The sequence below is a fragment of the Amblyomma americanum genome, chromosome 2 (genome assembly GCF_052857255.1).
Source record: "Amblyomma americanum isolate KBUSLIRL-KWMA chromosome 2, ASM5285725v1, whole genome shotgun sequence".
Lineage (NCBI taxonomy): Eukaryota > Metazoa > Arthropoda > Arachnida > Ixodida > Ixodidae > Amblyomma > Amblyomma americanum.
This window is the reverse complement of record NC_135498.1, coordinates 115582209-115726387: the sequence shown is the minus strand read 5'-3', so window position 1 is coordinate 115726387 and position 144179 is coordinate 115582209. Positions and strand designations below refer to the sequence as shown.

At 46.4% G+C, this 144179-nt stretch overlaps 2 protein-coding genes and 2 pseudogenes across 20 annotated transcripts; 2 read left to right on the top strand and 2 right to left on the bottom strand.

Moving 5' to 3' along the window:
• Positions 1 to 46582: 46582 nt before the first annotated feature.
• Positions 46583 to 85064, bottom strand: LOC144121767 (uncharacterized). Of its 10 annotated transcripts, none has more exons than XM_077655150.1 (6): positions 85004 to 85064; positions 84122 to 84218; positions 83652 to 83709; positions 83226 to 83331; positions 63900 to 64250; positions 46596 to 49593 (listed from the first exon to the last, which is right to left on the bottom strand). In XM_077655150.1, exons 5-6 carry the CDS (start codon positions 63986 to 63988, stop codon positions 46815 to 46817), a joined length of 2868 nt encoding a protein of 955 aa, XP_077511276.1. In that variant the 5' UTR covers positions 63989 to 64250; positions 83226 to 83331; positions 83652 to 83709; positions 84122 to 84218; positions 85004 to 85064; the 3' UTR covers positions 46596 to 46814. The 10 variants fall into 10 exon arrangements, with proteins under 10 accessions (XP_077511282.1, XP_077511281.1, XP_077511285.1 ...); XM_077655149.1 differs by having other exon boundaries at positions 85000 to 85057; XM_077655151.1 differs by having other exon boundaries at positions 84122 to 84215; positions 85000 to 85056.
• A 2862-nt stretch (positions 85065 to 87926) lies between these two features.
• LOC144121766 (uncharacterized) lies at positions 87927 to 133618 on the top strand. Of its 10 annotated transcripts, none has more exons than XM_077655147.1 (7): positions 87927 to 88238; positions 95441 to 95523; positions 103367 to 103510; positions 105073 to 105153; positions 115281 to 115508; positions 121144 to 121293; positions 129104 to 130249. In XM_077655147.1, exons 3-6 carry the CDS (start codon positions 103385 to 103387, stop codon positions 121246 to 121248), a joined length of 540 nt encoding a protein of 179 aa, XP_077511273.1. In that variant the 5' UTR covers positions 87927 to 88238; positions 95441 to 95523; positions 103367 to 103384; the 3' UTR covers positions 121249 to 121293; positions 129104 to 130249. The 10 variants fall into 10 exon arrangements, with proteins under 10 accessions (XP_077511273.1, XP_077511270.1, XP_077511267.1 ...); XM_077655144.1 differs by having other exon boundaries at positions 103287 to 103510; XM_077655148.1 differs by lacking the exon at positions 87927 to 88238 and adding an exon at positions 89016 to 89095.
• LOC144118662 (uncharacterized) lies at positions 107208 to 111325 on the bottom strand (annotated as a pseudogene).
• A 2869-nt stretch (positions 133619 to 136487) lies between the features above and the next one.
• On the top strand, positions 136488 to 138393 carry LOC144119005 (uncharacterized; annotated as a pseudogene).
• Positions 138394 to 144179: the final 5786 nt, after the last annotated feature.

Below are 144179 nucleotides of genomic sequence, written 5' to 3'. Positions count from 1 at the left end.
TTCTTCGTGAGGAATATTGGGTCAAGCGGGCCGGTGACTCAAGAGAAAGGATGCTGGGCATTGTCAAAATAAGCACTGACGAAACCAGCGAGTACGGCAGACCTCCAGGCAGTCGACATGCTAAGATGTGCTTCACCAGAGGTCGCTGCACATGCTTTAGAAAACGCGATTTTCTTGTTCCAACACCGCGGTGAATAACCAAAGTGACGGCGCTTCGAGCGCGGAACATCGCCAACCTGCATAGCGCTCGTATCGCTAATGGCGAACGCAATCTTGAAAGCGGAACGCACTTTGTGCATCGTACATGTATGTAATTAATGTATTACTAGGTGCGTGTGCAACGCCTTTATCTTTGTCTTGATATCTCAATCTGTTCCATCCCCTCTTCCTTGCCGCTTACTTCTCTTTAAATCCGCTGTTGTTTGAGGAAGTTACGCAATACCCACGCATAACATTCCGATGCTACCTGCTTTTCTATTGCTCTTCGGACTCACACAAGACGCACCTGTCGGCTATCGGGAGCATACGGCAAATCATTCTGCGAACGCAGATTGGTCCATCCAAATAACATCCCTCGGTACCATGAGAGGTGGCTTAATCACACTCTCGGCGACTCGCACTCACATCCACTCACTCTCACTCACACATGTCCACTCGCACGGACAACCACTCACATTCGCACTGACGATCACTCGCAATCACGACTACTCACTTACACTTATGTCCACTCACACTCGCACTCATATCCACTCACTCTCATTCACGCATGCTCACTGTTTCCTTGTTTGCTGACAACCGAAGGAATGAGAGATTTACCGCCGCGGCCGACTGCGCTCGTGGTTCCCCTGGCATAGCCTGAGTCACAAAGATGTGTTGGTGAGCCGCCCGGGCTCTGTCGGGCTATATGACCAATTTTCACACTTTAAATATTTGATGAAGGTGGTCACTTACCGCGCATATTCCATGTCCTAAACCAATGTTACGCACGTGTGCTCCCGCGCTTGCTGCTGAGACAATGAGTGCCTTTTTAGAGTCAGCAGCTAAGATGCATAGACACGTTTTTGAATGGTGTCCGTAGACGTGCGTAGGGTTCTCCATGAGGGGGAGCCAAGTTTCAGCGCAGCGCCCCCTCACCCCCAACCTCCTTTCACCTAGGCCCCTCACATTTATTTCAGTGTGATGGAATTGCAAAATATACAAGATATTATAGAGCTGCAGTTTTTATCTTCATGTGTAACATCGGCATATGAATATATGGTAGAGAGAGGGTAAGCGCATGGTTTCTTGGCACTCACAATGTAAACAAGGGAGGGGAAAACCTCGGAGTTCTAGCAAACGTTTCAACAAGCGGTCTCGTCTTCACGCAGAAGAGGCCTTTTCGCACCCTCCGCCCTCAGTTCCCTGTTCTCTTCTTGCCACATTTTTGGCTGTGATCTCCATCAGACTGTTTTTTCTTCACTGTTTTCTCAGTATTGGCAGTTTGAACAACAACACTCGCCTGCACGATATCTTTAGGCGAAACGCAAACCGTCGGCCTAGCTTAATGCTTATTAGCTTTCATTTTTTCATTTGCCCGTACTGCTTTTCTTTGATAGTTATTTCCCCAGCTAAAAGGTGACATTACTCAAATACATTCTATTTTAGATCCCTAGCTTAGATCCCTGATGCCTTAGACGGCTTCAAGACTGCCAGATTCGAAGCCCTCAATGAACGATTCAGCGGATAAGGGAATAAAAAGAGGTGCTCGTTACACGACATAAATAACGGAAGCCAACAGTCAACGAAACCAAGGAGCACAGGGGAGGTCTTTTTCTTAATTTTGTAGGTTTTACCAATAGGAAATTAATCGGTTGTGATACGAACCCACGACCCATTCCAACCGTGAACAGTGAAAGCGAACAAAAACGCATGAATGCCGTTCCAGCGCCAGCGGAATCCTCTGCTTCGGTTGTCCATAGACACCTTCATGATGCCTTATGCCGCCTCGAGCGGCATCACTACTCTTCCCTCAGCTGTCAACAACATGAAAATAGCTAAGCGGATATTGTGATCGCTAAGTACATGCGACCAACTTCGCCTGTCGCGTCCACCCATCACTTACATGCACTCGCCACTCACGTCCACTCGCTACTCATCTTTTCTCGCACTCACACTCATATTCACTCATATTCACACTCATATTCACTCACACTCACATCCACTTACTCGCACTCAAATCCACTCACTCACACTCATGACCACCCATACTCACATCCATTTAGTCGCACTCACACTCACGTCTACTCGCACTCATGACGACCCACACTCACATCCACTCACTCACACTCACGTCCACTCACACCTACTCACTCGCACTCGCACACACGTGAGTGAGTTTGAGTGAGGCGATACGAGTGCACTCACGAATGAGTGTGCCAGCCTATGGCAAATAAGTGCGCGCGCAGAGCGACTCCTGCATATGTCCCCCTCAATAAACAGATGTTTACCTTATTTAGCTAATATCAGGTATGGCTTTGCCTTTTCTAAAAAATAAGCTATATGAGAAACGCTTGCTCTGTGGTGTAACATGTGATTCAATGTCGACCCAGATTGGTACCCACTGGAGGCGTCAAAGAGTGGTTTCGACAGTGGTTTCCGGATCTGCATATTTATAGCAAGCGCAGCAAGTTCATAGCGTCTCATGCCATTATTTTATGCAGCTCAAAGGAAGTTACCATATCCGGTTGGATAGACATCTGAGCTGATCCTGATAATATGGAAAAAATAAATCTCGCAGTGACCTCATTTCCGTACTCTCGCATATGTCGTATACTCCAAGCAAATTCTTCTCGCAAATAATTTCGGCAAAATGTCAAGTTAAAGTTTGACATAAAAGACTCCAAGTACAGTATGTTGTTTTCAGAGCGCTATTGATGTAAGGGGACACGGTAAAGAAGTCATTCCAAGACAATTATTTCACAATACGTGCGCAGCGTTTCCATACCTCACCCCGTATTTACGCCGTTTAAGTTGCCGATATATTTTAATTTGACACGTCCACGGCCACTGGACTTGTTTGTGCCAACGCAAATGACACGCGGAGCGCACACGAAACCCTGTGGACCTCTTCAGCAACAGTGGAGCCCTATAGTGGCCATCTCCGCTACCTTGTGTAGTGCCGGCGAAATATTTCTGGAGTAATATTGACTCGCACAGGGGAGATATCGCCCTCGCGAAAAATAAGTTGCACTAAAAAAGTGCAATATTAAAGTGCAAAAGTAAAGAAAAGTGAAAAAGTCAAAAGGCAATAGTAAAGTGCAAAAGTCTAATAATAATTCGCACGTTTTGATGTCCCAAAGCCGCGTATTGGCTAAAAAAGACGCAATATACTGGTATAAAATTACAGATTACGTTGTACGTTTCCGGCAAAAGATTTTAAACGGAGTATACAGCGGACAAAATATGGCGAGTGACAAATGTCGTCAGCACAATTTCTGTTTCAGCCAATTTTAAATAAGTTATGCCCGGACTGTGGCCAACTTAGAAATGATCGCCTGAATCTGGCAGTGTGAAATAATCTCAGATAACAGATGAATTGAGAAAAAGAGAGCCCCATGGGCCGTATTTTTCATGACGGTGTTAAGGAAAAATAAGTTTTAGCCAAATCTCAGACACTGTTAAAGGATAAAGTTATTCAGTACTTGTTCAATGTAGTGCACAGGTCGCGTTGGCATATTATACCCAAGCCAACAAAAGATTTTATTTTTTGTATGAATACATGCAGTGAGTGGCTGGCAGCGGCCGTTCTGCTATGAGTGTTTGGGGTGCTGTGGCATCCAAAGGCTTTGCGACTCCTGCTTGGAGTAGAGAACCGCTTTAATCGAGACGCTTACTCTTCCATGCTCGACGATGTGTTCCCATATTTTTTGAGGGGGACCATTCCCTGATAGCGATGTTATCCTCCAGCCTGACAACTTCCCCCATCCGCAACTCCAAGAAAGCTTCGGGACGTGGCAGTCCTTGAATGACCTCCACAGGCGCCCGCCTGACCTCACTATCATTCGGAATGTTTGGGGAGCATGAAGTTCGCGACGGCTCGATGACAGTTCCATTCCTCAGCAGACGCGCTGAGGGCTGTTATCAAAGATGCGTGGAGCGGATTAGATCGGACGGCAGCACTTGTCGGTCCCTATACGCTGATATGAACGGGATGTACTTCAGATAAACTAGATTAAGGCGCAGATTCCATCGACCGGGATGACTTTGGTGGTGGCTACAGCAGCGGCAATTTCGACGGTGTCAGGTGGCCGACAACCGCAGAAAAAAACACGATGACTCGCTGGGAAGGAGCCTGTTGAATTTTTCTCACGCTTGGCTCGGTGGGAATGACCTTCCCATATAGCTGGTTCCCAGAAAGAATGACGCATGGGGCAGCGACCGACGGTGGACAGACGACAGGAGATTAGCTAGGGGAACGGTGCCATCGAGTAATTAGCAGTGTCCGACAGGAGCCGGACACACCATAGATAGGTCGCCGCAGTTGAGGCCCGCGGCGCCGCACGCACACCTGTGGTTTTTCGGAGACAGGGAGCCGCTTGCAATAGTGTTGCACCATTGTGCGAAATAGCAGCGGACTTGCGATTCCTCCTCGCCTGTTCCCACGGGTTCACTGTGCAAAGAATGCTACGTACTGTGGACCTTGTCCCGTTTTGGAGAAATGTGCTACGTGTTGGATTGGCCACCGCCGTATGAAGGGGCGGAACCTTACGTTATTTAAGGACCTTTCTGAGGGAGAAAGGACGCTCTGGGCCCTGGCGACAAGGCTCATCCTGTGGCTCGACCCATAAAGTCTTGAATTTTTTACTGTTTGCTCTTTCTTAAATATGTTAATAAATTTCACCAAAGTGCCAGTAAACCCGCTTGTTTGCGTTTTCCCAAACTTCAAGTTCCATCTTTATTCAGCCCGAAGGCTCAGACACGCTACCCAACGGAGCCCGGGTTCGAGGTAGCCCCTGCGCCCACAACGCATGAGCCCAGCGCCGGCTGCGCCGCCTATCGTCGCTTTTGTGAAGCAGCCACAGGGCTGCTCCTGCTGGCGTGCTGCTGTTCGTTGGCATTTTGCTCACGAGTGTCCCGCAGAAACCCTACATAACTCCTTGTGCCGCCATACGCAGGCTTTAGTGAGTCATGTGATAATTGTGGCATCATTGTGATACACTGTTCGCGTGCCCCCCCCCCCACTGATGTGAGCTGAGATATGCGCTATGCCTTCATTTCCCTCACCCAGTTCTCCCAAAAGTCATGTGACCGTTCTGGCTGCGGCAGTTCGGGCTGGGCAACATTACTTTTCTTTCTTTTTCTCTGCCCACACTAATATGTATATACTGCGCGTGCAAGCAGAGGCTTATTATTTTTCAATCTTTTTAGGTTGCTCTAACCAAATATATGTATGTATTGCGCGACGGAACATTCTAATGAATCATTTCTTGGTCACCATGCAACGAGCGTCTGTCTGCCTTGTCTGACATCGAGGCAGAAGTGGGATGAAGGCCGGCTCCGACATAGCACCCCAAAAGCACCGTCAACAAGGGGACGACGAGAAGCTGCTGCAACAAGAGCAAGTCGTCCCGGTGGCAAGCGGCAAGCAACACTTCGGAATGGCAGGAATCGAGCCTCCCAGTCCCTTAAACTTCCAGAATGTCGAGGACTGGCCCGCCTGGATTGACGAATTTGACGACTACAGATTCGCCTGCGGACTACACGAGAAGCCAGCCTAAGTACACGTAAGGACTCTTCTGTATACAATAGACAGAAAGTCGCGGGGGATTATTCGGGAACTAAACGACAAAGATGAAGAAATGAAGGACCTTAGCTTCGTAAAGCCGAAGTTGCAGAGCTACTTTGTCCACACCAAGAATACAATCTGCGAGAGTGCTCGCTTTAACAACGCCGTCAACAGCAGGGCGAAACAGTAGACCAGTTCGCAACCGAGCTAAACAGGCTAGCACACAGATGCGAGTTCAAAGACATGAAGGAGCGCCTAATTAGAGACAGGTTCGTAGTTAAAAGCTCACACTGAACACGGTGAAGAGACAGCAAGCCGAGCTAAAACATCACAACTGTACGTTCCTGGAATCGTGTCGCCGCAGTAAAGTCGAGGAAAGCCGGGGGGAAATTGTAGAATTGCATGCGGACAGAAGAATGCTTATCGTCAAAAAAGGTGCAGTTTCTGTGCCGGTCCGTCTCATCTGAGAAGCAGTTGCCCAGCGCTACAGAAAAGGTGCAGGTTCTGCCGAAAGTTGGGCCGCTTAGAAAAAGCGTGCCGAAAAATGCAGGCAGACGGGAATCTCGACGGCATTGCCGAGCCTGATAAGAAATTTCTTAGCACGGTCGAGCAATCACAGGACGCAGCGTCTGTGCTTTTCGTCAACGTACTGATAAGCGACCACAAGGTTTGCATGAAAGTAAAACACCGGAGTACAAGTAACTGTCGTAGGTGAAACATTTCCTTTCCTGCCCCGTTCTCTGGACCAAGCAGGCGATCTGATCGGGCCGAGCAATGCAAGCGTCCGTACAATCGGAAAGTTTGACGCTTAAGTAGTTTAGAAAGAACACCATTCGCAGCAAACTATTTACATCGTGCACAAGTTGCGCACGCCCTTGTTAGGATTGCCAGCTATCAAAGCCATGCGAATCGTACACTTTTGGGATGAATTGCTCACTGCTGACGACATAGTAAGCAGGTATCTCAAGGTATTCCAAGGAACAGGGTCCATATTTGGGGAACATACGATACGCCTCGTGCCCAATACAGTCCCGTACGCTGTGTCTACACCCCGGCGGATTCCTGTGCCCATGAAATAAAGGGTCACGGAAGACCTGCCAAACCTGTGCGCAAGAGCGCATCCAATCTTGCGAACCGATTATCCGCTCTGAAACAACGTAACCTCCATGGGAAAAATTCGGAGTAGATTTATTCCAGATGAAAGGAGCTGTCTATCTTGCTATTGTTGAGTATCACTCCAGGCATCCTGAGCTGACCCTGCTGGATCGAGGAACATAGTCAGAGGTGGTTATCCAGCATCTGAGAAGTATCTTCGCCAGGCACGGGATCCCGCTAACAGTGATATCAGACAATGATCCGCTGTTCATCTCATTTGCTTTCATTGAGTTTGCAAGACTCTACGGCTTCAAGCATGTTACAAGGAGCCCTCGTTACCCACAGGCTACCGGGGAAGCTGAGCGCATGTTAGGGACTCTCAAAAGGCTGCTGAAGAAAGCGCAAAAACCCTACATTGCCTTACTAAACAATAGGAGTTTTCTGAGGCCAACCGGCTATAGTCCAGATCAGCTGCTAATGAGCCGTCGCTTACGCTCAAGAGTGTCATGCATGCCATCCGCGCGAAAGTCTCTAGTAGTAAGCGCTTTTTGGAAAAAGTAAGACGAAAAGTGCCGGCAGAAACAAAAGCTGTATTTTGACAGACGTCATGCTGCTAGACCTACTTTTGTGTGCAGGTAACCAGGTGTATTTTCGAGACAGGTGCGCCCGGGGCGCAGTCCTTCGGCACCAAGGTCCTACCTGGGGAGCCGTACGCCGAAACAGACGTCATCTGGTGTTGCTCCCTGAAAAACCCACCAGCCCCGCGCAGGTCGACCAGCGTGAAGAAAGCAGCCAGCCACCAGAAACAACCGCCAACGACGCGATGACAAAAACTGCTGATCCGCTTGCCAAGACCATCGTGTTGGAGCAGTCATCCGACAACACCCAAGCGAGCGCACCTGAAAATGCAACTTCAAGACCAGTGCAAAGAACGACGTAATATGGGCGCATCGTACGAACGCCGGAAACACTCGGTATCGATGACTGAATGGTGGCGTGTGTATTTTTTTTCGCTTCTTTGTGTGCGCACACAGTGCTTGTAAAACAGGGAAAGATGTGACGTCATTCTGACGCGCACCGTGCGCGCGGCCATCCCAATTATACGCGCTAAGATATGCGCTATGCCTTCATTTCCTTCACGCAGTTCTAACAAGTCATGTGTCCATTCTGGCTGTATATTCTGCGCTTTAGCCCGTTGTGCCTTAGGCGGTGCGGGCTGGGGAACATTATTTTTCTTCCTTTTTCTCTGCCCATTCTAATATGTATATACTGCGCGACAGAATATTAAAAGGGATCATTCGTTGGTCACCATGCCACGAGCGTCTGTCTTCCTGATCTGACAATAATCGGACAAGCGTGCTATTAACATCATAGACGGATTTAGCGTTGGAAATCTCGATTATTCTTCTTGCGGAATTCGGGCGCGCTTCCTTGGGACTCCGTGCAAATATTGTTTAAAAAAGTGTCCTTGGCATGTGATCACTCTCAGTGTATCCTACCTCGGTTTTCTTTTACGCATGAACAGCATTACGCTGTTAAACGTTGTGCAAAACTTCTAACCGAGCAATACACGGGTACAGGAAGCTTCACTGGTTGATATGGGTGACATGGAATATCTGCGTTTTATGCTACCTATTTACAACTGTGCCCTGGCATCTTGGGCTTCTCAGTCCTGAGCGCTCTTTTAAACGAACATGCGGATGTCCTAGCGATTTCATTAATATAGGCGTCCCCACAACAGCTGTGTCAGTGATGAAGGGTGCTCATTAAAACTGCTATCGCACGCACCGCATCCGTTTGGAGAATGTAATTCGGACTGTCCGCCAGTGCTCCGGTTGCAAACCACGGCCGCATTCGGTTCTCGTTTCCGATTGATGGTTTGCTTCTTCACTAGGGTGTTTTTTTTTAAGTGTCCATCCTCACTGGACAGAATCAGCAAGTTCAGCATCTATGCTAGACACATAAAAAAAGAAGAAGACAGGAGTTTGGTAACAGTCATCTCCGGTGGCCTCTATTACTCTGCGGACCAATCACAACAGCAAACGAAAACACCTAATGTTTGACTGCATGAAAGCACCAAGAGGCATCAACATTCTTGCTTACTATTTAGTCATCGATTAGCTTCTCGTTTAGGTGCCAAGAAATGTTTAAAAAACATACTGCTTTTCGGTCGTGAAAGTTGTGTGTTGACAATTAAAATTGGTTTTTGAGGAAAAGAGATGGCGCAGTAACTGTCTCACGTGTCTCGGTAGACACCCGAACCGCGCCATAAGAAAGAGATAAAGGAGGAAGTGAAAGAAGACAGGAAGAAGTGGAGGGCTTTGGAATAATTTTGACAATCTGAGGATCCTTAACCGTGTACTGACATCGCACAGCACATGGGTGCCTTTTTGCGTTTCGCCTTCATCGAAACGTGGCCGCCGCGGTCGGTTTCGAACCCGGGTACTCCGGCTCAGTAGTCAAACGCCTAACCACTGAGCCAATGCAGCAGGTGTGTAGAGATTATGAATTTAGGTGGGGCTTCACTGCAGACTTGAACTGTATCCGACCCCTATAGCGGTGCCTCTGGTGCGAGGTATTGTGTTGCGGCGAATGCCTAACTCGCCTAGTGGCGCGCGGACAGCCACCGCGTACAGCACATATGCTTCCTGCAATATAAAATCTGTTTCTAGTTTGCAGTCGTCCTTGTGGTCCCTCCATCATGTGTGAAAAAAAAGCTGCCGGCGGTAAATCGTCAGCGGAGGCCAGCCAAATGTCTGAGCCGAAAGGCGACAGAAGAAAAAATCGAGACACATTATAAGGCGTTCCGACGCCACGATTACGGTCCTGTGACTGATGGCATGAGACTGCGACCAAACGCATTGATCATGCGAGCAATGGAACTAAAATAATTACAAGATGGAATAAACGCATTCTGTTTTTTTTAACTCTAACAGTTGTTGAGTGATTGGTGATTTCCATAATTTCTTTCATAAATTCGAACTCGCATCAAGCGTTCCGCCAGCTTCTGCACGCTGAACTGTTCATGTGACAACTCCGACCAAGAAAAGTGTGCTCTACATCGTCTCTACAAACAGCTGCTTCCGTAAAAACTTGGAGGACACTTAAGCTTCACGTTAAGAGTAAAAGGCGACCGCATTATCTGTTAGCTCCCGCTTATCGGCAGGCTCACGCGGCTAGAGGGGGAGTGCCGGTTCTGCGGGTTGACGGAACAGCTCGAGGCCTCTGCCGCTGGTGCTCCCGGAATTTTTCAGGCACAAACGACGCGACAGAGCCGCGGCAGCTGGGACAGCGAGTGCGATTCACTACGAGGCGCCATTGCGAACGGCACCGCAACGACCGGTCGCAGCTCGCCCAACCAGGCAGATATCAACGACGAACCACGTGTGCCGCGTTGCGCCCAGTGCGAGCGCGGAGAGCTCTAGAGTCATTGAAACGTAGGGTGCGCTTCTCAGTACTGCCTGCCAGTCTGAATGCCAGCCGCTGGGATCGAAAAAGTGCGCTAGTATTGTTTACATCCATAAAAACACCTAATATAGGTGAAAGTCAAAAATTATAAGGGTGATTACGATACTCCCTAATGCGAAATTTCAGCGCAGCTCGGTAGGTGTTTTGATTTTGCGATATATTGAGCTAAAGAATTCGAGAGATGCGAGTGTATACGCACGGCTGGAAAGCACATTATTTTCCACGGACATTTTTCTTCAAGTGCCATTCCTCTCCCAGTCTTTGTCATGAAGGTGACTTTGTGCACGGAGAAATGGAGATATGTTCAACCTCCTGCTGCATTGCATGGTTCATAAGCAGACGGTTTATACTAGGAAGACAACGTTGCGAGTGGCGTGGCCGACGCGGACAATCTCTCGCCTGCAACATATTTCATAGTACCACCCGCCAAAGGAGCAGAGCGTGGCGCGACTGCGAAGAAGCAAAGGGGAAGCAGAGCGTGGGTGCGCGCGCCGCCGCAGTCAATCCTTCCCTCCCCTAGCCGCGCACCACTCTGGTGCCATCTATGAGCGAGCGGCGGTACTTTCCTTCGCGCCGCACAACCGCCTCGCGCTCGGTTACACCGACGGCGACGCGGCTGAACCCACGAACGGGCGCATAAGAGCTGCGCTCTAAAATTTATCATTATTGAGGATCGTTGGCCAATACCGAGTTGCTCGGAGAAGTGATAACTGCGGTAGAAGCAAATTTCATCCCACTGCCACTTTGCTGCTATTGGTCGATGTGGCTCGCCTGGTGTCTGCCAGATCCGCTGCTGAAGGCGTCGCGGATATCGAGTATATTTTTATTTTATTTTGGGAAGAGTTCCCAGTAAAGAGGTGGCATGCTGGTCAGTTCCGAAGCGCCCTCAGCTGCAGCATCGATGTGAACCCAGCTAGGCTTAGCGACGACCAGGGAAGCAAGGGAACAGCGCACTTCGTTGCCCGGCGTGCCCGCAGGCTTTGTTGTTGCCGAAAATATAGCAGGGAGCCTTTCTGATGGCATGGCTCTTTTGTCTTTCCTGGTACGAACGTAAAGTACCAAGCTTTAACCAAGCCTGCTGCTGCCCTGGTAGCATTGACAATCAGAATAGTGTTACAAAATCTTAAGTTGCAGTAATGTAACATGTTCCATTGTAATGTTACATTACCGTTCGATATTAACATATAACATTGTGTGTTATATAGAAAACGCTAGTTTAACGCTCTAAACAATACATTGTTTTAATATAATCTTCGAAACGTTGTTATAATGTTAGAGTCATAGCTATACAACAACATTACAAATGCATTTCGGCGCACTGATATCCAGAGCTTTTCTACTGTTTTTACAGTAAAGATGTTTTCTTTGCAACCACACCTCTTATATAGTGCTCGCCAAAGAATGCATGCATGCACAGCCCCATTATATTTTCAGAAACCTTTGGTTATTTACCCATTCCCCACTATCATTCATGAGCCATCCCTCAGTAATTGGTATATAAGCTTGACTTTATGGTATCTTTTTGGGGTGAGTGAATACGAGTTGCATGTTGTGCTCTATAGTAGCACTGAAGTGCCGTCCTCATTGCTGGTTCTCGCAAAACGTTGCAAGTTGTGTGCCAGCACAATTGGCAGGCACTGCATGCTTGTGCAGGGCTCCTTCACCATTTTCGAGAATGTTACCTTTATGTTGTTCGGTAAAGGTTATTTAACGTTTATATGTAACATAACCATAACCATTGTAAAAAAGACATTGAACACATTAAATAACAATTGACCATAAAAAATGTAACATTAGGTAATATTTCAGTCCTACTTGGGTGGCCAGCCGGCCAGCCTAGATCCTGTCCGCCGGCGTCACTAAAATGAGCTTAAGATTGTACTTGATGCAAATAATAAACTCTGGGATATATAAATCTCAAAAATATATAATTTCTGAGGATTGTCGACCAATACAGAGTTCAGATGTCTGTCATGTAATGTTTTATGCTTAAGCAATGTGCTGTGTTCATCTGAGTTAATCTCCGTACAATAGCATGTATCCCTGTGTGCTGCCAACACCACATAAATGTCAGCAGGATAAATTCAGCTTTAATATAAGGGTGCACAAATACTAGCTGCTGGCAAAGAAACACAGGCAGTCTATTAACACTTTCAGGCAGCGGTCTTCTATAATTTAAGTGAAAATTAAAATCTAAAAGACTTCAGTGTCCCTGAACTAAGGTTTAATTTATATTTTACTTGACTGGCAGTACATACCTATGTGCTTAGGCCAGCTCAGATGTTTGGTGCTGTCCAGCAGAATTTTCGCTTCCCACTATTTATGCTTTGCCCTGATTTCTGCAAAATCTGTAGTGTTGAAGGCCATGTCCATATGCTTTTTGTAATGTGACGTTTTGTTCAGTATTTGTTCCCTCTGTTCGTGCTTTTGTGCACTACAGGTGACTACATGAAGTGATATTATAGATCAGGTACTGCATCGTTGACTTCATTGACGAAGGAACTGTCGAGCTTGTCCCAGAAACGTGGGTTGTAGCTAGGAGGTGGTTTCGGACACCCCCGGCCCAGGGAATAAGGTGGCACTTATAAAGAAGTGCCAGGAATCAGGTTCAGACTAGGAGACATTGTGGGTTGCGGTAAAGGGAACATACGGTAAGATTCATAATCTTTCAAGTGCTACAAGGTGGGGTTCGGCTTCTTATATTAAATCGAAAAAGCATTAAAGTATGCTTAATTGAAATTTTTCTTTGATTTTAATAAAAAAGGGTTAGCATTCATGTGCACACGGGAGCTAAGTGGCTATCAGGCAATAGTTTATATTATGTCAAAGGATAGGAATAACGTATGGAAGCAAGAAGCACAGTGAGACTTCATGCTGTTTGGTAAAGTACAAGGTTATACATTTTGCTCCCTTAAACACCTTTGCAGGCTTTGAGGCTCGAAGTCGTATCCGAACATTATTTACGAATTCAGTGCTATTCAGTCCAAGGACGCTCGAAATAGTGCATAGTGGTCACTATAAAGTGGCATGTTCTGACTGCCATACAATCTGCGGAGGTCCCATCTCAACATGTAGGATATCCACACTCCGGCTCAACACCCGAGTGCAGATATGTCAACTCACATTTTCACAGTAATATATCATGTTATATTGCCGAAAAAAAGGCAATCCATGCATGTAAATTATTTCCGGAAGGAAAAAAGAGTGAAAATTGATTATATAAACACCTAAATGATTCTGTCAAATCTTCAAGAAATACAAACCGAGAAATCCAGCCTCTGGATGCAAGCAGACAATTTGCCGATGAAATAGCACCCCATTCTGTATTTTGATTAGACAAATATAAAGACTGTCAGAGAAAGCTCGGCCTGGTAGAGTACACATCTGACCTGGAATCTAATGATGAAAGTAGGAAACGGAGAATTTATAAACCAGTTCGCTATGCTGACTTCTCTCAGCCACCAAAGCCAGTGCAAAGGTTTCCTAGGACATCAGCATGCAAATGCAAGCACTTTTGAGCAAACAGCTGCAATACTTATAACCCTTTTTATTACAGATGCCAGCATGAGCCTTTCTCAGCCACCACTACCACCTCAGTTTTCTTGGAACGTCAGCAAGTCAATGTAAGCAGTTTCCTTGATCAAAAAGCCAGGTGACTGATGAATGTTTTTCTAGCGATAGCTACATTACGGTAGCATTTCGAACCTTCAGCGTGGCAAGTGACGGTGGCAGCGGCGCCACCACCACGTCGTTGGTCACGTGACCAGCCACGTTGTGCGGAGCAGCTGCTGCTGCCGGCGGCGCGGCGAGCCGGCGAAACAGAGCAGCAATAGCTGAATAGCTGTGCACATGCGTCGTGTTAAGTGGGACGAAGATGAAGAAGGAAGGCTCAGCGAAACGGAGCGACGAAAGACTGACTTTGTATTCGACTGAGTAAGTTCCACTCGGCCAACTGTAGCTATCGCGTCACCCCAGGTTTAACGAGAGCTAAACCACCGCCATTTTTTTTCTTTTAGCTGCCTCCGTGGACCCCTCGGAAGAACGTAATACTTCAGTAGCAATGTTACATCGGATTTAAATTACTATTAGTGATGCTTATCACTTATGTCACTGCTTTCTTTTCTAGATGAAGAATGCAGTGTAGCAACGCACGACTCTGGTTATGGCAATTAAACACTGAAATTTTTCAGATTCCATGACTGCACTAGCACATTATTTGTCCAAGGCACAGAACCTCAAGTGTTTTTCTAGAGCTGTTGAGTTTTCACTTAGAACACCAAAAAATGAAGCAAATGCTTTTATAACAGAAAAATAAAAACGGCAGCTCTTATTTCCTGTTAGATGGTAGTGAATGCTACTACAGCCTCAAATTTTAACCCGGCATTTATGTTATGTAAGTCAACAGTGACAGCTGAGTTAAAGAAGCCTATTGCAAAGGTATGAATTTTATATTGTTAACGCATTTATAAATGTAGAATTGGAATTCAAAACAAGAAAAGGCACTCAATGCATTAGAATATACAGCAAACTTGTTGTTAAAGTACTTTCGTTATAGGAGCTATAAAAGTTTGCCTAATAATGGTTTAAGACGACTAGAATGAAGTTCCTTTGTTGTTTAGCACAAGCTATGCTATGCCTCTTAAAAATGTCTTCTCGATATCGATATAGCGTTACTACTAGCGTAGTCAATAGTGTCATAACTCGGATAGCACGGCATCTCACCGCTGGCAACCAGTTCTTATAACTCGCTTCTCTCCCACCGATGGTACCAGTTGTTACGGGCCAGGTAGCATGACCGGCTGTTGTGATGCAGGGTAGCGTTGTTTGGCCAGAGAAGGGATGGGGAAGGATGGAAGCTGACATTTGAGAACGAAAACACAAACAGGTTTACTGGCAGTTTGAAGAAACTTATTCACATATGTTACGAAAGGAAAGAGCAAACAGTCACAAATAAAAGTTCATATCGTCGAGCGACTGGTTGAGCCTTGTCACCAAGGCCTAGAGCATTCGTTCTCACTCAGGTCGCCTGTTCCGCACTCTCACCACGTGGTGGCCAATTGCTACAACCTTGGCGGGCTCTCTCTCCGGTCGGGACGGCTCTCGTCATACGCGGTTAAATAAAGGAAGGCGCCGTTCTCCTCTTGCCTCCGTCGTCTTGTCCGTTGTCGGTAGCGTCTCGCGGCGAACCAGACAAAGGGAAGGTCATTTCCCTCCCTCGTGAAGAGCGTGGGAAAGATCCCGCAGGTGGATTCCCAGAGACACCCTTTTTTTCGTGGGGTCAACGAGGGGTCAAACGACTTGTCGAAATTGCCGCTACCGCGTGGTCATCCCTGTTGATGCAATCTTCGCTTTAATCGTCTTCGGCTGGTGTGCATCCCGTTCATAACACTAGTAACATTCATAGTTGTCTCTTCTGTGTCACTAGTCACGCGCTCAAGGCTGGCTCAGAGTCTGCAGAAACAGCTAGGTCGGTGTCAGGCACCGTTGCTGGATGGCTGCAAGCGTTTTGTGTCACAGGAGTCCCAGCGGTTCGCTCGGAGATTTCTTCGGATTGAGGGCGAAGGTGGCCTCCGTGTCTATGCCAGACAGTACCGTCACTGAGAGACTGTAGCTGCTGACTGATCTGTGGTGCTTGCAACACGTGAAGGTACCCACGGTTGCCCCTGCAAAAAGTTGGTTGCGAATACGTGGTCTCCCACGTTTGGCAATGGAGAAGAACGGCGCCCTTTATCGACCTGCAGCTTCTGTCTGAGCTGTTTCAGCAGCACTGAAGTATGCAGACTTGGGCGAAGAACATCCAAAGGTGTCTTGAACATTTTCACACGGTGCTATCTATGCCTGTGACTTCATGTGGTGTGGTTCTGTAATGAAACAGGAACCGCGAAATCTGGGTTTGAAATTATCCAGGTCCGTTCTTTTTGATCTTGGTCTTCACAGTCTGTATGACGCGCTCTGCCGCACCATTCGAAGCTGGATGGTAGGGAGATACAAGCATGCGACGCATTCCATTACGTGTCAAGAATTCCTAATATTGCTAACTTGCAAAGGCAGGTCCATTATTGGACACGATGAGGTCTGGCAGTCCATGCTGTGCAAATGCTGTTCGGAATGAATTGGTAACAACATCCGCTGACGCTGATGTGACTGGGAAAACTTCGACCCATTTTGAGTAGGCGTCAACAATGACCAGGATAGTATGAGCTATGAATGGGCCCCCAAAGTCTACGCGAAGCCTTGACGCGGGCCTCTGAATAAATGGCCATGGCGTATGCTGAATGCGTTGCGGTGCACGCAGGTAAACTTGGCAGGTAGCACAGCTCTTCACGCTCTTAGCAATGTCGCCATCAATTCCTGGCCACTAGACGTGACTTCTGGCAATTTTCTTACTTTTCTCAATGCCAGGATTTCAAGATAACAACTCTGGAACCCCACAGCAAGCAACCTTCATTGAGGCTGAGTTCGCTGCTCCTTGCTGTGAATGAATTTCGTTCTCATCCTGCTGGAAGTCCTTCCCCTCGCAGGACAGTGAGAGCTACATGGCTCAAGAGTGGATCATTTTTTGTAGCTTGTGCCACAATGGCAGGTGACAGCAATCCTCGATATGTTTGTTCAAGCATGAGCGTTTCAGCAGGTGTGGGCGGATCCATGTTGTTTCCTGGCAACGGCAACATACTGAGGGCATCTGCATGACCTATGTCCAGACCAGGCTTGTACACAAGCTTGTACTTGTATGCAGGAAGTTTCAATCCACACCTGACTAGTCTTGGCGATGCCTGCGCTGGAACGGGCTTGTCATCATTCAGTAATCCCAGTAATGGATTATGATCCGTATAAGCAGCGAAAGAAATTCCCCACAAGTACTGATGAATTTTTCAACTCGAAATACGAAGGCTACTGCCTCTTTGTCAAGTTGGCTATAGTTTTACTCTGCACGAGACAAACATATGGAGGCAAAAGTAATGGACAGTTCTCGACCATCAGATTCTCGGTGTGCCAAAACTGTGCCAATCCCATACGGAGAGGCATCAGAGCTGAGACAAAATGGCTTTTCTGGGTCGAAATTCACTTAGACTGGTGCTGACGCTATTAACTGCTTCACTGCACTGAATGCGTTTTCTTGCTCTTTTTCCCACACCCATTTCTTCTCGTTTATGAGAAGCAAATGCAGAGGACGGAGGCGTATGGAAATTTTTTGCAGAAAATGCCTGTACAAGTTCACAAGTCCCAAAAAACTTTGGAGTTCCTTGACGTCACAGGGTGCAGGTGCATGAAGGATGGCAGATACCTTGCTCAAACTTAGAGACAGCCCTTGTTTGCTTATGATGTGTCCGAGGTATTCAGCTTGCTCGATGAAAAAATTGCACTCGTCGAACTTCCACTTAAGCCCAACATCACGGAGTCGAGACATGATATCATTGAGGTTTCGAAGTTGCTCTGCATCATTCGAGCCAGTGATAAGGATGCCATCAAAATATACTTCGACATGTGGCAGCCCCGGAAAAGGTTCTCCATCTCCCTTTGGAACAAGGCTGGTGCCGATGACACACCAAAAGGAAGACGTGTGTACTGGAATAATCTCATGTGTGTGGAAATTGACATACTTTCTGGAAGCTTCCTCAATGACCATTTGCTGGTAGGCGTCCCTCAAATCCAGCTTGGTGAACTTTCACCTCCTGACAGCATGGCCCACAAGTCCTCAATTCTTGGAATCGGGTAGTTTTCCACCACAGCGACTGGATTAATGGTAACCTTGAAATCTCCATAAATCTGACGCGTCCATCCTTCTTAGCCACTGGTGCAATTGGTGCAGCCCATGCCGAAAAAGCAACTGGCTCCAGGATGCCTTTCCTCTGTAGGCGCTGAAGGGCTTGTGACACCTCATCCTTGAGAGCAAAGGGTAGTGGGCGTGGCTTAAAAAACCAGGGTGCAGCGACTTGCTGGATGTGGATTTTGACCTTTGGGCCCTTGAAAATTCTAAGGCACTGCTCAAAAACCTCAGGAAATGCTTGAACAAGGGCCCCCAACATCAGAAACCGCATGAACGTCAGCTTGGACGAGAGCAACGTCAGTGCCCAGTTCTTGAATCCAATTTCGTCCCACAAGTAGGTGAACGTTCCCCAGTCAGAAACAAAGGTAAAACTGCTTTTATGTCGCGGAACTGCACTGTGACATCCGCTTTACCTCGACCTGGTGTGAGCTCGCCAGAGTAGCTTCGCAGGAGTACGTCAGATGGCATGATAGGTACTAACGGCAGCAGCTCCTCAAGTTTTTTTCCCCATGACGGAAACGTTTGATTGTGTTGGGTTTAATGATGCATAAGCAACTAAGGCTATCATGCGCCAAACTCAAGGTATAAGAAATTGTTTTCTGGAGATTTTTACACCGATAAACAAAATGGCGGTGTTGAAAGCTTAAAAAGTTATTTTCTTTTACCTAGTATTGAGAGCAAATCAATATCGAGAAATGGCCAATATTAAAAGTTTCAAATGACGTCGGATAACCTCATCAGCCGTCCTTGGCTGTGCTAGGACTGGAGGCCCCTAACCAATCAAATACAAAACCTAAGCCCGTTTCTCGGGAATGAGAAAGTGGCAGAGGTGCATCAGGCGAAGCACTGGGTCATGTCTCACATCTTATTAAGAACACCAACTTCTGTTAAAAATGTAAAAATGCAGGACATGTCGACAATTGCATTTTCACCTAAGAGCAGTGCTGGGTGAAAAGGGATGCATTGGTTACAGAATGGAGAAAAGCACTCTTTTCTTAGCTTTTCCAGCTGCGAGCAAGAAAATAAATTGTGATTAACTGTAAGTTCATCTACACATGTACAAACTGGTTTGTCTTTTTTTCGTAAGCAGAAAGTTGTGTGTAATGTGTGTGCGGCCTATGCGGAGATGCAGATAAGGACTTCCTTGAAACGTTTCTGGTCTACAGATGACTTCCATTGGCCTAAAACTGGTTTTCTAAGGTGTAGTTTGTTATTTATTTCGTTGTTCCAAGCGGACTGCAATTTTTTCCTTGCATTACAATGTAGAAATTTTATGCAATCTTTATAGGGCATATTTACATTTTTAATACGGTTTCCACAAGCTTGAGCAGCGCACAAATCTCCTCTTTCGTTGCCTTTTAAGCCGACATGACTAGGTGCCCAGCAGTCTTATGTTTTGTCCTTGAGCTATGGCTGTTGTAATGTTGTGTATGAGGTCGCCCAGCAGCGGAGTTATTGCATTTTTAGAATGAAGGGCTGTAAGCACACTTAGCGAGTCTGTGTAAATATTGCTGTTGGCGGGGTTCTCCTTTACTCTTTTTTCTATGGTTACACAGATGGCGTAGCATTCGGCAGTGAAGATGGATGAACACTGTGGAAGTCTTACTATTATATTCCAATTCCCGTGTACCCCTGCGCTCCCAACGTACGCTTCTGTTTTTGACCTATCTGCATAATATGCTGTGAAAGTACTGTATTTTTCCTTGAATGTAAGACATTTTAGCATTATAGCTTATTCTTAAATTTGTTTTTTTTTGCGAAACTGTGCGAGAGTTAAATCACAGATTTCAGGGAAATTACACCATGGTTGCAGTGGACCTCGCCTTCGAGCAATGCTTAGCAATATGTCTAGTATACCGAGGTTCTGACACATCTCTTCAAATCGCAAGAGCAGTGGCCTGGCAGCTGGCGGTTTATTGTTAAAGGGTATTCTAGATGGGCACTTTGTAGCGATGGGATAACAAACATGTTTGTGCAGTGAATGAATTTTTGAAATGTACGAGCAAGTGAGCATGGCTCGTCGGTCTGTAAGTGATGGTTCATTGGTTTCTACATAGACTATTTATGGGTGACGTCCTGTATGCACCAGTGGAAAGACGCAAGCCGAAATTATGTACTCGATCCAGTTGCTTAAGGTACGATGGTCTCGCTGATCCATAAACTATACAACCATAATCTAAGGTAAAACTTACTGCAGAGCTATAAATTTGTAACAGACATATCCTATCGGAGCCCCAGTATTTTCGTGAGAGTATTTTAGTATATTCAGGAATTTAGAAGCTTTCTTTTTGAGAGTGTTTATGTGTGGCAGGAATGTGAGTTTTTTATCAAAAGTTACACCCAAGAATTTGTGCTCAACTTTTACTGGTATTGTGGCTTCATTCAGATAAAAGGTGGGATCAGTGTGCAGTCCTCTTTTCATCAAGAACCGAACAGCTACTGACTTTTGCGTGGAAAACTTGAAACCATTTTTATCTGCCCATGTCGTTAGTTTGTTTGCCGACAGTTGTATTTGTCTCTCGCATGGTGTTTTGTATGAGGATGTGCAGGCTATTTGAAGATCATCGATGTAGACTGAATACATGATGGACTTGGGGATTAATTTAGCTATGGAATTCATTTTTATTATAGAGGGTTCTGCTTAATATACACCTCTGATATACTCCATTTTCCTGAATGACTTTTCTTCAGAGCGTTGAGCCTAGGCATACGTAGAAAGAAGAGTTTGAAAGGAAGTCACTGAGGCAGTTTAGCATCCTACCGCGGATACCTAGATCGCCTAGGTCGCAGAGGATCCCAAACCTCCAAGTTGTATCATATGCTTTCTCCATATCGAAGAAGACGGCGAGGCAGTCCTGTTTGTGTATAAACGCTTCTCTAATTGTGTTTTCGAGACCAACAGGATGGACTGTTGTTGAGCATTCCTTTTTAAAGCCGCATTGGTGGACGTTGAGAAGTTCGCGAGATTCAGGGACAAATGTTAGCCTTATATTTAGGACACTTTCAAATGATTTTCCGAGACAGCTTGGAAGTGCTATTGGCCTATAGCTTTCAGAGGAAGTTGTTGGTTTCCCAGGTTTCAGGAATGGCACAATGACGGCTCTTTCCATTCCTGGGGTATTTTTGCTTCTATGAATATTTTGTTAAAGAAAGCCAGGAGTTCCTCTACAGCAGGCTGGGAAAGATACCAGTCTTCGGTGCCAGCGTGAAAAAAACAAGGGGCGCCCGCATGGCAAGATGGAAAAAATCCTACTGGCATGGTTCAGAAAAGTAAGGGCAGCGGGCATAAACGCAGACGGGCCTGCTGTTCGCGAAAAAGCAGACGAGATGCACTCTTGTTGGGCAGCGACGATTTCAAAGCTTCGGGCGGGTGGCTCCACCATTTCAAAACACGGCATAGCCTGTGGTATAAGATCATTTCCGGCGAAGCGAAGTCTACTGACCAAGATCAGATCTCCAACTGGCTTTCGACTCTCCCAGCGGCGATTTTGCAGTGCCAGCCAAGAGACGTGTTCTACGCAGATGAAGCTGGATTGTTCATCAACCTTCAGCCCGAGAAAAGTCTCAGCATGAAAGGTGTGACGTATCAAGGAGAAAAAGAAAGCAAAGAAAGAGTTATGGTATTGTAGTGCTGCAACGCTGACAGAACTGAGAAGCTTAAGCCTAATATCATTGGAAAGTTCTGGAAGCCACGCTGCTTGCGTAACCCGCGCCTATCTGTCGTTTACCAAGCGAATAGGAAGGCATGAATGACTGGAGGTTTTTTCACAGAGTTCCTCACCTTTCTGGATGCCCCGATGTGTACTAAGAATCATAAAGTTCTCGTTCTTGACAACTGTGCCGCGCAACTTGTCTATACTTTGCGGTTGCAAAACGTGAAGGTAATCTTCTTGCCGGCCAACTGCACCAGTCACTAGCAGCCGCTAGATGCAGGTATCATAAAAAATGCCAAATTTCGCTTTAGAAGCTTGTTGGTTCCAAACTTTTTGGCCAAGATTGACCGGAAAGATGCCATCTTGAAGGTGGACCTTCTCGTTGCCATGCATTTTCTGGCGATGTCGTCGGGTCACGTCAAACAGGAAACTATAGCCAACTGCTTCAAGAAGTGTGGCTTTTTTTGTGCGTCTGGCGATATGGTGGAAAACGAAGATGACGACGCAGAGATTGACTCTCCAGCTGGGGTGATGGCAACGCTGACGTGTCTCCGGGAGAGTTTTTATCGGTGGACGGCCAACTGGCGATATAGAAATTATGCCCAGTCCAAGGCATCGTAGGAAATGTTACCGCTGAAGAGGAGCGCGGGCGACAATGATGACAACCAAGTCGCCAGATTACTGACAGTGCACTCGAACCTTTGGACGTGCGACGTGGCTTTGGCGCCTATGCAGAGCTCAGTTGTGAAACCGCTACTCGTTTCTACGAGTTCCAAAAAAGCTTGCAGCAGGACATCGAAAAACAGAAAGTGCAGCACAAAGTGACGGATTATTTTAAAGTACTTTAATAAAGGCAAGTTCTGTGCCAAGTATGTATTATTCGCTATCTTTTGGAGCCCCCTTTTGGATAGTACGATTTTCGAATAATACGCTTTTATTTTCAGTGCCCGTGGAAACCGTATCAAGGAGTTTCCACGGTAATGTTAGCATAAAGCATGCCAGGAATTCTAGTTGAAGAAAATAGTACAGTATTTTGGAACTGAGCCCCACCTGTTTACATAATGTTTTGCGTAATGTGCACCTTAACTTGTACCAATTCTTTAATGAGTTGCGCTCACAAGCAATTGGGGTGTATATACAGAGGTAACAGGGTTATGAAGACCAGCATTATAAGTGGAGAAGTGTTTGAGCAGGGCAGATGTAAAACCAGGTATTACTGCGGCACTGTATTTGTGGTGAATACCACTCATCACTCATCCTGCATCCTCAATTCGCCAGGAAAACAACTTTTCGACGAGCACTTTACGCAAGGAAGCAATCGCAATACGCGCATAAAGCTAGAGCACATAGTGGCCACGCACATCCTCAAACATGGCGGCGTTCCGTCGGTTTAGCTTTTCTTCAATAGATGGCAGCAGTTTTGCATAGGGCCTAAGCTGATTTGCTCGCGCCGCCGCGGGTTCGAAACCAAATCGCGGAAATATTTATTTCTGCACCCTCACGGTCCTGCAAGCTTCAAGATTCTTGGTTGGGTTTCCCCCCGTGAGGTAGTACTTTCGCACTTACGCCCACTCATGGGATAAATACACCTGCTCAGTGATTGGGTTAATTTCACTTGGCGGCTGAAAGAAGGCGAATGGGATGTTCATGATACAGCTTTTGTTGGGCAAAGTTAGCACCGGTCATTTGTCCGATGGCATTGCTGCAAACTTCCAATACCAAAACACCAAAGTATAGCTAGTATAATCGGGTCAGCAACGTGTATGAGGGATGAAAAATCGTCTGCGGCCAACAGGCTCAAGGTTAAATAAATCTTTCCTGATTGTCCTCTTGGGTGGACGTTCTAGGGCGGCGAAATGTTTAACCAAACGGCGGAAACAGGAACAAAGGCCTGAAAAGCTCAGCAAGCCCTTCACTAGACAAGTCTCTCGGTATGGATTCTACAGGGTCCGGTCATACTCCAATGACACGTACAAGACTACCAAGGGAGGTGAGCTGGCGGCATCTGAACTGATACTTCCCGCAATTGAACTCAAGCCTCACTGGACAGAACAATTCAAATTAATTTCAGGTTCCCAGAAAACGTAGGAGACGGTATAATCTAGAGTAGCAGTCAAGCGGCCCACTTGAGGTCCAGAAAAAAAAACTATCACCTTCTCAATGATTGCGAAACATTAAATAGGTTACCTGGCATCACTATGAACGGACGAAATTTTATTGTGTAATTAATGCGGCCTTTTGGCGGTCCATGTAATCCACTCCAATCTGCCCAAGAGCAGAGCGGAGATTAGATACAATCGCACATATCATCGTTACAATGTTCAAGGTCTTTTCTTAACGAAAAACAAAGCAGAACATCATTATCTGCCTTACTTTAATACCCAAGGACGCACTAATGAGGAAATGGGCAGAGCGACTGTTTTGTTATATGGATGAATATTTGACCTGTTGTGTTGGGTTTTATGGCACATAGGCAGCTAAGGCCATCATGCGCCAAGTTCAAGGTATAGAATATGTTCCCTGCAGAATGGTTACACATGTGAAATATTTTTGGTGGTGTAGATGGCCTAAAAGATTGTGTCTAGTAATAACATAGGGGAAGAAATATGAAAAAGGCTAATTGTAAAAGCCTTAAAGAAGGTCAGGTAGCCTCAGTGGCTATCGTTGGACGGGCAAGGATCCTGAGGCTCCCAACCAATCAAATAAAAACCTCAGCCTTCATTGGCTGAAGGTGTATGATGCAATAAGGCGAGGCAGTGGTTCAAAAGATACAGTTTTTCAAGTATGTCTGCTTCTTTTAAAAAGCTAAAAATAGAAGGTATGTCAACAATAGCATTATCATCTAAGAGCAGTGTTAGATGAAAAGGAATGCATTCATTATAAAATTAAGTAAAATACTTTTTTAGTTTTTACAGTTTAACACGTAAGAGAATGAAATATGGTTAACCGTAAGTTCATCTCTGTATTTTTCGCAAACAAGTTTGTCTTGTTTTCTTAGCAAGAAGTTGACATAAGGTGCCTGTGGCCTATTCGGAAACGGCATAAGATCACTTCCTAGAAACGTTCCAGGTGCACACACTACTTACATTCACCTAAAACCGGTTTTATCAAGTGTAGTCTATTTACTTCACTGTTCCAAGGCGACTGCCACATTTCCCTTAGTTTCCTTTCTACTAATTTCATGCAATCATTAAAGGGTTTATTTACATTTTTATTTCCTTGCCACAAGCTTTAGCAGCACACAGATCTTTTTTGTTGCCTTTTATTCCGGCACGACTCGGGACCCAGCAGAGTTTTATGTTTTGTCCTCGAGCTGTGGCTGTTACTATGTAGTGTATGATGTCACCAAGTGTAGGAGTGATTGCGTTTCCAGAGTAGAGCTGTAAGTACACTTAAGGAGTGTGTGTAAATAATACTGTTCGGGAGGTTCTCGTTTACTATCTTTTCTATGGCCACATAGACTGCGTAACTTTCTGCAGTGAAGATGGATGCGCACTGTGGCAGTCGTACTGTTTTTTTCCCGAATTCCCTCGCACTACTGCGCTTCGTATGTAAACATCCATTTTCGAACCATCAGCGTAAAAGTCCGTAAAAGTACTGTTATTTTTTTATCGAGTGCAAGGAATTCTTGTAGTATATGTTGTTGTGGAGTTAGTTTTTTACGGAACTGTGTAAGAGTGAAATCAAAGATTGCAGGAAAATTGTACCATGGAGACCGTTGACCTCGTATTCGATCAATGGCAGGTAATGTGTCTAGTACGCCGAGGTTTTCGCACATCTCCAAAACGCAGAAGTGGCCTTATAGCTAACGGTTAGTTGTTCAATAGTGTTCTAGATGGGCACTTTGTAACTATTTGGTGACATATGTGTATACGTAGTCAACGGATTTTTAAAATATACAAGCATGTGAGCATGGTCCTTCTGTCTATAAGTGATGGTTCGTTGGTTTCCGCATAAAGACTGCTTATGGGTTACGTCCTGTATGCTCCGGTGGAAAGGCGCAAACCTAAATTATGAACTGGATCCACGCGTTTACGGTATGATTGCCTCGCTGATCCATAAACTATGCATCCATAATCTAAGGTAGAACGAACTACTGAGCGGCAAATTTGCAAACGACGTCCTATCGGAACCTCAGTGTCTTCGTGAGAGCAATTTAAGTGTGTTTAGAGCTCGAGAAGGTTTGACTTTCAAGTTATTTATGTGCGGGAAGAATGTGAGCTTTTTGTCGAATGTTACACCTAAAAATTTATGTTCTTGTTTTATTGGAAAAACGTCTTCATTCAAGTGCAGGGTGGGATCGAGCTGCAGCTAGGCCTCTCCTGAGAGAGAAAACGGCGGCAACTTTTTTTTTGTGGGGAAAATCTAAAACCATTTTTGTCTGCGAAATTACTAAGGTTGTTTAATGTGAGCTGCATTTGTCATTCAAATGTTAATAAGCTGGATGATGTGCACACAATTTGGTGGTGACGGACATAAACCGCGTACATAATAGACTTTGGGACTACTTGTGCTAAGGAATTAATTTTACGATGAAAAGTGTAGTGCTAAGAATGCATCCCTGAGGTACACCGTTCTCCTGAGAGTTCTTCGAGAGGGTTGAGTCGAGGCGGACTGGAAATGTGCGGTTCGACAAGAAATCTTTCAGGCAGTTTAAGATTCTGCCGCGGATACCCAGATCTGCCAGGTCACAGAGAACCCCAAACCTCCAGGTGGTGTCGTAATTTTTTTTTTCCATGTCAAAGAAAACTGCCAGACAGTTTTGTCTATGTGTGAATGCTTCTCGAACAGCGTTTTCAAGCCGGACAAAACGGTCAACCGTTGAACAAGCTTTTGTGAAGCTGCACTGGTGGTGGTCGAGCATTTCGCTAGATTCAAGGGTATACATTAACGTAATATTCACTATGCTTTCGAGGGATTTGCAAGGCAGCTGGTAAGGGCTATTGGGCTGTAACTAGTAGGATAGGTTGTGAGTTTTCCAGGTTGCAGGAATGGTACGATGACTGCCTTTTTCCAAGCCTAGAGAATTTTCTCCGACACCCAGATTTTGTTAAAAAATTTCAACAGTGCTTCTATCGCAGGTTCTGGCAAATGTGCGAACATTTGATTATGTATCTTGTAAGGGCCTGGTGAAGTCTCTTTCCCGTTAGTTAAAACTCTACGAAGTTCATGAACTGTAACCTATTGCCGGGTTCGTTTGTGTAACCACTCGTTGGAATTGTTTTCTGCTGTTTTGTACTTTAAGTCAGTATAGTTCAGTGAACTAGAAACATCGGAGAAGTGCTTCCCAAGTATGTCGGCCTGTTCGTGAATATTTGTGCATCAGGGGGTGTCAGGAAAGGAATTGGAAAAGGCGAGAACTTGCCATCAAGTTTGCGAACTTGCTCCCACATGTTTTTTGATGTAGTGGAACTGTTTATGGTATATAACCTTGCCATGAAGCTTTCTTGGCGTTACGACGGATATATCGAGGTTTGGCTCTTGCCTTTTTAAAATGTTAGGTTTTCCTGTTTGGGGTATCGACGGAAAATTCCCCATGCTTTGTTCTGCTTCTTTTTTGCATCTCAAAATTCGCGTGTATACCATACCTTTTGATTCTTTCGCACCCCTCCGGAAGTCTCAAAAATGGCTTGGTGAGCAGGGGCAATGATGCATTTGGTGAACAACTCTAATTCGTTAACATCGAGGCCGTCCGAAAATATTTTTTTCAAAGCGCCATTTTATTGGAACAGCGCCCAGCCGGCCATGCCATAGTTCCAGCACCATGGTTTGGTTTAGGTGATTGATGGTGAGGATGTTACTGATAATGACAAGATGATCACTCCAAAAAGGGTTGTCAAGAACATCCCATTTAAAATCGGTAAAAACCCTTGGTGAACAAAAAGAAAGCTAGGCAGCTCATTTTCCCACTGCTTGGAGAGCAGTATGTTTGCCCGTATTCAGGAAACGGACGTTGTTGCAGAGAATAAAATCTAGAATTCGGCCTCTGACATCCGTTTGTTCGCTTCCCCAAAGAGAGGAGCGAGCATTAAAATTCCCAACTAAAAGATATGGCTCCCGTAGTTGTATTAAAACTATTTGCAAGTCCTGAAGTGTAACTGTTAAGTGTGGTTCGAGATATATAGAACATATAGTAATAGTTTTAAAATGTAAGACGGTGACAGTAACTGCCTCATATGAGGTTTTTAGGTCAATTTTCCGAGTTGCAACACCCCCCTGGACCACAATAGCAGCGTCTCCAGAGACATAATGCAAAAAAAACAGCGCGAACAAACGGGGACTAGACGAAGAATACACAGGAACAAGCGCTGACTCTCAACTAAAGTTTAATCACAGGAAGCACACTTATAAAAGGAAACAGAAAACGAAAAAAACACAAAAACAGAACGCATGTGATACTATGTGATGTCCAAATATGCAACCTCACAGTCACGCAGGAGCAGGGATGGTTGGCTGACACATAATCTTGGTTTCTTTGTCATGTTATACGCCTCGATAATTTCCCTGGTCAACTGGTCGGGGTGTTTGTACAAAATGTCAGTAAAATGCAAGGACGGAAAACATGATTGACACTCTCGGCAATGATCAACTAGATTAGTGGAGCGATTAGATTCTAATGAATTGAGATGTTCTCCGAGTCGTGTGTTAATACAACGTCCCGTTTGCCCAATGTATATCTGACCACAGGATAGGGGGATTTTATAAACTACCCCTTTGGAGCACGGCACAAAACTTTTAGCGTGCTTAACACCACAGGACGCTACAGATTTCTTGGGGTTGCGGGACTTATTTTCTACTGCTGAACAAATTTTACTGAGCTTATTCGGGGCCGAAAAAAACCACATCAACTTTATACCTATGGGCCACATTTTTAAGACCATGAGACAGGCGATGTACATAGGGAAGGACTGCGAACTTTTTCTGTTTCTGTTCTTTCTGTGAAGACAGCAGCAATGTCGGCGCTTTAAGCTTTTTAATTATTTTATTGCAACCCAAAGTGATAAGCTCTGCTGGATATCCTGCTTCCTTTAGTCTCTTAGCCTGATTATCAAAGCTTTCTTGCATAGCATGGTGACAAGATTTTGACAACGCAGATGACAAGGATGAAACAACAATTCCACATTTCACTACCTTAGAATGATGTGACTTATAGTTCAGCAGCGGTTTGTTGGCACGTGGCGCGTAATTCCAACACATGTGTCCCTTTCCCTCAGTCAAACATAAATCTAAAAATTGTATCTGGTTATCGACCGGTACCTCAGTGGTGAACTGTAAACCCCGTGCATTAGCTTTAAATGCTTCTAACACTGTAGACATGTGCTTAGCATAGTCCGTTTTTTCAATGAGGATTAAAAAATCATCGACGTATCTGAAAATTCCGTACGGCATTCCACACAAATCTTTCTGGATAGCTCTATCCACGAATGACAGAAAAATATCACTAAGCGCAGGCGCTACTTTAGACCCAATACAAACACCCGCTTTCTGGGTATAGAGTGTGCCTTCCCATTCAACAAAGGTAGATTTAACATAAAAAGACAACAGCTCAAGGAACCCAGATACAGCAATACCACAAACACTTATAAACTGTTCTTCATCATTGTCCGAAGTGATGCAATCAGAAACAGCAGTCATCATTTCCTTGTGCGGCAGGGAGTAGTATAAATCTACCACATCAATGCTGAAAGCCGAGCATGAACCTGGGTTATGCGCCTGTAAAAACTTGACGACACACTCAGAGTTTGGTACCTTAAAAGGATCATTAATAGATAAAGCTGCCAAATGTTTCTGCAAATATCCAGAAATTTCGTGTTGCCAGGTGCTCTTTTCCGTCACTATGGCCCTAAATGGTAATCCCGTTTTATGTGTCTTAGCAGAGAAGAAAATCTTTAAACAGCTGCTTTTTGCCTTAACTACACTCCCTTTAAGTCGCTCCAGATTCAATTGTTCAAGCAGTTGCACCGCTCTGCTTTTTACCTTCTGTAACTTCGCCGAGACCGGCTGAAAGTTCTTCTCGATGGCTACTAATGCTTTATCCGAAAATAATGATTCAGGTATGACTACAAAACACCCTTCTTTATCCGCAGTTACCAGTCGCAAGTTATTCGAGACAAGGAAGTTAATCAGTGATCCGAATCCCTTTCCATGCTTGACCGCCGTAGAGGTCCTGGCTAAAACCGCTGTACATTCCTCTACGCACCTGGGTCGAGACTCATCCGGTGCCAGGCGAGAAATCGATCGCGCCATGGTCACCTTTTCTTCCCCTCGCAGGTGTGGCTCAACACAGAATTTTGGGCCCATCTGAAGAAGGGCTTCATGCGGTTTTGGTAGTGGCGTATCACCAAGTACAATCACTTTTCCTGGTTTCTGCGACGTCCCTTTCCTTGACGGGAGATTCGGTCGAACCCTGCTCCACAAGAACTCAGTGCACTCGTCAACGGTTTTGCACCATTCACGGTACATACGAGGATGGTGATGTAGACTTCCGCTGTGCTCACAGGCAACTCTCAGGCGGTCCTTGAAAAACCGGCCTTGGTGCCTCCATTCCGAAGACAGGATTTTACATACGCGGCGAGCATGTCCTTTGGGCGGTTGCAGGAACCCGCAAATCACTTGAAGTTCTGGTGGACACCAACCTTTCCTTGCATGCCATGAGGATACACGAGCTTTGCACACACACACAGCAACCAACGAGGCCAAGACAGCCGGGTCAACAGGGAGAGGGTTAGAGTACGTAACAGAGCCCGTAGTACTAGAAATGAAATTCAACAGGATAGATAAGCGGGCGAGTTGGTGATACATAATGCAAAAAAAAGGTACCAAACTCTGAGTGTGTCGTCAAGTTTTTACAGGCGCATAACCCAGGTTCATGCTCGGCTTTCAGCATTGATGTGGTAGATTTATACTACTCCCTGCCGCACAAGGAAATGATGACTGCTGTTTCTGATTGCATCACTTCGGACAATGATGAAGAACAGTTTATAAGTGTTTGTGGTATTGCTGTATCTGGGTTCCTTGAGCTGTTGTCTTTTTATGTTAAATCTACCTTTGTTGAATGGGAAGGCATACTCTATACCCAGAAAGCGGGTGTTTGTATTGGGTCTAAAGTAGCGCCTGCGCTTAGTGATATTTTTCTGTCATTCGTGGATAGAGCTATCCAGAAAGATTTGTGTGGAATGCCGTACCGAATTTTCAGATACGTCGATGATTTTTTAATCCTCATTGAAAAAACGGACTATGCTAAGCACATGTCTACAGTGTTAGAAGCATTTAAAGCTAATGCACGGGGTTTACAGTTCACCACTGAGGTACCGGTCGATAACCAGATACAATTTTTAGATTTATGTTTGACTGAGGGAAAGGGACACATGTGTTGGAATTACGCGCCACGTGCCAACAAACCGCTGCTGAACTATAAGTCACATCATTCTAAGGTAGTGAAATGTGGAATTGTTGTTTCATCCTTGTCATCTGCGTTGTCAAAATCTTGTCACCATGCTATGCAAGAAAGCTTTGATAATCAGGCTAAGAGACTAAAGGAAGCAGGATATCCAGCAGAGCTTATCACTTTGGGTTGCAATAAAATAATTAAAAAGCTTAAAGCGCCGACATTGCTGCCGTCTTCACAGAAAGAACAGAAACGGAAAAAGTTCGCAGTCCTTCCCTATGTACATCGCCTGTCTCATGGTCTTAAAAATGTGGCCCATAGGTATAAAGTTGATGTGGTTTTTTCGGCCCCGAATAAGCTCCGTAAAATTTGTTCAGCAGTAGAAAATAAGTCCCGCAACCCCAAGAAATCTGTAGCGTCCTGTGGTGTTAAGCACGCTAAAAGTTTTGTGCCGTGCTCCAAAGGGGTAGTTTATAAAATCCCCCTATCCTGTGGTCAGATATACATTGGGCAAACGGGACGTTGTATTAACACACGACTCGGAGAACATCTCAATTCATTAGAATCTAATCGCTCCACTAATCTAGTTGATCATTGCCGAGAGTGTCAATCATGTTTTCCGTCCTTGCATTTTACTGACATTTTGTACAAACACCCCGACCAGTTGACCAGGGAAATTATCGAGGCGTATAACATGACAAAGAAACCAAGATTATGTGTCAGCCAACCATCCCTGCTCCTGCGTGACTGTGAGGTTGCATATCTGGACATCACATAGTATCACATGCGTTCTGTTTTTGTGTTTTTTTCGTTTTCTGTTTCCTTTTATAAGTGTGCTTCCTGTGATTAAACTTTAGTTGAGAGTCAGCGCTTGTTCCTGTGTATTCTTCGTCTAGTCCCCGTTTGTTCGCGCTGTTTTTTTTGCATTATGTATCACCAACTCGCCCGCTTATCTATCCTGTTGTCTCCAGAAAGCCTGCTTCAGTTTTCTCGGCCGCAGCAAGACTTGGTACTTTTTAAGAATATTTTTTTTCTGTGGTTCTAGGTAAGTTTACTGGAGAGAGTGCTACCGGAGAGAATGAAGTTAAAATATCTGTTACGTCAGTGTAGTTGTTTAAAAGTCCACGACAGTTCCAGTGAACTATAAATGCCATGTTTGTAGGTCATTTGGACCGGTTATAGGGCCTTTATCCCTTTTTTTGCGCTCTAGAGAGCTTTGCCGCCACTGCGGCGGGGGCGAGGGAGTTGAGTCCATCACCTCATGAGAGCTGCTGGAGGACCGCGGAGGAGCCGCGAGTGTGTGCTTCAGACCTCCCCCGACGGGCGGAAGTCCTGTGGGATGCCGACCCGTAGACTGGCACCCCCTGCTTTAGAGGTGGCAGAGCAACCTTCGCTGTCCCTGGCAGGAGTGTGCATGGGCCTGCCCGAATCTCAATCAGTGACCTGGGCAGATGCCAGAGTGCTGTGTGGTGCACCGCCCCTGCGCACCACACGAGCGAAACTTGTTTTGGCAGTGAATAATGAGCCTTGTGAGGCTGCATATCGCCTCCGTGCTTCTTTGAGATATATTTTCTTTGGGTTTAATGGCTATTTCTTATTCTTCCAGGATAGACGCGCCCTGGAATATGCCGGGTAGTCCCCCTGGCAGTTTGCACAAGGTGTACCACCACAGTATCTGATTTGTGATTTTTTGAAGCGCATTTCGCACATGTTTCGTGGCCGCGACAGATAAGCGAACCATGACAGTATTCCTGGCATCTGAAGCATCTCTGGAGGTTTCGCATGTATGGGCGTATTTAGTTTCATGTACCTCACTTCTATTTGCTCTGGCAATGTGCTGGATTTGAAAGTCAGGGCAAGATGTTTGGTCGGGATTTCCTTGTTATCTTTACAGATCTTGATTCTATGTACGTTGATAAATTCTTGCTCAGCAAGCCATTCCTGTATTTCTGCCTCTGTTAAATGAAGATCACTATCAGAGATGACTCCACGGATTGTGTTCAGGGATCTGTGAGCTGTGATGAAAGAGGGATTTCCCCTATGGTCACAATGTTCGGAAGTTTGGAATGCTGTACATTATTTTGCAGTTCAAGTAACAAATCACCGCTGGCCAGTTTGGTTAATTTGTAACCTGAGCCCAATGTGGCTGTCAATGACTTAGATACTATGACGGGGGACAGAATTCTTGCTGGTGTGCCTTCAACTTCGCTGTGTACCACATGGTACTTTACTTTTCTTGAAAGAAGTCAGTTTCCCCGTTCAACCTTCTTTTGTGAGGGCGATCGTTTGGTGGGAAAGGAGGAGCCATGAAAAATTGTGTTGTACGGCTGTGGTGCCAGCCACCCACCATGCAGCCAAACGAGGGGACGGGTCAGCAGCTTGCAAGTTCTGCCCAAGTCAGCTGTACACCACGACCATGGTGTTAGAATAGGTTAGGTGTGTGAACGGGCCGTCCCGCGACGGAGAGCAAGTGGCGGCAGCGAGGAACGAATTTCCGCCGGCCGCCGAGATGGCGCGAGGCGGTTGGGGGCTTGGCTTTAGGTGGCAGGGCCGACGGGTTGCCGCAAGGAACGCGTCAGTTCTTGTCTTCTGTCATCCGCGTCGTTTTTCTCTCGTGCACGTGCTCGGTGCTTTTCGCTGATATCCACGCTCCACAATTTTCTTCGTTTTTGGTGCATTCTACGTTCGCGTGATGGGGAAAAAGTGTTTTGAGCCACGCTGCAATACGGGCTACAAATCCTGCAAGGAAAAGTTTTCGCTGTTTTCGGCGCTGAAAGAAGACGAACGGCTGCAGCTGTGGCGGCGGGCCATACCAAGAAAGGACCGAGCTCTACAAACAACTGACGTTTGCGAGCGACATTTTGAGCCCAGTTTTGTGTCCAAAATCTGGACGGCAGAGTACAATGGGCATGTGCTGCAAAGCGTCCCGCGACGCGCGTTTTTGGAAAAGGAAGCGGTGCCCACGAAATTCCCTGACTGCCCTGCCTACCCTTCGAAGACTTCAAAAACCAGAAAACGACCCGCCAAAAGGCAACCGCTAGAAGCGAAAAAGATGAGGAGCGCCGAACCTTGTGTACAATTGTCAGAAGAAGCTAGCATGAGCTCCTCGCCGACTACCGCTGAGGCGAGCAACGTGACAGCGGTTGAAGAAGAATCCGATTTCAGCTCAGCAATAGCGGCGTTCTCAGCATTCGCAAGCTTATTCAAAAATCCTCCACTCTCGTGCCTACCGTCTAAATGCTGGGGTCTTCACCGGCTCGAAACGGACGAAGTCAAAAGTGTTGTCTTTCTTCAACTTAAACGCTCCAAGACATCTGCCAACCAGTTGCTGTCGGTAACCTCACGTGCTGCATCAGCGGGCGACATGACCGCATCAGACATGAATGAAGCAACGTGCTCGTGGGGCGGCATCTGCACTGCTGCTTCTCTGATGGCTGCCAAGGTGGTCGAAATTGATGACAAAATGGAGGTGACAGTAGTGGTGATGGGCAAAGTTGTTTCCTTGGAGGATTTAAAATGTACAAGCTCTGTGAGATCTTTGGAGGACGTTAAAACTATTTTGGAGCATGTAGACAAAGTAAGGCTTTGTACTGGAGGACCTAGCGTCAAAGAGTATCCTAAGGCTGAGCCGCAAAGTGCGTTCCTCGATTCTGATAATAAATGGCGGCACAAGAAATGTCCACTAATCCTCAGTGCAGGTGAATTGGTCTGCCAGAAGTGCTTCAGCCTCTCAGACACATTCCGAATTCGCGAGAAGAGGCTTATGGAGAAGCATCGGAAGTTGAATTCCAGTGGTGCTCGTTTCTCCGCGAAAAACTTACAAAACCGTGAAAAACTTGCAGCGCTCAGGGGTCCTAACTATGCCCTCAAAAGATCAAACAATCGCCTTTGCAACCGGTTGAAGATGCTCAGTGCCGAGCTTAAGCAAGTTCGTGAGCGCCTGCAGACAACTTCTGGGGAAGACATTGAGGCGAAGCTTTTCGAAGCTGAGCTACCAGGAATCCAGCTGACGGCAGTGAAAGAGTGCTTGGCAGCTGCCAAGCTCGCAAATGAAAAGAGCCGGCGCTACACAGTGTGATGACCCCCATAATGCGCAGGTCCACACGGGACGGAGAGGCAAAGAGACACCGTATGGCTCAGTTTAAACAAACAGATATATTCAATAATCATACATGATTAAGATTCAGAGGCTGGGGCGTCCGAGCTTACGTGCCGACGACTTCATGGGGGCGATGGAGTGGCTCCGGAGTTGGGCTCGAGCGGTTGCTGGCAGAAGCTGCACGCCGTCGGGCTTCGGCGCTGAAGGCCCTCTTGGCGAACGATGTCGTCCTCAGCGTGTATGCAGTAGAATTTCAATAGTCGTCCGTTTCTTCGAGGATGGTTCACAAACCCTTCCTCTAGTGTCGTTCGGCTTGGAAGATGAACAGGAGGCGAGCTTGTAGATGATGACAGCAGAGCATAATTTTACAACATACATATACAGAGAGTTAAACTGGAAAAAGCAGAACTGAATTTACAAAAGAACAAACTTTGCACTACTTTACTCATCGACCGGGCAGGTTAGTGCCTAAGTAGCATCACATTACATGCTAAGCATGGAGCCCCAGCTCAGACTGGACTGCATCCGTTTACATGCGCTTTTAAGCACTTGATTAACAAAGGACTAAGGGCGGTCATTTTCAGTGGCCCGCCCAAAGCATCAATTCTCCAATCAAAAATAACATGCAAGATGGGGACAACCCCTTGAGTTGGGCTTAGCCTCGAACCCAGAGTCTTGTTAACAACACAAACTAAATAAACAAAAACGCCACAACTCTCTCTCAAGTGAGAGTATCCACAGGCTCTCCCTTCGGAGCTAATCCTTGCCCCATGCATGCATACCGCCACCCACCATCGGTCCGCGTCGCCCGTCAGCAACAGAGGAGGGGGCGAAAGGGCCCACGATGCTGCCGGGCTACCGACGGCGGGACACAGCTAATAAGCATGAAGGGGTTCGTCTGTCGCTCCGGGAAACCAGATTAAGGGTCGCCCCTGTCTTCCCACATTCTTGGCGAGTCTTGCCTGTCCGCCATGACAGGTGTCCGTCACGGCCCTCCTGGGAATGCGCTTTTGTTCACGAGGCACGGCGGGAAGCTGTGGGTGCCTTCCCGGCGATAGCCCACGTCGAAAGGGGGGGGGGGGGGGGAGGGGGTCCGTGCGTCAAGCGACAATTTTCGTTCCCCGTATGTACTCGGGGGCTCTCGGTTTCCGCGTGTGCCGGCGTCCTGCTTTCTGCGAAGCTATGCAGCTGGAGAAGAGGGGCGGCCTTAAGCCCCAACTCGATGCACACACAAGGAATGTACCTCGTAGCACACAAGGAATGTCACACTCACTCACCCTCCAGAAGAATGTTCTCCGAACATTTGAGTCCCTGCAGCTCCCCTTGTCTTCCTGAATCGCCTCGCACAGTGCGTCCGACAAAACACTTTTCGCTGCACTCAACACCACTGCACAACACCATATGCCTCCGCTGTCATAACTGGCGTCTCCAGGGGCAGCACTGATCTTCTTTTACAGACAAACATGAAACTCAGCACCCAAGCCTCTCCTTTCTAGTCCAAACTGTACGAAATAAATTTACCACAGTTATAAAGGAGCTCCCACTTCTAGCACGATCACGGCACAGACAAAAATATAGATAACGAAAGGAAGTAGGGCAGGTTCTGCATGCGCTCCGCATGCTCTCCTGTGAAGGTGTTACTTAATGACAGAAAGGTTTAACTACCAACTCCGATAACTTAACACATAAGCACATAGCAATGTTATGAGCTGTGGCATTACACAATTCTAACCAGTTCAAAACTCCGCTCTGTTTACGCCATTAGTCCGACTTAGCTTTCCGATTTCGCAGCGGATATCGGCCTTCATGAGTCATACTAAGTAAGTCTGTGCCCCTTTGTCTGCTTTGGGACTCGCGAGGGCTCGTGGCAGGAGCCTCTCCTGGCGTTATCTGCGCGGCAACCTCGCGCGCTTCTTCTTCTAGCAATGCATGAAGTAAATCCGGTGGCATTCTGGCCGTCACCTCTGGCGCCTGCCGAACAAATGCAGGAGAGGGCGTTTCTTGCGAACTATCTGCGCGCTCCGCTTCACTTCTGTCCCCATCAAAATCCGCGCTTTCCCTTTCCTCATTTCGTGAATACTGAACCGGTGCCGACTTGAGGCGATTTGCGTGTATCCTTATCAAGCGCCGGTTCACGTCTCGGACTCTGAAGTTTACCGGAGAAAGCTTCTCGACAACCTCGCACGGTCCTCTCCACTTCGTCTGGAACTTACGAGCTAGCCCAATCTGCCTTTGGCAGTTTTCAATGTACACGCTGTCCCCCACATTAAACGGCGCGTCTCTAGTACTGCGATCGTGCACCTCCTTCCTGCGCTTCGCCGCTTTCTTTAAGGCCTCATTTGCGATGTCCCTCGCCACTTGCAAGCGCGATTCTAGCTCCACCTTATAGTCGTCCAGTGAAGCGTATGGGACACGACGGGGGCCCTCTGGCACTTCACTAGGCTGGTCCGGGTCTCGGCCGTAGAGAAGAAAGAATGGCGATTCGCCCGTGCTCTCGTGTGCTGCGGAATTGTAGGCAAACATTGCATACGGGAGCCACAAGTCCCAGTCCCGCTGGTCGCGCGAAACAAAATGCGACAGGAACCCGGCCACGGTTTGGTTCAGTCGCTCCACCGCGCCGTTGCAAGCCGGATGGTACGGTGTTGTCTGCTTCTTAGCGATCTTAAGCAGCTCGCAAACTCTCCTCATTAGCTGCGACACGAAGTTCGTTCCCCGATCTGTCAAGAGTTGCCTCGGGGGTCCATGTCGGAGCACGATCTGTTCGACAAATGCTCTTGCAACCGTGTCTGCCTTCTGATCTGGGAGTGCTACCGCTTCCGCGTATTTTGAAAGGTGATCGACAAATACTAAAATGTACTTGTTTCCGGAAGTGGTCGTGGGCAATGGGCCCATTATGTCCATACCTGTCCGCTCGAAGGGAGCCGAAACCTCAGAGAACGGCTGAATTGGAGCTGGTCTTCGTCCCTTGGGTGTTTTTCTTTCGAGACAGGAATGACACTTCGCACAGTAGTCTCTAACATCCTGTCGCATGCCACTCCAAAAGTACAAACGCTCCACACGCCTGCGTGTCTTCGCTACGCCAAAATGACCGGCGCATGGCGCATCGTGAAACGCGCGAAGAACCCTTTCTGTCCACGACCGAGGTATGACGACTCTCTCCCAAACGGTTTTCTCTGGTCTCCCTTTCCTGGTTGGTCTCGTGCGCCGACACAGGGTGCCGTCTTTGCCAATGAAATAACCTAGCTGTTCGGGGTGAGACGGTGCGCCCTCTAAGCTTTCGATTATTCGCTTCAGGTCAGGATCTTTGCACTGCTCTGTGCGTAATTCGGCGGGGTCGACTACGGGGACAAACTCATCTATAGCTGCCACGGCAGCTGTGCGGCTGAGTGCATCAGCATTCAGATGCGTCTTTCCTGACTTGTGCTCAACTTCAAAGCAGTATTCCTGCAGGTGTAGATTCCATCTAGCGAGTCGCGAGCTAGGGTCCCTGACACTCATCACCCATTTCAGAGGATGGCAGTCTGTGACTAGCTTGAATTTGCGGCCGTAAAGGTAGCATCTGAAGTGCTTTACTGCCCAGACAACGGCGAGGCACTCCCTTTCCGTAGCTCCGTACTTTTGCTCTGTGGGGCTCAGCTGTCGGCTAGCAAAAGCAACGGGATGTTCTTTGCCCTCGATAACCTGAGAGAGCACGGCACCAACTGCGAACTTTGACGCATCTGTGGCCATAACGAAGGGCAAATTAAAATCCGGGTGGCGCAACAGCGGTGCACTCATTAGCTTCCTTTTCAGGGCCCCAAAAGCATTCTCCGCGTTTTCGTCCCAGCGAAAGGCGACATTTTTGGCTGTTAAGGCGGTGAGCGGCTTAGCGAGCTTGGCGAACTCCTCTATGTGCCTTCGGTAGTAACCGATCAGGCCGAGAAACTGCCGGACCTGGCGGACGCTAGTCGGGGATGGAAAATCCGAGACACACCTTAGTTTCTCAGGGTCCGGTCGCACGCCGTCAGCTGAAACAACGTGCCCGAGGTATTTCACCTCGTTTTTGAGGAATTGGCACTTAGAGGGCTTCAGCTTGAGACCCGCTGCTCTTAGTCGCACCAAAACCTGCTCAATATCGCGCAAATGGTTATCAAAACTGTCACAGTATATGATAATGTCATCCATATACACGAAGCACAGCCTCCCCAGAAGACCTGCCAGGATAACATCAGCGGTTCTCTGCCAGACAGCAGGGCTGTTGGCCAGACCCATCGGCATTCTTTTCCATTCATAGTGCCCTGAGGGCGTGTTGAATGCCGTTTTCTCGGCATCTGCCGGATCTATTGCTATCTGCCAGAATCCCGCCGCCATGTCCACTACCGTGAAGTACCTGGCAGAGCCCAGCTGAGAAAGCGTCTCCTGTATATTGGGGATGGGGTATGGATCGATGCGAGTTACGGCATTTAGTTTGCGGTAGTCCACTACCAATCGATACGAGCCATCTGGCTTTTCCACCAATAGTGCTGGTGCTCCCCAGGGTGACTTTGAGTGTTCGACAATGCCGCGATCAATCAGGTCCTGCACCTGCCGCTCCATCTCCTCACGTTGGGAGTAAGGAATCCTGTACGCACGCTGGTAAACGGGCGATGAAGTGCCGGTTTCTATCCTGTGCTTTATAACGCCACAGCAGCCCAAATCCAGGTTGGACGCGGCGAATAAATCCGAGTAGTCGTTCAGCAAACCAGCCAGAGCCTCCCTCTCCCTGGATTTTACGTGAGAAAGATCGAACGACACCTTTGGAGCAGCCGAAGGACTAGCATGCTCTACAGTTGCGAGTACCGTATCGGTGGGCTCACGTTGCTCTATCGCAGAGGTGAAGAAAGCCAATGTTTTGTTTCTTGGGAAGGCTCAGTGGCTGCTGGCTACAGTTAACCACCCGTAGGGGCACTCTGTGGGCGTCATTAACTGTCACGAGGCACGCGGCTGCCTTCAGGCCATTGCTGAGAGAGTCGACCGGCTCAAGCACTCCCACGGCGCCGCTCTCTACATCTGAAGGCACAAACGCGTACAAAATGTGCTCCGACCAAGGAAGGACGACCGCCTCCTCGACCAGCCGGACGGCAACCCGCGAATATACCTTCTCCAATGATCCCACTGTTTGACGGGTGTCAATATCGGTAATGCGAATCTCAGCCCCTCTCCTGTTCAAAAACGGAACTTTTGAGCCGCCCGCATTAACCTCTTCCTCAGAGAATGAGACTACTACCTTCCCTTTTCTCAAAAAATCCTGCCCTAATATACCTGACACTCCGTTTGGCAGAGACACCGTGTCCGAGCATACGTAGCAGGGGTGCTCCAATGCAATTCCGCCGAGAGAGAAGTGTAACCGGTAGAGTCCACTTATGCCAACAGGATCCCCCGTTATGCCTACAAATTTGGTTGCCATGCCACCAGACGCTTCCAACACCTCGCGGTCCCCCTTCCTTCGAAGCGTGTTAAAACTGCTCTCCTTAAGCAATGTCACCTTTGACCCCGTATCTATCAACAATTCCATGCAACAACCATTTAACTTGCAACGCACAACAGGGCATGCCTCGTCGGCCACACAAACTACCACCACCTCATCATCCACTGCTCCCTCCCCACGCTCCTCAGGCTGGGGAGGACTAACTAGTTTTTTTGACTCGGTATCTGGAGCCCCGCTGTAGGCTTGCTTAGGGCGTGTCTCGCCTTCTTCTCTTTGTGGCTCACCACGGCGCACGTTTTGGCAGAACCTGGCGATGTGTCCGCGACCCTGGCAAGCGAAGCATACGATTTCTTTAAAATCTCGCATACCACGCCTGTAGCTTTGTGGCGGTCTCCGGTTTCCCGCGAATGGGCGCTGTTGAGCGCGCGCTTCAACCTGGCGTTCTACCTGCTGAGATAGCAGCTGTTCTAAGCGATCTAACCGCTCTGTCAAGAGAGCAACCTCAGGGTTGAGCACCGCTCTCTCTATGACGCGTACTCTCGCTGCGGCTGTCGTTAACGCCTCATTTTGTTCCTCATCCAATGCGGCCTCCACGGCTTGGTCGAAATTGCTCGGCTTGCGCGAGAGCACGAACCGGCGCACGGGGTCTTGCAGACCAGCCACGAACAAAGCGGTCATTTCCTCTTTAAGTATATCCTCCGCGTATTTCTTCTTAAGCTGGTCTCCTTCCTCCTCCCTGCTTAACGTATCGTGCGCTAGGCGCTGAAGCCGCGACGCAAATGTTCGCACGTCCTCCCCTACCATCTGTCCGGCGTCACGGAACCTCTGTACCCGCACGTGACGTGGTTCAGTGTCGAAATGCTCAAACGCGAGCTTCTTAAATTCCGCAAATGATTTTGTGGATTTTACTTTTTCGTCTCGCCATGCAAAATCATGAGCAGCTCCTGCCATCTTACACCTCGCCATTCCCAGCATTTGAGCATCGGACCATCCCCCCATTTTCCCAATCTCTTCTAGCATGGAAAAGAAATCGCAGATTGGAACCCCTGTCTTATCTCCCGTAAACGTCGGAATGACGCTTCCTAATGCCAGCATGCTTGCTCCGAGCGACGGCTGTGGAGTGGGAGCTCCCTCAGATAAAGACATTTTTTTTTCAAGCCCTCCGGTGCCTCAAGCCTCTCAAATGGGGGTAAAAGTCCCACAATCAGTCCCGTGATTCCCTTTTGATTACAATTTTGAAGTCATGAATGTCGCAGCATTCAGAGGACATTTGCTTTTGTACCCAACTTCTGACACCAGTGTGATGACCCCCATAATGCGCAGGTCCACACGGGACGGAGAGGCAAAGAGACACCGTATGGCTCAGTTTAAACAAACAGATATATTCAATAATCATACATGATTAAGATTCAGAGGCTGGGGCGTCCGAGCTTACGTGCCGACGACTTCATGGGGGCGATGGAGTGGCTCCGGAGTTGGGCTCGAGCGGTTGCTGGCAGAAGCTGCACGCCGTCGGGCTTCGGCGCTGAAGGCCCTCTTGGCGAACGATGTCGTCCTCAGCGTGTATGCAGTAGAATTTCAATAGTCGTCCGTTTCTTCGAGGATGGTTCACAAACCCTTCCTCTAGTGTCGTTCGGCTTGGAAGATAAACAGGAGGCGAGCTTGTAGATGATGACAGCAGAGCATAATTTTACAACATACATATACAGAGAGTTAAACTGGAAAGAGCAGAACTGAATTTACAAAAGAACAAACTTTGCACTACTTTACTCATCGACCGGGCAGGTTAGTGCCTAAGTAGCATCACATTACATGCTAAGCATGGAGCCCCAGCTCAGACTGGACTGCATCCGTTTACATGCGCTTTTAAGCACTTGATTAACAAAGGACTAAGGGCGGTCATTTTCAGTGGCCCGCCCAAAGCATCAATTCTCCAATCAAAAATAACATGCGAGCTGGGGACAACCCCTTGGGTTGGGCTTAGCCTCGAACCCAGAGTCTTGTTAACAACACAAACTAAATAAACAAAAACGCCACAACTCTCTCTCAAGTGAGAGTATCCACAGGCTCTCCCTTCGAAGCTAATCCTTGCCCCATGCATGCATACCGCCACCCACCATCGGTCCGCGTCGCCCGTCAGCAACAGAGGAGGGGGCGAAAGGGCCCACGATGCTGCCGGGCTACCGACGGCGGGACACAGCTAATAAGCATGAAGGGGTTCGTCTGTCGCTCCGGGAAACCAGATTAAGGGTCGCCCCTGTCTTCCCACATTCTTGGCGAGTCTTGCCTGTCCGCCATGACAGGTGTCCGTCACGGCCCTCCTGGGAATGCGCTTTTGTTCACGAGGCACGGCGGGAAGCTGTGGGTGCCTTCCCGGCGATAGCCCACGTCGAAGGGGGGGGGAGGGGGTCCGTGCGTCAAGCGACAATTTTCGTTCCCCGTATGTACTCGGGGGCTCTCGGTTTCCGCGTGTGCCGGCGTCCTGCTTTCTGCGAAGGTATGCAGCTGGAGAAGAGGGGCGGCCTTAAGCCCCAACTCGATGCACACACAAGGAATGTACCTCGTAGCACACAAGGAATGTCACAACAGAAGACTGGCTTTTGCTGTGTCTGTTGCTGCACATTCGCAGCCCATCGGCGTATTCCTTCCTCCGAGAAAATGATGTTTTACCGGTTCCTTGTGTCACAACAGTTCGAAAGTATTTAAGTTTGGTGAGAGTGAAGTGCGGATTTGACACGCGATTTTTTGCGGCATTTAAAAAAAAATGGCCACCAAGGAAGAGTTTCAGCGACACGGGATTTTAGTGTTCGAGGAAATGCAGGTAAGAAAAGAGATGAGAGTGCACTCGAAGTCAGTGACTTATTGTGGATGCAGCGATTTTGGCGACAATGCGACGAGCAGCGATGACCTCGCCGACCATGGACTGGTGTTCACATTTCGAGCATTTGGGGATCATTACTCGCAGCCGGTTGCTGTCTTTGCGAGCAAGGGTCCTACAAAAGGCACCAAACTTGCACAGCTCATACTAAAAGCGATTTTTCTCCTCGAGGAAGCTGGCGCGTTGGTCGATGGGATTGTGTGTGATGGAGCAGCTACTAATCGCTTAATGTGGAAAGAGTTCGGAGTGGGGCTCTTCGCCACACTAAACGCTCCTTTACTCATCCTGTTGACAAGCGCAATGTGTTTTTTTTTTTCTGATGTGCCTCACCTCCTGAAATGTGTGCGAAACCGCTTGCATCGACAAGATTTTGGTTGTCAATGGTGAACGGGTTCACTGGGCGCACTATGACAGATTGTAGAAGATTCGAAGCAACCCGGCCTGGCGCGTGTCTGTCCTAAATTAAGATTTTCCCATATTAATCCAACAAACACTAAAAAAATGCGTGTTAAGCTGGCGACCCAGTTATTCAGCCGGAGCGTAGCAAAAGGTCTGGAGTTTTATTGGAGGAGAGACGCGCAAGGATTAGAAAATGTGAAAGATACGGTCGAGTTTACCATGAAACTCAATTACCTCTTTGACGCCCTGAATCGAAACTGCCCGCGAGAAGGCATTACCGTAGGGAGCAAAGATCTACGAGTTTTAGCTTCTTCACTGTATTGGCTAAACAGGTGGGAGCAAGATGTACTATCTGAAAAGATTCGCTCAACGGGGTCCGAGGAGGAGAGGGACGCGGAAGCCAACAGGGACATCGCGGTGGCCAAGCGGGAAGCTCGAAGCCCCTGCACCGTCGCTGTTCCCTCTCCCACCACACTCAATGGAGCAGGGCCTGCCCAGCACAAACCCCATGGAGCCTACCTCCAGTCTGCTGCTGATGCTGCTCCTGTTGCTGCTGGGGCAACGGCGTCCGGAAGAAAACCGGGTGAGACATCGCCAAATCCCGCCGAACGAGACCAGGCTGCGGCCTCGAATGCTGGCAGCGAGCGCGCCGCAGCAATACGCCGCAGACAGCGGCGACGCTGATGCTGGGGCCAGCCTGGTCCTATGGCGCACCGTCACTACCACGGCGCAGCGGCGTCGGAGAGCTGCCCTGGAGCGAGCCGCGGCTGCCATGGAGGTCCCGTCCAGCCTGGTGTGGACGGTGCTGTTTCGGCCGGCGAACCGGGGAACCGCCTTCACCAAGGAACAGGGCTGGGAGTTGTCCGAGGAGATCGGACCCCGTCCGGGCGTCCTCGCCGTCCGGGTAAACACGCGGCGGAATGTGGTAGCAGTGGACGCGGGGAGCAGCGATGCTCTCCAGGCTCTGCTGGCCACAGCCGTCATCCGCGGCGTGCCGGTCTGCGCCAAGGAGCCTCCTCTTCGGAACCAAAGCTCCGGCCTGATCTTCGGTGTGGACGGGCGCAGGACGACAGAGGAGCTGCTAGCGGCGATGAGTCAACGGTGCCGATGGTCTCGGCGTCGCTGTCGGGCAGCACACGCTCTCAGTTTTGCGGCGCCGACGCCACCGGCGTTCATCACCATATTCAAGCGCAGGCTCGCGGTCCTCCCTTCCCGTCCCCGCCCGCACCAGTGTGCCAAGTGCGCCAGCCTAGGGCATGCCACTGAGGTGTGTCGCGCTCCTTCCCGATGCACGCGCTGCGGCGGGCCGCACGAGCCTGGTACCTGCGCGAGCAAGCCCCGCTGCATTAACTGCGGGGGGGGGGGGGGCGGCACGCGGCCACGGACCCAGCGTGCCCGCACTGGCAGCGAGAGCGTCACGTGACCACTTTAATAGCCACATCTATGGCACCGCTGTCCAGGCTGAAACAGCGGCCCCAGCCCAGCAACATCAGCAGGCGCCGCTTTCTTATGCGCAAGCCTTCAGGGGAGCACCCCAGCAGCAGCAGCAGCAATTTCAAGTCTAGTTCGAAGCGCTCTCGCAGCCACCCAACAAGAGGTAAGGGCAGGACAGCCCACACCTGATATGAAGCTGCTCAATCTGCGCAAGAGAGATCGCGCAGAGCGACGGACTGACAGAGCCGCCGACTGGACTGTCTACAACCGCCTGGACGCGGCAGCGCGCCGCCACGCCAACAAGTTATACCGCCGGCAGAGGGCTTCACTATGCCAAAGGATCGAGGAAGATGTCAGCTCGCGGAGGCTGACAATGCGGGCCATAGGAACAGCACAGCAGGCGAAGGTCGGGTGATAATTGGGTGTACATCTAAAAGCTAAATGCGCACTATGCGAAAGCTGCTTGTTACGGCATCGCAAATGCTGCAGACGACGCGTATTTCAAATCAAGTCAGCTAAATGCATAATCCAAACTTGGTATTGAAAAAAGCAACATTGTCGTACGCCATCTCTGCGTCAAATTCCAGGTTTAAGCGAGAGAAGCATCTTACAGCGCGCGTGTAGCGTTGGTCTGTATACATGCCCAAATATTGACGTTACTGCAATACGTCCAGGTGTATAGTGCAACACTGAACGCAGAACCCAGAAGTTGATGCCAGCCTGTCTCTCCTGCTCGAGCTGAGCCAGTATTAGCTTTCCTTACCTTTCAACCGCAGAACGGTCATTTCATGAGACAGCCTATTGCGTGCCTCAATGCATATACGGCTTGCTGCACGAAATGTGTTTCCAACACTGACTGCAGTATATACGAACACTACCAGGGTAAAATCTTTCATTTGATGAAAAAATTTCACTTGATATGAAGGGCGCTTAGCTTATTATGATAGCAGGGAAAAACTTCAAGACGTTGAAAACTACGACGGTTTTGCGCACCAGAAATCAGCAGCTGAGGGAGAAACACTGGTACCTTTCATAATGTGAAGCAGTGTAGAAACTGCAGGTAGCAAAAACAAGTCCAATCAGATTTGCGCCACCGGGGACAGAGTGCCATTAAGCGAATCCCCCCAAAGGAGGTTTGTCGTATATCCTCACACATTAGAGCAAAGTGCAATTCAATCACAACGTCAAATACACATCATCATATTTAATGGCTGATTATGGCTTGAGTAACAAAAAAATTATGAACACTTTCTTACAAGCCGACGGCATGCTATACACACGTGCACGCACAAACACATGCACGCACACGGACACGAAAACGGCAGTGATTTTTACGATTAGGCGATGTTGACTTTTCAACACCTTGATTCTCTCAACTTGTAGATGAACAGCCCACTCATTGGCCGCAGCCAGTGGGACCGTTTATAGTATGCCCAGCGATATGGATCGGCCGTACATTCGTCGGCTGTTGAACTTGGAGACGACTTCCTGCGCGTCGCGCGGAGTGTGGAAGGCGATCCGCGCGTCACCCGTCGGCTGGCCCCAGTCGTTGAAACGGCGAATGACATCCTTTTCGGTCAGTCCGTAGCCCTGAAAGAAGCCGATGATGTCGTCAACGGTGGCGCGGTACGGGATGTTCGTGGCGGTGACCACGCAGTCGGGCTTGCCGAAGCCGTTCATGCGCAGCTCCTTGTGCGGCGGCGCCCGCAGCAGTGGCCTGCCACGCTGTGGAAACAGCGGGGCCTGCCGGGGCTCTGGGAACAGCGGCGGCCTCGGGGAACGCTCGAGCAGCGGCCGTTTGGCTGGGGGGCCGTCGCGCTCCCGGGGAGGGCCCGCCGCCGGCTCGAATCGGCCTTCGGGCCGCATCAAACCAGGCCGCCCGCCGTCGGGTCGACCGTCACCGCGGTCATGGGGGCGGCCGTCGAAGCGGCTGCCTGGGCGACCGTCGGGCCGGCCGTCTGGACGCCGGTGGCCTCCCAGCACTTCCGCTACTTCGCTGTGCGTAATCGTCTTGAGCGCTATCACGTGAGGGCCAAGGTTGGCGCCGTCTTGCAGGAATGCCCTCTCACAGTCGGCATGACTCCCGAACTCGGCGAAGGCGTGGCCAGTGGGAACGCTGTTGGCGCCGAGCATTATGTGAATGGCACGCGGTATCACGCCCTGTGTAATGAAGAAGTCTGCGATGACCCTGTCGGTGACGGTGCTCGGCAGTCCCAGCATGGAGATGCAGGTGTGCCCAGGCGGCACAAGCGAGTGGCCAGGCACATGAGCCGGGTCCATTTCCGGGCCCTGCATAGGTGCGGGCCCGTGACAAGGTCTGGCAGCAAGCTCGAGTTTAAGCTCCGGACCCCCTCCGTGCTTAACGGGCGGCTCTTCGCGCTGGTTGATCGGCATGGCATCCGGGCCGATACTCTCGCAATTTCGCGCAGCATACATGGCGTCGCGGCTGCCCACACCAAGCTCGATGTAGTGATGGCCAATTTTGCGCTGCTGCGTGTTTATCGCAGTCTCGAAGTCTCTCTTGTCTCCAAATTCCACAAAGGCTGTGCCCGTAACACAGCCACTGGAGTCGTGTTCAACAACGATGTCCAGAACATTGAGACCGGAGAAAAAGTGCAACACGTCTTGCTCGCTGGTGTTGTAAGGAAGGCCCTTCATCATGACGACCATGTCAGCTTCGTGGGGCGGCGGGCCCTGCTGGCCTAGCGGCGGGCCCGCTGGTGACGCAACCAGCAGCTCGGTTTGTTCTAAAAGGTCCTCGGGGAACGGACATATCTGGATAGGGTTGCCGCACAGCACCTTGTAGTCACCCTGAAGTGCCTCGCGAGCGTCCCACTTGTTGGCGAACCTCACCACAACGCTCTTGATGCCAGTATCTGAGGTGCTCATGCGTGTGCAGCCGCTGAATATCCGCAGCCCGCGAAACAGGTCCTTCACGTCTCTTGGAGTCGGAGCCCTCGTCAGGCCTCGAATCTCAACGCAGCAAGTCTCTTGCGCGTGACTAGGCATGTCCCACGTTCCTCCTGGGGGTGCCCCACCATCACTCTTTTGGTCCCCCTTGCCATCCATTCGGCGTTTGGCGAAGCCTGGAGCCATGTTGCCCACGTTTTCCACATTGTTGGGCGTTGCGTCGCCCATTCCAAAGGCTTCCGGCATATTGACGCCCATCTGCCCAGGCATCCGTACAGTCATGTCTCCGCTCACACCTGCTCCCATGGCACCAGCAGGCATTCCGCCCAAGTTGCCGGTCATGATGCCCGACATCCCACTGGGCACTCCGCCAGAGACGTTCCCAGGCAATCCAGCAGGCATGTTGGCGGCCATGCCGCCACTGATGTGACCGGCCAACCCGGTGGAAAGATTTCCAGCCACGTCAGCAGGTACACCGTGGTCCACGCTACCCGCCATGCCCATAGCTTCACCACCTGCCATTAAGCCGCCCATCATGTTGGCAGCCAGGCCAGACAGGTTGCCCATCAGACCCACAGCAGGTAGGTTGAAGGCTGCCAAGTTGGGAAGCGCTGCGGGCTGCTGGCAGGCCATGTGGACAGGTGCTGAGCCAACTTTGTTCTGCTGGCCGGCAGGCAGGCTGCCACTAGGGAAGGTGGGCGCCGCAGCTTTGCTGGGATCAGCGAAGGCAGGCTTTGCGTCGCAGCCTTTGCGCTCGGACACCTGGCCGTTGGACTCCTTTGCGGGCTCAGCCAACCGGCCAGGCTCTTCAGACCTTCTGCGCTGCTCATCTGAGCGCGAGGACCGCGACCGGTCTTTGTCCCTGCGGTACGGAGGTGAGCGGCTGTGGCTGCGGTCCCATCGCGACGTTCGGCGCCTAGGCGGCGAGCGGTCCCTCAGCGGTCTTCGCGAGCGGTCGTCTGGGCTGGTACGGCGGTACCCCTCCTTCTTAACGGGGGGTGCCGTAGTAAGCTGGGAGCGCGCATGGTCGATGATGCGCTGCAGCTCGGCTCGGGAGCTGAGCAGCAGCTTGATGCGCACCTCCTTGAGCTTGCCGCCGTCGCGCTCCATGGCCTGGCGCGCATCTTCGTCGCTGCCAAACATGATGAACGCGTCGCCCTTCTCGCCACCCACGATGTGCACACCGCCCACCGGGATGTTGAGCCCCTGGAAGTAGCGGCGGATGTCCAGAGAGTTTGCCGCCCAGGGCAAGTTCTGCAGACGGATGATGATGGACATGCTGGGTAGTTTCCTGCAAGGACAGATGGCGGTCACCTTGAGCAAGATTGCGGCACCGTGCACCGCGACGCTGCTGGCATGCAGGCGACTGTTCGCTCGATGCTTCCTTGCTATGACCACTACTGGCAGCATTCCATACCTGCGCCGGGCCACTCAAGCTCCGACTGACAATACAAACGGCGGGTGGTGGCTCCAGCCACTACATGTGTGGAGTCAGCTAAAGAATGTTACAAGTTGAATTCTGAAGTCCAGAGGAAAAAGTGCGTGTTCTGTGTTCTATGAAAATAACACTTTCAATCACCCTTTCTCAGTATTCTATTTTTGCCGCTTTCTATAGGCTTGCAAAATTTTGTCTCAGTGAAATACCAGCAGCGAAAAGGCAGGGCGCCGTTAGCTTGTGCGTCAGCATGTAAACACTTTTTATTTCATTTACAATCATCCGTTAGCAAAGCGCTCGTTTTCAGGCTCGTCACCAGCACGAACACTGCTTGTAGTGCACTGCCACGGTAAACGCAGTGTGTGTGTAGCCATCAGCTTGTTCTTGCATTTTTTTTGTATACAACGGCAGCTAAGGTAAGGCCCTTGTCTCCAAACTAAAGCAACTTAGCGCTTAACGCCTTGATCTGGGATTCATCGCCCGAAATATCTTTGACCAAGTTTCACTACAAGACATCCCTCCTTCAAACATCATCGCCAGTTCATCGAAGCGAAAAAGAAGCACACCTTATTTTTCCGGGCGAATGAAATGACCGGCATCAATAGTCGCGTTACATTCAGGAGTGGTTGGTGCTTTGTGATGCGAAGCGCCACATGTACGTTTCTTGTACGGCACATGAAGCACTTTTTTGAATTAGAAGCACCTTTCAGAGCTTACTGAGGCACCCGTAGTTCCTGCAGACAAAAAGTTTGCAAAGAAATTGTTGAATGCAATTAACCGAATAATTCTTTCCTATAAATTGCCTAATAAAATGAAAATTTTGTGTTCATGTTTCGCGACAGCATCAACGAAGTGTCCGGACTGGCATGTCACTGTTATGCTGTTTAAAACCAGAGCAGGATGCCAGTTAGGATGGTACGAAGATATCTGAACCTTGTGGTGCTTGTCTTTATTTGTTTCATCAAGGTCCATTGTCATTCGTTTCCTACTTGAACTGTGTAGCGCAGCATTTCATGCGACATCTTGGTGAGCCGTACTTTCCCGCCTTCCACGTTTTATATATATAATGATTTGTTAAGCAGCTTTTCTTTTTTCAAAAACATGAAAAACGGCCGAGTGCATTTTTTCTCAGGCGTGAGCTAAGGTGGCAAGTGTATCACGAAATCGTGAAAAATGCATTTTTTAAAATGGCTCTGAAGCACCTTCTGATGAGCACACAAACTCGTTCAATCACTGCACTGTGTATTCATGAACACCTGAGCCAAATTATACACTTCTGCATGCAGCAGAGAACCACAATAAAGTGTGAAAGCTGGTGAGCCATTTCTGGCAACTTTTTCATGCTCGCACCCTCCTCCATAGTACTGCTCCTGGGTATGCCAGTTGAGAGGTGAAAATTGGTTAGATTCTTCCAGACGTCAGCCAGCTACCATGGCTGCGGCCAATAAGCGGCGTAGCTCCAGCAGGTCAGGAAGCTACGCCCTCGGCGGTGGGGCCGGCGGAGGAGCGCCGACCTTTCAGCGTGCAAAAATTGACGAGAGGAGAGGGAAAGCGTGAAGGTGCCGGTATTCAAATTTTGACTACATACATGTCAGCTTTTTGAAAGCCCATAAAAAAAATCTTGCTAGAGGATATTTGTGAAGCGGCGTCCTTTAACACCCCAGGAATACTGCAACTTTAATTATTAGAGCCCGTTTAAACTTTGTGCATGACAATAAATGTGGTTTAAATTGGCTTCTTCGCACAATTCACATGTAGCTTTCTTGTTTTGCGTGAATAAAGCCATGCGTAAGGATCGCGTGTCCAATGCAGAGACTGCATAAAATCAGTATGAAATTTTCTTGGCCTGTGCATGACCCCTTTATTCCAAAATAAGGCTTAACCAAGTGTAGTTCATTATTTACTTTGTTACTGCATGTACACTCAAATTTACCTCAGCTTAGAGTCCATTAACCTCATGCAATACAAGGCATATTTCCTTTCTTGACATTGCTGTTGTCAGCTTGTGTGGCACATGTCCGCTTTTTAATGCCATTAATTCCTGTTACCTGGGACCCAGCAGAATTTCATTCTTTATCCTTGTGTTATGCCTGCTGTGATACTGTGTATATCTGCAAGCAACGGTATGACTGTACTTCTGGAATTAGTGCCGTGAGTACACTTAGAGAATTGGTGCATGCACAGTAGAACCCCAATCATGCGCCAGTCCACGCAAAAACCGCATTTTACGATGAACTGGTGCGGGCCCGTCGAATCACTGACAGGGATGATGCATTAAAAGCCACGATTATACGACTGAAAATTACGCACGCAAAGCATCGTAAGATTGTGCGCAGCATAGCTAACACTGACTGCTTTTCTTCTACTGAACAATATTTCCGTCAGTAAAAAAACGACCCCATGCAAAATATGTATGAATTTCACATGATGCACTATTTTATGTTTAATAAGGCCCTTTCAGACATTTTATTTCTACAATCGCACCTGTTCAAAATAGCAGCAATAATACATTTATACGCGGCACTGATTTATGGTAAATTCCCCATTTCCACACCAATTACACACTACAGTCCCTTAAGCACAACCTTCTGTTAATTTGAAACAAAAATTCGCAATTTTCCAATCCCAGCTTTAACCAGTTGCGACAGTACTTTGTATATCCGTACAGATGTTCTGGCGAATAACCATTTTCCATTGTTCCAGATATTTTTCTTTATATTTTCATCACACAACCATTGTAACCACACTATAAACTTTTTGTTTGCTTTTGCACTGTTTTTCTATCTCACGTTGGACTCGTTATTTATTTTGATTTTGAATGTGTTTAAAGTCATCCATATGCATGTTTCATTTTCAGTTTTACATTTCTACAAAAGTGTATACACGTTCTACTTGTAACCACATTTTACACGTCTAGCTGTGCTGTGTTTAAAGATTGATATTTTATGTTCCTTTATTTTTCTGTTTTCAATATTTGTACGACTTGCCTTGCCTTGCAATATGCTGGACCCTGGCCCTCATCAAGGTGACAAAAGCAGCTTTTAGCTCGGGTGCCCCTCCTGAACTTTTTTTCTGGAAATGGAATGATTTGAATTTGACTGGCGGGTACCGTGCAGAATGTCAGGGGCTGGCGGAGCACTTTACTGGCAGATGCCATGTCAACCCAAGGCATCCCAAATCAAAATAAAGACAGTGACGAGCACGCAACAATGAGATCCTGCACACGACAACCTCTAATGACGACTTTGCCGATGGCGTTACGGAAATCAATATTATATTCAGACTAGCATGAAGTTTTAATGCGAAAGCATTACTAGGCTATGTTCTGTGTTTCGTGTGTGCAAAACTTGTCCGCACGATTACATCATTCTGTGAAGATAAATGTGCAAATTTGATTGTGTTAGCTAGTGCGCGATGAGATCTTGCTGTGGGAAAAATCTGGCTGACGAGTTGAAATAAAACGTCAAATAAAGAATAAAAGAATATAAAATCATAAAAATCATGAATAAAAAATGGAGGGAGAAAAAGATGAAAGGGACAGGCTTCCGCATTACCACTCTTAAGCAGACTTCTGCATAATTCTGCAAGCCTTGCGCAGGCAGTAAAATTAACGTCTCTATGATCAGCGGTAGCTAGCTCAAAAGAGCTAGCTACCGCTGTGGCTTCAGTGCGGAGCACGTTAGGTCTAGCCACACCGAGCGGGCGGCGCGCTACCACCTGTCGGGCCGCACATCTGCAGCAAGAGTGCCGCAGGCGAGCACCATAATTCATCTATATTTTTTTCTTTTATGATGCGAATTCTTAATACAGGCTGTGCTGCCAACTGCCGCGGAATCAATGGCAAGGTCGTGTCGCGCGTCGCTAAATGTCTTCGAAGAGTTGGAGCGGCCATATTTCTGGCATGTCGTCCATATCACCCGTCTAAAGCGGCTGCTTCGAGGCCGGAAGGCCTGGTTGTGCGGTCTCAGAACTCTCGCTGAAAGCAAACAAGGCACCTTTTTATAATGCAAGGGGAAAAAGAAATATAACTGATAGCACTGTACAACGGTTTTTGCGCGGTCCCTATAATCGGGGTACTACTGTAATACTATTTTCGATGTAGAACAGACAAGGGTAGGACATGAGGGGCTCGTTATGATGTACATTTGAAGGAACTCACAATCATCGAAAGCAACGGAAGCATGAGGGAATGTTTTTCTTTTAATGCATCAGCATTAAAGGGACATGTCGCGGAGAAAGTGGCAGATTAGTAAACAGGGTGAAGCCCTAGGTGAAGCCCTGGCCCCTGGATTGTGAGCAAACAGCCCACCGTGGCAGGTGGCAGTTAAATTATAGATTGGTCGCAAGAGGTTGCCCAGGACGCACAGGGTCGCACAAGCCCCACCAATGGCAACTGCCATCAAAGAGCAATGGTGCATTGCTTAACTGCTGTACCACTGTGCCAATAGTGGTATTAAGACTCCCAGCGATCTATAATTGTAGTGAATGACCAGTGTCACAGCGTTAAATGAAGATTACGAGAACAAAGACTAAGAAAATAAAAAGAAATTGGTGTGTGGTCAATAAGTGTAATCTGCAATGGCAACCACTCAAGCATTTCCGTCGTGAAGCACATGCAACTGCCATTGAGTTTTCTTTTTAGTTTGTGGCACTGATCAATGAAGAAATTTGTAGTGCAATCATGTTTTACATTAAATGGAATTGATAAAAAGAAGAAAAACAACCACATGGCGCCAATGGGATCTGAACCTATGACCGCCATACGTCATGTACAGTGCTGTGCCAACTGTGGCAGCGGCTGTCCAAACTACTTTCGAGTGTATTCGTGCTGCATGCAACCTAACCTTGAGTGTTCACCAGCACCTCTCGTCCATAGTGACAAACGTAGAACATTCTGTAATACCATAAGTGCCACATAGAACATGCGTGAATGGTGAGGGCAGAAGCTGAGCGAGAACCCCCTTACGCTACTTATCCATCAAGATATCAAGATGTTGCCATTTATTTTTTCTACACAGACACCAACAGCATAGAAGCCATATGCACGAACAGCGCAGAGAGCGATGGATAGGAAAATAACTGGAGTAACATTATGGAAAAAAAACCAGCCTGGTCTAGGCAGCATTGTGAGCTAATTTTCGTTAAAATTTAAAGGAAATGGATGTGGGCAGGTCATGTAATGTCGAGATATGATAGCAGTGGTCTTTTAAGGATGTCAGAATTGATGCCAAGACAAGAAGAATGTAATCCGACCAGGCCAGGAGTCAGGTGAAGTGAGCTCGATATATATATATATTATATAAAATAAGGTTTAACATCTCAAAGCGACCCTGGTTATAAGGGACACTCAAGAAATATGCTGGAATAATGTGGTCATGGTGAATGCAAGACCTTAATTGTAGGTCATTGAGAGAGACCTTTGTCCTGCAGTGTATTCAACTCAACTGATGGCAGTGACACACACACATGCACACACGCAAATGCACCGTCAGTGCCACATCAAGACTCCCAATGCGGCATCATGTAGCTACGATCATGCACACTGTAGCCAATGATGTCACTACGTGCTTTTACTACCATGTGGCCATGACACTTATAACTGAAAGATGGAGAATAAAAAGCCACGACAGAAGTGTGCAACACAGCAATACCTGCAGCTCCATGGTAAGAAATCCCAGTGTGTCGGGTGCTATTATGACATTACCGAGCTGAATGGGGTGAATTCGGCTTTACTGAACTTTTTGGCCAAGGTTAAGAGTTGTCAACATCGGAAGCAAGTTCTGCCTTTCTATGAGCTTCTCTGCACTGTACAGAGGAGAGCCAAAAGGCCGAAGAAAAAACGGTAACCATCTGCTCAAGTTGAGTGTGATGAAAGGGGACGTGTGATATGTCGTAGAAATTACCTGAGCCCGCGCATCAAGTCCATGCATAGGTTACAAAGGGCTGAGCAGCGACAGAGCTGCAGTTCATTTGCCAGCTAGCGAATGACGCAGGGATTTAGCCGCAGTTTGCTTAGTGGTGATTGATCATGAACTCACAGACCTTGTTCACCATTTCAAGCACGATGTCAATTCTCATAACTTCCTCCTAAGTCAGTGGGGCAATTTGGCCCAAAATTCAAAATTATTGGACCTAAATCTTAAAGCTACAATTTGGCTATGAAGAATGCCCTAAGACAGCAGCTTCAAAAAAATCTAGGCCATATGCAGTGATCTAACATGCACCAAAATTTCAGTGCATATGTGGTTTTTTCTTCTTTCGGGACAGTCCATATTAAGAGCAAAAAAAAACTTACTTTCAACAGTGGGTCACATAGTGCATTGAGCTTGTTCAATGTATCCAAAACGTTGCTTTAAGAGGCTTTACATTACATAGAAAGATTTCAGTTTAGAAAACCGCTCCAAGCTTTGGAAAGCAAACTGTGACAGGCTGCCGATTTCCCAGACAAAGGCCAACATCTTGACAAGTGAATTCTCTTGATGGCTTACAAAGTTAGGCATGTCCAGAGCTAAAAACTTCAGTGACACACAGATTTAGTTCATGAGAGGCACCTGTTCTGAACTCAAGTTGATTGTTAAATGTATTCACAAATTGAGGCTCAGGTGAGCATTGCTTATGTGAACTGTGAAATCTATTTTGGCTGCCTCAGGTAGCAGAGTCAAACAGAAGCTGCTTTCATTCAAACAATGGGCAAATGCATCCGCACAGCCTCGCTGACCCTATCGAAAAAAAAATTCATCAAAGCTTCACAGCTGGTCTCCAGATATCTTGAGGAGAGTGAAAAAAAAAAAGTGTCCAGTGTCCCTTTTTCACGTTTGCCAGCACATCACACAGTGAAAAAATGGATAAATTATAGGGCTAAAAATTGGGAAGTCTTGAGCAACTAAGCCTGATCCAAAAAATGCAGGTGCCTGCATGAGTGGTAAGGTCCTTCCACTTGCATGCCACACCTTCTAAGACCTGTTTTCACAGCAGACTGGTCATATCTGTCCATCCAATTCATCATGTTTAAGCATGGCTCCCTCTTCTTTACACTTCTTTTCACAGGCCTAAGAAACTTTAATGGCGCCGCATAGCTAGTGCTTTCAACAGTAGTGCACTGCTTCTGTTCTGGCCAAAAGAAAAATTCCAAAAAATGATTTTACAGAAAGCACTGAATATACATTTCAGTGTCACAAATCCGTGCAAACTATCACACCCACAAGTGTTGGACAAAAAGATTTGTACCCAAATGTGAAGGAGCTACGAAGAGGCAACAGCCAAATTTATTGTTCTACAGAGAGGAAATTCTTTTTCACACCCCTCGTTAAGTTACCCACTTTTGAATAGATTAACGAGTGAGGTGCACACAGACTGGCAAGGAATGCTACAAGTCTGTGCCCCACATAACACAACAATGAAGCGGTGAGTGGCTGTGCTGAAGAGGATGGCAGTCCATCATACATAACCCCCATTCTGGCCGTTTGAAAAGTACAACAGTGGAAAACAGTGTGACCCATGTCCTCAACCGTATCATGCAGGATTTGCCTTACAATACCTTAACAAATGGTAATCCCATATAAATCTGGGGATGTGGCTGGCCACCCTGTTTTGAAAACAATTGAAAATTGGTTTTTGAGGAAAGGAACTGACACAGTAACTACCTCACATATCTCCCTGGACACCCGAACCAGCGCTGTAAGAGAAAGGATAAATGGGGAGTGAAAGAAGAAAAGAAGAAAGAGGTGCACTGACATCCCATAGCACACAGGCGCCTTTTGCATTTCGCCTCCATCGAAATGCGGCCCCCGCGTTCGCACATGAAGAAAGTTTTCAGATGGGTGATGAAAACCTGATAGCAGAACAAAAGTAACAAAGGCCAGTGATTACTCTTGCTCACACCTGTCACCATCAAGATGAAACAAGGGTGCACCATACTGACACAGAAGTGAAGCAAAGCACTCCAGGTTAAAGCAGCAAGCATTTGCAGGAAAGGTCACAGCCTCTATTCTCTAGGACTTTAAGTTGTCATGCACTAGTTCTTCCAAGCATGCAATACATAAAGGACAACCTACCAGTTGATAATGCACGAACTACAGCACTTACAACCAAACAGACAAATAGCATTTTCACCCCAGTGACCTACACGATCTCATACCTATCAATGCAAAGCAGCACTAATGATGGAATATTACTTCCCAAAAATCACCACTGTGGAATACTTCCAGTACTAAAATTGAAAACATCTTGTTCCTTTTGTTTAGAAAGTGCTACTGAGGAAGAAAAACTGGGACAATTTAAATTATACAAGAATGGTAATGGGAAGAATTTTTTCAACTTTCACAGCTTTTTTTACACAAGTTCACTCTGTAGCTTGCAAACTTCAGCACCTAGTTATGTGTCACCTCCTTTGTTGTCTGTTGTTGTGTGCTGCCATGTAGCAATGAAACTTCACTCAGTGGAGCTGACCAGTTTTTTATCATTAAATAACAAGAGCAGTGGATTTTTTTAGATCCAGATATCTTAGCAACTTTACACATAACAGTGATAAAATAAAAAAACATAAAACATGGCCTTAAATATAGCAGTCCTTGACAAAGGACAAGTCATCTTCTATTCTTTACATTTAAACGTGGCCACAGTAGAAAAAAAAGGGTATAGAAAGCGCAAAAAAGCTGCCACTGCACTTCGTGTTGGAAACATCTCTGGGCATTGCCACAGACACCTCATGCACACCACCTTCACAGGAAAAGAATTCATTTTCTTTGGTTATCTTTAATTATGAACCATGTGTACAACCAAAATCTAGTATTTATTATTAATAAAATATTTGCCCCCTTCCACCTCAACGTACCTAATCCATACTGCCAAAGTGTCTGCACATCAGCGTGCACCGTTGTTTTCGCAGTGGCACGTCCATTAAATATCCTTCAATTTTTCTTTTTTCCTCACAAATTGGGGTTAATAACAAAGGAGAATAGACATCGAACTTTTGGGTGTGCGTTTTTTTCTTTGTAATGTTGCACAAGGCATTATTACACATGGATTACGACGTGCCATTCTGCCACAAATAATTTTTTCCCCAGAAAAGTGCAAGACTGGAATTTGTTACTGGCATCTGCTTTTTCCTCACGAAATTTTTCTGATGTGTTACATCGTATACATACCTGCTAATATTGTTTATATGTATGTTTTGTATCCGTGTGTTGCTAATATTGTATAATTTTATTTTTTGGTTATGTAACAATGTAAATTCATTCATGCTTGGGCCAAGCAGTGGATTGCAGTATTCTGAAATAAAATAAATAAACCGAATTTATTTCAAGTGCTGTTTCAGTTTCAATAGCCTAACGGCGACTGTGACGTCGAAGTGTGCCATGAATCTCGAGACATGAAAAAAACTGAGGCACAAATGCTGCTTCATTTTGATTCACTGCAATGCCAATGCCAGCCTGCCTCAAGAAATACTAGACATGAAAACCAGCTCTAAAGGGAATGCAGACATGAGAACACCATTAAAATGTGACTGACTGTGAGTTCATCTCCACATGCACAAACTGGTTTGTCTTCTTTTGTTACCAAGTTGTGAGTAATGTGTGTGTGGCCTATACGGAGGTGGCAGACAATGACTTCGTTGAAACGTTTCTGATGCACACGACTTCCATTCACCGAGCACTGGTTTTATTAGGTGTAGCTTGTTACTTCGCTGTTCCAAGTGGACTGCCAAATTTTCATTGCCTTACATTGTAGTAAATTCATGCAATCTTTATAGGGTAAATTTACATTTTTTATTTGCTTACCACCAGCTTGAGCAGCGCACAAATCTGCTCTTTCGTTGCCTTTTAAGTTGACATGACTAGGTACACAGCATAGTCTTATGTTTTGTCCTTCAGCTATGGCTGTTGTGATGTTGTGTATGAGGTCACCGGGCAGTGGAGTTATTGAATTTCTAGAATGAAGGGCTGTGAGCACACTTGACGAGTCTGTGTAAATAAAACTTGCCGAAATTCTCATTTACTTTTTTTTCTATGGCTACACAGATAACGCAACATTCCACAGTGAAGATGGAAGCACACTGTGGAAGTCTTTGTTTTGCTGTGAAGGAGAATGTGTTTTTAAGCGCAAAATGCCTTCTCGCATTTTAAATGAAATGTTTTCCTTTGTCTTTATGGTGATTATCTTTCTTTCTTCCAGCCCTGGAGTATGCAGCATGGTCTCCTTCACAATTTGCACAGCGCGGGGCTGCGTCACATCCATCAGACTGGTGATCATACGAAGCATATTTTGTGCAAGTTTTGCAACCGAGGCAGCTCTGTCAGCCATGGCCGAACCTTTGACAATTGAAACGTCCACGAGGGTTGGGTATGTATGGTCTTGCATTGACTTTCAAGTATCCCACGTCGATTGTGTCAGGCAATGTGCTGGTGTTGAATGTGAGGATCAAGTGTTTTGTGTCTATTTCCTTATTGTCCTTACAGATTTTGATTCGGTGCACATCTATGGCGTCTTGGTCGGTGAGCCCTTCGAGCACTTCTTTTTCAGTAAAACAAAATCATTTTCAGATATGATGCCTCGGACAGTGTTAAGTGAGCGATGAGAAGTCACGGACACAGGGATTTCCCCTATGGACGTTAGGTTGGAGAGCTTGGAGTGTTGGACATTGTCGCACAGTTCAAGCAATAAATCACCCCTGGCCATTTTGAGAGCTTACAGTTAATGCCTAAGGTTTCTGTCAAGCACTTTGACACAAGGAAGGGGGACATTATTCTTGCCTGCTTATCTTGTTCTTCATTGTGGATCACGTGATATTTGGGAAAGGTTACTTTTCTTTTCTGAAAGAAGTCGTCTGCCTCATTCCGCCCTCTTTTGAGACAGCGATCTGGTTTTGAAAGTAGGGGAGCCAAAAAAAAATTGTTTTTCGGTCATGGTGCCAGCCACCCAGCACGGAGTCTAACAAGATGGGACAGCAACTTGAAAGCAAGTCCTGCCTACGCCACCTGTACACCTCAACTATAACCAAATATGACGCAACTCAGGGTAATTGGTCACGCAAGGTTAACCCTCACCGCCAGGAAAAACCAAGTGAGTAGGATATAAGAGAGTTGTGAGAGACAGGAAAGTGAAAGATGGAGGGGAGGATAGGAAAAGGCGACTGCCGATTTCCCCCGGGCAGGTCAGGTCGGAGGTGCCATCTACAGGAAGCTGGGGCCAATGTGGTGTGTTGCCTCCGCCAAAGGGCCTTAAAGGTCCAAACGCTCGGCATCGCCTCAACCACCAGGATTCTCTTTTCCCCGGACACGGCGATGCCACGCACGGCTAGGTGCAGGTGCTAGGGTCCGTGGTGATGCACTGTTCACCGGGATGTATGTCCCTGCAGATGCTTGGGAACCCGTGGTGTCGCCACTAACCAATGCCTGCAAGCTGCACCCCCCTACGGGGAGTGGAATTCTTGTATTATATGTTCTTGTGGAATTTGTTATTTACAGAAGTCTGTAAGAGTGAGATCACAGATTTTCGGAAAGTTGTGCCATGGCAGAAGTGGACCTCGCCTTCGAGCAATGCTTGGCAATATGTCTAGTACACCGAGGTTCTGGCAAGTCTTCAAATCGTACAAGTGGACGGGTAGCTTGCAGTTTATTGTTAAAAGGGTACTCTAGATGGGCGCTCTGTAGCGATGGGGTAACAAATATGTTTGTGCAGTGAATGAATTTTTAGAATGTAGAGCATGTGAGCATGGCTCTTCTGTCTGTGACGGCTCGTTGCTTTCAACATAGACTATTTATAGGTGACGTCCTGTAAGCACCAGTTCACAGGCCTAAACATAAATTGTGCACTGGGTCTAGTCATTTCAAATACGATGGCCTTGCTAAACCATATACTATACTGCCATAATCTAAGCAGGATCGTACCACAGAGCGGTAAATTTTTAGGCTTGCCCTGTCAGAACCCCAGTGCTTATGTGAACGGACTGAGTATATTCAGTGATAGGGCTGTTTTCTTTTTTAATGCATTAATATGAGGCAGGAAAGTGAGTTTTTTGTCAAATGTTAGACCTAAAAATTTGTGTTCATTTTGTATGGGCAACTCGGTTTCGTTCAGATGTAGGGTCGGATCTGCCCGTAATCCTCGTTTCAGTGATAAAATAATGGCTACTGTTTTCTGTGCAGAAAACTGGAAGCCATTTCTGTCTGCCCATGATACAAGTTTGTTAATTGTGTTTGTATTTCACAAGTTATGTTGAAGGATGTTCAAGCTATCTGGAGGTCATCTACATAAAGTGAATACATAACAGACCTCGGTATTTTGCTAAGAGAATTCATTTTTACAATAGAGTTGAGCTTAAAATACTCCCTTGAAGTACTCCATTTTCTTGAATAAAATTCCTCGAAAAGGTTGAGCTTAGGCGGACATTAAATGAACGGTTAGACAAAATTTTTAAGAAGTCCAGCATTCTGCCATGGATGCCGAGCTGAGCTAAGTCCTGAAGAATCCGGAACCTCCATTTTATATCATATACTTTCTCTAAATCGAAAGACTGCAAGACAGTATTGTTTGTGGATAAAACCTTCTCTGACAGTATTTTCTAGATGGACTAGGTGATCTGTTGTGAAGCATCCCTTTTTAAAACCACATTGATGGATATCTAGAAGTTCGCAGGAATGACGGACAAAAGTTAATCTTATATTCAGGACACTTTCAAAGAATTTGGCGAGGCAACTGGTAAGGGATATATGGGTCTATAACTGCTAGGAGATGTTGGAGGTTTATTAGGTTCAAGAAACGGTACAATAATAGCTTTTTTCCAGGCATCAGGTATTTTCCCTGCTATCCAAACTGTGTTAAAGAATCTTAAAAGTGTTTCTATGGCAGGCTCAGAAAGGTTGGCAAGCATTTCATAGTGTATTTGGTTGGCTCCTGGAGCAGTTTTTTTTCCGGCAGACAGTACTCTGTTTATTTCTTGGAGAGTAATTAAATTGTATTCTTCTTTTTCACCTCCATTTATTGGAAGTCTGTTTTTCGGTTACATTTTTGTTTTATAAATGACTGCGCATATTGCGATGAACTGGAAACTGCACCAGTGTTCACCCAAAATGTCTGCCTGTTCCCTTATGCTTCTTTCTGTGCCAGGTGTTGTCAGAAGAGGAATTGTGAACAGCGAGTTGTTTAATTATTCGATAAGATTTGACTGTTTATAGATGAAACATAACTCTGCCACAAAGCTTTCTCGGCAATGCGACGAATGTACCGAGCTTTAGATCTTGCCTTTTAAAATTTACAAGATTTTCATGTGTCGGATGCCTGCGAAATTTACCCCAAGCTCTATTTTGTCGTTTTTTGCTTCCTAGCAGTCTTTTGTACACCACTTTGTGGTTTTGTCACACTATTCCAGGAGACTGCAGAATAGCTAATTCTACAGCTGTTATTATACAATTGAACTTTTCGTTTATCTGATCGATGCCCAGGTTTTCTAAATCTATATTTTATAAAGTGGCTTTTGCTCTAAAAAGCTCCCAGTCTGCTAGATGTAGCTTCCAGCGTCACAGTTTTGTGGAGATTATTTCCGGTGGAGATATTAAACTGATTAGTATAGGGAGGTGATTGCTACCATATGGGTTGTCAAGGGCATCTTACTTAAAATTGTTAAAAACAGAAGGTGAAGTAAACGACAAATTTAAACAGATCATTTTCCCTGAAGTAGGGGAGCAGTATGTGGCCTTTTCCGCATTTAAAAGACACATTATTTGTAAGGATAAAATCTTCGATTACTTGGCCCCTAGAGTCGTAGCGCTCATGGATGAGATCTTGTAGATGATGAACTGTTAATGTAAGATGTGGAGGAATATATACAGAATCAATAGTAATTGTTATATAGCTGACAATGCTGACCACAACAGCTTCAAGTTTTGTTTTGATTTCTCGAGCAGGGACGCTGCTTTGAACGACAATCACGCCGCCTCCTGAGAGTCTATTTGCCTGCTCGTGATTGCGTCTAAAGGTTATGTTTCAGGATATTCAGATGTTGTCGACCTAGATTGCTTTCCTGAAGACATAAGGCTACGGGCAACACTGACCCTAAAATATCTGTTATGTCACTGTAATTCCTCAACAGGCCTCTACAGTTCCACAGAACTAAAAAAGCCATGTTTATCCTTTGGGGTGGGAATGATATGGGGCTTACTTACGTTCTGGACCCGTTATGAGGGGTGTGTCTTATTTTCGCTCGAGAGCTGTTCCGCCGATGTAAAGCATGCGGAGTGGGAGATGTATCCATCACCTCACCAGAGGTACTGGAGGACCACGAAGAAGCCGCGGTTGTGTTAGTTTCAAGCAGCCTCCCCCGACGGGTTAAGTCCTGCGGGATGCCGACCCATGGACTGGCGCTCCCTGCTTTGATGGTGGCAGAGCAGCCTTCGCTGTCCCTGCCTGGGGCACGGAGGGCCCTGCCATCGGCTCAGTGGAAGCGGCCTCGGCAGGTGCCGGAGTTCTGTGTGGTCCTACGCCCCCGCGCACCACATCAGCGAAGTTGGGTTTTGCTGTGAAAGAAAATGTGTTGGTAAGCGCAAAACGCCTCCTTGCTTCTTTGAATGAATGTTTTCCGTTGTCTTTATGGTGAATACTTTTTTTTTCCAGGACGGACACGCCCTGCAGTACGCAGCGTGGTCTCCTTCGCAGTTTGCGCAGCGTAGTGCTGCGTCACATTCCTCAGAATGGGGGTCCTTCGAAGCGCATTTCGCGCAAGTTTTTTGCCCGCGGCAACTTTGTGAGCCGTGGCCATTGACCTTCAGGTATCCAACGTTGATAGTTTCGGGCAAAGTGCTGGTGTTAAATGTAAGGACCAAGCGTTTAGTATCTATTTCTTTCTTGTCCTTGCGGATTTTGATTCTGTCAATGTCAATTACATTTTGGTCAGATAGTCCTTGAAGCATTTCGACTTCAGTGAGATGGATAAAGTCAGATTCAGAGATTACGCCTTGGACTGAGTTTAGAGATCGGTGGGGGGTTACAGAGACAGAGATGTCCCCTATAGATGCAATGTTCGATAGTTTGGAGCACTGGATGCTGTCGCACAGTTCAAGAAGTCACCGCTGGCCATTTTTGAAACCTTGTAGCCAGGGACCAAGGTATCGGTTAAGCACTTTGACAAAAGAAATGGGGATATTATTCTTGCTTGTTTTCCGTCACTTTCACTGTGGATTACGGGGAACTTTGAAAATGTTTGTCTCCATTTTGAGAAAAAATCAGCTGCTTCATTCCGTCCTCTTTTTTTAGAGAGCGATCAGATTTGGAAAAGGGGGAGCCATAAAAATTTAGTTTTTCGATTATGGTGCCAGCCGCCCACCATGGAGCCCAGCTAGACAAAGGGACAGGAACATGCTAGCAAGCCCTGCCCACGCCAGCTGTACACCCAAACTAGAACCAAATATGACACAACACAGGGCAGTTGGCCACACAAAGTTAACCCTTGCCACCTATGAAAAATTAAAAACCAAGAACGGAGGAGAAGACAGGAAAGTTGTAAGAAAGATGATAGGAAAATGAAAGACGGAGGGGAGGACAGGAAAAGGCGACTGCCGATTTCTCCAAGTCGAATCAGTCCGGAGGTGCCATCTACAGGAAGCTGGGGCCAAAGTGGTGTGTTGCCTCCGCCGAGGGGCCTTGAAGATCCAAACGCTTTGCATCAGCTCAACCACTAGGATCCCCTTTTCCCCGTACACGGGGCGATGCCATGCACGGCTAGGCTCGGGTGCTTGGGTCCGTGGTGATGCACTGTTCACCATCATCCCCCTGCGGGGATGTCCCTCTGGATGATCGTGAACCTGTGGTGTCTCCACTCACCAACGCCTGCAAACTATAGATGACACCCTTCGGGGGGGGGGGGGGGGGGGGGGGCTGTTTAGGTCAGAGTACTTTCTAGACCACCAGTCTACCCCATGCCTCCGTGCCACCCTCCACTTCACCCTCCCCACTTTTTTTTCCACTGAAACCTTATAGCCTCCATTTGCATTGGTGATCTGCTCCTAAATTTCCCCTCCCCATCTTTTTTTCCATTAAAACATGTTAGCCTCCATCCGTATTAGTGATGTGCTTCTAAATTTGCAGCATTGCAAATGTAGCTATGCGCTTAAAGCATTTTGTGTACTAGATGTTTTCTACATTCAGAACACTGGCCAGTAGTGCTGAGCAAACGACCGTAGCCACATGCTACAACTTCTCCTTAGCTAAAGCGATACATAGAGAACCTGCGCTGCCCAGCGCGCACGCCTGGATGGATGGATGAGGCTGAACCCTTTAAATTGGGCGGTGATTAAAGCCACCTTGCCATGACTTGGGAAATTTTACTCTTCTCTTGATTTTAGCGACCAATCGGATAACCTTCGCTTGGTTGCTTCTACCCGCTTAAAATCTACTTTTCCTTCACTGTCTTTAAACTCCAATGGTTTGAATAAATCAGCCCCGCTGCTTTCCACTGTAGGGTGAAGCCCTTTACAGAAAAGTATCAAGCTTTCAGCCGTTTCCTCCTCCTCTCTGCACGCAACACAACTTGTTTATCTCGTGGTACCCGAATCTATGTCTCAGTCCGCAAAACTCCCATCCCTGGCCTCAAACAACAAAGAGCTTCCCCTACAATTATCAAAGATATTTTCTTTGGCAATTTCCTGCTTAAAGGTCCTGTATATTCTCGGTGCCAATTTTGCCAGCATCCCTTTTTTCCACAAAGCTCTCTGTTTCTGTAACCTTTTTCTTATCCGATAATTGCTTACTTGCCTCCCTACTGGTGTCGATATTTGCTTGTCAATTTTCTAGTTCGCTTTCTCCTTTTCGTGGCAACATTCCTTATATACTGGCATCTGAAAACTTTACTAGCCAACTGCTTTTCCCCCATTTTTCTCAATCGTTCCTCAAATGCTTACTGCTAGCTTTTCTGCTCTCGAACGACGCCCATCCCATATCACCCTGTACCCCCCGATTTGGTGTATTTCCATGTGCTCCCAAAACTAGCTTCGCTATACCGCGTTTTGATTTCTAACCTTGCTTGAACATTGGTCTCATGCACAGGACCGCATTGCCGAAAGTCAATCTAGGAACCATCACCTAAATCTAGCACCCAAATCGTGGTCTAGGAACCTGAATGGATAAGGCTGAACCCTTTAAATCAGGTGGTGGTTCAGGTCACCTAGCCTAAATCTTGCAAACAGCACCACCTGGTTTCACAATGGGTAATCACAAGGAGCAGACGAGCCGCTGGAGCTTAGTCATTTGCTAGTCGGCTTTCTGTTGCGTTTGCAGACTTCTTTCCGAGATTTACTGCTCTGAAGAGCAAAAGTTTTTCGAGATTCGTTTAGCAACACGATTTGATCGCCGCAGCTTCTTGCCAACTTCGATACCGGCCCTGCTGTAACTGCTTTGTGGGAAGCAAGCTACTGTTGATGCTGCGCTAGAGGTTGCGATATAAAGCTCCTGTTTAGTATTTCTTTTTCGCTCCAGTTTTCCTGTGAATGTAGTAAGCATATGCACGCAAAGTGGTTGTTTGGGCGTGTTGGTGAGACATTCCAACAACTTGAAGCGCACAAACAGACGAGGGCAAAGAAGACGTGACACACAAAAGCGCTCGTGTGTAACACGTCTTTTTTCTTTGTTCTTGTCTCTTTGTGCGCTTCAAGTCTGGAATCCAAATGTGCTTTCGCGCTCTACATGCCTCACATGCAGTAAACTGATCTGACATTAGTTGTTAATGGTTTCGAAAAACTGTGCCAGTATCTTAACAAGGCCAAAATCTGTCCACTTCAGTTGCACTTTGTGCATCGCAATTAATAAGACATGCAGCTGTGTGTGGGAGTAAATCAATGTAAACATAGCTGGGTGTGAATTAAGTGCCTATCGTGGCTCCTAAACGGACACTGAAGAGAAACTGAAGTTGGCTTGTATCATTAGAATACCAGCTCCTGATCACAAGAACGCCACTCTTACTGAAAACAAAGCCCTTGTAAAGTATAAAATAGCAAGAACCAAAATACAGGTATCGCCGCCACAGGCCAATCCCGCAAGTACAAGCGTAATTACGTCATAGGACAAGAGACGCCACCTTGGAGGAACTTTCCTTACTCCATGGACGCCAGGAATCTGAGGCTGACAAAGAAAGGTTGCGCAGTTCAATATTGAAGTATATTTTGTTTTGAAACCAATAGTGCACTTTTATCACACAAGAAAGACAGACAAAAGACAACCTGAATGTTGGAAGCAAAGAAAACCGATGCTTAGTGGTGCCACAGGCGGCCAGGAGAGTTTCGGTTCATTATGGCGCTTCGCGTCTATGATCTTTCCATGCCTCATGGTTTTGACGCGCCTCGATTTACAAGCGCCGAACAGCAGAGGAACTACAAGTGCCGCTTCAAGTGGTAGTTAACCTTTGAAGGAGCCTGTTAAGGCTGGCCAGATGATCGCCACAGTCGATGAAAAACTATGATGGCACGACGGTCGGTGATCGTACAAGGCAGCTGGCAGCATAAAGAGCACTTGTGTCTTCGTATGCTCACCCGGCGAAACGTTCCCGGCTGTGCCAGTTAACTTTGAACTAGTTAACGGAAATCGTTTATAGGGACGGGAGACAAGATATAAGGCAGTCAAGAAAAAGAGATTTTGGAACCTGCAGAGACCGTGACTGCTCTCCTCCAGCTCGTTTGCGGCTCCATCCAATGGCTTCAGCAATTGGGCAGAGCCATTCTCTTCGAGCTCTCGGCTAATTTAATCCATTCACTGTGCACATCTGAAGGTAGGTGCAAGTGGGCGAGACAGCCCTATACAGTGGACCCCGTACCTCCGGAAATGTGCGGAACCCGTTGAAGCGTCGGTTTTACTTTCAAGCCGCCAACTTTAAACGCGAGCGCCCATGAGAACCCATCCGTTTTTTGTGGCAGAAAAAAATAACCTGGCCCTTGCAACCATGAGAAACCTCCTCGATGCCACCTGTTACACCGTGCAAAAGTGCCGTTCAAGGAATCACAATGCATTGGCCCTAAAGCCACGGCCAGCCTTCAATGGGCGCGATGCGCTGACCTTGTCCTTACCCCTTGCGACTCCCCACACTGGGGTTAAGATATTTAATTACCAACGGCTGCTCACTGAGGAAGGGGGAAATGAGCCACCGGCGCCTAACCTAACCATGCTCCCTCAAAAGCATCGCATGCTCTGTGGGGCTGAGGTCGCTGAAATGCAGGCGGGAGTTTTTGCGAGAACTTCGTTGTTGGGTTCGAAAACGGGATCCATCGTAACGCTGGCAAGACGGCAGTGCAAACGTAAAAGAAACGACGGTAGCGAACCCCAATAGATGCCTTCACGTGCGGCAGTGGTAGCTTTCATTTCGGCTCCAGCTAGACCGCACCGCTAGCTACCAGAAATCACGGAGTCTGCGTTTACGTCACGTTTCAAGTAACTCTGTCCTGCGACGTCATAAGAGGGTGCAGAGTTAGAATCGGAGGGCGGGAAAAACTTTTTCAATGTCGAATCCAAATTTCTTTGAAATAAGTGCATTTTTCGCTCCCGGAGAAGCGGCAACAAGCCCATGAAATGCCAAACTATCAGATTTTGCAAACAAAAACAATTGATAGAGTTCTCCTCACTGTCCCTTTAATAAATGCGTACTATATTATAGCTTATGATCATGTATGACTGCCTTTACGTGGGTGTCATGGAGCTTCCCACTCTTTATGCTTCTGAAACAACAGCGCACCTGTGTTCCGCAGATGCATCATATATATCATGCATCTCCAAAGCCTGTTTTGAGGGCACTGCAATCATGACTCCGCTGAAACACCGATGCCATAACTCGCGACGGTGGAACGCCACCCTCAAAAGACGCAGGTGTGAGGATGGCACAGTGAACCACCTGTGGCAGACTAGTCGGCCCGTGTACGTGCTTTCTATTTTTAGGTGTAAAAAATTACTGACATATATTAGTGTGGGCATAGAAAAAGTAAGGATAATGTTGCCCGGCCCACACCGCCAATGACACAACGGGCTAATTAACTCACGATGGTGGAAAGCCACCCTAGCCGCTTTGCTGCTGCCTTGTGCGGCTCGCCCTTGGCTTCTACAAGATCCACTGCTGAATGCGTCGCGGAAATCGGGCATATCTTTATTTTGTTATGACACGGGTTCACAGTGAAGTGGTGACGAGAGTAGTATTTTTATTATAGCAGTGGCGTTCCGAAGCACCCTCAGCTGCGACATCGATGCAAAACTAGCTAGGCTTAGCAACGAGCAGGGCAGCCAAGAACCAGCGTAGTCCGTCGCGCCCGCATGCGGCGTCGCTGCCGGAAGGTGGGCTCTTGAGCAGGCATGCTGTCATTGCCCGAATATTGCAGACTTTCCGATAGCATGGCTGTTTTGTTTTTTCTGGCACGAACGTGGAGTCCACTTAGCCAGCTGGCCGGCCGGCCTAGCTGAATTTCGTTTGCCGGCGTCAAAAAATGAGCTGAAGGTTGCTCTTGACGTAAATAATAAAACATGGGATAGAAAAATGTCAACAATATATCATTTTTGTGGAGTAATGGCCAATACTGAGTTGCTGGTGAAAGTGACAGCGATGCGAGCAAATTTCTTGCAAAAACCGCCTCGCAGCTTCAGTTGGCCCGCCGTTACGGTCCGGTTCGCTTGGCGTCCGCCAGCTCCGGTGCTGAAGGCGTAGTGCAAATTGACCATATTTTTAGTTTATTTTGAGATGATGCTGTTGGCAGCACAGTGATATGAATAGTGCGCCATTATTACAGCCCAGATTACTTCCGAAGCGCTGTGCGCTGCTGCATTGATGCGAAACAGGCTAAAGGCCTAGCGACGACCAGGGCAGCCAGGCGCAGTTCATAGCACAGTGTGCCCATGGGTGGTGCTATAGCCAAAAGCTCGCTACTTGCTCAGGCATGCTTTGTCCCTGCTCGACGATAGCAGGCAAACTTCCTGATAACATAGCTGTTTTGCCTTTTCTGGTGCAAACTTCAAAGCGTGACACCGGCCGTGGGCAGCGCTTGAGCCAAGCTGCGCATCGATGCTTGCCAATCGGTGCTTCCCTGCTTGCAGTGGGGCAGCAGTTCGCAAGCGGCGACCAGCTCGGCGCACAACGAAGTTTTCGCACGTCTCTCCTGGTTTAGTTTTTGCATATCTTCGGTTTAGGGAAACTTGACCAGTGCCAGAAACAATGTTGCTACGATTACGGCGGATACAATCAATACCACCGGTAAAGATGCATCGACAGGGTAGCCGGCAACAACTTGGAAAGTTCCCGCACTGCAAAATCGAAGGGTGGTAAGCAGTCACAGCGGCACGGGGCAACCTCGTCCGTTAGGGCAGCAGTGCAGCGGCAGCACAGACAAGAGTTCCAGCACGGCAAGCTTCGAAAGGCGGTACCTCGCGAGAATCCCATCGTCGAACAGCTCCATCGGGTACTGGCAATTCCTCAGCACTCGCCTTGCTGGCTTCGCACGATGGGGCACCTGATCGATTTCTTCCATTAACTCCGTGAACTTGATAAATCAGAAAAGCGGTCGTCGATCGTACTCGGTTGCCATGTTGAATTGACAAAAGGAGCTGCTAAAGATAGGCCAGGGGCTACCTTTGCGAACGTGCCCTTTCCAAGGCTGAAAGGGCGGTTAAAGGTGCAGTTTAAGGGTAAGGTTCGTTTCTGATACCCGGAAAGGAGCCGTAAAGGTAAGGACCTCGATAGGGAAGGTAAAGGTCGGTTTGTGAATACGGGGGTAAGTCTACTCAACATTCACCCGTGGTCATGAAATATGCTTAGCCATCATGGCTACATTATGTGTGTCAGCACCTTTTGTGTCTAATTCTGCTGCATAGCAAGACCCATTACCAGGTAGGTAGTTTTATGAATATTGTCTCACCGTGCACTACACCTCCTGCAGTTTTTTGCAACCAGTGGTAGCGGTCACACCATGTTGTAACCAATCTACAGCACGGCTGGCAACCAGCGAGTTTGGTGCTGTCATAGATGTGAAGCCCTTCTTTTCAGCATTACTGGATTTCGCAGCTTTTAGCCACGCCTCCTCTATTCAGTGCCAGCCACACCCCTCGCTTTGCAACAGTACCCCTTAGAACGCCTAGTTTGTTTACTAATCACGATGCAGCTTGCATCATAACACTGCTGCTGGCAAGACTGCCGAGTGATCTTCTATAAAGCACTACCAGGAGTAGGAACTAAGTTTCAACTACCTTAGCACGCCTGGCGAAGAGAAATTATGCTTAAACACAAATAATTTATGGATATGCAGGCAGCGCAAGAGGCTGCAGTGATGGTCGAATTAATTAAAGCAACGAGATACAAAGTTGGCCTGCTTCCGCCGACAGTGGTTCGTTCAAATCAAGCACGGGGATGCAGTTTTTTTTCTTCTGTATACTGCTGCCATCACAATGATATAATGCTCCAGTTGGCTTTCTTCTGGCCAATACGAGAGGAACCGGCGCCAATGTCTAGATAACGGTGTATATAGGAAGTTTCCTACTCCTGGCGTTGCCAAAGAAAAATTTCTTCACCCATTTCCCACAATATATGTCGCTAGTCATGGGATGTTCTTTCCCTCACTATACATGCAGAGCAGGCACAAAGGCTAGTGAGTGGGAAAGCGGATGAAGGGTTGATGGGAGCTGCTTGATTTGATCCAACAGGCACTGGAATCAAGGTGGTGCTGCCAAAGACAAGCAGTCGCACTACTCTGCCGTACGATTCAAAATTTTAAATGCGAATCTCCACATGCATTGTGGCCCCCTCAGTATTATTGCATTTTTTATTCTCTTACAAAATTTATTTAATGCAGAAACTTGGTGATGCGTTCGTTCTGGACCAAAACTGTTTGAACTGAATTACAGCCACTGAAGGCTGGGCAACAGAATCTAATAAGTTGTCCATCTTCCAACGAGTACAACAGAAGCCCTGAAATAATTTCAGCCCTAAAAGTGTGGAAATGTTTACCCAGCAAGGTAGCTAATAACAGACTCAGCTAATAACAGACTGAAAACAAAAACACCTTACAAGGAAAGTCTACTGTAGTTAAGCCCATCACTCAGTTGTCATTGGTGGCAATGTAACTTGCATTTCAATGGCTCCCCCCATCACCAAGCACCAGTAGAACACCCTTAGACATGTCACCAAAGCAAAGATGTCAAGAAAATCAGCCATAGTATCAATAGGAGGTGGAATTTGCAGTCTAGGTGGTTTATAAAGCTGGATGTGCATGCACAAAAATTAACATTAATTCAGTGAACAGCACTGAAGGACAGCTTACCTAGCGCAGAAAATTTGACATTCAGCTCACCTTCGAGGAGTTGCAAGCAATGTTCAAATATGGAGCAGCACAGAAAAGGCTGTCAATGAAGTTTGGATCACTTTCAGAGGACAGCATAGGTGAAATTCAATGAAGACTCAGTTTCCAACAAGTACACAGGAATCAAATTTAAACCATCCACAGGTTGAAGACATACTTCCAGTCTGTTCATTGTTGGGCAACATGAGAAGACCTCTCACAAACCTCAGTGAGTTCATCTTTGAGTGAACACCTTTAATATTCTTGCTCTGCCACATTGAGATATGGCAAGCTGTTGCTAGAAAAGAGAAAATACTGAAGCCTCACAGGCAGCACCTAGCATCCATTACCAAACCCTTCCCCAGCTTTCAAAATGGTGATGCAAAGTCAAACCACGGTGCTATCCTGCTACACATTTTACTGAAGCAGACCAGAAAACTAAATCCTGGTAACTGCACAGATTAGGCAGCTATTCATCAATCCCCATTTAGATGTGCTATGAAGATGCACTGTCCATTCACATTTTTATAGGGCAATTTTACTCAGGAAAGTGTGCACACTTTCCTTTGAATGCTTGTGCATCACTGGAGTCTGGGAAAAAAAATGGCAGAGGACTAATTTTATCAAGTCTGCAAAGCAAAGCCATGTGCATATGCATGTTTTTGTTTTGTTACAGCAAACTATGCATGAAAGTAAGTGCTGCCTTTGCTTTACACTCTTTTCTAAAAATGTAAACAAATTTGAAGAGCTCTATCACCTCATTCTTACCCTCTTCAGTTCTCTAGACCCAATTTTGCTTCCAAACGCAATGATATTATGAACAAGGCAGCTTGGAAGTACGTTAGGTTTACAGGACATCTCAAGCATTCCCATGGTAAATGAACATATCACAGGGCCCCGAATCAAGCCAAGAGCTCAGTAAATTGGTTGTGCACTTTATGTGCCATATGAATCATTTTTGCCCTTACCCACTGTATGCATCTAACTGGACCCTGTGCAAGTCATGGCTTACCTCTATTATTCCTTTTAACAAGAGTCTGACAAGGCTGCCTGCCCCCTCATGTAGGTAGCCTAAACTTGGAGCCTGCATACTGATCGCAGCACTGTAACACACAGCGCAGCTAGTAGAGGAAGTAGCTTTGGAATGCATGCACAGGATTTTCATAACTCCACTTGTCCCCTCGATCATCAGGAGGTACGAGCATCAGCACTCTGCCACAGCCAAATATAGCGGGCATCTGCATGACCAGGCCATACAAAAAACAGCGAAACGAGAAATGCTGTCAGACATGCATCTCTTAAAGTTCAGATTATGGTCCATTTTCCCATGAGTAAAGCAGCTATCAACAGTAACTTCTGGCAGTACAGTGGGGCAGTTGCAGCACCACTTGGCCAGTGCAGATTCCCTATAGTGCAAATTTTAACAGTACACAGTCAACTAGCTGAATGTTTCCATGCCACAACCTCTACCCAAAATGTCAAGATGAGATTCATCTTCAGCCCATTTTTAGACGCGTAGTATTCCTCTTCCCAATTAATACAAGCAAGCAAAAATGTTCTACACCTCAAGCTCCCACCTTGCATGAAGCTCCAAGGCTTCTAAACTACCATGCTTCCGTAGTAGTTCAGTACCCACATAAGTTTAGAAGTACTACCCAATATTGAAAACGCCTCCTTCATAAAATATATCATTTGTCTTTAGAAGTATCAATCCTACCACCAGCTTACCACCTCTCCAGTCAGATAACCCACCACAAGGCTGCCTACACTCCTAGTGAAAAAAATGGCTGTGGTTTAGCTCTGGTTAACCCCAGTTGAATTGCAAAAGCATCATTTCCTTGGCACGTTGTCTACGCAGCATCTCATTCCGACGCTCTCGAGAACTCAAACCGGTCTCTTCCGCAGTTGAAGAGTCGCTCTGGGAAGTGGCACGACTTCTAGCAGCATCTTCGTTACGACGCTTCTCGAGTCATGCGGCGCGTTCTTCTGGCGTCTCTTGAGCGCGTTGTCTCTTCGCTTCGTTCTGTCGTTGTTGCGTCTCTTTAGCGCTCTCCATAACGACTACAATACACTGAGGCGTACATATATATATATATCCCACAAGGCAACACCTCCTCTCCCTCTACACCAGCAGAGCACACCTGGTGCAGCGAGCGGCGACATCTGTTGGAGCGCAGCTGCGGCATTGCTAGGCAACGGTGGCTGAAGGTCGTTGTCGGCCAGCGCATACGGCTGCCTACATACGACATACGGCGCGAAGAGCCGAAATGGCTCGCTGGCTGGCGTAGTAAAGCTTTCGCTTCATCTCTACTTTTCACCAAGCCATCATGGACTGGAATGACTCACTGTTCGACGCCATCTGCCCTATCGACTCATATGCAGCTTAACAATGCTAGAGACGACCATACCATAGCTGTCATGCCCACTCTCATGCAATGCCACATGAGAAATGCGATGAAATTTATAGCGCACCCACATTGTCTCATTTAGCACTGCCAAATTTTGCTCTTAAGTTACACGAGACATTAAGCATAAACTTTGCTTGAACTCCATCTATGTAATCTCTCTCATATACCAGTTCCAAGATAGTTTCCAGACAAAAGATAAAACACACAACAAAAGCATGGCTCCTTATGTTTGTGTTGTGTTTTATGGCACATAGGCAACTGAGGCCATCATGCACCAAGAACAAGGTATAGGAAAATTCTTTTGTTGAATATTATAGAAATGCAAGAATAATCCTTGCTCTAGCGGCCCTCAAACATTAATATTACCCAGTGAGCACATACACAAATTTTATAAATGGCTACAAGTAAAAGCTTTAAAGAGGGCCGGGTAACCTCAGTAGCCTTCCTTGGCTGCGGAAGGACATCGAGGCTCCCAACCAATCAAAATAAAAGCCTCAGCTTTCTTCTCAGGCCTGAGAAATTGGCTGAGGTGTACTAAAATTAAAACAAACCAGTGGGTAAAAATTTAGTCTCTTGAGAAATCCCGTGTCGTTAAGCTAAAAACACAATATATTAACAATTGCATCGTCTTCTAAAAGCAGTGCGGGATGAAAAGGAATGCATTTATTATAAAATTCAGTAAAATACGTTTTTCTTAGTTCATCCAGTTCCACACAAGAGAATAAAATATGGTTAACCGTAAGTTCATCTCCACATTGTTGGCAAACAGGTTTGTCTTGTTTTGTTAGTAGGAAGTTGTGCGTAAGGTGCGTCTGGCCTATTCGGAGACGGCATAAGATCACTTCCTTGTAACGTTCTTGGTGCCCACACGACTTAAATTCACCTAAAACTGGTTTTACCAAGTGTAGTTTATTTTTGACCTCATTGTTCCAAGCCGACTGCCATTTTTTCTTAGTTTGCTTGCTACTAATTTCATGCAATCATTAAACGGCATATTTACTTTCATTATTTCCTTGCCACGAGCTTTACCAGCATATACATTACTCTCTCATTGCCTTTTATTCCCACATGACTCAGGACCCAGCACAGTTGTATATTTTGTCCTTGAGCTGTGGCAGTTACTATGTTGTGTATGATGTCACCGAGCAGAGGGGAGCTTGCATTTTTAGAATGGAGAGCTCCAAGTACACTTAAGGAGTCTGTGTAGATAACAGCATTTTTGAGGTTCTCACTTAGTATTTTTTCTATGGTCATCCATACTGCGTAGCACTCCGCGGTGAAGATGGAGGAACACTGTGGTAGTCTTACTATTTGCTCCGAATTACCTCGCACCACTGCGCTTCCTACGCAACTATCTGTTTTTGATCCATCAGTATAAAATTCTGTAAAACTACTGTATTTTTCTTCAAGGGCACGGAATTCTTGTAATATATGTTGCTGTGGAGTTCGCTTTTTACGGAAATGTGCAAGAGTGAGGTCACAGATTACAGGAAAATTGAACCATGGAAGCAGTGGACCACGTCTTCGAGCAACGGCAGGTAATGCATCCATTACGCCGAGGTTTTTGCACACGTCTTCAAAACGCAGGAGAAGTGGCCTTACTGCTAATGGTTTGTTGTTAAATAGTGTTCTAGATGGGCACCTTGTGACTATTTGGTGACAGATATGTTTAGGTAGTGAACGGATTTTTAAAAAGTACGAGCAAGTGAGCATGGTTCTTCTCTCTGTAAGCGACGGCTCGTTGGCTTCCACATAGACTGTTTATCGGTGACGTCCTGTATGCACCGGTGGAAAGACGCACGCCTAAATTGTGTACTGGGTCTAGCCGTTTAAGGTACGACTGCCTCGCTGATCCATAAACTATGCATCCGTAATCTAATGTAGAACGTATGACAGAGCGATGAATCCGTAAAAGACAAGTCCTATCGGAACCCCAATGTTTTCGTGAAAGTACTTTTAGTATATACAGAGATTTAGAAGCTTTCTTTTTGAGTATGTTTATGTGTGGTAGGAATGTGAGCTTTTTATCATGTCATTCCTAGAAATTTGTGCTCATCTTTAATTGGTAGTGGGACTTCATTTAAATACAAGGAGGGATCAGTGAGCAGTCCTCTTCTAAGCGAAAAAAGAACAGCTACTGACTTTTGCGTGGAAAACTTGAAACCGTTTGTGTGCCCATGTTGTTAGTTTATTTACTGTCATCTGTATTTGCCTCTCACACGATGAAATGCTAGAGGATGTGCAAGTAATCTGGAGATCGTCGACGTAGACAGAATACATGATAGACTTTGGGATTATTTTTGCTAGGGAATTCATTTTTACTATAAAAAGCGTGGTGCTTAAAATGCACCCCTGAGGCACGCCGTTCTCTTGAAAGTTTTAGAAAGAGTGGCACCCAGGTGTACTTGAAATGAACAGTTGGTCAAAAAGTCACTCAAGCATTTTAGCATTCTACCATGGATTCCGAGGTCTCCAACGTCCCGCAGTATGCCAAACCTCCATGTGGTGTCATAGGCTTTCTCTAAATCGAAAAAGACCGCAAGGCAGTGTTGCTTGTGTATAAATGCTTCTCGGACTGTGTTCTCTAGGCGGACTAGATGGTCGGTTGTAGAGCACGCCTTTTTAAATCCACACTGATGGATGTCAAGATCACGGGATTGTAATAAAAACATTAATCTAATGTTAAGGACGCTTTCGAAGGATTTGGCAAGTACGCTTGTTCACTGGGACTTGCTTGGATACGACAATCCTGAACATGTATGTCGGTGTCCTTTTTAAATCCTACTCTTTCTTCCCTCATGCCTTGCATCCATTGAGCACTAACCTACAGCTGAATGTCCTAATGGTTGTGCACCAGGTGTAGGGATTTGTGAAAGACCACTGCAATCAATGAAGGCCATGCCAAGCAACTGGAGGCACCAGTTCCCCACAGTACACAATAATAAGTACAAGATAGTTAATCTTCTAATCTTAAAAAACAAGGTAATTTAACATCACATGCTACCTTAGCAAGCTCAAGCAACCCAAGGAATCAAATATATTTTGGTTCTTTTATAATGAAAACTTAAAATATTTATTTTAAAAAATCAAACGTAGCTAACATGAACAGTTTCAAGGCCCCAATATCATCCTCTTAAGTGCAGCGTTTCAGATGTCTGCGAAAGTCGCAGTTGTCGTGGGCAATGAGGCACACATCATGTTTACCCGCTCCTTTCAAAAGGACAGTGCATTCGTAACCACATGCAAAGATGTTGGAAATTGCAGCAAGGCCTTATATCAAGGAATGGCCATGCAGAGCCCCTGTTCACTTTCCCCCCTCCCACATGGTATATACATTATAATAATGCCTGACAGACATTTCCTGCGATCACATCACTCACTAACTGCAGCCTTTTAATTCATACCACAAGGTGTATTTTACAGTACTGGTGGGAGATCAACAAGCAGTGCTCCCCACACCAACGAATAGTTAAGGCTGCCAAGGTTGACTCAATGGCCAGTTTTGAGAGCCACTCTTGAAACAGGTGTATCATTATGCATGTCAAACATTTCGTTTATTAAAAATTTAATGGCATTTTTTTTTAGGCAATGTACCCACGCAGTATGCTCAAGGACTGCACAAGTATTATGCGAAGTAATATCAGCACCCGCTGGCACTTTGCTTTCTGTGCACTGTATGAAGAATGCTCAAATATGTGATGACCTCATGGAACATACTCAGCCTTCCTCTGCGTGTATTTTTTTTAGCAGTGGCAAACCACTGTGCCACCTCCGAAGCCAGTAAGCTTGGCCACAAAAGACTAAGCTGGGCTGACTGGAACGGCAGCAGCATCTGCCAGAATTATACGAAACTAGAGCCCGAGAAAACAGATTGTTGAAAAAAGTGATGGCTCTGTATGGCAGATGATGCTTGGCAGTAATGTGTTCCATTCGTTTCTGCTAGCACCAGCGGCGAGTTCTAAATTTCAGAGGGCACTTCGTTGACCTAAAGTGCGGTGAGGCGAAAGCCTTTAGCATGGTGTTACTGCTTGTGTCAGACTTTTTTTCATGCCTCACCATAATTTATGATGTGTGGTAAACATATTGATTAAATACACAATTGCTTGTGAATGTTAAATGCTGGAGACACTGGAGGGCATTTAGGAGGCGTCCATCTGATTCGACGCCTTTCCGCACTCTCCAGCGTTATCTTGTGGCAGGAACCGCGCAGCACGAGACAAAGGGACAGGCGGGACACGACGCTGCGTTGTGTCCTGCAGCTGTGTCCCGGCAGCTTGTGTTTACCGCACATGTTCACGCCGAACAGCATAGTAATCCTGTCCGTGGCCTGTTTTCTACCCTTCATTGCGGTGTTGTTCACTGCAAATGATTTTGTTGGCAGCATTTCATAAAAAAGTGCAGCCGCGTCAAGGTTGTAAACGTCGTCTGCACAGTACTCACTAAGCAGCGGCGCCAATGTGTGCTTTTTCCAATCCTCGACAACACTCTCGTTAGTGCTGCCGCTCTCACCGCAGATGGTGAGAAACGTCAAATTATTGCGTTCCTTAATACAGCAAAACCATTCATTACTGCACTTGAATTCTTCGTGCCCAAGCTGTAGAGCTAGGTCGTTGGCCTTCCCCCGCAGTAGCGTTCCACTGACGGGAAGGTGGGCTGCGTTTGCTTTCTGCAGCCAGTAAACCTGAGCAGCTTCCACATCTTGATACGTGGGAGCCTGCACTCGTGACCCCTTCGAAGAATGTCTTGCCGCAAGCCTCTAGCATTTTCGACTTGTTGCTCAGTATTGTGGACAACGCCGAGAGGGGCACGGCGTGCCTTTTAGCCAACTGCCTTGGTACAAGCATTCTTGCCTGCTTCTTGGATCAAGCAAAACTTCTGCGGCAGCGTTAAAGTCCTGTACTTCGGCATTTCGTTCGCTGGTACGGTCACAAAGCTAGCACTTCTGCACAGCCCCCCCCCCCTCCAAAAAAAACAACGGCACAGTAGCTGACCCCTAACCGCCGCGCACAACACGAAGAAATGGCGCAGGCGAGACCTGCGCGGGGTGGTGGCGGCGTACTTGCAGCGTCGGAGGCACGGGGGAAGAGCAGTCGCGGTACGGAACAGGAACACGTGCTCCCGCTGATGCTGTGCGAAGAGAGGGTGAAGCATGCCGTGGGATGAAGTGGGGCCGAGATCACGTGATAAAAACCAGTATGCCCGCTGCGTTGCAGTGAAGTACGTCTTCTCCTCTGCAGGCGCTCGCTTTGGCGGTCCGCAGGGCGCACTGTGGACCGATTTTCGTGCCGAGAATGCTCTCGCTGGGGCGCTTCGCCTATAAATCATCGCCATTGCTATGTGGTTTTGCCTCGCAGCTCCATAGGGCCGTCGTTTCGCCGGGTTTTCGGCGAAACATGGATTAGGCATTGTCGCATGGCACCCCAAATTTTAGAACCGGGCTGGCGCAGGTCGCCTGTTCGAATTATCCGGCCAAATTTACATAGGAAAATACAGGACCGCAGAAAACCTTCGAATTATCAGATTTCGAATTATCGAGGTTTTACTGTACCTCAGTCAAAAGTAATGTGTGTTGAGAACCGGTACAAGAGTTTAATGTACGCAGGAGAATATTTTAAAATAAACTGAAGGTACTTTTTAATTATGAAGTATGGGGTGATACATTGTGCCATGAATTGTTTCCAGTCATGCTGCCTCAATGATACCACCAGTTTGAAGGTGGGTTGAGTATGCAGCTTATGCATGAAGCTTGTGTGCACTGCATTTTCTTGGGTAAACACTATACCTGACGAGTTCGAGCAAGCAGCTGATATATACGTTTTAGTGACAAAATGTTACTTCAGAAGTAAATTGAAACAAGGATTACGACCCTGCATCACACACAAAAAAAGGAGTTCTATAGACGAGTTATGTCTGCATTCACAACTTGTTCGCAGAGAATGCAATAAGTCCTATGTACAACACACTGTCCCACAGCTCGCATGGACAATGCGAGCAAATCTAATCATCATGTTTCCACTGAGAATTATTGTGGTCAGAATTACTCATGCAGAGCAAAGCTGGCTGCACCTCCAATGGCCAGACGACTTGTTTAACTTTGCTCTGCATGATTCTTCACTACTTCCATAAAAAAAATTCCCTCACCATTAGAAGACTGAGGCACAAGTGCTACACACATCTGCTGCAACAGTTAGCCAAGCAGAAATATTTACATGTAAGGCGTGCTTTGTATAGAGTTTGAGTGACATCACGAGTGCCATCTCTGGGCACAGAGGCTTGCTTAGTGTCCACGAGAGCCGCTGGGCGATCAGCAGATTAGGAAAATGCCGAAGTTTTCGCTCCGCTTTCTGGTCCCAACGATGGCGGCTGCTATGACGTAAGTCCAAAGTACGCGTATCATTGCCTTCACGAATAAAGTTCAAGGAAATATTGACCAAGTTCGCTGTTCTGTGTGTGATATACAAGCAGTAGTGTTGAGAGAACCTACTTACAGTGCTCAATCAGCATCATTTAGGAAATCTAGAATCCAAGCCCTGACAAATCAGCTGGCCAAAACTATTGTGCTTTATGAGCTCGAAAGTTCTCAAGACAATTGACACATTACTGCAGCACTTACTGCAGTGCCTTGAGGTAAGGTGTAGGTATGCCAAAAGGTGTCCCATCTGAATAAATGCCACTGCCAAGTTCTTTCACAGAGCAGTTCCTCTGGTTGTAATTATTCAAACACTAGGTAGGCCAACCAGGCTGTAGTCAGCTGCTTTCAAAAAGTCCACGTAAATGTTAAGTTGCTGCAACATGGCAAGAAATCGGCAGCTTACATACACAGGTGTAAAAGCATGTGAAATATTGGGTTTTAAATTGTAAAAATCACACACGAAACTGAATAGAAATATAACAAAGAAGACCAACAAGACTTGCATGTGTAAAATGAAGTTTGTAGACCTTTTCATTGTGAACACGCAGATATGAAAACATCCTCATCGGACTGTTGCAAACTGGCATAGTGAGCTCGCTACCACTTCCACCGTGCTAGGGCCGGGTGCACACAACAGTCCAGCTAGAAATGTGGCAATGCCCAGGGAGGACTTATTCGAAAGGTATATAGGTGCAGACATTGGCTCAATGTTTGCATTTGGGATTTTCACCTTCCCCAAACTTGTAACATGTCTTTAGTTCATGGCAGAGCAGCCAGCCATTAACTTTGTGGCAGGACTGAATGAATGTTTCCAGTGCGGTAATAAGATCTAGATCTCTTTTGCCTTCGATGGTTGAGGTCACGGCGCCATCATAAGTGATGCTTGATTACACAGAAATGCCAACGGCTGCTTTTGAAAACCATGGCACTAGTTTGTCGCATGCTACCGTGATATGCCCAATGAGATGCAAGGGCGAGAAGTAACCCGCCTTAGGTCGGCAGTACTGTTAACGATCAGGCGTATCAAAGGCCGCCGTCGCTGTCACAAGCCCAGACCGCATGAAGCAGATAAGGCGGGCGGGTCCGTTCCTTTCGCAGCAGCATGGAGCCGTTGCTCGGGGATACCTGTGCTGTCGCAGATTCGTCAAAAACTTGTCGCGTTTTCCTTTGAACGCTCTGCGGTCAGTGCGCGATTTCCCGCTGCGATGTCACTTTCAGCAAACAGCAGTTTTCTTTTTATTTGTTCAAATATAAGAGCAAGCACATAACCATAACGCGGTCCTTCTTTGTACAGTGACATATGTAGGAACCTCCACGTCAAACAATGTAATCCAACAAGCCATAGGGCCGCTTACGGAACAACTGAATTGTTACACCACTAACCTTCAAAGTGACTGGAAATAAATGAGCATTGGTTGACACTTCGTGTAGCAAGCTGCCACCTCAGGCGGATCGCTTGATAAGTCTTCCTTTGAAAAACGGCAACAACCTGCCAGAGAAACAACACAGGCATATCAGTTCGTCCCAAAACTACGCACATCAAAACATGGTGGCGAAAGGGCCACAAACAGCTCACCGCCATTTTGTCGACACAACCACAATGTAAGGCCTACAAAGATTGCTGCGCACCCATTAAGTCCCTCGGAATGCGTTCAATGTAAGAACACAGAGAACGAATTGCATCATGCTTTACACGTTGCTTACAATTCATTCTTTGCCGAACACTAACATATGACTAACGCGAACCTACACACAATACCAAATCTGAACGCTCCGCAAGCAGAGGCACCACAACGCACTCAAGCTTACCGTTTGCGTTCGGTCTTCGTTTGGACGCTTAAGGCCGGTACCTTCAAGATATTGTTGCCTGGAAAGAGTAAAATCCCGAAATATTAAAAAGGATGGGCCACTGCTTGTTACCCACTGGTAAATAGTATACACTCAGAGGCGCGCGGACGCAACAAGGTGGAAACGCCGCGAGAGCAGGGGAAGATAACCGAGGAACCAATACACAGCGATGGTGCGAAGAGGTATGCGCGCTCGATGGTAGCTAGCTGCACGCCGGGAGAAGTCGAACAGCGACAGAGTCGAAAGGAAGAGCGCGCGATATACACCATGCAGCGAGGAAACTGCGCGAAGGACAAAGGAACTGGTGTAACCTTGCGGTAGTATATATAGGGAGCGACGCGGATAGGCTGCAGGCTCGCAATGGTCCGCGCGAAGACCGCTGAAGGAGAAGTCCCGGGCGGGCGACGATGGGAGGTCCACAGGGTACTCACGCATAGCGTTGGCGCGAAGAGCAGGGCGAGCCCACGAAGGCACAAGCAATGGCCGCCGTGCAGCGGAGAAGCCGGACGAGCGACGAGGGATCGGCTGCTGAAACGCGGCAGAGTTACGGTAAGAGTTACGTGCGAACACAGGTTCCCCCAAAGTTAGCACCATGGTGAGGAATCTTCACATCATATAAATCAGGCTTGGTGCAGGAATTCCGAAGAGTGCGCGCGACGTTTCAGGCGAGCACCGTGGAGGCCGCAAAGATGGCGGGGCCGCCGCCGCCCGCCAGCGTCGAGACAGGCAACTGCATGCAACCCCGTGGAGCACAAGCCCGAAAAGCCCGCCAAAATGGACCGCTTTCCCGGCAAAACTTCAATCGCCGACGTCTTTGAAAGGGCAGAGATAGGACTCCGTCGTCGGAAGTCCTCTTCTAAGCGTATTGTACGTTAGGACAGATTGAATCCTGACGGTAAAAGATCTCTTGAAAGCGTTTACTTTGGCCGAAAATCCCATTTATCCGTTTAATCTCTAAAATCAACGTTATGTAAATCTTGCGTCTCTGTGTGCGTGCTACCTCGGCACGCACACAGAGACAACAGCAAAACACGCCTGCTAGCCTTAGGGTCGCGCTCGTGCCTTCTGCAGCATAGCTGCAGCGTATAAAACGCTGATAACGGTGTTGCTATGCAACGCAAGCTGCGAGCGCGAACCACTGGCACATGTGCGCGCTTCTCGTGCGCTCACGTGCGAAAATACTCGCTTCGCGCTCGTGGCATCGGCTGCATAACCACAAAAAAGTTGTACGGCGATGTAAAGATCACTTGCGCGGCGCAAATATGCAACAAAAGTATTACTAGCACTCCAAAAAGCGTTTCTTTTTTACCTACTATTCCGCAGCGTCCAAGCCGTACCACTCCTGCGCCGGATTCTGCCCAGCTGCCAGCAACCTCGCCACTGTAACCTCGCTCACAATTACCAGCCTGCATTGCGGTGGTCTCGGGGCTAGTACGGCCTTTCGCCGCCACGCGCCGCCACCGGAGTAGGACGCCCGTCGCATCACCGTCGCTCATAGAAACACAGACCGTTCGCAGCTGTTCTGTCGTTTACTTTTCTATTGCGTTCATCTTGTTTCAAGTACAATCAAAACTTTTTTTAAAAGGGAGCCCGGAAGCACTTGTCGCTAAGGGTAACCGGCCCATTTCAGTCGTGTCGTTTGCGGCTATTGCTGTGCAATGAGCTCGCGTGTCGTCTGCTGCGCCGATATGACAGCGCGTGCCTGCTTGAATCCAATTCGTGAAAAATTGTTCTGTCACCTTTAAGTTCACTTGTCTGAGGGTCGTTATTTGAAAGCAGTCAGTGTTTGGCAGCAGCTAATACTGAAAGCTTGGGCGCTGAAAAAGCTCTGTGGCGTGCTGTTTACTCATGTAACAGACGACGCAAGCCGGAAGGGCATACGCTAAGTAGCACGTAAAGCCTTTAGACTGCTTCCAAAGCATTTGTCACCAACTAGCCCAGCAACAAGTTTTATTGTTCCAAAGCGATACCTGATCCCGCGTTTCCTTCGTAAAGTTTTTGAGAGTTACCATTATCGCCACCGAAGCCACAGCTGGCGCCAGAAAATGTGGAGCTCTGCCATGTGGTTTTATAATTTGATCGGCCGCGCACTTCCTGCAGCACTGTTTCTCGAGTCGCAGTGTTGGCGCTCAACTTGAGCGGTACGCGTCGAATAAAAAAAAGATATAGAACTGTATTGTATTGTCATGTATTCAATATCGGTGCGTAATTGTGACTCAAAACTTACTCCAACTGAAAAAAAAAAGCATTTATTGTGGAGTCCAACTCCCACATGGCAGTAAAGCGTATGCCACTCTCACATTTTCGCGTACTTTCGCGAAAGGGGCTTTTTTGCAATACGTTTAACTACGTCATGCTTGTTCATTGAATGCGTAGTTGCAGAGGAGCGACCTCAGGAAAGGAACCCGCTCATGAGCTGCTCGTTGCTGCCATCGCTCTTGCACTTAGCAACTTTGAAGCACAAAGAGCTGGGACAGCGTGCTCCACCACTAATGTGGTGAGAGGATTTTGCAAGGTCTGATCTTCCTTCAGGGCGCAGTCAGCAAAAGCTATGGTCGCCGACAACTCGTGCAATGTAACCGCCCACATAAGCGGTAGCCGAGTTCTGAAGCGATGGCAGGCGCTTTGGCAAAATTGTGGTAGTAAGCCTCTGAAGCATCAATCTTTCTCTCAACAGTCTCGGCGCTGCTTGCACAGTCGACGTCAGGGGAGGCTTTGGAGCTGAAGTAGAAGTTGGTTGCGCAGAAGAGAGATCAGCGGGTATGAGCCTTGACATTGAAGCACATTCTTTGTGGGCAATATTGGCTGCTGAATTAGACGCAGCGATCATGGTCTTCAGTAGCTTTCCGAGACTTAACAGTGCAGCCCGAACATCCAACATGTCGTTACACACGGATGACATTCGCAAACTGCCAAACAGGGATTAAATTGTATTGCTGTTGAATTTTCGGGTGGGGACGAAAAAGAGCTTTTCTGTCAGCAGATATCTGGCACACGCCACTGTGCAATAGGTATACATATAGTAATCAGAATCGCCTGATAAGTTTCATCTCTGAGAAATTCACGGGTATGCCCACATGTTTTTCTTTTTAGCGCTTCTAAATACATAGGGACAGATTGCATGCGGAATACGAACTTGAAAAAGCCTCAGGAAAGCATGAATGCAATTAAACACGCATGCAATAATAATTGGTTTTTGGTGGAAAGGAAATGGCGCAGTATCTGTCTCATATATCGTTGGACACCTGAACCGCGCCGTAAGGGAAGGGATAAAGGAGGGAGTGAAAGAAGAGAGGAACAAATAGGTCCGTAGTGGAGGGCTCCGGAATAATTTCGACCACCTGGGGATCTTTAACGTGCACTGACATCGCACAGTACACGGGCGCCTTGGCGTTTTTCCTCCATAAAAACGCAGCCGCCGCGGTCGGGTTCGAACCCGGGAGCTCCGGATCAGTAGTCGAGCGCCCTAACCACTGAGCCACCGCGTCGGGGCGCATGCAAACGCGAAAGCAAGAATCGTACTGCGCGCGGCCGATCAGCGCCAGCCCAGCTTCTCGTATTCTCGAGGTGAGCGGAGGTACCCGACGCGCCAGTATGGATGGATGGATGGATACGGCTGAACCCTTTACATCGGGCGGTGGCTCAAGCCACCTAGCCATGTCTTGTGAAATTTTACTCCTGTCTTGCTTTTAGCCACCAATCAGATAACCTTCGCTTCGTTACTTCTAACCTCTTAAAATCCACTTTCCCTTCACTATCCCTAAACCCCAATGCCTTGGGTAAGTCAGCCCCGCTGCCTTCCACTGTAGGGTGAAGCCCTTTACAGAAAAGTATCAAGTGTTCAGCTGTTTCTTCCTCCTCTCCGCACGCAATGCACAAAGTGTCTATCTCCTGGTACCTGACTCTATACGTCTTAGTCCGCAAAACTCCAGTCCTGGCCTCAAACAACAAAGAACTTCCCCTACAATTATCATAGATATTTTCTTTGACAATTTCCTGTTTAAAAGTCCGGTATGTTTCCAGTGCCGATTTCGTCAGCATCCCTGTTTTCCACAAAGCTCTCTCTGTTCCTTTAACCTTTTTCTTAACCGATAATTGCTGATTTGCCCCCTTACTGCAGTATTCTACTCACACAGCGCCGCCATGTGGCAGCCGCGAGCGGCGGCGGAGCCGGCGCGCGACGGCTAGGCCATAGAAAAATAGAGGAGGCTATGGCTAGGCACAGGGAGTATAGAGGAGGCGCTGGCCAGACGAGCGCGCCTGAGGTGATGTATGAGCTGCGACTCGCGACTTCTGAGAGCAGTTCTGCGTTCCGGCGATGACGCTCACATGTCGACCGAATCAAAGGGCTGTGCTTCATTGCCGGTGCCTCTTGCGCTGACGAAATTCAGACTCGAACGGTTCGCTGTGTGGGGCACATCGGGCCTACGTTGCACGACGTGCTTGGGCTTCGGTTCCTTGATGCTTGTTGCCATGACTCAAAGCGTGAATCTTCCCCTTGATATCCTTGATTTGGCTGCGAAGATCGTCACTGGTCTTAACTTCACCGTGAGTAGAATGCGCCAGCACTGTTAGCTTCAATAACTATTTTGAATGCCTCAGAAAAATAGGCAGAAAAAAATCAACTTCCACTACTTTTGTACTGAGATCGAGCGTTCGTGCTGGTTTGGATTCGTTCGACTTTGAGCCTTTTTGTTTGGATACAAGGCGACAATACTTTGCGAACTTTTTAAAAATATTTCAATAATTTTCACATCTAATTTGTTAGATTAGGTGCTACTTTTTATGCTTAATTTGGAAAAATTAACTTTTCCAAAACTGCTGGTGCAAAACTTGGCTAAATTCGGACCAATGTTCGGACTATGTAGTTCGGACAATTCGGAGGTTTCGTTTCCTCCCAGGTTAGAGAATGGTTTTCGTTAACATTTGTGTAGAAATATCTGTGCTGTATGTTCACAGTTTTCGCGCAATGCTTTTTTTTTGTTTTAGTAGTGGTGTTTTCTCACTCTTGCTTTTTGAAGGCTGCTGTTCCCAGGGCAGGTTTATAACCGCTGTCACACTAGCAAATTTATAATGTCATTCGATGCCTTGAATGTCATTCGGTCTCTTTCGGTGCTACACGGTAAAATATACTGTCATTCGAAAATGATGGCAGTGACGATCAGTGAAAAAAAAATAGTACAATGCAAACATGTCAACGCGCATAAAATATGTTACAAATTGTTGTGTAGTGTTTTAAAAGCGGGTGAAAAGCTTAAAATCTTAAAATATTATTTCTGGTCATTCTGCGGCACTTCAGCCATCAAAAGCCAAGCCAAGTACAAAGTCATCACAAATCCGAAAATTGTAAACAAACAAAATGGCTGACACGGCGGCGCGTGAAGCGTGGAAATGACTTCTGAAAGGTGAAGTGCTCAATGACATCTTTAAGTACTTCCGAGCTAAACGAACATGTAACGCCAACCAGCAAGAAACACGCAACCCAAAATGATCGGCGGTCGCGGGAAAGGCCCTTCTTCACGGTCGGCTGCTGCTGGGACCGAGAGTAATAGCTATCCACGACAGCTACAAGTGTGAAGAAGTTCGCACCAAAATTAACATTTTTTTGCAGAGCTAAATAAATAGAATTTCTAACTTTGACAGTACGCACTATTTTTTCGCGTCGCATGTTTCTGCTGCGCGTATGGTGTCCAGAGTACACATTCGGTTCGACATCGAATGCGAATGAGTTTCGTGAACTCATTCGATAGCGAATGTCATTCGAACCTAATGACATTAAATGTTCCCGTGTAGCAGCAGATTAATCACATTAGGTGCGAATGCCATTCGAAACGAATGGCATTAAATTTGCTAGTGTGACAGGGGTATAAAAATGTTTACCTTTCAGTCACCGCAAATACTTTCGTTCAGTAGGGAATGCACCGTACAGATTATTGTGTGCTTCTAAAGGCATTCAAATTTCGCCGACGTGGCCCGCTGCTGCCGCTAGCCGAACGTTTATTTCTTCAGGTGGGTTCTATTTGGCTGCACTAGTTTTACCAAGTTGTTCACCACCGGTTAAGCAGTTCAAGTGCAGCTTACCACTAGCACTTTCACCTTCGAGCATTTCAAATGATTCGGAAATATAATTTGACCATGTTTCTTTCTTTTCTATGCCTATAGTTCCGGCCAGACGGTACAATAGCTGATGCTGTTGTTCCGTCTAGGCGTAATATAAACCGCTCTCAGTTACATCCACATGGAACAATGACTGTTACTAAATTAAGTCCCCTATGACAACAGAAAAAACTGCAAAGCAGAAACCACTCAGCAACAGATATTGGTGCATTTTGTGATGCCGTTCATAGAGACAGAGCTCCATGGGTGTTATATTGTCCCACCTGAATGGAATCTTAGGCATTCTGAAAAAAAGTATAACTGCTCTGGGAACTACGTCCAGAAAGAACGGTAACTGCCATTTGTGTGACAACGAAATAAGCCAGAACTTGCCGCTTGAGGTGCAATAAGTATGAAAACAAAACTATGCAGCAATGTACATAGTATATCTTGCGATGCTATGTTCTGGTGCTGGCCTGATCAAGACCTGAAAGGACATTCAGCACTGAGGATCAGTCCTAAGGGGAAAGGAGGGTCTGGTGTGGCCGTAACTGCAGTGCCAGTAAATGCTGCCTTAGGACAGAACTTTAGGAGGCTGTTCTGTCTACACGGAACGCTAGCCACCCTTCATTTTTTATGAGTTGTGGCCTACATCAATAAAAAATAGTTATGTGAAGGTTGGCTATGTCATTTTTTCCTTTTCTGCCCCAGAAGCGAACCAGTTCTCTGCTTCAGCAAAACAGAAAACTGCACGAGATGGAGGTTGCTGAAGATAAGTAGGCGCAAACTCGATGACACAGGAAGACAGGACTTGCTTCATTCTCGCGACCGGTTTATTAGGAAAGTGAATGAAAACTTACGGCAACAGGAAACGCACCGCTCTTGTATCAGTACAAGCTCACAAAACCATGGGTGTTAAAATCTCTGGAGATAGTCTCTTTCTGCGGGAGCGTGAGTGACAGCTTGGTTACACATTTCGTACCAGAGCAGATATAAAATGTCTCCATTGTGTCCCTTGGTGATGCTATGATTGGCGAAACAAGATAGCTGTTTTGACAAAGATGGGCCGGCAATCTTTGCATGTGCGAAGATTATTTTTGTGCACTCTAATACATTTGGCCTATGTACGAATGTCTACACTTGAGAGGAATCTTATAAACAACACCAGACTACCAGACTAAGCCCAAGCTTTAGTGAGTCCAAGCTCACTAAAAATGACATTCTGTTGTGGTGTCGTGGTGAAACGTAAGCGCGCATCACGTGCTTGCATGTGCTGAAATCTTCTCTCATGTAGCTTCTAGCTTTTCTATAGCTCGATCATTGTCCTTCTAATGCGGGGGAATTCCGTGCTACACCAGTGTTTGCCACTGAGTTCTCGTTCTCAAAGTTATACTGCTGTGTACAAAAAAAAAATGCAGATTACTCTTCATCTTTACAGAAACAAATAATTGGATTGCTGTCACTTTACAAAGAGCAATCAATGCATTAAAGAATTTGAATAAATTGTAATTTATTTCAAGTAATCAATTACTTGTAGTACATTATGTACAAGTCTGGAAGCCACAACACCAATATAAAGTTCAGAGTTTTCCTTGCTACTTTTTCTGTTGTATGCTTGTCTTTACTGGCATATATTCATTTGATATGTTTGCTTCATTGATGTCACAAACTGAAATCTTCCAATTCCCATTCTAATTAATAAAGTTTTTCCTCCTCCTCCACGGTTACAAAAAAATTGAAAAGATCGTATTCTTTGCAGCTTGAAAAGCTAGCGACGTGGTCATGGGTGACAGGAGAATCAACAAATGTCCTGTGGTGATGCAGCAGTAGCTTTCCTGCCTCACAAACCAGGTTAAAGGCTTGATTTTTGGTCAGAAGAGATGCATTTCTGATGTAGACTAAGTGCAGAAACTCCAGTCAGCACATCATTTTAAAACACATCAGACAACCTCGGTAGATTGAAATGAATCCAAGGAACTGCAATACACGCCTTATTGCCTGCACTGCATTGGCATTACATTTCTATATGTCCTTCACGTAAGACCCTGCACACATTTCATTGAATGACTTTTATAGCAGTTCTCATTTAAAAGACACATCAATTCTGTAGCTGCAGTGACATTGGAAGTGGGTGAGTGCTCCTTGTGCCCCCACACAGTCACTTTTTCAGGAATGTGTAGCTGTAGGGCTCCTCTGGGCAGCCTTCCAAGTATGTTGCTTTGTCTAAACCAGCTTCTCACTCCAAGCCCCTAAGTAACACCAAATTAATTCTTAACAAGGGAGATTTTCTCAGGTCTAACAATGCGAGGATATGGGGCTTATGTCAGAGCTACCTGTCGTGAGTGGGGACCAGGTTGAAACCAGCTGATTTTCAAACTGCAAATTGAGTTAACACGTTTTGGCGGGCTAGTTGGTTAAGCATCTTGAACAAACAGCGCGAACAAAGACGAGCACAAAAGACAAGAAGGCGAACGACACGGCGCCGTGTCGTTCGCCTTCTTGTCTTTTGTGCTCGTCTTTGTTCGCGCTGTTTGTTCAAGATGCAAATTGAGTATTTCAGAAGCTTCTCTTGCAGCTTTTTCAGCAGGCTGACAACGGTGCGGGGGTGTTTTTGTAGCTGCACATAATGGATGTAGTACATGGTACTCTTCATCGGGTTTAATAAATTACTAGGAAGTCACCCTGTGTAGTGTTCTCTTCAACATGCAGTCTGCTTTCATACTGGTACACTGGTTTCAGGTCGCAGAAAGCCCTGAGTTAAGTACTTGCTGAAGCGTGCCTTCACTGCTAAAAGCGCAGTGCATCGGCGCTTTCAGCTGGGTAATCATGGTCATGCTAGGTGGCTCAGCTTGTGATTGCACACAGAGAAAGAGGCTCAGCAAAGGGATCTGTCATTCTTTTCGGTGCTTTGGTTCGCCTTCTTAGCCTTAACAACTACCATTGCCTTGCAATTCGCTTTGCGTCAGCTCGTCACATTGTTCCCGCTAGCACAGCGACATTGACATTTTTTATGGCACAGCAACCTGGGAGAAGCATAAGAACAAATTTAAGATCCCACGCACATTTTCTACTGTCTACGGTACAAAATTATACCCTTCTCGTATATGCATGTAACAGAAACCATTTGTGCTGAATTATTCAAACGCTTCAATCACAAAAACCGAGCAATGTGTGTCCAACCAGGTGCTGGTCCAACAACACTCATCGTCTGGCAGGTTGCATCTATATGCACGAATGTTACATTTATTCGTTTTTGTTCCTGTGGAAATGGATATCACGAGCACAAATGCTGGCTTCAAGGAAAAAGCATTTCATATGTGCTGGCAGTGTGTTTTCTCGTGCATCTCTAGAAGCACTGAACAGAATGGTGAAAATTTTAAGAAGTGCGCTAGCTTGACGGGGTGTGTCTGCATTACATCTCGTGGACATGAGCCCTAAACTGCAGTTCCTTAGTGGCAATCGCATTGGAACAGAGCAGAAAGGGCCAATGCACTGAGGAAGGAACGGAAAAGGAAGCGTGCTGCCGCTTCTGTGAAAGAGCTTGAGCTTAAAAAACTAAGTGTTGGCTGACGCCGGGATGCAAGTGTCCCTCATCCAAACGAAAATAAACTCTGTAAAGCAGTGAAACGACACTGAAGCGTTGTGCACAAACTTGAGGTTGGCTTTCCAGTGTCACTTTGAGGTCTGTCGCTCTTTCACTTCTACAAACGAAGGTTTGTATAACCTGCAGTTCGTCTGAATAGACTTGCTGAGAGAGAATCGCACTTTTGACGCTAAAGTTCAGGTCCCACACCATTGCGGCTACTATCAGTAGATAGAAATATCTCATATTTGAAAATATTTGTTTCCGCATGCATCTTCATTTTAGTTCGTATTTGAAAATATTCCATTCGATTCGCAGTTTGTTTTAGCATTTTTTTGAAGATACTCGATTTGTTATGCGTTTTGCTAATCTCCTCCCTTTTTTTTAAATGAAATAAACACTGCTCCTTACTATTCAAATAGGATTAAATTGCTGTTTTTATTTTTTAACATGCTTACTGGAGACTGATACCATCAGGCGGCTTTGTGTCAGCTTGTTTTCGCATAAACCAAAGTACTGTGTCACTCAGGGAATTTTACAAATGCACTCAGGGAATTTTGAAACGTCAATTTGGTAGACACCCTAGACTCGCTCAGTCCATTGCGAGAACTGCAATGCGAATGCCGCGAGAGCGGCGCCAGCTCCTTTTCTCGGCAAACAACGAGTCACATGATTAGTCATGTGGCCACTGCTGCCAAGGGCAAGGGGTCGGCACTGCGGCAGCGAGTGAGTGGTATGTCACGTGGCTGCCACACCTCCACCTTGGCTTTACTAGGCCAGTAAAGCTTTCGCTTGAATATATTGATGTTAGGTGCCCGAAAATTTTTTGAGTAATTATATCCATGTTTTTATTTGTACTCAGTTATTTTTGTATGTCTGGAAGGTACATATTCTTTAATAAAATTTGTCAAGTCTGCCCAGGGAACATTTTTCTGGCTACTTTGAACGTCTTTATCTCAAAAAAGGCTTCCAATTCTAGATTACTAACAGAGGTGACAGTGCAGTTGGTGTAACTGTATTTGCAGTGCGCAACAACTTATGGCACAACAAATTTTCTTGTTTTTAGAATAGTTTGTTCACTACTGCTTGTCTGCTTTGTGTGCATTGAGTGTGGCTGCAAGATTTGACTGCACACCCTAGGATGGTTGCCTTGTGTTCATGAAACAATTATATTCTTCTTTCTGTAATGACACTTTTTGTGCCATTGCAAATCTCCCAGATTTGCTGGTGAATGAATGCAACCCAGGTCCCCAGCTAAGCAGCAGGACGGTAGTATGCTAGCCACTCGGTCATGGAAGCTATGTATTGAGTTTCTTACTTTAATGATAAATACATGGGTTGTAATTTGCTTGACTGTTAGCAAAACATAATTGTACCTCTTCAGACTATGCTTGCCAAGATCACCTTTCTTCCCTTGGCACATAGCAGCATCGATAGGCATAAAATGAAGAGAGGGCAGGATGGACTGGGCAGCAGATCGGTTAAACATAGAGGGAAAGGAAAGGAGTGAAAATCCGGAGCTAAATTCAGTTTTACACGTTTACCGTACATTTAATTTTAAATTGACAGCTTGCAGAATAACGAGCACCCTCTACAATTTTCTAACCAAAAGCCCTCGTTTGCAGATGGCAATCTCGCATTCTTGTTCGAAAAGGGAGGGCGGAGATGTCCCTTTATTTGTATGAGGGGGAAGTTGTTGAAACTCGCCAAGGGAATGCATCATTGTAACCTTTCGACAACTTCCCTTTACACTTGATCTTGAAAGCTGGTGGTGATTGTGGGGGCTTCAGGTCTATGCAGAGCAGGGGGTGGCCCCCCTCACCTTTTCATAAAAGGATACAATGGCGAGCAACTGACTCGTCTCCCCTTGCCCTAACCCCTTCAGTCAGCAGACATGGAAGTGAAAAAGTGAAAACGTGGTTTGGGAACAAGGGTCTTTGGTTGGAAGAAACCCTCCTATTAGCTTTCCTGCGATTTTGCAAGTTTTCAGTTGCACTTAGGAATCATGATAGACTGTCACTTTCATTCCTTCCTGTTCCTGATGAAGAGCCCTCTGTGTCCTGGCTTTCAGAACTGCAAGGTCAAAAGGTCAAGTGTCGAGGCCTGCTTTTGTACCCAGCCATCAAGTGTGGAATCTTTTCACTGGTTGTACTGGTAAGTGTAGTTTCCTTTACATAAGAATGGAGGGGCACTCCCCAGGAAAACCACTTTTGTGGTAAGCGGATGTTGTTGGTTTTGAAGTCCATACGCTGGAAGCAGTTTTGTCCAAGAAACCTATGTGTTGATCCTAGTGAGGGGTATTGCGTAGAAACTAACGAGGCCCTCAGTGAGTGATGTGAAGTTACACGTCCCCACTGAGAATATAGCTAAAGCTTTGAATCTGCTTGTTTATACCAAAATTTAAAATATGACATTAACTTCCATCCAGAAGAAGTTTCGCTCCTCACATGGCGACAATTTCTCCGTGCTCCGAAGACACACAGATCTGCTTGTGCTCTGAACTGACTGCCTGCTCAAAAAAGAGATGTATCAAAACACAAGAGGTGCAAGGCTGGCCAGTTGTGGAATGCAATTCTGCTTATGGTGTAACTGTATGACATTGCAAGCATTTGCATACAGGCATGCACAAACTTAAAGAAGCACAAGAACATAACGGAGTCCAAATTTTCTGCTAGAGCGGTCATTAGACATGCCCCGTGTTATCCATGCTTCCTGGTTTGCCACATATTTCACAGGCGTTGTGTGTCACTTTGAAAACACCTAAGTCGGGCACTTTTCTTGACAACCAGTGGGATTTGCTTGTCGCTTTCGTCAGAGTTTGCACATAGCAGAACATATAAACAAAGTTTACTTTGCTTGCTGGACCATGCCAGACGAAGCAATGCCAGCACAATTAACCACAATAGAATAAAATACACGAATTTCACATAGCTTAGCAATATGTGCAGCATATACATATCTACATTGGCATCAAAATGCCTTAACCCTTTGTAGGGCAGGATATACTATTTCTTTGAGAAAAAACCAAGATATAGGTTGTATTATTTCACTTAAGGAGGCCAACAAAAACAGTTTGGAATAAATCTCCCTGCGGAACAACGAATGTTTTATTGAAAAAAGTGGGACACATTTGTTCCAATGACACGAAATGAAAATTCAAAAAGTGGGACACATTTCTCCTAATGCTTCTCCGGTGCTCCCACGTCAGTTTTGGCCGTTATGGAAAGGCCCAAAGCACGTTGAACAGAGCGGTACATTGCACACAAACCACAGAAGGTTGGTGCGCACTTCTTTCTTGGCAGTCGAGCACCGTTCACACCACCTCCTTTTCATGACCTTCTGAGGGTGATGCCCATATCCCAGGAATTGGACTTCTTTCGCAACCCCTAACATTTTCTTGCCATTTTCGGCACCGTTCTTGTTGACTCGACATAGCCGATTGCTAAACCTTTTGATTGTGTGGCTGTTTATCAGCTGACGACCGAGGGCGAGCGCAAGTAGCTCATTTCACTGACTGCTTTCATTTGAAGGAAAGCATTGACTACTGCTGCATCCAGCAGAAAGTAAAATATATCGGTACCAGGACATTTAAACATTTATAACAAATTTGCAGCTGCATAGTTTGCTGGACCCTAGAACGCTCGATGGAGAATTTCGTGGCCCAACATTATTGAGGTTGTTGAGTTGAAGAAAGCAAGACCAGCGACCAGTTTATTGCCCGGGCAGGCGAACACTGGCACAGGCCCAGAACGAGCTCGCGCGACACGGACACCGTGCCTCACGCGATCGCACAGTCAGGCACGTTCTCGGCCTATCCACATGCATGCAGTGGCTAGGCTACTACCTACAGCATCTCCCCTCAAACATAGGAGGGTCTCTTGGGCGTAATTACACAGCATCCACTCCTGGTGTGATGGTGTGAAGAGGTGTCCACACAGGTCGCGTGGGATTCTCCCAGAAAATTTCTGTCCAGAGACGCCTCGTCTACGTCTGTCTCTGCATCTGTATACGTAGATGCCTCGTTGTCTCACCTCATCTCTCAGACTTCGGAAAAGGAACAAGATGGGTCCGATTGCGCTGCACAGTGCTGTCTCCAGTGTCCACGATGTAGGACCGAGGCTCGTCTGTGGGCCTCCGCACGTTCTCTGTCCTCTTCAGGTCCGTGACCCGGACTTCATCCCCCTCGTGAAGAATTGGAAGCTGACGCACACCATGTCGCTTGTAGTCTCACCGCTGCTGCGTACGGTATTCTTCTTCAAAATTGTGGAGTTTGGTGGCGTCTGGCAAGCGGGGAACCAGCATTCCGGAAGTGACGGGAGGCTTAGTCCTGAACCGCCTCCCCATCAGTTCTCTACACAGCGGGCATCACCTCACAGCTTCGGCGTATTACACTGCTCAGGCAGTGTCTGAATGTACACGTAGGCTCTTTGGCCCAAATATAGGAGCATGCGCGTTGCAGCTGACCTTTTATATTTTAGAGTCAGTATAGTTAACCATGCTCTCGGCATTCGTGCGGATGCAAGAAAAAAAACTTTGCAGTGAACGCATTTCGATAAGCTCGGAAGGATTAAAGGACAGCATCTTCGCTGCTGTTTCACCCATTCATGCAGGTCCAGCAAGTAAAACACGAACTTGTCTAAAATTATTTGGTGTCGACAGCAGTTTCAATCCTTCTCTGCCTTGCCGCACTTAACAAAACGCACGTACACGCCGCGGCACCGAACGATCGCACAACACCTCTATTACAGCCATCGCAGCTCGCAACTAGACAAGGCTCCATTGTGTAGCGCCATCTGTCCGCGTTCAAGATAAGTGCAAGGAGCAGCGAACAAGATCTGGTCGCACCGCCGGGTGCAGTGTCAGCACCTAAATATATTCTTACATTCTAAATTATTCTTGTGGAGACGTTCCACATGGCATATGGCCATGCGTTTGGACAGCAGTTCCATGGGCCAGGATCCTGGTTCTGCCTAGGTGGCATCCACAGCAGAAATGTGGGGAAGCCCCAAGCATAGCCGGATGGCGACCCACTGTCTTTGCTCATTGGCCAGGTGCTGGGCCGTGCCATAGTAGAGCTGGAGGCAGTCTTGGTGTGGAGGACCTGTCTCTTGGACAGTTGGACAGGAGGGCATGGACTGCTTTCTGGACCCTTGAGGCCTGTTCCGAGAAAGAGGCGGACAGGTGGACCGCTCAAATGGATAGCGCCTCTTTTTGCAGCGATAGCTACATTACGGTAGCATTTCGAGCCTTCAGCGTGGCGTCACCGCCACACAGTGGCTGCGTTGCCATGCTGTCACGTGGGTGGTCACGTGGTGTGGAGCAGCTGCTGGCAGCGCGGTGCTGTGGCTGATCACATGGTTCATCACGTGGTTGGTCACGTGACCAAGTTCCACTCGGCCAGCTGTAGCTATCGCGTCACTCCAGCTTTAACCAGAGCTAAACCACTGCCAATTTTTTCTCTTTTGCGATACCTGCAGCATGCATCCCATTGCAGCATTTTGTTTATCCGTTATTCTTTTGGTGGCAAGCGCGATCCCTTATGAATTGGGGGAACCCGACTAATATCTGCAGACATACCTCGGTATACTTTTCTTTCAGATTTTTTCAGTGAGGGCGCAGCTGCTGCCAAGTCCTTGGCAGCCCCACTCTTCCATTTTCTGCTGGATGTGTTTAAAATGCACTTGCTTGCTCGGCCCTCTTGAATCAAGTCTCTGACAAATGTCAATACCGCTGATGATGCCAGAAAATGACGTGGTTTCCTCACGAGAGAAGAGTACATGTTCAGCGCACATCGCGATATTTCCATCCACTAACATCCTGCACGCCGTCTATGGACCTCCTTCACCCCGCGACATCACGAAGATGCGGTGGCGCTGATGTCAGCAGCGACTTTCGAATGGTAGGCAAAACAGCTACCGCTAGCCGGTGCCTACCGCAGCTGCTGCAGCTACCGGCAGCTTCATCATGCCTGCGCACTGCAGAAGCAGCATGTATTGATCAGCTGCGTCACTGTTCGATCCACGTAGTAGCATAAAAAGAAATTTAAATTAGCCCCGATAGGCTTCTCGCGATAAATACCGCATTAGTAAACTGGCTAACGGGGAATGGGCCGCGGTACTAAAGCGCGAAGTCTGGGATTCGATCGGCACTGCCACTCAGTGTACTTAATAGCATGTAAGTTACAGCGTTCATTCACCTGAACATCAGCATAGTACGCTTATAACTGCGCAAGGAAAAAAAGCACGTATGTAGCTGCGTACGCATTTATCACGTTGAGCCGGTGTTCACGGGGCCCCCGCCGGCAGGTTTACTCGCCCCCAAGGAATGCGTTCTTTTGTTAATAGCACAGCATGTTTTAATGGCACGTTTTATGGCATTTGATATTTACTTGAAAGTGTTTCTTAATATGACAGACGTAATTATTTGATTCGAGTAGAAAGAAATCTGGCAAGTTCATGCGCGGTCAGGTTGGTGTGCTTAGAATGGCGTACCTTAAGTGTGCTAAAAGCCACATGCTTTTTCATTGCATCATGCATGTGTCATGTTTCATGATGCAGTCTGTGACTGCGAAGGTTGTTTGGAAAGAAGCAGCCGCAGGCGTGCTACTAACAGACGTGTCGAGATTGAGAGGGGGCGCGGCAATGAAAAGTGTTTTCGTTATTTATGCACGCGATATGAAACTAAATTTGGTGCAAATATGAAATTGCGACGCTAGTTTCAGTAATGCCTTTTATTTTTAGCTATACCTGGTGCAGTTCTTCGGTAATTATAATTAACACCCTCGTCAAGTCATCTCAAGGTCTTAAATAATTGAGTAGAAAGTGCGCAAATTTTTTATACCAGCATGTTCACAAAGCCCTGTTCTGCATATGACGCTATTACTTCTTTTTTTAGATGACCATGTACTTATGCATGCATAGTTACGTGAAAACTTTTCTTACAAAAATAACGAACATAATACTCCACGTGTAGGAAAAAAAATCGAGAGATAAATTACACTCCTCAATGTCTCAGGAATCGTTTGCGACAAATAGAATCATTCTATTTTCATGCGTTACGAAATTACGAAGGTGTGAGTGATGCCAATCGCAGAAAATGTGAAAGGCCAGAAAACGAACCTTAACGTTTACTTCCTCGTTTTTGGCCTCTTCGCTTGCGCTTTGGTCAAAGAAATGCAGCCCTGAACTCAAAGAAAGCCTCAAAGAAATTACTTCACAATTTTCGACTACCACGCATCTCGAAAGCGTACTTTATAAATTTCTACTGAATATTAAGCTATAATTTTTCGTCACGAAACACAACACCCAAGGGCTAAGAAAGAAAATATTTCCTGAAATCAAGAATTTTCACCAAATCGACCAGTTTAACAAAGGGAGAAGTCGGCCTGGCTGGTGCGTTATCCTGCGGATAGATACAGCGCTTAAGCGGGACAGCTAGAGGAGAATGGGGACACGACGCTGTCCCCACTTTTCGCACAGCACGACACCTACGTATGTCAGCAGACGGTGAGCGCACGTCTGCTCCGCCGAAAGAACGCCAGCACATCCTCTCACTACTGTCCCGAAGTAAAATTATCCTGGCTTGAGCAAAGTGTCAAAAACTTCCAATTTTATTCAATGCCTAGCGTAGAAATGAACGCCAGAAACGCTTTCTGTTTACTACTAACCATATATACAATACACAGTGGCGAACTATTTCTCTGAATACGCCGCACGTGGCCAACGCGAGCTGGTGTACTTCGAGAAATTACTAAGCTGTAAACATCAACCATTGCTGTGATTTACAGAAACTGAAAACGCACCTACAAGCCTTGAAAACCCGCGCTCAACGCCTCTCCGCAACGACACTCCCTGGCCTTTTGCCTACCACGAGCCCGCTAGTGACTGCAGCGCCACCTCATTTGTTTACAAACATGCAGGAGGTCTATAGACCTCCTTCATCCTGTGACGTCACGAATATGCGGTGGCACCGATGTCAGCAGCGACTTTTGCATGGTGGTCAAAACAGGTTCCGCCTGCCCGTGCCTACCGCAGCTGCCGCAGCTACCTGCGGCTGCATCATGCCTGCACACTGCAGAACCAGCATGTATTGACTACCTGCGTCACCGTTGGATCCGTGTAGTAGCATAACAGGAAATTTGAATTAGCCTCCATAGGTTTTTCGCAGATAAATACCACATTATGAAACTGGCTAACATCAGCATAATGCGCTTATAACTGCGCAAGAGAAAAAAGGGCATATGTAGCTGCGCACGCATTTATCACCTTGAGCCGGTGTGCACAGGGGGGTGTGCACTCGCCCCCAAGGAATGCGTCATTTTGTTAATAGCACAGCGTGTTTTAATGGCGCATTTTATGGCATTTAATAGTATTTACTTTAAAGTGTTTTTTATATGACCGACGTAATTATTTGATTCGAGTAAAAAGAAGTCTGGTAAGTTCTTGCGCGGCCACGTTGGCATGCTTAGAATAGCGTACCTTAAGTGTGCTAAAAGCCACATGCTTTTTCATTTCATTATACGTGTGTCATGTGTCATGATGTAGTCCGTGATCGCGAAAGCTTGTTTGGAAAGAAGCAGCCGCAGGCGTGCTACTAACAGACACGTGGAGAGGTTGAGAGGGGACGCGGCAATGAAAGGTGTTTTGGTTATTCATGCATGCAATATGTAACTAAATTTCATTCAAATATGAAATTGCTACGTTAGTTTCAGCAATGTGTTTTATTTTTAGCTATACCCTGTGCAGTTCTTGAGTAATTATAATTAACACCCTCGTCGACTCACCCCAAGGTGTTAAATGATAGAGTGGAAAGTCCACAAGTTTTTATTGCCAGCATGTTCACAAAAATCCTGTTCTGTATGATCACTCTATTAGTTCCTTTTTTAGATGATCATGTACTTATGCATGTATAGTTACATGAAAACGTTTCTTAAAAAAATAAGACATAGTACTGCATGTGTAGGAAAAAAAAACTACAGATTTATTACGCTCCTCAATGTCTCGGGAATAATTTGCGACTAATAGAATCATTCTATTTCTATGCGTTACGAAATTACGAAGGTGTGAGTGACACCAATCGCAGAAAATGTGAAAGGTCAGAAAACGAACCTTAACATTTATTCCCTCGTTTTTTGGCCTCTTCGCTTGCGTTTTGGTCAAAGAAATGCGGCACTGAACTCAAAGAAAGCCTCGAAGAAATCAAAGAATATACCTCACAATTTTCGACGACCACACATCTAGAAAGCATAATTTATAGGTTTCTACTGAATATTTTGCTATAATTTTTCGTCACGAAACAGAAGACCCCAGGGCTAAGAAAGAAAATAACTCCAAAAATAAAAAAATTTCACCAAATCAGCCAGTTTAACAACGGGAGAGAGAAGTCTGCCTCGCTGGTGCATGATCCTGAGGCTAAAAACAGCGCTTATTAAGCGAGACAGAGGAGAATGGGGACACGACGCTGTCCCCACTTTTTCCACAGCGCGACACTTACGTATGTATGTCAGCAGACGGTGAGCGCACAGTCTGCTCCACCTAAACAACGCTAGCACTTCCTCTCACTACGGTCCCGAAGTAAGATCATTCTGGCTAGAGCAGAGTGTCAAAAACTTCCTATTTTATTCAATGCCTAGCGTAGAAATCAACAGAAGAAACGCTTTAGGTTTACTACTAACCTATATACAATACACAGTGGCGAACTATTTCTCTGAATACCCAACGCAAGCTCGTGTACTTCGAGAAATAGTATACTAATTTGAAAACATCAACCATTGCTGTGACTCGCAGAACCTGAAAAAGCGCCTACAGGCCTTGAAAACCCGCGCTCAATATCTCTCCGCGACGCCACTCCTTGGCATTTTGCCTACCATGAGCCCGCTAGCGACTGCAGCGTTACCTCGTTTGTTTGCAAACATGCAGGAGGTCTATACGCTCTCTGTGTACGGGCTGGATCTCACTGGAAGTGAAAATTGGTGCTCCTTCCCATCACTCACAATAAGGCGGAGACAAGGTCCTCAATGGCATCTGCTGTGCACCGGCGGCACCAGAATCCTGCCTGCTGCTCTGGGAAGAAGCTGGTGGCCTGGCCAATCCAATCCAGTCTTTTGAGGGCGATGGCCTCCATGAGCTTGTCTGGGACGGAGGTCAGTGACACTGTCCGCCATGACCCAAAGGGCGGGGGTGGCGGGGGCCGGGAATGCATGCTCACCTTTTATGCACGCGGCACCTCAGGATGCCCATTTAGAGGACAACGTACTGGAGACTCATTGCGGTCTGGGAATATTCAGTGGGCTTCGTCTGCTCTCCATCCCGGCTGAGAAGAGACCCATTCAGTCTCCTTGTAGATCGCACATCACATTTTAATCGTTGCCGGGGTAACATTCTATATTGTGCGGCTCAAGCTACTAGTACAACTGCAAATGTCCTTAAATAGTTTTCCAGATTAATGAGGCAACAATACCATTCTGTTACACTTTTGCAGGAATAGAAAGGTTCACTTGATTTCATTTAACTGTTTCAGTTTTGATTGGAGAGAAAGTAATGTCGTGACTTTCACACACACCTGAAGAAGACTGCAGTCATTGCAGGGCTAGAAGGCCTAACGGGCCAAATTGGAGCAAATCACGTTTGTGGTCCTGCAGAAGTTCTATGTATTGTGCAATTGTGCTGTCTCTGCTGCAGTTATGAAATCCAGAGCTCTCTTGAGTCCTTCCACATAATTATTGGGCTTCAAACATGTCTGGTTCCAGTACAGTGAGGGAACCCTCGTAAAAGAGGGGGTCATCACAGGTGCTACTGAGTGCATATAATGTGACTGCATTCTTTGAACTTGCTTTGCAGTTTCTTGGCATCTGTTGTACCAAGTGGCCAATATTTACCATATCTTCAACGTTGGTGGTTCCCTGCACAATAAGGAGCTTTAGCATAGTGTATACGTATACTAGATCACCGGATGCTTCCTGCACATGCTCTGTAGCAGAGCTGAGGCCAGATGGGGCCACTGCACTTGTGCAGCTGGCATCTCGTAATGGGGTATACATGTGCGCAAGTGCATGTCCGCTATGCTAAAGTACCGAACTGTGCACTTGACAGTTTAGCAAGAGCTTCCTTACTGAGTGGCAGCTGATGTAAGCACTTGTTTCTTTGGCACCCGAGGCTTCTATGCGCACGAACGCAACAAGTGGCAGGTGTTGCTTACTGCTGGCTCCTGCACTGGCTGAGAACCGCTGACATACCATGCAAAGATAGCCCAGTCTCTGGCGATGTGTCGTCCGGGACAGGTCGACTACACTGCTTCTCATGGCTGTACCGCACAGGTACTTCATAAGATTTCCTGTGCCTGGAAAGTAGCTGACAGGCAGAGGTGGCCCGTTATCATCTTGGCAAGTGGCATCCTCGTCATCTGCTGTCTGGTGGCATGGGGGCCTCCAAACAGGTTGTGCATCTCAGAAAAAAGGGAAGTGCAAACCAGATGAGCACAAAAAGGGAAGGAAGATGACAGCACAAGTGCTATTTCACAACTAAATTATTTTATTGAAAAAAAATGCACGTCCATTAGATCACCCCCCGCACGCGCATTGCCCGGCCGGGTTCGGTGTGCCAGGTTGCGACATATCATGCGGGAATGTTTTCGCAGCTGTTTGTTCTCCTCTTGTTTGTTCTCCTCGTTCTCACTGAGAGACCAGTCCTCCTCATCTGTCTCCAGGAGCTCGTGGTCAATGTTCTTCAACCAGACCGTGAAGTCCTGATACATTTGGAAGTCCTGGAACACTGCCAAGACATAGAGGTAGGTGTCCTTATTAGGCACTATCACCCATCTGCCTGGAATGCCGGAAGGTAGCGCCTCACATAGTTCGTCTGTTGTTGCTGCGGCGGGGGACACACCCCGAGAAGTGAGCTGCCGATGTGCTGCATCCAGATAGGCCACCCACACTGCTAGGAACTGTGGACCCCACTTCTTATGCAGTACGTTGTCTCATCTGGCTGCAGCCAGCAAGTCTTTGTCACAGATTTCCCTGGAGAACACATCGACCTAAAGAATGGACTACGCAACAGGTGTACCCACATAGACGCACATTTAATACACTTTACGTGACACAAACGCTAGCGCACAAAACTAACACAAAACACAGACTATTAATACACAAATCCCGGGAACACTGCTACTAGCGTCTACTACTAATGTTCTAATTTTAGCGGTCGGCGTTCGTGCTCACGATTTGTTCGGTGCGGATGCAGTGTTGCATGGGTCCAATAGCCGGCGTCGAGATGGCGTTCGGCGTGCTCAGGCTGGTGTCGTTGGCTGCGTCGTACAAGCTCCCAGTCTAAGCGCCCGTGGAGGTGATGCCGATGATGTTGGCATTGGGGGCACCACCTGGATGGGTGCCAACAACGCTGGAGACACCCCTTGCTGTGGCAGGTGGTAGCGTCCTCCGTTGACTCCCCGGAACGGGCTCATGCACGGCAGGAAGTCCACGATCCGAAGCTGTAGCCCAATGTTACTAGACTAGGTTCAGTTGCCGAACTCTCCGTAGGCGCCATGTATTGCGGGCGCCTTCATTCCTTGGCTGGCCGCCAGATGGAGGGAGCGCCGCAAGTTGCTCTACACGGGTGCAGCTCTGCGTTGGCAGCGCTCGGTTCCTTTCGCTCAACAACTTACTAACGTGACTACCAATGCCCTTTTTAAATGCTTGTATAGCCTTGTGTTTAGCAGATTGAGTGAACATCCTTGTCAAGGTCTGAAAATACTGCTGCGCTCCCCCAGAGTCTGCGGTTAGTCTTTCCTCCAGAGCCCCAGCAGCCTTGGCTGTCCGCTGCGCCCTACTAATCAGCTATTGCTGGTCACCGCGCGTTTCGCAAAGCAGTATAGTCAAGGTTCCCTTAACAGTTCGTCATTGGCCACTGAGACGCAAAAGTCGTTTTTCAGATTTCGTTTGTTTATATTAATCTCGGCTTGGGTATATGTCATGCTTTCTTACTAGTAATAGGCTTGAAAATGCCAACACGTTCATTGGCCGCAGTTAACTGTAGTCTGCAGAAAAATAAGTCATTACTTTCAAGCCTATTCTTAATTGCAGACGAAGTTGTGTATTTTTACCAAGATGTCATCTTTCGTCGCGATGCAGCTCATCCCCAGCTAGTGTCTGAGAAAAGAAATGGCTTCGAAGCCCACCTCATATTTTGCCGTTTTTGTGGTCAACCTGGCTTGCTGAATTCTATCAAATAGTTTTTCCAGTATAATTACATGCTCTCCTCATGTATCTGTTGCCACAAGGATGTCTTCAATACAGTGTTCTGCATTCTGGAGTCCATCCAAAACCTTCCTTATCAGCTTTGTGAATATTGCAGATGCTGTCTTCGAACCAAAAGGCATGAATTTGAACTGAAATAAACCTGCCGAGCAAGAAAAGGCAGTCTTTCCTTTAGACGAATGTTCCATTGGTGTTCGCGAATACCCTTTCTGGGAGCTATCTATACTCTGCCATAATATTATTTAGCAAGTAATGGTCTTAAATAAAATTCGGTCTTATACTGGAATATTTATCTCCAGAAAAGTTGTACTGTCGGCAACAAATGAAACGCGAACAGAGGAACTGAAACAGCACAAAAATGCAAACATGAGCTCCTGGAGAGGAAATATAGGCGAGGTTGGTTAACCCTTTTAAAGGTCAATCTTGGCTCCTTTGAAGGGAATTAATTAATCTGAGCTAGTATTGTGCTTCCCCCACCTAAGATCTCATTTTGCTCTTCATGTTTGGCTGTCTTGTTTACATTTCATTTGTTGCTGGTAGTACATTTGTCTTTTGAATGGTGCCTGTGGATGCATTAGGGCTTAGTAGCAGGAAGACTGCACTCTGCATCAGCATATTTGCACTGTCTAGTGATCGGTTTTCATAGTTGGGTTTACGTACTGTAGCTTGGCTCCGCCTTCACCTGGCTCAGAGTGAAATGACCTCTCCTCGCCTTTGACGTCTTCCCTTTCCAGTGTTTCTTGCCAGACTGGGTGAAAACTTGCTCTCTTGAAGCATTTTCATTTAAGTGTAGCACTGCAAGGGATGTCCTGAAGAATGAAAGAGGCAGTGTGACATTTGTTACTGGCTGCTCTTTGTTGCCTATGTGCCTTTCTTGCATCCCCTCTCCTCAGAAATGCACTTAAAAGCAAATCGGTTCAGCACACTGTGGAATGACTCCAAAAAGAATGTTTGCACGTCTGGAGAGATTTGACGCATGTCACGCAGCAGCAGTGGGTTGTCCACGATTTTTTCGAGCTCCAGGAATGCTGGTGATGCTAGAATCAGATTGTTGATAATTGGTTATTAGCCATCTTAATTTAATATCATATATTATCACTATTAAAAATGGTCTATGAGCATTGTATACACCGTTTTAACTGCCACATGCTTGGTTTCAGTCATTGTCTGTCCCCAAGTGGCTCATGCAGACACTCCTTGTGAGGGCTGTCGTGACTCTTATGCTTGATGCATATGTGATTAAGCAAGCTCCTCCACATTCTGATCACAAGGTCTTTGTGACCATTGGCCACCCCCGCTACCCAGTAGAGATAGTTGGGTGATGCATTGGATCCATATTCCTAGAAGCCGCCGCGGTGGCTCAGTGGTTACGGCACTCGGCTGCTGACCCGAAAGACGCGGGTTCAATCCCAGCCGCGACGGTCGAATTTCGATGGAGGGGAAATTCTGGAGGCCTGTGTGCGGTGCGATGTCAGTGCACGTTAAAGAACCCCAGGTGGTCGAAATTTCCAGAGCCCTTCACTACGGCGTCTCTCATAGCCTGAGTTGCTTTTGGATGTTAAACCCCTATAAACCAAACCATATTCCTAGAGCCGGATGCTTGCAGCCAGCAGCAATTAGTTTCTTCTTGAGACCTACATTGCATGAGGAAAGAGATACCTGTAAGCCAGTCAAGGAGAGGAGACAATATGGTTGATTACCTTTAGCAATATGCCAGACATCGAACAAGTGCTTGATATCTGGCTTGCTTGTCCTGCAGTACCGCCTTATAGCAGAGTGCCAGTCTAAGAAAGAAAATGTATTCCTGTGATTTGGTTCTTTGAAAGGGTTAGAAGAGCAGAGTTGAGTGGCTCAGAAGTTTGTAATGATGATATTGCAACCTCAGTGCTAACATTCATTTCATTAGAGTGGAAAGTTGCACCATTTGAATAAACCAGTAGAAAAAAAGTAGACACGGTAAGGAGCAGTCAAAAAATATGTTCCTTGCTGGGTCTGTGTTTCTTGCTGTGTCTGTGTTTTTTCCGCTATCTTTATTTTAGCCAACATGTACCAACTGGCCTAATCCTCCACTCTACTGAATCATGTTTCTTGTTTTTCAGGCAACTTTCTTCATATGCAACCCTCCAGTGATGAAGCTGCCACTCGTGTTAGTGCTAATAACTTCACAGTGTGCAAAGCAAACGAGCATCATCCTGTGCTTCTCACAGTGTTTGCATCCTTTCCACTGCTTTTATTCATGTCATCACTATGGCCAGTAATCTGGATGTGGTATTTTAGTGCTTTGTGATTAACACTTTATGAAAAATGCAATCAGCAAGCTGATAGTAATAGTAAAACATCGTTAAATCGAACTCGAGGGGGACCGGAAAATTGTTCGAATTAAGCGGAGTTTGAATTAACGAGCGGGCGCTAAAAAAAGCGGCCATCACGCCCGGCAGCACGGGCCGAAGCTAAAACAGGCATATCTGAGATCGTTATCTCTTACTACTGCACATTTGCGGCGGGCGATTGCGCGAATTAAAATCATAGAGCCCGAATGTCGAAGGAAGTAAAGTTAATTTGTTTATGCGGTTGGAGCTAACATCAAAATGCATTCGCGTAAGCAGCAAGCTTAATGATTAAATATGACACTATGGTTCAAAAACATGTTTATTAACAGCAGATTGGCAAAGCATATCAAAGAGAAAAATAATCGGTGATGTGCATTTGTTTTCGTTTCCTTTGCCGTGACTCGACAAGCATCGTCTGCAACTTGCCCAACAGCTCCAACACAGCGTCCGAATTATCATCGGCGGAGAAGTAGCGCGCAGCCAGATCGAGTGCTGACGCTGTTTCACATGCACTCGGGGGTGGCAATGGATCGTCGCCTCCGTCGGACTCGTCGTCGCTGTCAGCTGTGCTCGCCGCGCCCGAGTTGTGCGGCATCTGGTCACCGCAGGCCGCTTCAATAATCTCGGCATCGCTTAACGGCCCCGATGTCTCCACGCCGCTGTCAACGTCTACGAAGCTCTGGAAGTCAACACCCTCCGATAAAGCAGCGTAGGCAGGGTGCAGCGCGACGGAGTCATCACACTGAGCATATAGCTCTGCCGTGCTGCAGGCTTCTGGGCCTTCAATGAAGCCGCACTTTCGACAACACTTCGCGACTGTGTCCGCCTTGACAGCATTCCACGATGTTGCCAGCATGTGGCAGGCTCCGAGGAGATTGACGTCGTACGATTTGCCGCTGTCCATACACACAAGAATCCGCTCTAGGAGGTGGCGCCTGTACAGTGTTTTGAGGTTTTTAATAACCCCAAGGTCCATAGGCTGCAGCACAGCCGTAGTGTTTTTCGGCAGAAATGCCAGACGGATCGCCTTCAGTCCGCTGATGTCGCAATGGGCTGAACAGTTGTCGACGAACAACAGAACATTCCTGTTCTGTGCCGCGAACTTCCTGTCGAGTGTGCGCAGCCAATCTGTGAAAATTGCTCGCGTCATCCACGACTTTCGGTTGAAAGTATAATCAACAGGGAGAGTTTTTAGCCCTTTAAAGCAGCGAGGCTTCGCTGCTTTGCCTATAACTAGCAAGCGGCACCGTTCCGTGCCAGTCGCGTTTGCGCACACCAACACCGTCACTCTTTCCTTGCTTCTCTTCCCGCCTGAACACGTGTCGCCTTTGTAACTGACCGTCTTGTTCGGCAGCAACTTAAAATAAAGCGCGGTTTCATCTGCACTGAACACATCGCTGAGCGAGTAATCGGCAAGGTAGTCCTTTAGTTGACCTGCTGCAGTAACCTGCTGCAGTTGACCTGCTGCAGTTGACCTGCTGCAGTGGCCGGAGCATAGGCGGTGCCCGCGGTAGGGTGGCTACCCGCGTGACCGCGCGTCAGCCAAAAATAGACAAGCCAACGCTTCGACGCTCCGGCAGCGAAAACCTGCTACGGCATGCACCGGAGGGTTGGTTCGGGCAACGAAATTCACGTCTCACCTCGTGCGTGCTGACATGCGTGCTGGCTTATTTTTTTTCTCATCATTCTGCATTTTTTAAAATTTTAAGCGCATTGTATTTGCTACGAGGTGACTTCTATATGCGAGGAGCAATCCCAGCCGTCGGCGCCTAGTTCGAATTAACCGACGTGGATTCCGGCATATTCGAATTATCGGGAGTTTTGACCCATTGAAATACACAGGTCTTTGCCGGGACCCGGCCGTCAGTTCGAATTAACCGGAAGTTCGAATTAAGCGATTTCGAATTAACGAGGTTTTACTGTATATAGTTTCTAGAATAAAGACAGACAGCGCTCGGTGTGCTTATTATAAGTGTTGGCAACAGTGTGGGAAAGCACATTTGTCTTAGTTGCATTGTCTTGTGTGCTGTGTAACATGCTTCCAACCGAGTGCAAGAACTTTGAATGCTGGATGTAGTCAGCCAAAAAATGCCGAGTCCCATCTCTTCCACTGCAGCCAAGCACTTGATAAGACCTTGATTTTTCATCGATGCGCCATTCGGTACTTCTGGAGACTGCGCAAGTAAACAGTAGTTCAAATGTTATAAAAATGATAACAGAATAATTATGCCACACACTCCATGCTTACCTCACCAACTTGAACTTGTGCAGTGTGCAGGATTGCTCCTTTCTGTACAGCCAGCACACTGTAGGTCATATACTTGGCGCTGAAACCTGGAGAGTTGCAGCGCCCATCTCCTACGAGGTCTGTTTCCATGCCGCCAAGGCTACTGGCCAGTTCTGCCTGCTTTTGCTGAAAAGCTGAAAAGAAGATTATGTACACTTTATATACTACACACTTCACAGTACTGTATTTGCCTTAAAGCATACTAGCATGAGCTATAGTTTCAGCTCTCAGTGTTTCTTCATGTACTTCATACTTTGAATTTTCTCTCGGTACACTTTCTTAACAATGATTACAGTACGAAAATGCCGATTTCTGCAATACTACAAGATGCGATTGATGTCTGAAGGCAAAGCCCATGGCAACATACGGTATGTGCCGCACCAGTGACACTGCTCTGCATTTTTGACGTCCTCATTATGAAAGGATACATCAAAGTGTAGACTTTAATGACACGTAATTTCACTTATTGTATGTGAGACACCACTATTGCCAAACATGATTTATAGCAGGGAGCAAGTATGCACGTTGGTAGTTGTAATAGGTCCTCTGCGTGATGCCTTGCACTGTGATGGATAACAGGAACCGAATGTCTGAGGCAACCCCGTAGCCAGGAAACAAGTTGCCTGCTGCTTTGTCTGCGGCCAGTGGTTGCCTTTTTTAGATAAAGAAGTGCTGCAGTGAGAATTTTCTCTTTACAGTGAGAAGGCTCCCCACCACGCTGAACTGGACATTTCTTGTTTGGCCGCACACCGTGCAGGCCTCAAGTAGCTGCTGCAGGCAGCCCTCAAACACAAACTTTCGTTCCTTGTGGAGGTTAGCCTCAGTCAGTGACTGACCCACTTCTTGGTGGTCACTGGAAAGGAAGAGCGCTTATATCGGCGATTGATAGCGTGCAATTCTTACTTTTGTGCCAGTAAATGGCAGCAGTAAATGTTTGCAACAGAATGTGGCAATTAAAAGGTGTGCTAAATGAAGCTGCTGTGAAAGTACAGAGTTGACATGCAATTTTATCATTCTTTTAATAACAGGACAGATAAAATACCCTAGCAAAGTAACTGCACACTAGAGGTGTGCAAATATTTTTTTCAAAACCAAGCTGCATATTCTTAAGGGCATTCACAACTTGGTGAAATATTTGTGCAAAACAAAACAGAAAGTGGTAGCTATGGCTGTGCTTTTTTAAAAAAAAATCATTTGTAAATTACAGGTTCATCGCAGAGCTATCAAACTTGCCTGAAACAGTCGCAAACACCAGCTCTACAAATTTTTTTTTGGATTGGAATATGACCATCAAATTCATCTAAGGTTCCCTTTAAACAATGCGGTGCATTCAGAGCAGTGCTATGAACACCTGTAGAAGCTGTCGTCAGATGATAGCATAGCATATAGCTGAGGTCTTTTTCTGCAGTTAGCTGGTCCTGGTCGTCATCTTCAGTGCAGTGGGACTCATCCACTTCCATCGGGTGGGTGTTGAGCCACGGGGAGGTTTGAAACTTGCTGGCAGAGGTGGTAGCAGATCAGATATCGCAGCAGCTGGGTGTGCGCTTTCTGCTTCATACACCTTAGCCTCTTGGTTGGCCTGTATTCCGGCTTTTTTCATGGTAGCCTTCTCTGTTTGCACCTTTGCAGAAACCAGAGATTTCACCACAAGGCTCACCTGTGTAGCTGACAAAATTGCTTATAGTTAGCAGGGGACAAATCCACTTATGGTTGTAAGCAGTTTCTAACCTTTCTTTAATTGTAAGTTGTATTTTAAATGCAAAATACATTTTTGCAACACTTTAGCTTTCTCATTAACCACTTACTGGTGTTCCCATGTTGTCTGTATTGCCATACTATGCCTGCCAGCATCTGGGAAGTGTGCTAGTGCTACTTCCTAGATAAGGATGGTCATGAAGATATTGAATGTTACATTTATTTTTCATGCTTTTGGTGTCAGGTACTCTAGAGAGAGAACTGAAAAGTCAGACCATTCTAATCTGGCTAAAATTTTGCACACACAAAACTGTTTTAAATTTCTTTCTTGTGCCCCTAGTATCTTCTAGGGGTTAATGACATTCGCAACAAAACACTCAAGTCAGCATTCAAAGGCATATTAGCAGCACAAACAATCAACATCAACAACGAGGGACAACAGACTGCTCTGTTCCATTTGCCAATCCAGCAACTTACATTAAACCTTATGTCTGTGTGTTAATACAGCTACTGTGGGCATATTTTCTGAGGTTTTCTTCCCTTGATGTGGCAGTGCACACTATATACCTTGCATCATTCGCAGGCCAAAACAAACTACTTTAAAGAACTGTTGTTTTAACTCCGAAAATATACTCGCCTCTATATGAAGAGTTACTGCGTCCAGACCACTTCCAGCACATCCAAGTGAAGGCTCAACATACAGCTGCATGAAAGCACAACATGAAGACAAATGGTTGTTTTACTAAGTCCCATATCTTATGCTCCAGCAATACAGTCATCTTATGCTGCACATAGTGTAGTGCTGTTTAGTACAGCTTGCTCTTGAGGATGTACATAAGCTATGAATGTGTGCAAACTGGTCACAGTGCTAACCTGTCCAGTGAGAACTTGTGTAGTGCTGCTTTCTTTCAGGTTTCCTGGTGAAGATGACTCACCCTGGCAGGAAAGGAAATTTGTGTGCAATTTTCGCGATCTAAAAGTGCACAGTGAACAAGGTAGACTGTACTGAACGCACGCAGTGTAGATTCATAAGCGACCTATTTTTTTCGGAGGTCTGTATTATAAGTGCACTGTGTCGCCAAGCTGCCCAATTACTGTGATACATTGCGATCGCATTATGCATGTCATTGTATGTTCATGCTGCCATGTACAGCTTGCGTCATTCCATTTTTTGCTTTGCACTTTCAGAGCGCTCCAGCAATCTGGTGACTTCGGAGCGAAGCAAAAAATCCGCGCTTTGAGTTCTCTTATGAGACCGTACACAGGGCGTGAGCTAGCTTTATATATTTTCAGCTAATTTGTTGTTGTGCTCGTGTGGTATGAGCCGCGAAACTCATTCTGGCTCAGTCATTAACTGCTGCCAATACATCCTAAAATCAGTTCCACATACAAAATGTGTGCGAGGTATGCAGTCGTAAAACATGGGTACGGCTCATTCACCCTTGACTGCATGCAAAATTCCTAGACTTGAAAAAACTCGCTTGGGTACAGTTCCTGAGCTGTATTTGTGACACATGCGCAAAGTGCTCGCGAGCAAACAATAGCTGCATCTGTGTGCACAACTCGCCATAGCTAAGAAATACCATTAGGGGGAAAAACAGCATCGGCAATGCGTCGGATTTGAGGCGCAGCTGCCTCATGTGGACGCCAGATTGCTGTACAAAGCTGGGATTATAGGCGTACGCATCAGGGGAAAAGTGGCGGCCGCAAACCCTTAGATTGCGGCGATTGTCCGATGTTGACAGCCTGATATGTTGCAGCCAACCTGCTCGGTTGTGTCGTCTTGGTACACGATGCCTAGTTGTGTTACGTCGCGTATCCTTGGCTTTACAGCCAACCGCACAGCAATTATGGCCCATTTCAGATGAGAAACAAAGAAGCGCTAACTGCAGGAAGCATAAGGCGAACGGCAGTATTTGGTGGGACTATGTGCTTTTGCTAACAGGCGGATTTTGCTATCCGCCGGAAGTGTGTTGCATTGTGTTCAAGTGACGTGCTGAACTCTTATCTCCGTATATGTGCCCTTTAGAAAACAGTAATGAGTAACTAAAATAGCATTGCAAGGAGCATTAGTAATCAGTTTTGGATAAACAATTGCAAAAATGGCACGTGACGTCATTGGGGCATGGTCAATGAAAAGGTTCGACCAGAGAGCCCCGCTGTCTTCAATGGTTAGGAGGTGGCTAAAAATGCGCGATGTGGTTTTGCCCTAATCGGCTGCGAGCGGCAATTTTTAAAACTCAATAAATTATGGGCTTCACGCAGAGCTTTATTTATATGACTCTAATACTTGCAAAGACCACCTCTACAGATCTGTTGCATTTTATGTGACCATTAAAAACCTTTTCAGGGGCCCTTCAAGCGCTGCCGCAGTAGCTCCATCGACTGGGCAAGGAACCTGCCAAGGTGTTGGGCCCTGTGGCATCGCTGGGGTCAGCCGCACCCAATGCGGAGGCGCTGCGCGACCCCCCACCCCCATCCCGCCTCGTTTCAAGAAGCAAATCACCACTTCCTCTATTGCCAATGCTTGCTTCGAAGTCGAGTTCATTCTGCACCCAGTGACTTGATGCAAATGAAGGTAATTTTTTTTTATTTTTTTTTTAACATCTAGCCATAGCGAACGTGCCCCACAATTGATAATTCAGCAAAACTTCACATCAAAGGTGCATATTTTCTTAACAGGTAGAAAACCAAGTGCATGCTGCTTTATTATCTTTTTTCGAATAAGCATAACCTGCGATGAAATAAACAGCAAAACTGGCCTATTGTTGATCTCAAATAGTGTTTGATTAGTGATAATAATAATAAAAATAATAATTGGTTTTGGGGAAAGGAAATGGCACAGTATCTGTCTTATATATCGTTGGACACGCCGTAAGGGAAGGGATAAAGGAGGGAGTGAAAGAAGAAAGGAAGAGAGAGGTGCCGTAGTGGAGGGCTCCGGAATAATTTCGACCACCTGGGGATCTTTAACGTGCACTGACATCGCACAGCACACGGGCGCCTTAGCTTTTCACCTCCATAAAAACGCAGCCGCCGCGGTCAGGTTCAATCCTGGGAACTCCGGATCGGTAGTCGAGCGCCCTAACCACTGAGCCACCGCGGCGGGTTTTGATTAGTGTCAGATTGGAAAAACTCCTCTCACACGATGCCTCAGCACACATATCGTGAAAAATAGCTGCAGTGCTAATGAAAGAGTCGGAAGGCAGTCTACAAAATCGCACTCCATAATGAATGTTAGGAAGTCCGATGTGCCCAACTGTTGGCGTCTTCAAGGCCAATGCCGGCTGCTTTGAGATGTCTCCTCATCCTAGCAATCTCGATAAAAAGTGTGCTGTCAGACAGCTCGTTGTAGAATTCTGTCTGTTTTTGAATAAAAGTTTTGAGCTCCTCAGTTGAATAAAGAAGGCTTTTCGATCAAGAGGCTGAAGCAGAGTTGCCAGTTCTAGAATCTCTTTTGATCTCATGCAGAGCTCGGCGTGAAACATATCAATGCTCTCCTTTTCACGCTTGAGTGCCTTCCAAGCTCTCTGAAACTTTCTCCTCTTGCTGAGGAATAAACTTTAATTCTTGTTGGCGTGGTAAAACGAGTTGTACCATTTTGCCACGTTAATATGCCTCCAGCTAAGAAGCAAAATAAAAGTGCTAATATGATGTACACATTTCTCATATCCTGTCTCTTATGTTGCTGTTCTGGACTGTGGTCCCTATCGGCTATCCACACTGGCTGTAATTGTTGTGTAAAATGGATAATGCAAAGTTCAAGTGCAACAGGTGGATTGTTTATTTTTCGACCCGTATGTGACGACAAATCTTTCGAGGAGCTGCATCTTTCTTTCATGTCGGGCAGCCCTCTTAGCATCAAGGTCATCAAGCTTTTCAAGCAGCACAGCTATAGGTGGCTTGTCTGTTTTTTTTTTCCGTCCTGCCTGGCTCACACTTGTCTGGGAGGCAGTGCCTCAGGATCAGCCTCATCATTTTCTTCTTGTGGTTGACTGAAAAAAAAATTTTTGCAATGCTTCAGTTATGATTTTTACTAACATTAGCAACACTATTAATTGGAATTACAGCTTGAAAATGCAACAATCATGCAAAACTCTACGACAGATTTTTTAAAATAGTGCCACACTCAATTTTAATGCCTGTACACGAGGCGCTTACTGGTTGATATGAAATGGTTTCGATTTTTCAGCTGTTGGTATATGGTTGTTACAGATTAGGCCATGGGCATCTGACAAGCCCACATTCACCAGTATTGTGCAGTCACAAAATACAACTCATGGCTCTTTGCATCCTTGTCCAATTCTTTGTACAGGAGTATACAGTATGTTGGGGAGGTATGATGCTCCTTCTTGAGAACTTCTGCAAGCTCCCTAGAAAAAAAGCATATGCCACAGTTTAAAATGGCCAGCACCTAAAGACATGAAGCTGCTAATTTTGCTGGTTTATGCATTACGCACCTTCTGAAGTTCTACACCAAAAGCCTTATAACTTCATGACACATCTATGAAAATATGCTAAATGGAAAGCATGAAATAGCAGTTCCATTAGTGCGAAGCACCTTACTGCGTAAGCAAACACTGCTAGACACAAAATGACTGCACATTTGACTGTGAGGAAGTGGATGAGAAAAGTGATACTAAGGTGACAAAGATAGGGTTTCTGGAAGATCAATAGCAACCAAGAAAAAATAGCATAGGTACTACACATGCTCCATTCATAAGTCCAAATGAACGAGAATGTCTCCTGTTTGAAATTACCATGTGCAATTTCTTCAGAGGCTACAACAATGTCAAAACATGATGCACAGATGCATATAAAAATTTTGATGCTTATTACAGCAGAATGCAGCTTCAAAACCAGTAAAAGAAATAACAGAAAAAAAATGTCCGTGGGAAAAAACAACGGATGCTCTCATTCCGGCTACCGTTTATTTTTAGAAGCACGTGGGAAAGCTGTAAAAAGAAATCTTACTCTTCAAACTCACATATTGCAGCCCCCCGCCCAGACTTCTCGTTGTTAGCTTTTATTCGCTGGTAGCTTCTCTCGAGTGACTTCCATTTATTCTGCACTTGCAGAACTGTCAGCCGGCAGGAAAATTCTTTGTTTACAGCCTCTGCCAGCTTTTCCCACAGCTCTTTTCTGAACCTACAAAAGAAGATACTTTCGAATATATGCACATATAAATCGAGCTCTATTTTACTGTACCGGCACAGGCCTCGCTGATGGAGCTGTTTATAGGTTCTAATAAAAAAAAATTGTTCTCCGGTGGCTCCACAGTGGTTCTTCGCTGCCTTGAGCCGACTCCGTAGTAGGGCTAGACAGGCCAGGCAGTGTTGAACCTGCTGAATTCTGCTGCCTGTTTAGCCCAGTAGGCAGATGCACTTGCACGGGTTGCATGTCACCCTGTTCGCTGTCTGTAAATCTGTAAAATCTGTGTGTCTGTAACACACGATTGTTGCCCCGTCTTGAAAAAGAATAAGTAATTTGTATGAACTCACGCATGCACATGGGCGGCCTGTCACAACGCTTCGCAGCTACAACTCTGAACAGTACCTCGTGTTGAGTAGACGTCTCCGCCATTCTCACGAAGAATGACGCCGGATCCGTCGACGACGGGGAAAACTTCCATAAGTTCTTCACCGATGTTGACGAGCATTGTGATTGTCATCTGCTGAGGCCGCCAACACGTGCACAACTTTCCTGCACCTCCTTCGCGGACGGTGCCAAGGTTCCTTGCACCGCAGCAACACCACGGCTGCACCCAAATCAATCGCGGACAGTGGTGCAGGGTGCGCTGTGAATTGAGGGCTTTGTTGCGGTGCACCATGAACCGGTGTCGGCGGTGCAGAGAACCACGGCTGAATCGAACAAAGCTAGTGACAGAGTGAAACTAAAGCTAAAGCTACTAGGTGTTCTGTTGGTTTGTATTTCTTGTTATGCATCAAGCACAACATTATTTGGGTATGCACCGTAGCATTCCAACATAAAACATAATATGTATACTGACTTCAGTTCATTTTGTTATGCATCAAGCACAACATTATTTGGGTATGCACCATAGCATTTCAACATAAAACATTAATATGTATGCTGACTTCAGTTCATCGCATGTGCTCGGCTTACAAGCTCAAAATTTGAAGCATGTGTTGTGAATATCACCTGGCTGTTGGTTTCAGGCTCAAAATGTGTATGTATAAATGAGCAAAGAATAAGTGGAAAAAGAAGTATATAGGCCTTGTATTGACCAAATTTTAGGGAAGGACTGTAATGTGTCAGATTCTGCAATCTTGTGTGCAAGTGACCAAAGGGAAATAAATCAAAAGATGAGTTACTTGAATATTACATGCATGCAGTGTTTGGTAATATACTCTTAAATGTTATTTTTTATAGGTCAGTTTCATTTGTAATATAGATCCAGGTACAAATTACACATTCAATGAAAGCAAGGCAGTAAACAATATGAACGCTTTTTGTAAGGTAAGCGATAGCCACCTTGGATACATTTATTGACCTCATATATAACATATGCATTGCTCTTTCATTTTGCCGACCACAAGCCCACGGCTTTAGTCATCAACAAATTGGAAATTTGGGCTAGTTGGCAATACTTTTTACAGAGAGACTTGCCGAAGAAACAGGACGGGGAAAGAAGGATGGGAAAAGTGCAAACAGACAAAGAAAGCTTTTATTCCAGACATACTCAAGGAGACCAACACGTCGGTGCTCACCGCTGTTGCAGAAAGCCTGTTTCAGAAATTGTGCAAAAAATATGGATGTCCCGCTGTCTTTAGTGCCACAAAAGAACAGCAGAAAAAGAAATTTCAGATTTTGCTCTGCTTCCACTGTATCTCTCTGTTCCGAAATGATAGCAGAAAAGTTCAACACAGACGTAGCCTTCACGAGGTCCCACTCCCTTCACAAGTCAAGCCTTTACACACTTTTCAGCTGAAGCATGGTGAAGAAAGTCGTTTCAAATAGGAAGCATGTCACCAAGCTCGTTGAATGTGCAGCAGGCATGGCTTTCAAGATCTCTCTGAGCTATAGGTCTGTTTATATAGGGCAGACTGGTCATTTCCTAAACAACTGACCAAGAGAACATGGTGCTTCACTTAATAAAAATAATGCTCAGTATCTGCATATACACTGTAAAGCCTGCAGTTTTTATCTGCTGTACAGAAACACAGAAGTCTTAGGACGATTAAAAGACAAGTTAGATAGGGAGATTCTTGAGGCACCCCTCATTCACAGGTTGGGAAAGGACGCATGTTAGTTATAGATCTGGTGATGATTTTCTTCAAAGAGCACTTAGGTTGCCTAATTCTAGATAATATAGGTTTTCTTTGACGTTTTAAGGTGAGGCTTTATTGTTTTTGATTTCGCTACAGATATGAAGCTTTCACCTTCTTTGCTTTTAACGATTTTTGCTGTGATACAAATTTTTTCATGTAATCACAAAACTTTCACCATTCCTGTTTAAGTGTTGTGGCTGGGCGCATACATTGCTTTCCTTGATGCTGTTGTCAATTAGAGCTCATCCCGTCCTTCATTCATCATCCTGTGTTTCTGAGTAAAGCCTCTCTGTCAAATGTGATCATGAAATAGGCACCCCATGCAAACTTCAAAAATGGGCCGACTAAGACACTGTCACCTAAAAACAAAGTGCACGTAAATGAGTGATAGTGCTTTTTTTCTCCTTATGGCATATAAGCCAAACGTGCTTATGCTGAAGAAACTTGGAAGTGGAGGTACACCTGAAGTAGAAATTAAGAATGGCTTAGTTTTGCTCCTTCCAATGAACAAACTGCCTCCAACATCCATCATGTATTGTATCCATCATTTCTTGGATTTATAAAGATAGCTTTAACTAAGCTTCAATGCGTGTGTTGCTAGGAACGTATCACGATCTGTAATTACTGTGCTAGAAAACTAGTTTCAGTTTCAGCGCCAATCATCACAATGGCAGTGAGGTGAAGCTAATTCCCCTGCTGTAGCGCCCTCGGGCTAAGTGGGGTAATCATTGACTAAAGAATAAAGTGTAGTAATGGTGGCAGCAACTGCATTTCTTTCATACATTAAATTTCGATGGCACTGCAGAGGATGTTTTGCTATCTGTGAAAAGCTTTCAAAAAGCTCATGGGATCAGCAGATACAGTTTGAGCTATGAAATCATGTACCTTGTCATAAATCAACTACTCTGCGTTACTCTGCAGCTGAATGGCACAGGAGGTCCTCATCTGGCACCACTGGGAAGGCACAGCATTACACAAAAAAAGGAACCCTCTTCTCTTACAACTCACAAGAGCGGGCGCTGGTGACTTTTGCCAGGACCTTCCCCACAAGCATTGTTTCCTAGCAAATAGGCAAGTGAGCCAGTTCCTCCTCATCCGCATGTTCCAAGCAAACACAACACTCATTCAAAAAGTACACATCACTGACCTCACTTCCAGAAGCAAACACGTTTCACCTACGGAACACACTGGAGTCTGACTCCACCAAGTGTAAATAAACAAAGTAGAAGCACTGCAAACAGCATATGCAAGACTAGAAGCACCTATCACCCCTGCAGTCATCTTGAACAGCAAGTGGAGTTTGCTGTACAACATAAAGATAACAGCTACCTAGTACTGAAAACACCATATAAAAGTACCAATCCTCAAACAGCAACACCCTTGGCACATACGAACAAAAACAAAATGAATTTTATACATATGACAATGAAACTGGAAGAGCGTGAACACCGATTGCACAGTATCTTCTCAAAACCACAGCAAAGTCTGATTTCATCCTTCTCCAGAATACAGAAAATAGCTTTCGAAGCTACAAAGCCATACATACAAGCCATAATAAGCAGAGTGAGCCAGTACTCTCGTCCTAAGCACGGACCAGAACAGCTGCTTAAATACACTCGACATTTTGCCAAGATGGCCTTATATGCAGCATCAACTACCACACAAATATGAATGTGTACTTACAATCCACCTAAACAATGCAATTTAAGAACATTTCAAACGCATCAAACTGCTTGAATAAGTTTTAAAAATTGTGTACTATGCATACAGCTTTTATAAAAAAAATAACAGCAACAATGAACAGCACAAACTGGGTTAAGGCATTTTTTCCCACATAGTGCAGCAACAGAGACTAGACAAAGAGCCACAGGCATTCGATATCTGTGCCATCCGACTCCCCTCATAAAGACTTGGTCAGGTTTTAAAAAAAAAAGCAGAACCAGCTTGCAGTTTTGAGCCAGGAGTCGAAAATAAATAATCCAGAACTAAATAACTAAATATTGCAAACTGGAATAATTTCTTTTTTGCCTGACTGAAGGCTGAACTCAGCATGGAACATCATATGTGACCAAATTCATAACACATTTCACACCAAACACACATGGCCGTTGTTGTTAGAGGACTATAAACATTTAATTTTATATGTGTTTTGTCAAACGATGCATTAGACATTAGAATACATGGGTTAGCGGGTGGTATTTGCCTACAACCGATAAATAATTTATAATTGAATTTCTTCTCTCATGCTGTTTCGGTTTCATTGACCGAACAACGACTGTGATGTCAAGTTAATGTTTTGGCCACGTGATCCACTAAAAATTATTACAATCGCTGATGTGTAGTTTTAATTCACTACGATATTTAATCCAGCCTCTTCCAAGACCTAGAATGACAAAAAATGACCTGTCAGCGATTATATTAGTTTTTCTAGTGGATCACGTGACCAAAATATCAACGACGTCACAGTCGTCATTTGGTGAAACCGGAACAGCGTCAAGAAATTCAATTATAAATTATTTAGTGGTTGTACACAAATACCACAGGCTACTCCATGTATACGAATGTCTAACGCACCGTTTGAAACAAGAAAACATGGAAGCAAAAATGTGGTGTCTATAGTCCTTTAACGGTACTAAAGACAGTGTACCAAGCCCATATTAAAAAAACACGTCAGCCTTTTCAGCCTGAGACATGCAAAACGTGGAATAATGGTACCTCACTATCAATTCTTATTACAGTGCAACAACATACTGATACGGACATAGAATTTATGCTTGAAGAGCTAGACCATTTTCAAAGTTACAGCTCACTTCACAGTTGAAACATCCCCGCAGGGGGCCGTCTGCGGCTTGCAGGCGTTGGTGAGTGGCGACACCACAGGTTCTCGAGCATCCGCAGGGACATCCCCGCAAGGGGATGATGGTGAACAGTGCATCACCGCGGACCCGAGCACCCGCGCCTAGCCGTGCGTGGCATTGCCGTGTCCGGGGAAAGGGGATCCTGGTGTTTGAGCTGATGCCGAGCGTTTCGACCTTTAAGGCCCCTCGGCGGAGGCAACACACCACTTTGGCCCCAGCTTCCTGTAGACGGCACCTCCGGCCTTAGACGACCGGTTGAAATCGGCAGTCGCCTTTTCCTGTCCTCCCCTCCGTCTTTCACTTTCCTATCTCTTTCTCACAATTCTCCTATCTCCTACTCACTTCTTGGTTTTTCCTTTTTTCCTGGTGGCGAGGGTTAACCTTGTGTGACCAACTACCCTGAGTTGCATCATATTTGGTTATAGTCGAGGTGTGCAGCTGGCGTGGGCAGGACTTGCTTTCAAGTTCCTGTCCCGTCCCCTTGTTGGACTCCGTGGTGGGTGGCTGGGACCATGACCGAATACTACATTTTTTTATGGCTCCCCCCTTTTCGAAACCAGATCGCTCTCTCAAGAGAGGGCGGAACGAAGCAGAAGATTTTTTCTCTAAAAAGGAACAAGCATTTTCAAAGTTTCATGTTATTCACAGTGAATGCGAACAAAAGCAAGCCCAAATAATATCATCATTTCTTGTGTCCAAATGCTTAATACATGCCTTGGGCCCTGGTTGCAAGGTATCAAAAATTGCCAGCGGCGACCTACTCCTTGAATTGCGCGAGAGCATCCAGTGCTTGAAACTCTCAAGCATTGCTTCCATAGGGGACATCCCTGTCTCCGTGACTCCCCACCGATCCCTTAACACAGTCCGAGGCGTTATCTCAGAAAGTGACTTCATCCATTTAACAGAAGCCGAAATGCTTCAAGGGCTCACCGACCAGAATGTGATTGACGTTCACCGAATCAAAATCCGCAAGTATAATAAAGAAATAGACACCAAACACATGGTCCTCACATTTAACGCCAGCACTTTGCCCGAAACGATCGAAGTTGGATGTTTGAAAGTCAATGTCAGACATTATATACCCAATCCCCGCCGATGTTTCAACTGTCAAAAGTTTGGCCATGGCTCACAGGCCTGCCGCGGCTGCAAAACCTGCACGAAATGGGCCTCGAAGGACCGTCATTGTGAGGAACGTGACGCAGCACTGCGCTGCGCAAACTGCGGAGACCACGCTGCGTACTCCAGGGCTTGTCCGTCCTGGAAAAAGGAAAAAGAAATCATCACCATAAAGACCAAAGAAAACATTTCATTTAAAGAGGCAAGAAGGCATTTTGCGCTTATCAACACATTCTCTTTCACAGCAAAACCAAACCTCGCTGATGTGGTGCGCAGGGGCGTAGCACCACAAAGCGCTCCGGCACCTGCCGAGGCCACTTCCACCGAGCCGATGGCAGGGCCCTCCACGCCCCAGGCGGCGACAGTGAAGGCTGCTCTGCCACCATCAAACCAGGGAGCGCCGGTCCATGGGTCGGCATCCCGCAGGAGTTCCCCCCATTGGGGGAGGCTTGAAACTAACACAACCGCGGCCCTCCAGCACCTCTGTTGATGTGATGGATACAACTCCCACTCCGCCTCTTTTACAGAGGCGGAACAGCTCTCTCGAGCGAAAAAAAGACAGGCCTCTCATAACGGGCCCAGAACATAAGTAAGCCTCATATCTTTCCACCCCAAAAGATAAACATGGCTTTTTTAGTTCAGTGGAACTGTAGAGGCCTGTTGAGGAATTACAGTGACATAACAGATATTTTAGGGTCAATGTTGCCTGTAGCCTTATATCTTCAGGAAACCAATCTAGGTCCACAACATATGAAAATCCTGAAACATTACAAAACATTTAGACGCGATCGCGAGCAGGCTAATAGACTCTCGGGATGCGTCGCAATTGTCGTTCGAAGCAGCGTCCCTGCTCGAGAAATCAAAACAAAACTTGAATCCGTTGTGGTCAGCATCATCAGCTATAAAACAATTACTATCTGTTCTGTATATATTCCTCCACATTTTACATTAACGGTTCATGATCTACAAGAACTCATTCATGAGCTTCCACAACCATATTTAGTAGTTGGGGATTTTAACGCTCACTCCCCTTTTTGGGTAAGCGAGCGCTGTGACTCTAGGGGACAAATAATCGAAGATTTTATCCTTACAAGTAATGTATGTCTTTTAAATGCTAAAAAGGCCACATACTGCTCCTTTACGTCGGAAAAAATGACCTGTTTAGATTTGTCATTTACTTCGCCTTCTGTTTTTAACGACTTTAAATGGGATGTCATTGACAACCCATACGGTTGCGATCACCTCCCTATGCTAGTAAGTTTAATGTCTCCACCGGAAATAATCCTCACAAAACCGCAGTGCTGGAAGCTGCATCTAGCAGACTGGGAACATTTTAGAGAAAAATCCACTTTACAAAATATAGATTTAGAAAACCTGACCATCGATCAGCTAAACGAAACGTTCACCAATTGTATCATAGCGGCTGCAGAATTAGCTATTCCGCAGTCTTCTGGAGTAGTGCGACAAAACCACAAAGTGTGGTGGACAAAAGACTGCAAGGACTTGGGGTAAACTTCACAGGTATCCGACACATGAAAATCTCGTATATTTTAAAAAGCTCGGTACATCCGTCGCATTGCCAAAAAAGCTTCATGGCAGAGTTATGTTTTATCTATAAACAGTCAAATCACATCTAAAAAAATGTGGGAGCAGGTTCGAAAAATAAACAACTTCTCACCGTTCACAATTCCTCTTCTGACAACACCTGGCACAGAAACAAGCATAAGGGAACAGGCAGACATTTTGGGTGAACACTTTGCTGCAGTTTCCAGTTAATCGCAATATACGCAGTCATTTATAAAACACAAAAATGTAACCGAAAAACAAAGACTTTCAATAAATGGAGGTGAAAAAGAAGAATACAATTTAATTACTCTCCAAGAAATAAACAGAGTACTGTCTGCCGGAAAAAAAACTGCTCCAGGAGCCAACCAAATACACTATGAAATGCTTGCCCATCTTTCTGAGCCTGCCATAGAAACACTTTTAAGATTCTTTAACACAGTTTGGATATCAGGGAAAATACCTGATGCCTGGAAAAAAGCTATTATTGTACCGTTTCTTAAACCTAATAAACCTCCAACATCTCCTATCAACAGATCACCTAGTCTGTCTAGAAAATACTGTCAGAGAAGCTTTTATCCACAAACAATGCTGTTTGGCAGCCTTTTTCGATTTAGAAAAAGCTTATGATACAACATGGAGGTTCGGGATTCTCCAAGACAGCTGAGCTCAGCATCCGTGGCAGAATGCTGAACTCCCTTAAAGACTTTTTTTCTAACCGTTCATTTAATGTCCAACTGGTCTCAATGCTTTCGAGAAATTTTTTTCAGGAAAATTGAGTACCACAAGGCTGTATATTAAAGGGACACTGAGGAGAACTCTATCATTTTTTTTTTGTTAGCAAAATCTGATAGTTTGGCATTTCATGGCTTTGTTGCCGCTTGTCCAGGCGCGAAAGATGCATTTATTTTGAAGAAATTTGGATTCGAAGTTGAGAAAGTTTTTCCCGCCGCTCTGATTCAAACTCGAGAACTCTTATGATGACATGGAGAACTCTTATGACGTCACAGAACGGAGTGACGTGACACGTGACGTAAACGCAGACTCCGTGATTTCTGACGGCTAGCGGTGCGGTGCGCAACCTTTCTTTGCCAGCCTCAGAGATTCGTGGCTTCCATGAAGTAAGGAAAATTCCTCCAAGGTGGCGCCTCTTGTCCTAGGAAGTCATCACGCTTGTACTTGCGAGATTGGCCTGTGGCGGCGACACCTGTATTTTGGTTCTTGCTATTTTCTACGTTACAAGAGCTTTGTTTTCAGTAAGAGTGGCGTTTTTGTGATCAGGAGCTGCTATTCTATCGATACAAGCCAACTTCAATTTCTCCTCAGTGTCCCTTTAAGCACTACCCTCTGTTGTAAAATTGAACTCGCTTAGAAAAATAATCCCGAGGTCCATCAGGTACTCAGTCTATGTAGACGACCTTCATATAGCTTGTACATCCTTCCCGATCACTGAATATACTCGAAGTGCTTTCACATAAACACTGGGGTTCTGACAGGGCAAGCCTTCTAAAAATCTACTGCTCTGTGGTACGATCCTGCTTAGACTATGGCTGGCAGCATAGTATATGGTTCAGCAAGGCCATCGTATTTGAAACGACTCGACCCAGTGCATAATTTAGGTTTACACCTTTCAACTGGCGCTTATAGGTCGTCACCTATAAACAGTCTTTATGTTGAAACCGAGCCGTCACTTACAGACAGAAGAGCCATGCTCACATGCTCGTACATTCTAAAAATTCGTTCACTGCACAAACATATTTGTTACCCCATCGCTACAGAGTGCCCATCTAGAGTACTCTTTAACAATAAACCGCAAGCTACCCATCCACTGCTCTTACAATTCCAAGACATATGCCAGAAATTTGGCGTACTAGACATATTGCCAAGCATTTTTCGAAGACGAGGTCCACTTCTGCCATGGTACATCTTTCCGGAAATCTGTGATCTTACTCTGACAGACTTCCGTAAAAAACAAATTCCGCAAGAACATATCATACAACAATTCCTCACGTTTGAACAAAAATGCAGTAATTACGCAGCTTTTTATGCAGACGGTTCAAAAACAAAAGCTTGCGTTGGAAGTGCAGCGGTACACACGAATTGGAATAAAATAGTAAGCCTTCCACAGTGTGCTTCAATCTTTACTGCGGAATGTTACGCTATCTATGTAACCATAGAAAAAATAGTAAATGAGAACCTCTCCAACAGTATTATTTACACAGACTCGCTAAGTGTGCTCTCAGCCGTTCGTTCTAGAAATGCAATAACCCCGCTGCTTGGCGACCTCATACACAACATTACTACAGCCCTAGCTCAAGGACAAAACATAAGACTCTGCTGGGCACCAAGTCATGTCGGCATAAAGGGCAATGAAAGAGCAATTTGTGGGCTGCTCAAGCGTGTGGCAAGCAAATAAAGAATGTAAATGTACCCTATAAAGATTGCATGAAATTACTACAATGTAAGGCAAGGAAAATTTTGCAGTCCATTTGGGACAGCGAAGTAAATAACAAGCTACACTTAATAAAACCAGTGCTCGGTGAATGGAAGTCATGTGTGCATCAGAAACGTTTCAACGAAGTCATTATCTGTCGCCTCCGTATAGGCCACACACACATTACTCACAACTTCCTGGTAACAAAAGAAGACAAACCAGTTTGTGCATGTGGAGATGAACTTACAGTCAGTCACATTTCAATTTCATGTTCAAAACTGGAAAAGCTATGGAAAAAGTGCTTCTCTCCATTTTGTAACCAACGCATCCCTTTTCATCCATCACTGCTTTTAGGTGAAAGTGCAAGTGTGGACGTGTCCTGCATTTTTAGATTTTTAACAGAAGCTGGTGTTCTTAAAAATATGTAAAACATGACCCAGTACTTTGCCTGATGCACCTCAGCCACTTTCGCATTCCAGAGAAAAGGGCTGAGGTTTTTATTTTGATTGGTTGGGGGCCTCCAGTCCTTGCCCAGCCAAGGACGGCTGATGAGGGTACCCAGCCTCCTTTGAAACCTTTAATATCTTGTTTTGCTCTCATTACTGGGCAGAAGGGTATAACCTTTTAGGCATTCTACACCGCTGTATTTTTTATACCTTTGTAAAAATCCACTGAAAACAATTTACTATACCTTGATCTTTGGGCATGATAGCCTTAGTCGCTTATGTGCCATTAAGCTCAACTCAACTCACAGTAAAAACAGCTGCACGCATGCCAACACTTTTTGATCCGCACTTAAAGTTCTGTGCTGCTTTCTTTTGCAGCATTTCATTTTTTGCATGCAGTGCAAGGCGCAGCCTACACAACAAAAATTCACACACAACTTTGTCTGCTACATTGTGACATGCAGGAAAAACAGTGAACGTGGGCTCCACAGCTGCAATGAGGGTTCTGACTTGATCAACGTTGGCTTTATCCATGGCAAGAAACTCTTCATTCTCCCTGATGTATGTCTGTGCACACTCTATGAGGTGCATAACATTTTCGGAGGGTGTGCAAAGAGATTGCTTGTCTGGAACGTAGTTCCTGAGCGCCAAAAACCTGTTTTCATTCTTTGCCGGCTAAGCCAATAAAGCTCTGCAGCTCTCACAGAGCTTGTGCTTTTTCATGATGTTGTGTGCCACATAACGAGCGACATACTGTAGAGACTGCTGTTCTTCAGCCTCAAGGTCTCCTACTTCCTCTGGCATATTTATATTATCTAGTTCTTCAGCCAAGTCAGGTCGGAAGGAAAGCAAATCTTAGCTGAACAGTCATTAGTGTCGTAAGAGCCATGCCTGCTTGGCTTGAAGAATTGTGCCAGGACAATGACTCTTAAGGTGTACTTGAATTCTTGTGCTCTGGGCATGGGCGACTTAACTCTTATCATGCTAAATAGGTTCTCAAGTGCGTCTTGGCACAGGCGACTCAACATCAGAAACTTCAGATTCTTGCTTTGCACATACAGTTCGCGTAATTTCAGTGCAGTTGTAGTCGTTATTATTATGCCGGCCTGGACAGGCTTCCATGCTGCATTCGTCTTTCCTTTGGCAATGATGCCGAGGTTCCTGAAGACCTCCATGAAGTTAGTCGGGAAGGTCACAGCTTCCTTTCCCTTTACAGGGCAGGGGTCACACAAAGCCATGGTTGGCGTTCGAGATGTCATGAGGGAAAACCACTTGAACACCTGGTCCACGAACCATTCTGTCGTGAGGGCCTTTTCGTCCATTTTGCCCTGCTCGACCAGAAGCCGTAAGGCAGATGCTACTGCATGGTTAAATTCAGCATATGCTGTGCCTACATTCATTTTTTCATAATGGCTAGGATTTAAATGCTTTAACTTCAGGCATGGAGCAAGCTTCAGGCTATGCTTCTCGTCAATCTCGCATAGCTGCTCTAGGTACTTCATGGAGACCTGCAGTAGAAGCAAATGATCATTTTCATTTTACATGTGTAGGCTAATGTAGCATGTTGTATGTTTGCAGGTGCCTGCCTCTCATGTAATGCCCTCACAAAGGGACTCTTGAGTTATATGAATAAATAAAACTGTAAAACCATATTTGTATTTATTGGAGCTGAATCTTGTACATGCATCACATTGAAGTAAACAATCTTTATTGTAGATGCAAAAGTCACAACATTTTTCAAATAATTAAAATCCATTGTGCACGCTACGTGGTAAACAGCAATATAAGATGGTGCGAGACTGTTATACAACCAACTTACCTCATTGGATGGCAATGTGTTCTTCCGCACTGTGTCGTCGTCTAGAAGGATTCTTTGTTGCCGAATCAGGTGCCCGCGCAAGTTCTTCAGCAGATGGGGTGCGTCTGCAAGGAAATGAAGGCTATGGTCGTTTCCACATGGATGGGGGCACGTGGTCCTTGGACGACCATACTTTGTGGCCATGATTCCACGCAGCCTCCAGATGGCTTGATTTCCTCCACCCATGTCTGATGTAATGCAGTCCACTGATAGACCGATGCTTTCACAACGCCTGATGATTTCAAATAGCAAGCCCATTACCTTGGCTGCATCAAAGGATTCAGCTGAAATGAAAATGAAATGCTGAAGCCGTTCATTTATTTTTTCACATTTCACTCATAGCGATATGCATTCTGATGCTGCAGTTATTGCATTATGCTGCTATTAGTGGTGTCTCTCACCCACTCCACACTTGGCTGGCACACAGGCAACATGGCAGGGCACAAGGCCAAGTCGATAACCACTTTCTTGAAGCCTTGCTTCATTTTTCATGCTACCTTCTTTCACTCATCAGCTGCTTAGGAGGTTTAGCAAGCAAGGAAACTAAATGCCAGCGACGATAGCATGTCATCAGTAGTCATGCCAAGGATGCTGCTTTAGTTGTGCGAGACATCACTTCATATACCTATGTAACAGTCTATACAGTACGGACAACTCATTTTGGCTTTATTCTGTGGGTTGTCATTGCCTGTGACACTAGGTGGTCTTAACCAACACCAACTGCACTTTCGGTAAGCCTCCCCTGTGCATTAGCTCGCTACCATCCAAGAAAAAGTGGGCAGTTCAGTAAAGATTCTGGGAGGAACGTTGCCACTCCATATTACACATCAGCAGCATGCAATTGTTTAGGAATTGGCCAAACAGTCTCTGTAGTTATGCACATACGAAACATGAAAACATTGTGTTGTTGCCAACTTTACATGCAAAAATTCACTAAGCACTTTAACTTCCAACTGCTACTTACCTGTGAAATGATATGCGACAGTCTGCTTCCATCTTGATGCAATTCCACCAAGCATGAAGACCAAAGCATGTGTCACCAGTACAGGCTCTGCACTTGGGTTCGAGGAGGGGAGAGCGGGGTGGCCTGAAGAATATTTCAAGAATGCTTATTTGGGGCATACCAGTGCAGAGCTGTCCAGTATACATTATAAAGTAACCATGCAGTGTGCTTTAGTAGCACAGGAAAGCATCAAAAGTAGAATTGAAAAAAATGTTGCTGTGTTTTGTTTAGTAGCACATACGCATGTAATCCTGTCATGCGCCAAGCTTAAGTGAGTGAAGTTGGACACCACTTTGATAACTTTGTTTATGGGGCATAACAGGTTTTATCTAAAACTACACAAATATAAGGTATCTCAAGGATGCTTGAATGGCTTTCTGTGTGTCCCTATGCACACACATTTAGTCATTAATCCTTAGATATTGAAATTAGTGCAGTTAAAAAATTTGTTGCATTTCATTTTTGTTTCTACACTGCTAAGTTGAAGTATCACATGCCAGTTCTCATTACTGCGCTGGTTTTAGCTCCAAGAGAACTACACTGTCTGATATGTAAACAGCAGACCGCATTTGTTTTTGATGAAGCCTTACCGATGACAGAGCGTGTTGTAATATCATATTCCAAACCAGGTGTCAGTTGGATTTTGTTCAACATTAGCACTGCATAACGCTCTTCAGAGTTGAATGTTGCCACTTTTGATGCCAAAGCTAGAAACACTTCCTCAAGAATACGTAGAATGGCAAGAAAAGAACCTTTTATTATGTTTGATAGCTTTAACATTAACCCAAGGGTATTGTAGAAGCATAGTTACAGTGTATCTTTGCTAGCAAACATGCATGCTGGAATGATCACTGCTACTTTTATTTGAAATTCAAAAGTACAAGCTTCAGCCCAGTTGTTTCAAACAACCTCTCTTGTCACTATCAGAGCCTTTATAAAATCTTTTCTAAAAAGATCAGTGCAAGCCCTCTGCAGCCGCCCAATATTTGTAGCTATGCCTGCTTTGTGATCAGTGAAGTCAATAGCTAGTCCCGAGTCGCACCTGCAATTTGGAAAATGTTATGCAGCTGCAAACATTGCTGCTTACCTGGGGTAAACTGATGCCTTCAATATGTTTCTGAAGCGCGCGTTCAGCAGGGAGCGGCCAGCCATTACCTCTCAGATACTCATATCCTCTTCCCCCACAGATAAGTCTGACCTTAGAGACTCCTGAATTGTCTTCTGAGTCCATGATGAACCTCTCATTGTTCCCTTTTGCAGGACACGGAGCTGATCGTCTGCAAGCAGTCCACTAAATGAACTTCTCAGGGCGTCACACTCCATTTCCGCCCTTGCACGCTTTTTTCTTTCCAAGTTAAGTTGGCGCCTCAGTACGTCAACTTCACTGAACATGTTGGGAGGCGCATCCTCTTGAACACCAGAGGTTTTGGGCACTTTTGTTGCCACATAAGCAGATTAAGCATGATCCTGTGGCTCTTTTGAAGAGTTCAGACTATCTGCTGTGTTGTCAGCAGCTGCAAAACTTTTCATAGCGATTTTTTGGTTTCCAACACTTTTTGTACCCACATATGCAACCACATTACTTGTAAGTGCTACATTTAAAAGGGCAGTGCCAATGAAATAATTGACGTTTCTGTGTTTGGTCACCATCTCAGGCCATGATTCAAATCATAATAAAGTTACAAGATCAATGCCAGTATACATTCAGGTACGAAATTGTCCATTTTGCATTATATATGGCTACATGATAACCGACCGACAAAGCACTGCTGCAGTGTATGTATGAAAAACAAATTTTGATTTGGGGGAAAATTGAGGATTGGCCTCGGACGCCGAGGCGTGCGGACGTGTCTTGCGTGCGCTCCCCGGTTTTTCGATGTTCCTGGCGGATTTATGCTTGTGCTCAAGCCAACTTCGATTGGAATCATCAGCGGAAGTTGCCAGGATCACCTGGATACCGAAATTGCGGCAAGTGGACCCAATTTTCGGCTATTTTTCGACTTTGACGCGTCGTCCCGGCGCCTGTGTTCGACTTAGCGTCGACTCCGACCACTGCCCGCCGGCCAAGCGTCGGTGCGCCTCGCCGCCGACCCCTGGGGCTTCTTAGCACGGCCGGATATTTTCGGCGGAAATGCAGGTTGTTGTTCAAGGGGAGGATATTTCTCCCGAAGAATTTTCCGAAAAGGTCGGTTGGTTAACGATCAACACAAACCAGCAACGCGGCAGCCAAGATGGCGGCCACGAGGGAGAAGACCAAGGTGTCGGCTGGGATCAACGAAGGAGACAAGATGGCGGCCACGTGAGCACCAAAGCAATCAAGATGGCGGGGAGGAAGTTGGCGCTGCGCTCCGTGGCGTCACAGCAACCACGCCTACCTACTGGCCTGCATAAGGTGATAATCCGACCTAGCGGAGGATTGAAAGCTCTATCTTTGGGTGGAGACGTGAAGATATATGAGATTGTGCGAGCCGCTGGGGGCGTGAATTTGAAGGAGGCTAAGAAGACATTATTCAACTTAACACCAAGCAAAACAGCGTTTTGATAGGCACCATGAGTGAAGAAAGAATGCATAGATACATGAAGATAAAAACACTTCAGGTTGATCAGGAAAAGTACGATGTAAACGCCTACCTGTCAGCTCCCGAGGGTAGTGGCAAAGGAGTTATTCATGGGGTTCCGGCACAGATTCTGGACGACCTGGATTGTTCAAGGAACCCCAAAATCAGAAGGATCAGAAGAATGGGGAAGACATCGACCTCAGTTCTGATACTCTTCGTCGATGAGAATGTGCCTTTTTGGATTTATTATGGAGGCGGGCTCTTCAAGTGCTTCCTCTACAAAAAGAAGTTTGAAGTGTGCAACGCATGCGGACACCTTGGGCACCGCTCTGATGTGTGTTCGGACCCGGAAAACGTCAAGTGTCGCGGCTGCGGTACGGTGAAGCCACCGGATAGATACGTGTGTGATCCCAAATGTGCTCTTTGTGGAAATGGACATGAACTGGGAAACAAGTGTCGCGAGATCTACCGAACTCCGTACATCGTCAAAAAACGCCAGTGGGAGCGGAAGCTCCAAGAAGAGGAGGCGAAGAAAACACCCCCGCCTGGGCGGAAAAGCCGCTGAAGGAGCCGGGAGGGCTTCCGGAGCCGCTCCGACTCCTTCCCTCGCCTCGATCTCCCGGGCCGTTCCAGCTGCAAGGGCTGCTCCAGCTCTGGGGATCGCTCCGGCTCCAGGTGGCTCGAGGGCAAGATCGTCGTCAAGGCCGAGGACTGAAGCCAACAGGCAAAGGGAGGTGAGCTGGGTAGATAAGGTCTCCCCAAAAAATACGGAGTCCGAGGAACTAGCCAAGAAGAGAATCATGGTAGAGAAACTCACTAAAAGAGTGGGTAACCTTGAAAAGGAAAACGCTATGCTAAAAAGGGAGAAGAAAGTAGCTAACGCAGTCAGTACAGCTAACACGATTAAAACCCACTCAATCGTTGAAAGCACTGTGGAGATGCAGGTAGATGACGCCCGCTCCCCACCTCTGAAAAGGAAACTAGGCGCGAACGCGTCGTAAGAGCCCACAATAGCAGATCTATGCTAGAAAATGGACGACTTCCAGGCGAGCTGACAGGCAGAGTTCGCAGCAGTCTTCCAAGTCATCCAGGCGCTATCGGAAGAAAGCCAGAAGCACAGGGCCGAGTTGGTGAGCATTAATAACTGGCAGAGGGAAACAGAGCAGAAGGTACATGGTGGATCACAGACGGCTGCGACCCTAATACCACTGGGTGACAATCCACAATTCAGTCATGTGCTGTCCCAATAAACGCGATTTGGCAATGGAATTGCCGCGGGTATCGTCGCAAAAGGGCGGTCCTACAGCAGCTCCTTCTTGGCAAAGACAATCCGGACGTAATCGCTTTACAAGAAACTTAGGGGATAGCAAAATTACCGGGCTACCTATCATTTAGTACAGATGATGGAAGATCCGGGGTAACCATCCTGGTCAGGAGAAACTTAGCAGTCGTTAAGCATGACACGGAGGTTATCAACGTAGACCACGTCCTTGTTGAACTTATTCCAGCAAAAAAGAAAAGACAGCCTGTTTGTTCTCAATATCTATAGCAGCCCGAAACAGAGGAAGGCCCGATTTGGACCTTTTCTCCAAAAAACTGCGTATTGCCAAAAGGCAAGCTTTGGTAGTGGTGGGAGACTTTAACGCCCAACACGTTGCCGGGGGGTACACAAAAGAAGGAGTTAAGGGAAGGGAACTCTGGCTGGATGCACAACAAGAGGGGCTCACCTTAATCACCGACCCCCAAACTCCCACTAGAACGGGGAATAGTGTCAGCGTAGACACCTCACCCGACCTCACCTTCGTCAAAAACGTGGGAGATGCAACCTGGGTTAATACCCAGGAAAACCTAGGCAGCGATCACTTTATTCTCGAAACAGTGGTGAGCGCAGGCCCTGCCAGAAGAAAAGGCAGAGACCAGCTAATTGTTGAATGGGATGCATTTCGCGAAATAAGAAGCGAGACGGAAGTGAGTGAGATAAGGGATATTGATGAATGGGCTAAGAAACTGAGCCAGGACGTCAAGAACGCAACCAAGGAGATAACAGAGGACTCTGCACTGGAAATAGCAGATAGCCACCTTTTCCATATGTAGGAAGCTAAGCTCAGCATGGAAAAACGGCTCAGGAGGCAAAGGTGGAACCGCAATCTCAGGAGACGGATCGCTAGGCTCAATAAAAATATAGAAGATTGCGCGCTACAACTAACCAGGCAGAACTGGGAGTCCACCTGCGATAGGATGGACAGAAATATAGGCCTAGCTAGGACATGGAATCTGCTTCGCTACCTGCTAGATCCACAAGGCTGCAAAACAGCGCAGCGACAGAACCTTCAAAAAATTCTTCACATGTATGAAGGTACGGAGGTAGACCTAATGAAGGAAATACAGGGGAGATACATAAGGGACACTAGCAAGGAACCCCTACCTAACTATGAAGGCGTAGGCAACTCCAGCCTAGACGAACCCATCAGCGAAGCGGATGTCCGGGCGGAGATTGCCAGGCTCAAAACCAAGTCAGCTTCAGGCCCGGATGGCGTTAGCAATAAAATGCTTCGCAATCTTGATAACTCTATAACTGCATTAACTAACTTTATGCAGAAGTGCTGGGAAGAGGGTAAACTACCAAATCAGTGGAAAACCGCTAAGGTGGTGATCCCAAAACCAGGCAAGAAACTCCAGATAGAGAACTTAAGACCTATCTCTCTAACCTCTTGTGCAGGCAAGCTTTTGGAGTACGTTATTCAAACGCGGCTCAATAACTACATGGAGGATAATGACCTCTATCCGCATTCGATGGTGGGCTTTAGGCCCAGGCTCTCCACCCAGGACGTGATGCTGCAACTAAAACACCAAATCATCGATGCGGAAACCGGGGACGCAAAGGCAATCCTAGGGCTTGACCTAGCGAAGGCTTTTGATAACGTCACACTTAAAGCCATTCTGGAGAACCTTCAGGACTTGGGAGTAGGCGAACGAACCTACATTTACATTAGGGACTTTTCGTCAGACCGAGAAGCACGAATCCAGATTGGAGAATGCAAATCAGATGACATTAAATTAGGCAGCAAAGGGACCCCACAGGGCTCTGTGCTCTCGCTCTTTCTTTTCAATGTGGCCATGATCAAACTCCCTGAAAGACCGGAGGCTATTGAAGGACTAAACCACAGCATGTACGCTGATGACATCACGTTGTGGATAGCTAGGGGCAGCGATGCCCAAATAGAGGACACCCTCCAAAGGGCTATCCAGGAAATTGAAGGTTACGTCGGACATAGGGGACTTAAATGTTCACCGCAAAAATCGGAACTGCTTCTATACCAGCCGAAAGGCAGGGCCAGTAAGGAGGAACCGCAAATCTCCCTCATAGCTAGGGGATCCCCATTCCAAAAGTGGACAAAATCAGAGTTCTGGGACTTCTGATTCAGGCCAACAGCGTTAATGGCGAAACAATGCGGAAACTAGACGGCTGCGCACAGCAGACCATGAGGCTCATCCGCTGGATTGCTAACAGGCGGTCCGGGATGAGAGAAGCGAATCTAGTTAGGCTAGTCCAGGCCTTTGTTATAAGTAGAATAGCTTATGTTGCTCCCTTCCTCAGCTTTAGATCCTTCGAGAAGAAGAAGATTGAGGGCATCATACGTAAAAGTATAAAACGCGCTGGGACTTCCCATCCGCACTGCAACTGAAAAGCTCTTTGCTCTAGGGCTCCACAACACTCTTGAGGAGATTATTGAAGCAGTGAGGATCTCGCAATATGAGAGACTTGCGGGAAGCCCTGCGGGCAGGAAAATCCTAGCTAGGCTAGGCATTAACTATGAAGAGCAGGAAGGCATCAAAGTCGACCTGCCGCGAAGCGTGCGGAACCGACTCATAATCCCACCACTACCTAAAAGCATGCACCCAATCCATCACAAGGAACGCAGAGAGAAGCGGGCCGAGGCTCTTGAAAAGCGTTTCAAAAACTCGAAGGACGTGCTCTACGTTGATACTGGAAACTATGGCAACGGCCGCATGGCCCTAGCTGTAGCGAGCGCTGAAACTAGATTGCTAGCCAGTGGCACAGTTCCAACGGATTTCTCTCAGATTGGAGAAGAATCTGCCATAGCTCTTGCAATTGCAAATACTTCAGCCAAAATTATAGTCAGCGACTCTAAGGTTTCGGTGATGAACTTTGCCAGAGGCAGAATTTCTCCCGAGGCGAACAGAATCCTGCAGAGATAGCAGGAAAATTGAAATAATCTGGGCACCTGCGCACGCCTCCCTCGCTGGGAACGAGGCGGCCCACGAATTAGCTCGAGGACTTACTTTCCGAGCTTGTGGGCTAGCCGAAGGCTTCATGGGGCGGGACCGCTTAGTGTGTTACAGAGAGATCACACAACACTACAGACTAGGGCGGGTTAAATATCCTCCGGCTGATATATCCTTAAACAAGACCCAGGCCTCCACTTGGCGTCGGCTGCAAACCAACTCGTTTCCAAGCCCGGTGTCGTGCAGCCTCAACTACCCGGGTCAGTACTCCAGCCAGTGTAAGCTATGTAAAGCCAGGACTGATCGTAATCACATTCTGTGGGAATGCCCACAGGCTCCCTCTGAAGGAAGCATAAAGTCTTTAGAACAATGGGAGACCTTATTACTCAGCTCCGATCCGGATATTCAACTGAAGACCGTCCGACTGGCCGAAACCGCCGCTAGGGTCCAAGGACTCCTGGCCGTCGCCTAGGTGGGAAGGCTTAAAGCCTTCCCTACATCTGTTGGACAAATAAAGTTTTACAATCCAAATCCAATGGGGGAAAATTACCTATTAGCAAGTTTTCCTCTTCATGTTCAGCCTCTTCTTCAGCCAAGTTGTTTGCTGGTGAATTAGGAAGGCGGTGGCTTTCTGATTTTTTTGGCACACAGTGAGCAAAAACGCTTGGCACAGCTTTGTACTTTAGCTTCTTCCCATCCACTCTAGGATTCTCAAAGTCTTCAGCACAAAAGTGGTCCTGCAAATGTTCATTGTATGCTTTGCAGTGTGATGCTGGTCACCCTAAAGCTGGGCTGCCCAAGAAGGCTCCCAGGGCTTTTTTGAATGAAGCCCTGTTTCACACATGTGACACAAGAAAAACATGGAAGATAGCTGTAATAATAAGATGAAAGACCCAACTGAAGAGACGAAGAATACGTTATAAAGGTTTAGAAGTTTATGCACTGAGGAAATTAAAATAGCTCATTTGGGATGTAAACGCGCATGTGGCCGCAAACACACAGCTTCAAGGATTGCTAACATTTAACCCTTTTCTATTTTTTTACCAGTGCCAACACAACTGCACAGAAAGCGGCCGTTATGTGGACGCACAACATGCACTGACCATGTTTTGTTGACTGCGATCGTCACGGTCTGCGAAAAAGAAATGCCTTGCATCGAGTGACTCAAAGTGAGAGCGCTCTCACGTGCGCGGAGAAATCATGCGAGTACCTGGTGCACGTGAGGACGCGGAATTCTCCCGTCACAAATTTTCCCGTGCCGCGAGCACGGAATAATCGCGTGTGTTGAGCAACAAGCGCGTACACGTGTACCCGCGTTAAGTGTGCAAGGCGCGAACGATCCCTGCAATGAACTCCTATTTTCGTAGCATCGCTAACACCGCTTGCACTTCGCTTCAATATCTTCTAAAACAGTGCCGAAAAGCACAAGCAAGGTGCACTTACGTATACCTCGCACACGCGGCTGTTTTTTGTAGGCTTGAAATTCTCCCGACCGATTCTGGGTAACTACGCAGAACGACGCTCTCGGTCATTTTTCGCGGTCGGAATCGAGAAAAATCTTTCCAGACTCGGATTGGCCGCTGCATCTGAAGGCGCAGCAGCCAGGCATGATTTCCTTGCAGTCAAACGCGAGTGCGACAATCGGAACACAAGAAATGTAGGGAACCTGCGCTGCCTGCGCTCCAACTCAGCCGGCCCGCCCGGCGCTTGGAAGGTATATGGCACCCCAAAGTCACGTGCTACGGTTGGGCCCAATGAACGCGTCGGCGGTGTGGGGAAAACGGCTGCGGTACACTGAAATTTTTCCAGTGACTCTAGCAGATGTTGGTGAGTGGCAACACCACAGGTTCCCGAGCATACGCAGGGACATCCCCGCAGGGGGATGATGGTGAGCAGTGCATCACCATGGACCCGAGCACCCGCACTTGGTCGTGCGTGGCATCGCTGGGTCCGGGGAAAAGGAGATCCGTGGTTGAGCCGATGCCGAGCGTTTAGACCTTTAAGGCCCCTCGGCGGAGGCAACACACCACTTTGGCCCCAGCTTCCTGTGGACGGTACCTCCGTCCTGGCCCGACCGGGGGATCGAAATCGGCAGTCGCCTTTTACTGTCTTCCCCTCGATCTTTTACTTTCCTATCTCTTTCATACAACTCTCCTGTCCCCTACTCACTTCTTAGGTTTTCCTTTATTCCTGGTGGCGAGGGTTAACCTGGTGTGGCGAACCAACCTGAGTTGCGTCATATTTGGTAATAGTTGGGGTGTACAGCTTTCAGGGGAAGGACTTGCTACCAAGTTTCTGTCCCGTCCCTTTGTTGGGCTCCGTTGTGGGTGGCTGGCACCATGGCCGAATAACTACATTTTTGATGGCTCCCCCCCCCCTTTTAAAACCAGATCGCTGTTTCAAGAGAGGGCGGAACGAAGCAGCAGATTTTTTTTGTCGAAAAGAAACCGACATTCACCAAGTTCCATGTAATCCACAGTCAAAGCGATGAAAAACAAGCAAGAATAATTCCTCCATTCCTTGTGCCTAAATCTTTAAGCGATACCTTGGGCCCTGGCTACAAGGTCTCAAAAATGGCCATCGACGACCTTCTTCAACTGCGCGAGTGCATCCAGCGCTCGAAGCTCTCAAACATTGATTCTATAGGGGACATCCCGGTCTCCATACCAGCACATCGATCACTTAACACTGTCCGTGGCGTCATCTCTGAAAATGATTTCATACACCTAACTGAAAAAAATACTGGAATGCTTGTCCGACGAAAATGTCACAGGTGTATACAGAATCAAAATCTGGAAAGACAACAAAGGAATAGATACAAAACACTTGGTTCTAACATTCAACACAAGTACACTACCTGAAACTTTCGAAGTAGGATACCTAAAAGTAAATGTCAGGCACTATATTCCGAACCCGCGAAGATACTTCAATTGTCAAAGGTTTGGCTACGGCTCACAGCTGCCGCTGCCGCAAAACTTGCGCAAAATGCGCTTTGAAGGATCACGTTTCTGAGCAATGTAACGCAGCCCGGCGCTGCGAAAACTGAAGGAGACCATGCTGCATACTCCAGGGCCTGGAAAAAGGAAAATGAGATAATCACCTTAAAGACCAAAGAAAACATTTCATTTAGAGAAACGAGAAGGCGACTTGCCCTCACCAAACAATTCTCCTTCACAGCGAAATCCAGCTTCGCTGATGTGTGCAGGGGCGTAGCACCACACAGCATTCTGGCACCTGCCGAGGTGGCTTCTACCGAGCCGATGGCAGGGCCATCCACGCCCCAGGCAGGGACAGCGAAGGCTGCTCTGCCACCCCGAAAGCAGGGAGCTCCGGTCCATGGGTCGGCATCCCGCGCGACTTACCCCCGTCGGACGAGGTCTGAAACGCAAACACCCGCGGCGATGGCGCGGTCCTCCAGCACCTCTAGTGAGGTGATGGACACAACTCCTCTCTCGCCCCCGCTGCAGCGGCGGCAAAGCTCTCCTGAGCGCATATAAAGGGATAAAGTCCCTATAACATGTCCAAAATATCCACAAACCTAATTTCTAAAACTTATCCCCAACTATCATGACATCTCTAGTTCACTGGAACTGTCGTGGACTTTTAAACACCTACACTGGCGTAACATATTTTAAATTCATTCTCCCCGGTAGCACTGTGTCTCCAGGAGACTAACCTAGGACCACAGAAAAAAAAAACATTCTTAGAAAGTATCAAGTCTTTCGATGTGACCGAGAGACCTCAAGCAGGCTCTCTGGAGGCGCTGCTATAGTTGTCCAGGGTCGTGTTGCTACTCGAAAAATTGACCTAAAACATCATACGAGGAAGTTAGTGTCACTGTCCTCGATATTAAGACAACAATATGTTCCATATACATTGAACCTCACCTAACAGTCACACTTCACGATTTAGAAAGTCTTTTAATACAACTTCTGGAACCATATCTCTTTTTGGGGAAGCGAACAAACGGATGTCAGAGGCCGGATTTTAGAGGATTTTATCCTCTGCAACAATGCCTGCCTCCTGAACACAAGCAAACACACATACTGTTTTCTAAGCAGTGGGAAAATGAACTGCCTAGATTTATCTTTTTGTTCACCAAGTGTTTTTACCTATTTTAAGTGGGACGTTCTTGGCAACCTGTATGGGAGCGATCACCTTGCTTTCATAATAAGCCAGTCATCCTCACCAAGAGTCATTCCGACAAAACCACGCCGTTGGAAGTTACATTTAGCTAACTGGGAATTGTTTAGAGAAAAGGCCAGTTTAGAGAGTATTTCTTTAGAAAATCTCGGCATAGACGAAATAAATGAAGCATTCACGTCATGGTTCCTTACTGCCACACATTTATCAATCCCAAAATCATCAGGAATGGTCCGTCAGAACCACAAGGTGTGGTACACACGTGAATGCAATGAAGCAAAAAAAAACGGCAAAATAAAGCGTGGGGAGTTATTCGCAGATACCCAACGCACGAAAACCTCCATTTCAAGAAGGCCAGGACACAAGCATGGTATATTCGGCGCAATGCCGAAAAAAAACATCCTGGAGAGCTCATGTGTCTTCTATAAATAGTTCAACCCCATCGAAGAAAATGTGGGAGCAGGTTCGAAAATTAAATGGTAGCTACTCACCCTTCACAGTTCATTTTTTGACAACACCCCGTACGCAAACAAATATAGGAGACCAGGCAGACATATTGGGGGAGCACTTTGCTGCAGCTTCAAGTTCATCACACTACAGCCAGTCATTTTTGAAATACAAAAGCACGGCCGAAAAACACAGGCTCAAAACAAGTGTAAGGGTAAATGAAAAATACAATTGTCTAATTACCCTCGAAGAAATAAAGTACTGTATGCCGGCAAAAATACTGCTCCAGGACACGACCAGATACACTACGAAATGCTTGCCCATCTTTCCCAGCCTGCCATAGAGGCACTCTTGAATTTTTTTAACAAAATATTCACAGAATGAAAAATGCCCAAGGAGTGGAAGTTGTTGCAGCATAAGTCTTGCACACTCTTACAGCCTCTCCACTTATTCCCTCAGGTTTGCTGTGTGGATATAACCGGCCCATTCAGTGCAACCATGTAGTAGCTTGCGCTACAAAGGAGCAGTCTATAAATGTGCCACATCATATAGTCAACATGTATGTAGTAGTAGCAGCATAAGTGTTGCCCACTCTCGCAACTTGTCCACTCGGTCCCTCATGGTTGTTGCGTGTATTTTACCACCCCATTCGAGAAACCATATGCTACAGAACAGTCTGCATGTAAGCTCGAAGTCTGTTGAAATTGTCAACTACCCTTATGCATTTTTCATATTTTGCTTTGCAGCGTTTATGAGGAGGGCTAGTGCAGTTGATTGTTGCAAATACGTGACAACGTAGAATCAATATGTATACGTTCTAGCTCTAGTATCTCTTTGGCAGTGTCTTGAATTGAAAAAAAATCACGTGCCCTTTCAGTGACACTATTTTTTGTATTTTTGCATTTTGTTTGTTTTCGTGGGAAAAACTTCTTTTACAACAGATACAACATGAGAATGCAGCCTGCATACAGTAACCCGTCCTATTGCATGCGGCGTATTCTTACTGCATCAAGCGTGAATAATACTTCTTGAAAGCTGAAAGCATGTATTAATGCCTTTAATAAAGTTATTTTGAATTGAAGACAACTTGCTTTGTGTATAGTTGATTCCTACAGAGACATGCATTTGACATACGATGAGGCCTGTGCCTGATTTTGGCGGCTTGTATATTGCCACACTTTCACTGTACAACAGCAGTGTACAACAGCATAATCTTACCGGTACTCACCTACGGGGCAGAAACGTGGAGGCTAACGAAAAGAGTTCAGCTTAGGTTAAGGACA

Excerpts from the sequence above, each read along its gene's own strand:
- LOC144121767 (XM_077655153.1), bottom strand. The coding sequence starts at position 63,988 with ATGGATACATCTCCCACTCCGCATGCTTTACATCGGCGGAACAGCTCT. Across the intron at positions 49,594-63,899 it reads CCTCATAACGGGTCCAGAAC|GAAACTACCCAGCATGTCCA; the intron begins GTAAGTAAGCCC and ends CTGTCCTTGCAG.
- LOC144121766 (XM_077655138.1), top strand. The coding sequence starts at position 101,341 with ATGTCAGCAGCGACTTTTGCATGGTGGTCAAAACAGGTTCCGCCTGCC. Across the intron at positions 103,511-105,072 it reads TGAGCTTGTCTGGGACGGAG|GAGCTCGTGGTCAATGTTCT; the intron begins GTCAGTGACACT and ends ATCTGTCTCCAG. Across the intron at positions 105,154-115,280 it reads AACACTGCCAAGACATAGAG|GGGCCCTTCAAGCGCTGCCG; the intron begins GTAGGTGTCCTT and ends AAACCTTTTCAG.